This window comes from Myotis nattereri (genome assembly GCF_964212035.1).
Source record: "Myotis nattereri genome assembly, chromosome: 10".
NCBI lineage: Eukaryota > Metazoa > Chordata > Mammalia > Chiroptera > Vespertilionidae > Myotis > Myotis nattereri.
This window is the reverse complement of record NC_138085.1, coordinates 76,861,536-77,005,714: the sequence shown is the minus strand read 5'-3', so window position 1 is coordinate 77,005,714 and position 144,179 is coordinate 76,861,536. Positions and strand designations below refer to the sequence as shown.

Genomic DNA, 144,179 nt, shown 5'->3' with positions numbered 1-144,179 from the left:
CAAAACCTTGAGTCTGGGCCCAGGAGTGGCGGACACATGTGTCCCTGGATATGGATGACAACATGGACAGCACCATACACACACACACCCCAAATGGGTGTCACCTCCCCAGTACTGGCGCACGCGCACACACACACACACACACACACACACGCAACAGTCCCTGGGTGCTGGAGAGGCACGTCCCTGCAAGTGTGGTCTCTGTCTGCAGCTGGGACACCTCTGACTTCCCGCCACCTGTGAGTGGGGTGCTGAACCTGTGCATGGACATGCACACACACACACACACACACACACACTCCTGAGAAGTCCATCATCATGAAAAGTCATTTCAGTTAATGTCCTTCTTCCCACTTCCCAACCCAGGTGCAGAGTTAAAGCAGGCACATCTGTTCCCCGCAACACGGCTGCCTGCAAGGGGCGGGGTCTCGACTCACTGACACCCTCGGCTGTGACAGAGCCTTGCAGCTGGCACCCAGACTGCAGGTACGTGTCTGGAATGACAAACCCGTGCCCTTAAACGCCAAAGCCCTGAGGCACACAGACAAATGTCGCTGAGAGCTGCGGCGGGTTCCATCTGGAGTGAGCTACTGGGGGTCAGCAAAGAGCTGTGGGAAGTAAAAGGAGCGGCTGGGGCCCAGTGGCTCCTGTGGGCTCCTCTCTCCGCTGGGGGCTTGTTTCTAAGTATCACCCTAACGCCAGCAACGGCATCAACCCAGCCAGAGCCCCGCATCAAGATGAATTTTCCCACAAAGGGTGCTCACAAGACCGTCCTTCCCAGGGAGTGGATCGGGGCCACGTGTCCGGGTTCCTGGGCCAAGCCCTGCCTGAGCCCTGAGCGTGGCTTCTTTGCCAGACAGGAGCGCCTGCGGCCCAGGTGCTGCCCACACACGGCCACTCGCAGGCTGAACACCAGCTCACCGGCCCCGTCCTGGGCTCAGCCTGATCGGCGAGGACGCCGGGAGCGTCAGCCCCTAACCAGCACGGCTGGCCCGGGAGACCACTGTGGGCGCAAAGGCCAGCCTCCCAGGGCATCCCCTGGGGACAGGCCCCACCCCCGCCTCGGAGAGAGGGGCTCAGTGCCGACAGGGATGCTGAGGTCCATTGTATGACTGGGAAACATACCAATGGTAACAAAGAAAAGAGTCAAACCCAGCAGCCGGCAGTTGCCCAGACCAGAAAGTTCTAGAACATACTGCTGGCTAGTCAGAAAGGGTCCACTGCTTCCCAAAACTCCTCCCAGCTACATGCACTTTCAGGAAAACTCCAGGGTGCGATTCGCAGATGATGACTCTGGAAGGGGGTTTAATCCAATACCTCATTTTCCAAATGAAAAACCAAGGCCCAGAGAGACAACAGGCCGGTCCAAAGCAAGCGGAGCTGGCCCGGGAAGCCAGGCTCTTACAGCAATTGAGGATGCAGGCCGTGGAGACAGGTGGGCCTGAGTGCCATCCAGATGCCGCTGTGGCCAAGGGTCCACGCCGGCTTCTCTGGGACAGCATCTGTAAGTGAAGACCGCCACCATCCCACAGAGGGAGGTGAGCTCTAGAGGAGACACTACACAAGAGCCCAGCACACAGCCGGAGCTTAATAAGTGCCAAGTGCTTTCCCTTGTTGCTCTGAGCACAGCTTCCCGACCACTTGACTGGATGGTACTCTGGAGACCTGGCCCAGACTGAAAAGGTTGCCCCAATGGACGAGGGCTTGTCAGCTCAGCGCCCAAGGCCAGGCCCAGGTGGAGCCCAAGCTTCCAGGGCCTAGAGAGCCACTCCCTCCAGTTAGGGACAGAGCCTCCTCACCTGCCCTGGTGCTCCCATCCTGTCACAGCAGTTCCAAGGGAGCAAGGCCCCTCCTGCCGGGTGGCCCTCCCTGAGTGAAGGCGGGGCAATGCTGATTCACAGGGCCATGCAGCCCCAGGTGCGGCTGAGCGGTTGGGTAGGGCCCTGATGTCTGCAGATCCTGAGGCAGGGGGTACTCTCCAGGCTTTATGGCCCCAGAAGGCAGAGCCAGGACCCAGGGGCAGTTCCAGGGTATTGGGGGATATCACACCTGCCAGGTCTATACCACTTCTCAGGGTCCAAGAGGGTCCCTATGTACCTTCTCAGCTCAGAGCGTAATGAGCCATCTCTTAAGCTGGAGACTCCGATAAAGGACCTAGCAGAGGATGGCCCCCGGCCAAGGATCACACTAGGAACTTCTCCAGTGGATAAGGAAGGAAGGAGGTGGCTTTGAGGTCCTTTCCAGACCCAAGGGTCTGCGAGGCCACCAGCAGATTAGAGTTCAACTCCATCAAAGGTTCAGGGCACGGGTGGACAACCCCAAACATCGCACAGTAAGAAGCTGGTTGCTTTTATGAAGGTCAGAAAGGATACCGCCTACACCAGGTATGTCCAACAACTTAGCTGCCACTCCCCAGCCAGGAAAATCCAAACTAAAATGCCAGGCCTCCCTCCCCAAACCAGAAGTTGGAAACTCACTGGCCATGTGAGCATCTGCACTGACCCAGTGAGGGAAGTAGGCCACCCAGTGGGGGGCTCCCTGTGATTGGCGCCTGCAGTGAAGCATTGCCGGCTAAGCCTCCCCGGACACACACGTCTCCACACCATTAACGAGCAGAGAGTTCCCAGGCTGGTCCTCACCGGGCTCGTTGGGCAGGAGGAAGGCAGCTTTCCCCGGACAAAGAAAGTCACTTTGTCCCGGAACTTGCCAGAGCCAAAGTGGGCCAGGTCTCTTCTCTGAGTCCTCAGACCTCCGTGCCGGAGTGGCGAGGCAAGCAGGGGCACTGGGGGCCACTCTAGTCCAAGCCCCATCCAGGGTCCTGACCCTTGAGCCTCTGCCACAGGCCCGGGGACCACTGAGTCAACGCAGCCAGCGCCCGGGGCTCAAGAGGGATGGCAGGCAAGAGTGTTCTTCCCTGTGTTGAAATCTGCCTTCCTGTTTTCCCCATCACACCCTCACTTACTGCACAAATACACATTAATCATGGGCCGTGAAGTGAGCAGATGGTCCCTGCCCAAGTAGACTTGGAAGAGGACAATTCGGCCCTCCTGAACCCCCAGCTGCCGGTCCCCCGCCTCCCCCCCCCCCCACAGCTACTCCTGCCAGTGGCGTGGTTTAGAGGTCTCTATAGAGGAGGTGGGAACTTTGGTAACACCCCCAAGTGTTCCGTCCTGGGTTTCAAGGACCCGGTCTCCCAGGTCCCAGGGAGCTCAGCCACACCCCCTGCCCAGGCCACTGGAAGGAGGGGTGACCAGAAAGGGTGGGCCTCGAGGGCCTGAACAAGCCTCCACTGGGAGGCCCAGGGAGTGCAGGCAGATAGTGCTTCGCAGCAGAGGAGAGAGCGGGCTCCTGGGAAGACCCTGGCCCACCCACTCTGGCTTGTTCTTGGGTCTCTGGGAGCCCTGGGGCCATTCTGGTTTGATTTGGTCTTATTGAGGTTGGGGTGGGGCAGGAATGACCATGTCCTTACAGGTAACCTGCCCTAGTGGTTTTCAAACTATGCTTGATGGAGCCCTTTAAGGGGTGCTGGGGGAGTGGACTGGAGGGGGAGGGGAAGGGCCCCGCCCTCTCAAAAGAGTGATTCTAATCTATCCCATGCATGGGGCATTTTGATTGAACAAAGGCTCCCATAGATCTTTTTTTTTTTGAATGTTGGATCCTCCTTGCTTTTTAATAGAGAAAATAAAACCAGGGCCCAAGGGGGGAAGGGGATTGGCAAAGGCCACAGAATAGGACCTGTCTCTCCAGCCAGAGTTCCTTTCCTCCAATTCACCCAAACGTTAGAACTGCAGGCCCCGGCGCTGCACAGGGACATTGAAGGAGAGAAGTGAGTGGTAATCACTCCCTGATTGGGAACCACAGGATGTGCAAATAGAGAAGTTTCTTCTTTGGAGGGAACCCGCACTTCAATCCAGACTTGGCCGGGGTGCCTAGGGTCTGGGCAGGGACCTGAGTCAAACTGTTCCCAGGCCCCCACATCATCTAGCCCGGTTTCAGGGCCCACTGTAGGGCCCTGCAAATGCCTCGCTTTCCAGAGCCCATCCATGGACCTTGAGCATAGCGTTGGTCCTGTGGGGAGTCACCTGGCTCAGGTATGGAATCCTTCACGGTCCCGGGCCAGAAGGCGCTGGACAGAGCCCCGGCGGGGGCTGAGTCAGGCCAAGGAGGAGACATGGTGTCAGCGTCTAGATCATGAATAATTTGCTGGAAGCAACTGAAGGCCGTACACATTCTACAGCCATCAGATGTGGACTGTACATCGCTTTTAAACTTATTTCATTTTCTCCTTTGCCAAAAAAAAGGGGTAGAAAAAGGACACAAGTTTTGGGCCAGGAGAACAGCCCCGTTTCCTCTGCTCTGTGGCCCTGCTTTTCTTCGGGCCTGGGCTTTTATTGGTGTTTTGTCTGCGATGGGCTTTGGCCATGAAAATGTGAACAACATGAGGTAACTCGCAGTTAAATCTTCTGGCTATATTGAGGCTGATGGCTAATGGCTCTGAGTGTCGGCGGGATCGGCAGATAGGCAGGCAGACACCCCGGTCAAGTGGCCATGGGGTTGGGAGCCAGCATGTTCCACAGATCAGAGGCCTCAAAGCAGAGGTCTGGGACGGGCAGGCTCGGGGAAGCAGGACAGACTCCCCCTTCGCTGCGGGACCTGCTTGCTGAGTGCGACGAGACTCAGAGTTTGCTGAGTCAACAGAGGGGCCTCCAATCTGAGTATAGGACCCAGGGAATTTGCCGCCTGAGAACTTTGAATCCACAAATGGACCACACAGTCCTGGGCAAGGAGAGATGGCAGAAAAGAGACCACATGGCTGCTTTTCTGTGGCCCAATCTTAATCATCGCTGTGAAAGTGAAGAAAGAGAGAAGAGAGGGCAGCCTGGGATGAGGAGACACAAATGATGATGCAGCTTGGACATGCCAGCAGCCAGGAGGCTGAGGACTGAGCCAAATTGGATTTAGGAAAATAAATGTGACATTTCTTACACCCAAAGGACATGAATCAAATTCATACGGGTTCCACATGTTTTTAAGTTTATCCACACCCAGATACTAAGCACCCACTTTTTATCAGCTTCTCTGCTGTGACCTGCCCAACCCCAGCAGTTCCCCTATACACCCAGGGAAGGCCTGGCTCAGTGCCACTCCCGACCCCACAACAGGGGACAGGTCGGGGCTCTTTGCCCCAAAGGAAACTGGGGGCGTGGGCTGGGGGCTTTACATTTAGGAAGCCACAACAAACACCTAAAATACTCCAGGTCAAGATTAAACACAACGCTCCCTAGATAGATGTGGGCATGGTGTTTTTCCTTTCTTCCATTTATTCTGTGAGCCATTCAAGTTCTGGGGCCACTTACTCGGCACACCCGGTGCTCACCAACAGCTGTTTCTTTTCTTCTTCTGGAAGCAGAAGACCCTGGTTCCAGCCCCCTTGCAGTTAGGTGGGGCCCCTGAACTAATTCTGGCCAATGGGCTATGAGCGGAAGTGATGTGTGTCACTCCCACATCGACGCATAAAGAACAATTTGGGGACCCTCCTTCATCCCCTTCTTCTCCCACTGCAATCACTTGTACAGCTACAAGTAGCAGAGGCTCCATCAGCCTAGGGCAGTGGTCGGCAAACTCATTAGTCAGCAGAGCCAAATATCAACAGTGCAAAGATTGAAATTTCTTTTGAGAGACAAATTTTTTAAACTTAAACTATATAGGTAGGTACATTCAACTTTAAATTCACGGTTTTCGTCTTCCGTTTTTCTTTGCTTCTTCTTTGTAGCCATCTCAAACAGGGCACCTAAAAAAATGTTTCATTTTATAATAATAAAGCCACCAACACAAAATAATTACAATTCTTAAATTGATGACAAAAATACCTGTAGGATTTGCAGCTGGTTGGAAAAATACAGGTAACTTTATGCTTCGAGTAGGTACTTTTGTCACCCGTGCACGATTCGCGGATGCGACTAGCACTAACCACTGCACAACGAGACTGCTACCTGACTGGCTCACTCAACTCTGCATGAATCGCCTGCGCCTCCCCCGCTGCGTATCCCGCAGCCCGCCTGCGCTGCGTCTCCCCGTCACCCGACCGACCGACTGACACCCTCCACTTCTTCTAACGCCACTTCTTCAAAATAGACTCGCCCAGGCCAAAAACCGACTTCTGCGCATGGGCCAAAGTTTCAATCGCACTGTAGGTGTGCGCCCGCACGTGGTATTTTGTGGAAGAGCCACACTCAAGGGGCCAAAGAGCCGCATGTGGCTCGCGAGCCGCGGTTTGCCGACCACTGACCTAGGACCTTGAGTGACTGTGGAGCAGAAATTAGCAGAATGTAGAGAGCCTGAATGGAGAACCCAGGAAGAAAAGCCACAGAAAACAGTGCCAGGGCGGCAGGGGGTGGGTGGGGGGCTGCCAACAGGAGCTTTACCAAGTTCATGTTCTCTGGAGGTCAATGCTGCCCTGTCCCATCCCAGCCAGCACCTACCCCACCCCACCTAGAAATGTTCTCTACTCGGCTCCTTCCCCCCAACCCTCCCCAGTCATCCATTTGAGCTGCATGAGGGATTGGGGGACTCTATGTGGGGATGGGGATGGGACCAGGTACAGAATTCAGGGGTCCAAGGGCAGGCTGAAAACACGGGTCCTCTTGTTCAAACCTATGAAGAGTTTCAAGCTGGCGATTGTGTGAGGCCTAAGGGTCGACCACCAGGAAGTGGGGGGACAACAAACCAGGCACAGGCAGGAGTGGAAGCCTCACACAGGTCTTTGTGCCACCAAGGCTGCGCCAGAGCGCTCTGCTCCTAAACTGCCCCCGAGAGCAGCAGTGGCTCCTGGAAAAACTCAGTGGGCCACACAGCACAGGTGTGCCCTTGACCCAGGCCTCCCCATCACCCAGTGTCAGAGCTCAGCCCCCGGGTGGTCCAGGAAGTCCAGGTATGAGGCTGAGACCCAGCACCCATCTCCCAGCTGTAGCCCCCATCAACAGAATGTGTGAGGAATGAGCTTTCTTAGACACCCATGCCCAAGCTCTCTGGCAACACCAGGGCACCAGGCGGCCTCAGGGGAGGTACCAGGACATCTCAGCAGCACCAGGCTCAGTGCTGGGGGCGGGGAGGAGACGTCACAGGCTGGGAAGATGACCAGTGGCTCAGGCTCCTTGTAGAGCCAGGAGAACCACATCCCACTAGCTCGGGGTCTCTAGAAGACGACCCTGCTGGGCATGAAGACACACCCATCTCTCCCATCCCTGGCTCCTCCCATTCTTGGTCTAAAGAGACAACAGAGATGGGGAAAAGAGGTCCGGTCTCAGCCCCCACAGTGACCTACTTTGACCTTCAGAGAAACACCCCTCCCTTACAGAGCCTGTGTCCTTCGCAGTAAAACCCAAAGCTGGGTCGTATGATCCCAAAGGCACTGCTGGCTCCCGAGTCATGATTCTTCCTGAGAGGACCCTATCCGAGTAGGACAAGGCACATCACACCAGCCAGGGGACTGAGCCTCACGTCCAGCTGAGAGCAGACCAGGAGATGGAGCCACACCACGTCACCTCTGCCCAGCTTTCCTGGAGCCGACTTCCTTGTGAGGTCCTGGGGCCGCTCTGCCCAGATCGCTGTGGTGTGAGTTCCCGGCCTCGGCGAGGGCTTTGCCGTGGACGCAGCCAGAGCCGCCGTCCAGCTGGCAATGTGTGGATTCTCGGACAAAGGCCATGTGCAAATCACCCATAAAAATCCCTCTCCTGCTCCCCACCCAGCTTTAGTGGACCCCACAGAATCATTTATGACGCCCACGTGAGGAACACTTCATCCACCACCCAGGGCCAGAAAGCCGAGGGTCTCCTGGTTGTTCCCACCGCCCCCAGCCCAGGCTGGAGCAGGGGAGACCGCCCCCCGCCCCCCCACACGTTTCCAGCACAGACGGCTGTTTCACTGTAAAGGCGCGGGTGTCCCAGCCTCAGAACAGGGACGTGGGCAGCGGCTCAGAGCTCCCGGCTCCGTGTAGCCCCATCACTGCCGCAGGATAGAGCAAGCCTGGCATGGTCACGTGGCATTGCATAAATTATTTCCAGATAGCTGTTTAGTATTAACACTAGTGATGCCTATACAGAGGGATAACATCAAATAGCACCCAAGGTCACACAATGAAAAGGCCTGCCATCTCACATCGAAGACGCCACTCCTGCAGAGTCCAGTCCCCACTCCACAGATGCGGAAATTGCAGGAAGCGAGGTCAGGTGGCTTGTCCAAGGTCACTCAGCTGGCCTGCCATGGAGCCCAGGCCCTCTGACCACCTGAGGCGGCCGGTCCCTGAGGACAGCATTTGTTACTCTCTGCATCCCAGTGCTGGGGGGCCCAAAGCGCCTCCTGTCTGCCCCCGAGACCACACACAAGCGCTGGTGCCCTGCCCGCCCTAAAGAAAGACATCAGCAGGGGTGGTTTCCGGTCCTGCCGTGCAGGTGTGGGGCCTGGCGGCCGGCACCTCATCCACCAACAGGCCCCACTGCTCCGTGGGACGCAGGGGGAGAGGGGAGAAAGTTCTGAGTCGGGCACCCAGAGAATGGGGCCCTAACAACCAGAGCAGACTCGCGTGGGGAGCATAGCACCCAGTGGTTACTGGGATGGAGAATAAAGAAATGAGCACCCTGTTCAGGGACAAACTGACTGGCAGCACCTTTGGGCCCTGGGGGAAGGTCCAGCAGGGCCTGAGAAAGGCAGCCAGGACCTCCAGGGCCAGGCCATCCCCAGTCGCGGCAGGATGAGATCCGTGCCACCTGTGCCTGGCCCAGCCAGAGCTGTGTGATCTGGGACAAGTCCCGGAGTCATCTGAACCAAAAAAAAAAACAAAAAAAAAACAAAACAGATTCTAGGGATACTGAATTGTAGGAGAGCCCAGGGTAGAACATGTGTGGCCTTAACCAGAATCACAGAGGAGAGGAGAAAGGATAGCTATGATCAGGACATTCTCCCTGCCCCAGGGCAGGAGACCGCTTGGCAGCCTCCCCGACAAGCAGCCATCCTCACTTCTCTTCAATACTTTCTGGCATTCACACCCTTAGAAGTCAGCTGATTCTTTGGTTGAAATTTATATTTCTTTGGTTTCTTTTCTTATTAGACTAGAATCTGCCTTTCCAACATTTTCTCCTCCATAACAGGTAACGGATGACCTCCAAAAGCACACCCATGGGCGTTCTTCCTTCACACAGTCATTCAGTACATTTCATGAAGCACCTGCTAGGTGCCAGGCACTAGAGCAGAAGAGAGTATTAAAAAGACGAAAACCCCTGCTTCACAGACCCTACGTTTATTATTGCTTATAACAACACTAAGTAAAATGCACACTATACCAAATGGAAATAAGTAGAAAAATAAATAAAGCAGAGAAGAGAGGGGTACGTTTCCAAATATAGTGGTCAAGGAACACTTCATTGAGTAGAGACCTCCAAGAGGGGGAGGAGCGAGCCGGCCATGCAGAGCGAGCAGTAGGTGCCAAGGCCCTGAGGCAGCAAAGGTTGGGGCTCGGCTGGCACGGGCTTCCAGATGGACCTGACTCTATGGAGTCTCAGTAGACTCCACCCTTAGCTGTCTGCTCAGTAAAGAACTGGAAACTCAAAGGAACGAGACGGATATTTCAGAGATAAACTTTTTACTGCTCTCTTTTTTTTTTTTTTTAGTACTTGATTATTAGCCACAGATTATGCTGACAACATACCTCACGGCGAAGACATCTCCCCAGGCACACAACCTGCTGGGAGCTCTCTCTCCAGGATGCAACCAACCCCGCTCCTCTTTGGAGAAGAGGAGAGCGCGCTCACCTCCCTCGCTGTCCTCCTGTCCTCCTCTGGACCCACTCCAGCCTGTCCGGGCCAATCAATCACTCTCCGCCCTTCGGTAACTCACGATGTGCAGCACACGACACGGAAGACGGAGAAAAGGCACGCGGCCGCCCCGTTCACACACCACTCAGGTTGCCTTAACCCAGACGCGTGACCTCCACGTCGGGGAGCCGGCGCAGGGGGCCACCCTCCCCCTTTGCATCCACGTCACCTTCAATACCAGAAACATGTATCACTCGGATCGTTTCCTTTTTTTTTTCTTCTTAAAAAGATGTTCCCCAGAAAATCTGTATTTAATTTATGGGCAATTTATAATGGAAATAGACCATATAAAATGTATACAAATGTGTAGGGCCGTGGATGGGGCCGGGAAGGAGACAGACGAGCTTCGCGGTAATTAACGTGAAGGGTCTCATCCCTGCTGCCAGGTACACGTTTGGACGGCCCGGACATTCGTTAAGCTGAAACCTCCGGGGCCGGGGCCCAGACATTCCGCAGGCCCATGGAGGACGTCAGGACGGCGGAGCTGACGACAGTGCGTCTCCCCGGGGGTGCCGAGCCCCATCGCAGTCCCCAGGATGCCAGTATGGCATTGCTTGGACGGCGGGGACCAGCCCGGGCGCCACAACCAATTTTCCGGAGAAATGAAAGCATTTGCAACCAAGTCAACCCCAAACCAACGTGAGGCCGCGGGGCCTGCAGAGAGGTCAGTGGGCAGGCGCAGGGGACACCCGTCTGCCTGTCCCCACCCCTGCTCCTTGGCCTCCAGGGGCGGGATGGCCGGGGCTCCCAGGCCAGGGCCGCTTGCTCACGTCCAGAAAGAGTTACAGAGAACCCCGGAGTTGCCAAAAGCTATTTCCAGGGGACTTTGATCAACTGATGCTGTAATCTCTGAAGGGAAGCAGACTTCACTGGGAAGGTATTCTTTGGGTCCTGCCCAAGGAGAAGGCATACTTGTGTTTGGAATAACAGAGCTCGCTCTCTCTCTCTCTCTCTCTATCCCTCCCCCAGGCCATGAGCACTAATTGTGATGGTACACAAACAGTCTTGCGGAATTGAACACAGTGAGAGAACATAGGACATTCTGTCGGCCAGGAAAGCGTGTTTTCAACAATGCCCCATTCGGAGCCAAAATCCGAGATGGCGGCCATACCCCAGCCTAAGGGCCAAATCCCCAGCTCCAGCCTCCCTCCCCAACCGCCCCCACCCCCCACGGCCTGCCCCTGCCTCTGCCCCCATTCGGGGTGGTACCCCATTGTGGGAGAGAGGGGCGGGCCCCCCTAAAGCACATATGGGTCCCTCGGATCCCCTCCATGCCATGCTGAAGGGTGGTAGATTTAAATAATTTTTTCCTGGCATATTCTGACATGGCTTAGATCAATTACCTCATTTTTCAACAATGAAAAGATTAAACAGTTTGTTAAGGGTTATAAAATGATTTAATACGCTATTAAGCGGAGATGTAAACTATCAAAGTTTAAGTTTCCAGAGAGAGACTTAAATATCAATTATATTCGCATCCAATTTGTCCGCAGCTCCCCCCACGCCGGCCACCACGGGGACACCAGGCCCCTCGGCCCGCGGCTTGGAAACCCCGCTCCTCTGCTCTGCTTTCATGAGAACTCGCCATGGACCGGGAACCCAGGCTCAGGCTGCTCACACGGCTCTTTTCTCTTCCTGGAAACGGAGGAGAAGAGCGGGTTCGGGAGACACGCGGGCTGTGTCCGCGTGCTGAGTGACAGCAGCGGACCCTCAAGTGCCCCACGGGAAACCAGAGTCGGACTCTGACCTCTGACCTCCCCGGGTTCCCACTCATCCACCACTGGCAGCATTTCAAAGGAGATTTTTTTTCTCTCCCAAATTACCTCCTAAGGCAAAATGAAAAAGAACCCGTTTCTTCATCCGTCCCCTCTCGTAGCATTCACTTTTACAGGCCCTGGTTCTTGCGGCTCACTCTCCTCCCCAAACAATCCTCGCTGGAAACCCGCAGCCCAGAGGGACGCCCCTCGGCTTGCACGGAGCCCAGTTTCCATGGCCCCATGGGGGGGGGGGGGGGGGCGGGGGTGGCAGAGCGCGCATCCTGCCTGGTCCACCTCTTAGCCCCCAGGAGGGTGACTCCATCACCCGTGTTATCCGCCCCGACCGCAAGAGGAAGTCAAGGCAGACCCGCCACGCGAGGCGCTCGGGTCGGTGTTCATAGAACACAGACGTGTCCTGTTGTCTGTCTGCTGTGCGCTCCGCTAGAGAAAGTCAGGGGCGCCGGGCACCAGCGAGCCGGGCCGCCGGGGGATCAGACCAGGCTCCTGCCCCGGCCGGACCCCCAGGCCCTCGGTCCCCTCCTTCGGACCCCAGCAAGCGTGTGAAGACGAGGAAGAAGGAACCAGGGCTGGGAGCCGTGCGCCCCGCTCCCGACAAGAGCCTGGAGGCAGCGGCGGAGAGCAGGGCCGGGGACATGTCTGCAGTGCGCCCGCCTCCGGACCCCGTCCGATGGCTACCCAGTGGCCGGGGAGGCGGAAAGCGCCCACCGGGGCAAGCGCTCATTGCCACTCCAAAAATGTGCACAGTCCACGCCTTCCCGGGACAGCCAGGCTCCCCAGTGAGCAGTAAACCAAAACGGCCCAGCAGGGACCGCTGTCCTCAGAGCAGCTTACCCGCAGGAACCCTCGGCCCGCGGAGAGGAGCGTGCCTGGCCGCCGGACCGAGTGGTTCTCCGAGGGGGGCTCACAGTTACGCACGAGACAAACCCAGCGGGTTTCGTGTGAGGATGGCCTCTTCCCTCCCGAGGAGCTGCGGGGGCAATGGAAGGGAGCGAGCCCCCGGCCCCCTGTGTGTGCAAGGACTGAGCTCACGGTTGGCCTGTCAAAGCAATGACCCCCGAGTCACCAAGTGTGAGGGCCACGGGACAGGGGGGCAGGGGGACAGGGGTGGGGGAGGCAGCCTGGTGACTTCCAAGTTTCTCCTGGTCTTCCTCCTCTCACCGGTCTGCTACAGAGGAAGGGACTCAAGGTTCCATTCCTTTGGACTTGGGTTTTTTCCAATTGTGTGCCCAGACAGCTGGAGACTGGGGGTGTATCTCAGCCACACCCAGAGCACCTTTGCCAGAGGCCAAGGCAGGTCCTGCGGTGAGAACAGTGGTTCTCAACCTCGGCTGCACGTTAGAATCACCTGGGAATCTTTTTAAAATCCTGATTTCTGGGCCTCATCCTCCGGAAATTCTGTTTCTTTGTGATGGGGTGGGGCCACAACATTAGTAACAAAGAAACAGAATTTCCGGAGGATGAGACCCAGAAGTCAGGATTTTAGAAAGATTCCCAGGTGATTCTAACGTGCAGCCACGGTGGAGAACCGCTGGGTTAGAAGGTCTCCTCTCCCATTTCTGACCAGTTGAGCCCCCGGTGCCGTTTCTGCAGCAGACAGATGCTTTTCCAAAGCGGGGCGCAGGGGAGCAATGGTGAGAGGGAGCCACCCGCCAGGCCCCCCCAGAGGTGCCCCACACACATCTCAGAGCCGGGGGTGAGCTCCCCTGGAAGGCAGACTCAGGGTACTGAGAGGTGAGAGCAAAAACTAAGTCAAGTGTGGCTCAGTGGTTGAGCGTTGACCTATGAACCAGGAGGTCACGATTCGCTCATGCCCGGGTTGCGGGCTCGATCCCCAATGTAGGGTGTGCAGGAGACAGCCGATCAATGATTCTCTCTCATCATTGATGTTCCTGTCTCTCTCTCTCCCTCTCTCTTACTCTCTGAAATAAATAAAAATATATATTTTTTAAAAAAAAAAACAACAACACTAAGTCATTACGCTCTTCATGCTTCAGTCAGTTTCTGCCTTTTGAAAACTTGTTTGGGGTCTGAAAAGGGGCAGGAGTGGGCAGTTGGGATCCCAGCAGAGGCAGGTGAACTGAGGGCTCTGTGCGTGGGAGGGGTCCTCGCCCGGTGCCCCCAGTGCCTCCAGCCCCGCCCAGGTTTGTTCTCCCAGCAGAACCCTTGGGCCCCTGCCCGGGCCTCAGTAGGAGAGCCCGCACCCAGCTCGGGCTGCAGGCCCAGCTTTCCTGAGAAGCAATGATCAGTGCTGTGTCCAGAAGGCCTGTGGTTTCCCTCCTTACAAGGGCAGCAGCTGCGTGTTCTCCTGCATGAACTGAGCCAACACGATTGTGAACTCAGGGGCATCGTGTAAAAACGGGGTGAACTGGCGTTCTGTGTGGAGTGAGGCCATAAAAGTGCCGAGTGGTCTTTTTTCCAACAGAGTGTCATGCCGGGACGCACCTGCCCGCCCTGGACGCACCAGAGCAGCTTCCCGAAAATCAGGGTGAAGGGAGAAAGGTAGGTGAAGAGCCCCTAGTGCCTGAGGAACCCCTGAATCCATGGCGTGAGCTGAAAGATTCAAGGACCCCTCGCCGGGGCCCAACACACTCAGCTCCCAGGAAGCACTTCCGGAACCGCAGGCCGACCTGGCCCCTGGACCTCTGTTCTTCAGACACACAGACCACGAAAACCCCAGGGGCCTCTGGGGTCTACGTCAGTGCACCCCAGCTTCCGGCTGAGGGACCGAGGGGAGGGGTGGCTCTGGCAGGAATGTAACCAGGCAACCAAAAGGTCCGGCTGCCTGTCACTACTTGAGCCAATTCAGCCGAGACGGGGTGGAATCCTGTATGAACGTTTATTCCAATCCTGCCGGCAGCAGGGGAGAGCAGCAGGTCAGCCACAAAGATCTGCTCTGCACCCCATAAGCCAGCTGCTTAGATAGGGCAGGAGGGCAGAGAACGGGGAAGTAGGAGAAGGGTGTGCCAAGTGGGCAGCATGTACAGGTCTTCAAAGGGCTAGTGATTGCAAAGGGGGTCGGCAAAGGGCTGGCGATCTGGTTTCTGCCACAAGGTCGTGCCTCTTGCCATGACGATAGGAGCTTCCCATGTGACCCTGCGTCCCTCTCAACCCGCCCTGTCATATAACACAGGAACTGTGCGTCAACAGTCCTGGGTTAGGGCTGCTTCCCTACAACTACGGGAATTTCAGCCATAACACTGGCGTCTTGTTTCTGGAAATTAAAGCCTGGGAAGAGTGGAAATCAAGTCCATGGATCAGTGAGTGACATTTCCGCACACACGTTAGTTCCCAGCGCTGTGGGGAAACAGAAGTGCAGCCCGGAGACCAGCAGCTCGGACCCGCCTCAGTTTCCCCACTTCCTGCCAGGAAGCTGGGCTCTCCATGAGGTCCCTGCTAAGACCCAAGCAGACTGACCTAGCACCACAGGGAACACGGACACTCCCAGCAAGAGGGACTGGCTCCTGGGGAACGGCTCCGCCGCTGCCCACCAGGGACTGCTGGCCTTCCCAGCCTGGGCCCAGGTGCCAGGGCGTCTACCCCCTTCTCCAAGACTCCTGAGGAAGGAAGCTCCTCCCCCAGGTTCACAAGGCAACTCCGCCTCTGCGCCTCCCCCAGACCCGCAGGTCCCCCACCTCACCAGCCCTCCACACCTGAAGGCCATAGGTCACCACTCGTTAAAGCCAGGCAGGGTGGCCTGCCTGGTGCCAGCGCTCTCCGGGCACCAGCACATCCAGCCGGCCCCACTCCCAGGAGGCCAACTAGGCCCTGCTGCCAGCACCAGCCATCCCCCGGGCACTTGCCTGGTCAGAGCAGCTGAGAACAGCCCTACCCCAGCGAGCAATCCCACTTTTACGAGGCCACAGAGGGGAACTGTGGGTTGTGGGGAGGGAGGCGGGAGGGCTGGGCCAAGCTCTGGCCTCAGTCCCTCCCACAGAGAAGGGGATAGGAAGACTAGCTCTTGCCTCTTCTGGCCCAGGTGAGAGGTGGGCCTGCACAGGAGGCCCCCAGCTGTGAAGCAGCCAGACCAGCCCTGGGCCCCAGGTCGGCCGCACAGGCTCTGTCCCTCCTCACAAGAACACACACCATGTTGAATGAATTACTTGGGGGCAAGCATTCCCAGGCCGAAAATACCCTCCATTCAACAAAGGGCCCTCTTCAGGCTTAACAGACTCCTCTCGGACACGCTTGCCCTGAAATCACCCTACTTAGTGTGGTCACACACCTCTGAGTGTGCAGCAGCTTGATCGCACTGCTCTCCTGACGTCTTCTGGCCGAAGTCTACTTCCTGAGAGAATGGATTCTGTGGGGAACTGATCCAGGTGGGTCATTTGGGAGTAGGGGGCACAATTTCGAGGCTGAGAAGAATGGGAGAGAGAAAGAGAATGGCTGAACAAGGGACGGAGGGGGACAGCCAGCCGATCACAGTCAGAGGCCCAGAGGGGAGACTCGAGGACCCAAAACAGCCTCTCAGACTGGGAACTGTGTTAATGTGTTAGGGCTGCGTGGCTTACCATCTGTGGGGGCCAGAAGTCCGAGATGGAGCTGTCAGCAAGGTCGCTGCCACCTGAGGCTGTGGGGGCGATCGGCACGTGCTGGTCACCTCTGGTCATGGCATATAGAAACACCATCTTCACGTGGCGTTCTCTCTGTGTGCGCATCTGTGTCCAAATTCCGCTTTTATAAGAACACCATCGGCCCAGCCAGCATGGCTCAGTGGTTGAGCATCAACCTGTGAACCAGGAGGTCATGGTTAGATTCCCAGTCAGGGCACATGCCCAGGTTGTGGGCTCGATCCCCAGGAGGGGTTGTGCAGGAGGCAGCCAATCAATGATTCTCTCCCATCATTGATGTTTCTCTCTCTCCCTCTCCTTTCCTCTCTAAAATCAATAAAAATGCGTAAAAAATACAAAAGAGCACCTTCTTATTGGATCAGGGCCCACCCTAGTCCAGTATGACCTCATCTAACTAAAGACATCTACAACAGCCATACTGCAAAATAAGGTCACGTTCTGAGGTACTGGGGGTTAGGACTTCAACACATGAATGTGGGGGGATGGGATTCAATGCAAACAGGCTCCTTTTCTGGGAGGAAGTGCCCAGGAGAGAACAAAGCTAAGTGGCCCGGAGCAAGGCGCTCCTCATCAATCCTCAGTCTATGGCATGGGATAGGGGAGTGGGGGGGTCCCTTCCCGCCTGCCTGCAGCCTGTTCAAAGGGGCCATGAGGACAGGCACCAGGGCAGGGGCAGTGTCCCAGCCGTGCCTAGCCTGGTCCTCTCTTCCTTCCCTCAAATAAGGTCATAGGCCTCGCTACCACACCCCTACCCCGGGGATAGGGCGCCGGGACCCTGCGGGGTGCAAAAGTACCAGCGGGGCCCTGAGAGCCCCGGAGACGTGGGTTAGCCTCCGAGACCACAGCGGAGACCTCCACAGACAAGCATCCTAGCGGACGATTCCGACAGCTTCCTGGTTTGCCTAAGCTTGTCCTTTCGGGGACAGCAGCCTGGCTCTGGCCTAGTGGGGCCTGTTGCCTTCAGAACAGAGCCAGACAAGGGGGCACGCCTCCCAGCACCTACTGAAGGCCCACCCGCTACACCAGCGGTTCTCAACCTGTGGGTCGCGACCCCTTTGGGGGTCGAACGACCCTTTCACGGGGGTCGCCTAAGACCATCGGAAAACACATATATAATTACACATGGTTTTTGTGATTAATCACTATGCTTTAATTATGTTTAATTTGTAACAATGGAATTGGGGGTCACCACAACATGAGGAACTGTATTGAAGGCTCGCGGGGATTAGGAAGGTTGAGAACCACTGCCCTACGCCCTCAAGGAGCCTCCGGCTGCAGAAAGGGAGGCCTCTGGTGGAGCGAGAGCAGCACCCAGTGGACGTCTAGAAAATGGCACTCTCGGCCCCGAGGCGGAGCTGGAGGGAAGTCACCCAATCAATCAACCGAGGAGCCCAAGTACTAGCACGTGGCTGTATCACCAGAGTTACATCTCTGGGCTCCAAGCTGAGGCTCCTGGGCTTAGGAGGGGCGGCAAGGCTTCCGCCACCTGCACAGCACACAGCCACACCCGGCATCGGAAACACTCAGTAGAGGAAGGAGGGATTTGGGGTTCCTCCGGCCCCATGTCCCCAGAGCGACCTCCTGTCCCCACCCCAGCTGAGTGCTCTGCCACCCTGAGCAACCCAGCAAGGCAAGCCCGGCCTGGTGCGAGGTGGGAGATGGGGAGCAGAGAGCGCCCAGGGAGGGGCTGCCAGCGCAGCCTGCATTCTGACTGGCCGGGCCTGTAGGAACATCTGCCCTGCCCCTCCCCCCCCCCCTCCGAGCTTTGCCCGACGTGAGGCTGGCAGGCGACCTTACCTCCCACTGCAGGCCCCCTGGGCGCGCCTCCATGCCCCGGATGCCCAGCTGGCCTCCGGCTGTGGGGGTGCTGAAGGAAGGTGTCTGGACCCTGTGTCCCAGCGTCTGTGCTGGGCTGTCACATGGGCAACCACGTGAGAAGGCTTCCGAGGGGCCCTCCTTCAACGCCCCAGGAAGCAGGAGTCCATGGCCGAAACGCCAACAATAGCCACAGCAAGCCCCGGTCAGTGTGGAGGAGCGCCAGGCTGCCCGGGGCCAAGGCCATTGGAGTCCACATGCCCTCCCGGGCACGAGCTCCTTCCCAGCTGCAGAGGCCTCACCTGTGCCTGCCAGGGCGGACCTGCCAGGCCCAAGGAGCAGAGCAACTCTGCAGGGTGGACCAAGAAAACCCACTGCAGCCTCCAGAGCTGGGGGAAGACCCGTCCGGTCCTCCCTCGCTGCCTGAGCTTCCTGCCTGGTGGGAGGGGGGCAGCCCACGGGACCTGCGCTCAGGTGAGGCTTCAGGCAGAATGAGGTTCCAGGTGAGAGCGATCGGGGAAGGAGCCTCAGGTGCAAGGGCAAAGCCACTGGCCTGGCTACAGTGCAGGTGGGTGGAAGGCCAGGGGGGAGCCTGGGCGTGGCTCAGACTGGGGTCTGGAGATTCAAGGATACAGCGCTGCCTGGAGTTTTTGAACAGAACAGATGAGACTGGACATCAGATTTCTAAATCCTGAGCCTTGGTAAAAATAAAGGGAGGGAGGGAGGGAAGGAGGAAGGAAAGAAGGGAGGGAGGGAGGATGGAAAGGAGGAAGGAAGGAAGGAAGGAAGGAAGGAAGGAAGGAAGGAAGGAAGGAAGAAAGGAAGGAAGGAAGGAAGGAAGGAAAGAAGGAAAAAGAACCACTCTGGTGAGTGATATTGGCCATTGAGGGAGGCTACCCATGTGTGGGGCTCAGGGACATAGGCATATTCTCTTCTCCGTTTTGTTGTAGACCTAACGCTTCTCTAAAAATAATGTGTTTTTTAAGTAAATAGTAAAGACTAAATAAAAAATTAAGGAATGAGTGATTTCTCAAGTGCCCTCCAGCGTAAGTGTCATATGACTCTGATTAAAACTAGATGCCCATTAAGCAACTCAAAAGGAATTGTGTCTAGAACAGCGGTCGCCAACCTTTCGGACCTTATAGATCGCCAGTGGTCCACAGACCACCGGATGGCAACTGCTGGTCTAGAAATCTGAAAGCTGGCAGCCAGTCAGAGGAGGAAGAGCACTCATGGCAAGGACACCGTGCCCCCCGCAGGAACTGCTGGCTGAGGGTTCATGAGGGACCCAGCCGTGTGTGAGGAGAGCTATGAGGAGGAAGCCCAAGGAGGCTACCCATCAGTCAGGCCGGGAAGTCCTTCTCCCCGCCACCGTGAGCCAGAAGAGCTAGCCTCTGCCCCTGCCCCCAGATGAAGGACTGATCGATCCGCAAAAGGAACAGTTAGCCAGCATCGCTTTACTTGCTCAATAGCAATGATTTTTTTCCCCAGGAGGGGAAATCCATATAAAACCATTGGAAACAGAAGCCCCAACAAGTCCGGCTCCCACGTGGGAACTCTTACCTATTATGCGAAATTACATGATGCTGATTTGGTCTCCGATTTGAGAGAGGAAACCTAATGCTGTCCCCAAGAAACTGAAACCCTGGAAAGACATGGAGAACAAAGGGAACGTCCCTGCATCTGCCCCGCCCTCTCCCTTCTCCCAGCCCCACATGCTTGAAGGGGACAGAACAGACAGGGAGGAGGCCCTGGGCGATTGGTTACCCCGGACACCAGTCACCCCATGCTACGATCTGGGCCAAGTCCCAGGGACACACACAAACACGGCTCCTGACCTCAGGGTCCCCAGCCTGAAGGGGAGACAAACACACAGGAAATGAAAGAGCAGAGCTAGATGCTTGACAGAATGAGACAGACGAGTGGTTCTCAAACTCAAGTGCGCATCAGGGTCTCCCGGATGGCTCCCTAGACACAGAAGGTGGGCCCCACCCCCAGGGAATCACAGTCAGTGGGTACAAATGTTGCCTCTGACAAGTTCCCAGGGGTTGCAGGGGCTGCTGGGAGAGACCACATTCTGAGAACCAGCAACACAGACCAGTGCTTCCCACACCTCCAAGCTGGGGAGCTCGTGGAAATGCGAATTCCCATTCGGTGGGGCTGAGAGTCTGCACCCTAACAAGCCCCCCGGTGCTGCCCGTGCTGCACGGGTGCTGTCTGGGCCACCATGGAAAACCGGCAAATAGGACATGAGTTTGGCCTGGCATTGGCAGGGAAGGATTAATGGCGGTTGTTAGACTTGGAGAATGGACATCACTTATATAAACGGGGGAAACGGGGCATTCTGGGAGAGACCACCGGGTGCAGAGGCAGGGAGGTGGGAGTGAGAACAGGAGGAGCAGGAGACACTGGCCATGGTCACCACTGTCACATGCTGACGCCAGTGACAGGTGGAGGCCCAGGGCTCCACATGCAGGCGCTTCCCTCCACTCACCCTCCTCCCCACCCTCCCCATCCCAGAAGCTGCTCAATCCCAATAAGTCTACCAGCAGCTGATCTTCAAAATGGAAACGGTTATTGTTTTGCGAGCCCCACGGACAGCTCCCGGCACGGCCCGCTCGGCCAACTTAGATGGCGCCTCACCTGGCTGGTTGCAATGGCTTGTTGTTTGGCAGCTGAAGTGACCCCCACTTTTCTTTCCCAGCCTCAAGCCAGAGGAGGGTCAGTCTTCCAGGAGCTGAGTGTCTTGAAGGCATGCGGGGCGGCCATGAACTTCTCAGCAGGCGGCTGGAGCAAACCAGTGTGTTTTGTAGGTGCTGAGTCATGGGCGCCCTCCTGACACAGGGTCACGACCACATAAGGAAACAGGAGCGCCCCGCCCTCCCTGGGAAATCTTTCATTTACAGGCTGATTCTAGCAAAGTGGGCATCCCTTTCTCCACAGAGCCGCACTGGTGGCTGCAAGAACACAACGCCCGCAGAACGTCCCTCATGTGGAAACCGAACTGATACCCATTGGATGCTGTCTTGTTCACTGGATGCTTAGTTTCCCCGAGCTGCCATAACGAAGTACCACAATGTGGGTGGTTTCTGAGAGCAGAAACATATTCTCTCACAGCTCTGGAGACTAGATGTCTAAAATCAAAGTGTCTGCAGGGCCAGGCTCCCTCCAAAGCCTCTAGGGCCGGATCCTTCCTCACTCCTCCAGCTGCTGGTGGCCAGGTGTTCCTTGGCTTGTGGCAGCATCACTACAACATCGGCCTCCATCTTTACACAGTGCCTTCCCCATGTCTGTGTCCAGATTTCCTTCTTCTAAGGACATGAGTCATGTCAGGTGGTATCCTAAAAGGACACTGGTCACATTGGATTAAGGGCCCACCCTGCTCCATTGTGACCTCAACTTAAGCAACGACATCTGCAACAACCCATTCCTAAATAGGGTCCCATCCCGAGGTACCAGTGGGTAAGCCTTCAGCACACCTTTTGGGGGACACAGTTCAACCCTGAACAGGCACGTGTTATGAGGCCATATTAAAACATATGGTCCCTGCTGAATCTGACCTGGTCTTTTGGAGCGCTTTCTTCCTCTGAATTAAACTAGGACAGTCAGCTATTTACAATAAAATGAAAACTGAACTACAAATCAGGCCACAGTCTCAAGATCAACTGTGAAACAAGGGATCGAACTCTTGCCCACGCCACACTTAACAGCCAGAGGTAAATCTGCAAGATCTGAAAAGCAAGTCAACGAGCAGGTTGGACACCTCATTCATCTATTCATTCAACATACCTGAGGCACTTCTGAGTGCCATTCACCGGTCAAGGTGCTGATGACACAGCCGAAAACGACAAAACAAGCAGGTGTCCCGCCCTGACATAGCTTACCTCCTGGGAGGAGAGGACAGAGACAGACGAGTAAGTACACAGTCTGGGCCGAGAGAGAAAAAGAAAGTGAGAGGAGGCATATGCACGGGATCTGCAGTTTTAATCAGGGCGGTCAAAGGGGGGCCACCTTAGGGTGACAGACAAAGGCCAGAAGGCGGGGCGGGCCAGGCCGTGGGGTGAGGGGCAGGGAGGGCACAGCAGGGCGCTGCTCCTCCCTGGACACAGGCCTTTGTGAGCACTCAGCTGCTCCGTCTCAGGGCGGAGAGCCACTGCCTTTTGGCAAACCCCCTCTGATGGCTGTGCTGGAACAGACCCGGGGGGGGGGGGGGGGACAGGGCAGGAGACTCTTCGAGAGACCTGCACAAAAGAGGGGGTGACATCTTGGCCTGGGGTGCAGAGGAGGAGGTGGACATTGCTGGACTCCAGATCAAGGCTGTCAGAACCCACACATTGGCTGCTGGGGCCCAGATGGAAGGAGTCTGGCCCACGAAGCCAGCGCCTGAAAACACCCAGTGGAGTGGGGAGGCCAAGGGACATTGGAAGCATGTGTTCCAGCCGCTTGTCATCTTACAAAGAGCACTCTAATGAGGTGGGAACAGGCTCAAATAAACGGGGACCTGTTCAGAGGTATTCTTGGTACAGACTGGTCAAAACTGCCCCGAGGGCGGAGAGCCGCCAAGGGGGGCGGGAGGAATGAAAAGTGATTTTTTAAAGATGTGACCAGTGGGAACAGGAAAACGAGCGTTTAACCCTTTGTGTCCAGTCGCTGATTAAAAGTGTTTGGTTCCAGAGCGGAATGTGGAGGCAGAGGGGGTCTCGCTCATTTATACCTCCTGCCCGTTTTAATTTTTATTACCATGAGCATTATTAATTTTATAACCAAAAATTGGCAAGCATTTCTAATGTGGTTTTTAAAAATCATGAGACTAAGAAGAATGCAGTAGATTTCTATGCTCTTACCTAGACGAATGTCCAAGATAATAAATGATTTAAACTACTGATATGTAGGCCATAATTCTCTGCATGTACCTGCATCCATGTGTCTGTGTATTCATACATAGGAAAAGGTCTGGAAGGGTAGGTATAAGCTCACAGTGGCTACCACCTAAGAGTGAGGATGGGGAGGGGCCTTCGCCAGGAAATTTTCACTTTTTACCATAAGGTATACTCCTCGCAGCTCTTGCTGACTTTGAAAAGTACCTACATATGTTTTAATTTAAGGTTCTGGCCTTCCCTACACTTTTCTTCAATTCGGCTTCACATAATCCAAACAGGAATGATTGAATATTTAAAATCAATAGGCAATAGAAACTTTTCAGTCCCCCTTCTCTCCTATTCCTACAAGAAATAATGTACATGACTCTATTAATGACAAACTCTATTGAAGCTGTTTTCTCCATAGAAGTGTCAAAATGTACGTTTTTTTGAAGGTAAACATGACTCTTACAAGAATACAGAATAACACATGGCAAGTGTGACTTAACTCATGAATAAGAGAAGCACCAGGATGGTAAACGAACATTTGGGAACTGAGTGTTTACAGTCAATGAAGAAAAAATTGGGAAATGAAGTTTACCAGGTTAGAACCCAAACTCGTCAAAGTCCTCCAGGGTGATAAATCCATAATCCTTGGGGTTCTTGTTTCTTCTATTACAAAAATCATGTGCGCCTCATCTGGACAAAAGCCTACCTACCAGAGAAGCATCTATCAGAATGTCAAACCTCAGAGGGAAGGTAGGGGAGGGTGGGGGTAAGGGGAAGAGATCAACCAAAGGACTTGTATGCATGCATATAGGCCCAACCAATGGACACAGACACCAGGGGGGGTGAGAGCATGAGTGTGTGCGTGTGCGGGGGGTGGGGGGGGGGGCTTGGGGGGGGGAGCAATGGGGCAATGACACGTATGTAATACCTTAATCAATAAAGAAAAGACGTTATAAAAAATAATACTAATAATGAATAAAAAAGCCTACCTACCAGTTGCATGTCATCTCACAGAGCCTGGGCCCTAATCAAGAGCAAATAAAAAAATCGAAAAAAGACACAGCCCTGAGAATGAAATCGTCCCTGGTGGCTCCGTGAGGCTGGGCGCTGTCTGAAATCGGAAGGAGGGGAATCCTCCCTTTGCCTTATTTATAACTGTTGGATACTTTTCTTAACATAAGATACAAATTTACATATTGGCAGCTGTGGTTTTCAATTTTCCAAATGCACTTTGCTCTTCAGATTAATCTCCTTTTCACCATCTTTCGTGTCTGTTTTCAATCAGGAAGGAAAATGACGAACAAGCGATTCTGGAATTGCAATAATGTTCCATTATTAAAACGAAATAGATTTTAATGTTATGTTGATACTCACCTGGATGGGCACTAAAATGTTTATGGGCAATTTACACTTGGCATCAGGGCCCCCAAAAAAGGGTCGTGTGTCGCTTCGAGTTGATGCCAGCCACACAACAAAAATCTGTGGATACAACCTGTTTATATGGATTTGGGACATAGCTTCGGGCAAGTTCCTGCATGTCTTAGCCTCGGCTTCCTGTTCTGTGAAAAATAAGACCTCACTGAGCTGCTGACAGATCCAAACCCGGTGCTACCTCTGCGCTCCGATTTCACTCTCACATGCAGAGTCACTGGCCAGCATCCCTGCTGTTGGGCTTCCTTGCAGGTCTCAGTGTTTGGTCATTTGTCTTTCGCTATGTGGGTGTGTACTTTACCTTCTTGTGATTTTAAAAAGCACAAGCTATTTTTTAAATCTTACCAATTGCTTTGTTTTACCTCCAAAATTAAATCGTGTTTCTCGTCCTTCTTTCCTTTCTGTAACGAATGTGATGGTCTTCTGATGACCCCTAGCATTAGCTATGACTTTTAACTTTTAACTTTTAACAAATCTCTCCCCCGCTCTGACTTGCTGCCATTTTTAACTGGATCCGTCTCTCATAATTTACTGCCGCGTCTTTTTAGAAATACAGAAAACACCAAAACGTGAAATTATGTAGAAGCTGTAAAATTACACACTGAGCTCACATGGCCCACTGCTGATTAGTTCTTCACTTGCCTCTTGAAAAACTAAACCAGGTGTTTGTCAACAATTTGTTTTTATAAACAACCTGCTCATTCAAATACATTAAATAAATATGCCATAAGAAGAAATATTACAACGTCAGAGCTTCCGAGGGAGACGGAACACAAGTTTCTATTTCTAACCAGAGGTTCTCACAGGAATCAAACTAGAGTGTGTGTGTGTGTGTGTGTGTGTGTGAGTGTGTGTGTGTGGTTGGGTGTTCTGAAGCACTCTCCCATTTAGCCTTTAATTTGCCTGAAATACCTTCATTAAATACAGTTTGCCTGCAGGAAGACTATGAGACCCATAAAGCTTAAAAAATACAGAAACTCTGAATATATTTAGAACCACTGAATTACACACTTTTAATGGATGAACTGTATATGTGAACTGTACCTCCATAAAGCTTTTTTAATGCTACAGAAAGAAAAAGATGAGTAAACACTCGTCATTATAGTTGATGTGATTGCTGTAAACATTATCATTTCAAATTGCTGTTCCTTATGTAAAACTGTTTTCATTGCTCCACTGATCTGTGTTTATGTCTGTAAAAGGTATTTGGGTGTCTCGGGCTACACGGAATTCATCATTTTTTCCAATTAAAAAGTATTGGAAATACTTCACTCAGTGACTTTTGACTTAGCGTAAGTATTTTCAGGGACAGGTTAAAGAATTAAGCAAGAGATGGGTTTAATCGCTGGAAGCATAGAGTTAAGTTTGATGTGGAGATGAGTATCAGTGTTAATACTGAACTGAGTTGCCCTGGGTGGCAGAGCTGAAATAGAGTCTGTCTGCTGAGAAAGACGTGAGCCTGCAAACGGGGAGGGGCCAAGATGATGGATGGTGTAGGGAGGGTAGAGAGCCCAGTGAAAGACAGAAAAAAAACCAGGCAAGTTTTAGAAAAGGCAATTAGACCAGGACTAAAGCTGACCTGGAATGCAGCTTGCTACCTCACCAGCCGGACCACAGTTGGCTATCACAAAGTCAGTCAACTGGCTTTACTCAGCTCCGGATTTCAGGAAAGGAAAAAATAAAAACTGCACGCTGAAGAGTTAGGACTACTTTTCTAAGCTAAAAAGCAACTTAAAGCCACTTGGTGTATCTTACCTTATTTTGTGGAAGATGAACCTTGTAATAAACCAGACTTTTCAGCCTTGTCTTCGCAGAGAGAAAAACTGGAAAGCAATGGACTTAGGGGGCTTTTCTACTAGAAAATGAAATGTGGGCAATCTGAACGCCAGCAAACTTAGAAGAGTATCTTTAAGGCATATACCAAAGGTATCACTTGGTCAATCAGAAGTTAAGAATTGGAATGTGTAATGCCTAAAATGCTGAAGAAGATAAACGATGAAAATATTATGCTTTAGTTATTGCCAGTAACTTGAGACAAAAAATAACTTAAGAGAAAAAAAGTGTCTGGGTTCTAACCAGGAAGTGCTGACTGTGAACTTCACTAAATTGTTTTTTTGCTGATAAAGGATGGAGAAACATTGAGTAACAAATTCAACAACCCAAATGAAATTTCTTGGGTTTTTGTTTTTTGTTGGGTTTTTGTTTTTTGTTTTTTCATATTATATCTGATCCTAGTCAGGAACAGGAAAAAGGGAATATGATCCAAGAAAAAATAGCTACAAAGCATTATTTAAGTATTTGATGTTCTGGGTAGAATGGCTTGAAGCTCCCCCAGGGTCTAGGAACCTTGCTTTTTATTTTATTTTTTTAATATGTTTTTAGTGAGCCCTAACCGGTTTTGCTCAGTGGGTAGAGCGTCGGCCTGTGAACTGAAAGGTCCCAGGTTCGATTCCGACTAACAGCATGTACGTTGGTTGCAGGCACATCCCCAGTAGGAGATGTGCAGGAGGCAGCTGATCAATGTTTCTCTCTCATTGAAGTTTCCAACTGTCTATCCCTCTCCCTTCCTCTCTGTGAAAAATCAATAAAATATATTTTTTAAAAAATATGTTTTTAGTGATTTCATAGAGGAAAGGAGAGGGAGAGAAGGATAGACACATCAATGATGAGAGAGAATCATTAATCGGCTGCCTTCTGCACGCCCCCTACTGTGGGGGATCAAACCCACAACCTGAGCATGTGCCTTGACCGAGAATCCAACCTTGATCTCCTGGTTCATAGGTCGATGCTCAACCACCAAGCCATGCCAGTCCGGCAGGACCTTACTTTTTAAGTGAAAGTTTTCTTAAGGGGGGTTTTCCACATCTTAATGTAACCTTATACCTTCTTTTATAACAAATGGAAAGATAGATTCTATTGGAAAATGTGAATAATTCCAGAAATATTGAGACTTTTCGTTTCCTTTCAAACCTCGTTTCCTTTTAATATTCATCCACCTACAGCCCAAATTCTCCATGTATTTTGCCAGATGTTCTTTATTAACTACAAACTGGGTGATTATTTCTGCTTCATGAGATCCCTTAAACTCAAAAATAAAATAAAATGTAAAAAGTTCCAAGGCTGATCGATGGTGGTGATTGCAAGGAGAAAGCCACAGAAGTTCCTCTGCGCCTTTCTCCCAATTAGGCCACTTCCGCCCCTAAAGGCTTTCCACAGCAATAATAAACCAGTTTGCGAGATCCCAGGATGCAGGAGCGGCATCTTTGAAAACCAAACCTCAATGATAAAAACATTAAAAATGTAGATGGCAGGGCTGCCTTTGGCTTGCTCTCCCTTCAGCTTCCTCACACCCACTCGTTTGATGGCAGCGCCCAAATAAAACAGATTCTTTACAGCTTTACGTTTACTAAGTGCTTTTGTCAGCTCCTCGCCTCCCCATCCCCCTCCACCCCCTCCCAATTTATTCTGTGAAGAGTCTGAACAGTGTTTGACCTTTAGTAAGGGTTCAGTAAATGTTGATGATGACCATAAGTACAGTCATTATCTGCAGACAGAAAATTATGTTCAATATTTAAATCCTAACCTAACCTTATCAGTGATTTCTAGAGAAAGTCAGTGGAAGTTGAATTCTTTCAAACCCCAAATGATACATCTCTCTTTCTCGCTACATAAGATAGCTCTGCTCTCAAAGCTAATGCCATGGGGAGAACACGGGCAGGGGACTCTTCTAGATTAAAAGAACTCAAAGAATAAAGGCCTGGGGTAGGGCAGGGGTGGGGAGAAAGGGAGCAAAGGTGGGGAAAATTGGGGACATCTGTAATACAGTCAACAATAAGAAAAAAAATTTTTTTTAAGAACTCAAAGAGACATAACAAAACGCAATGTAATTCCAGATCCAGAAATAAAAATCTACACAATACATTTTGGAAACAATTGGTAAAGTTAGAATTGAGGCCGGGTACGGATTATATTATAGAACTGTTCATTTTATTAGGTATTATAATGGCATTGTGGCTATAAAGGAGGATGTCTCTATTCTTAGAAGATGCAGGCTAAAATATTTAGTGGGAAAGCATTATGGTGTCTGCAACTTATTTTCAAATGGTTCAGCAAAAAGTTACATATTTAAAATAGAGAAAAAGCCAGTGTGAAAATTTTAACGACTGGTGAATCTAAAGAGTGTTTACTATTTTATACTTCAACTTTTCTATAGATATAAATTTTATAAAAATTGGGACTGAAAATATAGCAAAAAATTATTTTACTAAAAATATCACACATTTATTTACATATTTTACTGTTAACACATATAATTATACATTGTTGTTACTTATTTATACTTTATAAAAAGCATACCTACTCAATATAAATACTTAATCTGAAATTAACTACCTTAAACCAACTATTTACCTTTAGTGCTCATGTATGAAGCTTTTTATCTTAAATATAAATAAAAATCACTCAACACCTACTTTACACTAGAAACAGTGAGACGCCAGCTGTATGGATCATGAATTAATATTTCAAAGTTAAATTTTTCAATAGTTTCTTCTTTGTTTTTCTTCTTTGTCTAGCATAGTCTGCTTTAAGCTCAAAGTCGCATCTTGAAATCCAGGATTTAAGTCTAATACTTTCTTGAAATCTTCCAAGGCATCATCAAAGTATCCTGTACCAGAATCCAAAAAAAAAAAAAAAATGGGAGAGAGAAACAGCTGAGTATTTTCTTACATAATTCACAGAAAAGTTAGGATACACATGCTTTTATATTTATGAGCTTTCAACCCCTTCTACTGAAGAAATTTTTCCTCTTAATAATGATATAGGAATGTCTACACCAAAACAATTGTGTCTGCCCTTCTAGAACAATACTTCAATTTAGCTAGGGGTTTTACTTATTAAGATTTAACAGGTAAATAGCATAAACCATCATGAAATCTCAACAAAGTTATATCACCTGTTTTAGATAATTACAGTAAAATCAGGCAACAGGAAATATTCTTTTTAACCCTTTACAATAAGAACCAGTACCTTGATTCCAAGGATTTAAAACTCCTTCACTTTACCTCGTCTCGTGTGCCTTCAAAGATTTTAACTCAGAAAACTTTCGCAGGCGATCACCAGCATTACCCTCCATTCGCCTTTGGGGATGTTACAGGCACGAAGTAATGGGGTCGCCCTCCCTCTCTGCGCCCACGTCCAATTCCCACCCCAGCGTGCCGCTGTGGTCTATAATGCCTATTGGAAGCTTAAAATAAGCTCAGAACGATCCCGCTGTTCCAGGCTCCAGACCTAAATTTGGCATCACTTCTAAGACTTAACGACCATTACATTCGTTTTACAACATGCAGGAGCTCCCAATTCAGCCAGTACAACTAAGGACCCCAGGAGAAAAGAGTCTTACCCAGCCGATACAGTATCAGCCCTCGGTTGTAATAGGGAACTTCAAAATTGGGCTGGACTCCTATGGCCGACGTGTAGTCCTCCATGGCTTCGTAGAAATCAACCCTCAAGTACTTGATCTGCCCCCTGTTGTTATAGGCAGTAGCCAAATCCTCAGGGCTGCATTCGCTTTAAACAAGAAGTTCACATGAAAAACACCGAGTTACTAAATTCCTCCCAGCTCCACCCTCATTCTCTTTCGGGTTATTGTCAGACTTCATGGCCCACAGCTTGCAGCCTCCCCTCTGAGAAACCACGGGCACAGAAGGGAAAGCCTTCGGTGGGTCAGTTCGGTCTAAGCCCGTTGTCTGCATCAGCAGCGCTACGTGGTCCATTGGACATTCATGTTGCGGTGTGCCCAAAGCCCCTATTCACTGCCAACTTGTCTGGCTGAAATACGGTATCAGATTCACTGTTCGCTTTCTAAGCACGTGCCAGCAGGGCAAAGATGGCAGGTCAGACTCCAGCTGAGCGAGGAGGGAGAGCCAGAGCTGGAGTTCGCTGTGAACATGTCGCAAAGCTCACCATCAACTTTACCCTCAAATGTTTAAGTGATCCCAGAACAGTGAGATCTGAAATCATTTCCACCGATAACGAGATAAAAGTTCACCCTAAGTGAAAAGTCAGCTCGCTGATCCCCAGGGCGTGCTTTCTGGGCAGAGAGCTGCCCTCCCTGCCCATTGGCTGGGACCCTCCCCAAGGCCAGGCCGGCTTCCTGCTAGAGGGGTCTGAAGGCCCCAGTGCATTTGGGGGCTCCTGTGGGCAGAACCAGCTCTGCATCTGAGGGCTGCAGAGGCTGCCCAAGGAGCGTGAAGTGAACAGACCTTCCTGAAAGGAAGCCCAGGCAGCCCTGAGCCACCAGCCCCACAGGTTACACAGCCCTCCCCTCCCTCACCCTCCAGCCCAAGGCCCTGCCGGACGGACAAGTGTGCACAGAGAACACTCCTGGGCTCTGCTCTGCGTCAGAGATGCTTCTGTCTTCCTCTCTTTTTCCCCAAAGGGATTCTCAAATGTGAACCAACCAGGGAAGATACAGCCCAAACGCACCTGTCGTTTCTTTGCTGTATAGTCCTCAGAACATATTTGTGGCTGTCGGTGTTATTAAAAGTTACTTCCCTTCATCTTGATCCTGGAAATGTGAGACAGTTACTGGAACTACTGCTGCTCACAGCCTAGAGGTCTCCGTTGAGTCTAAGTTTGCTAGCCACGGAGTGGAACCACCGCAATTTTAGAAAATGTCTGTTTGCCTGGCTGACATGGGGCAGTGGTTGAGCCTCACCCATGAACCAGGAGGTCACAGTTGTGGGCTCGACCCCCAATAGGGGGCGTGCAGGAGGCAGCCGATCAATGAAATCAGAGATTCTCTGTCATCATTGATGTTTCTCTCTCCCTCTCCCTTCCTCTCTCTGAAATAAAAAAACATATAAACATATTTTTTTAAATATTTCAAAAAAGAAAATGTCTGTTTCTATGAGCTATGACTGAAAGGGACTTCTGGATGCTATGAGCACCATTGCACAAACGGACATACTCCCTTCATCTATTGTACTAGGTGAGCTGCTACCCCGTAAAGAGTTTTAAGAAAAAAGCAGCCTCAGGAGTCCAGTAAGGTTTTAGTCATTAAATTTCCAAGCTTCAAAGCTTTGTTATAAATTTAATATATTCAGAGGATCATAGACTGTTTGATTCAGAATTAGATCTCAGTACAACAAATATTAAAAGCCTCCTTTTCATGTGAAAGTTGTTTCATATTTTAAAGACATGGGCTAATAGTTAGAGCCCCAAATTTTTTCTGTAATATTGAAATTTTTATAATAACAGTATTTATGGTAATGTCATTGAACCAGATTACATAATCCAAATGTGGATGTTTAGCATTCGCTAACTTTAGCAAAGAAAAAAACATTTGGAAATTGGGTTATGGCTAAGGCTATATATACTTTTGGGTATGGAGAGAAATACAAAGTTTGCAAATACTATTTCAAAATGCTTCAGTGACCCAGTATTTTTCTAATAATTTTAAACTCTAAAAGATACATGTAAAGGAAAACGCTGAAGAATTCCGTTTCAATCCAGAGCTCCTAGAAGAATTGCAGAACTTGTAAGGAAAGGGAAGATCCATTTCACAGATGAGAAACTGAGGCCGAGAGAAGGCACAAGCTATGCGGCAGCGCCAGGGCTGGAATTCAGGCGCACGGAGCTCCCTTCTACTAAGCCATGCAGACTTTCTTTCTGAAACTGGCAAAGGGGCAGAAATGCTGTTTGCTACAGCTGCACACGGTGCCCTCAGGCGGAGCTGTGCCAAGGAGGAAGAGAAACAGGACTGGAGGGCATCGAGATGCCTGCTGCTGGATGAATACCCTTTGAAACCTACTAGGGAAGCCAGAGCGGTGCGCCTCCCTCTGGACGGGAAAGCCTGTCCTATTGGTCTGAATGGGATTCCGGGACCTGCAGACACCCAGCGCAGCAGGCAGTTCGGTGCGGGCCTCTGCGCCCTGACGTGCAGGAATGGCTGCTCGGCTGTTGCTTTTACATCTGAGCCCAATTGGCCACCAGGAGCCCTTCTTAGTAGGTGTCTTCTTTCTGAGGGATTGCAAAAAAAAGGGGGCGGGGGGCGGGAGGGGAGCCCTAATGTGCACCCTGGCTTGAACCATCTGCAGAAAACCAACAACCAAAAAAAAAAAAAAAAACTTTATTGACCCATCAGGAAAGCTCCAAGCTTTCCTGGGCATTTGCTATGAAGGAACTAGTGATAAAGATATTGCGGTTATGTCTTCTTAAGAATCCTTAACACTTAGCGATGCATTTGAAACACCCACAGACACAGAACATGAGGTCTGGGTGCAGGGACGGCACGGAAGCCGAACCGTGACGACCGGGAGGGTCATTGTACTGTACTCCTTATATTTACACTTCTCTCCCGGCACGTGAGAAACCACGGCCTTGCTGTGGCGCTGTGGCTGGGTGCTCGCAGAGCCCTCTCCGGGTCCCGGGATCCGCTGTTAAGGGACGGGTGGAAAAGCGCTTTCCGCTCGGAGTCCCGAGGGGGAGGACCGAGAGAGGGGGACGTCCCGGGTGAGGACGGGCCGACGCTCCGGTGTCCCGTCAACCTCCAGGGCGCCCCACGGCGACGGCCAGGGGCCGCACTCCCGGACGCTCCCTCCCGCCTTCCGGAGAAAACGAGCACCTGCCCCGCGTCCCCGCAGCTAGGTCGGCCCTGGAGCTCAGGGGCGAGCAGGGCGGCTGCGCGGCCCCGGCGCCCACCTCGCGAGGACGCCGCCGACCCCACGTCTCGCGATAGTTACCTCCCGGGCGGCGCTCCCGCAGAAGCTGCGCAGGCGCACTGGCGAATGTAAGCGGAGTACAGCGCCTCGGCCTCGGCGTACTCGCCCTTCTCGAAGTGGGCCTGGGCGAGGCCTAGGGTTGCGCGGCTTCCCTGCCCCTGCGGCCCCAACATCGCGGCCGGAGGTCTGGCCTTCGGGGTGGAAAGAGGGCTGATTTCAGGGGCGGAACCGCAAAGCCACTTCCGGACCCGGAGTTTACCCTCCGCGCTAGCCCGGGCGGAGCGCGCAGGCCGCCGGGAGAGCTGGGGCCGGCCCTGGGAAGGGCAGGTCCTTCGTTACTGTTAGTGCTGCCGGCCTCGGTCCCCAGGAAAGTGATAGATCGAACTGGCTCCCAACCCCGTGGCCCAATGCTGCGAGCAGCTTGCCCTTTGTTACAATGGGCGGGCGGGGGGGGGGGGGATGCCGGAAGCGGAAGAGACCTGGGTTGTTTTATGAATGGGGAAGTGCAGCACCTATCAGCGCCTACCCGAGCAAGACACCCCAGTTCCGAGCAGCCTCTGGTTAACCCCGAGACATGGAATCCCACTCAGTTGTCCCATGGTCCAGCGTCCCAATTCAAACTGTTCATTAGCTCCAAGACCATAGATTGTAAACTTACCAACCCTTTTGAACCTTGGGAATAGTATAAAGATTAATGAAATAGTAATTCCGTGTCAACGGTCTGTGGTCTATGATGTTACTTTACATTCCTTGGCTTTTTATGCCAAAAGGAAACCCATATAGAAATTTAAGTATGTTTAATTCAAGTAAAAATTATGTAAAATGAACAATCCAGAGGAAATAAAAAAAAAAAAATTCCATGTGCAATCACATCAAAAAGAATAAAATACTTAGGAATTAACCAAGGAGGTAAAAGACTTCTACAATGAAACGTTGCAGAAAGTAAAAACATAAATAGAAAGACTTCCCATGTTCGTGGATTGTAAAGCAATATTTTACTAGTAAATATGCCATCACAGATTCACTGGAATCCCTCAAAACCCCAAAGATGCTTTTACAGAAATAGAAAAATCCATTCTAAATCCATATGGAATTTCAGGGGATCCCACGTAGCCAAAACAATCTTGAAAAAGAACAAAGTTGAAGGACTCATGCTTCCTGATTTAAAATCTTACTACAAAGCTACTACAGTGATCAAAATAGGGTGGCACTGGCATACAGCAGTCTTCTCAATAAATGGTGCTGGGGAAACTGAGTATCTGCATGCACAAGAATGCAGTTGGATCCTAACCTAGGCCCCATATTTAAAAATTAACTCAAGATGGACTAACGACCTAAATATAGGAGCTGAAAATACAAAATTCTTAGATGAAAACAAGACAAAAACCCTCGGATATGACACCAGTGGCACAGACAACAAAAGGAAAAATAAATTGGACTTCATGGAAATTAGAAACTTTTGTACAATAAAAAGGCTATCAATGGAGTAAAAAGACAACCCCGAGAAGGGAGAAAATATCTCGAATCATGTATCTGATAAGAGTGGGGGATGCAGAGATGGAGATACTGGGGGGCAGGCTGGCTGGTGTGTCCACCTGCTCATAGAACACACTCGGGATTCTGACATGGTGTCCCCATCACACGAGAAGCTCTGGTCTACAGGACACTAAAGGGTCGTGCCCTGTGACCGGTGCTGGGGCCAGGTTCAGTGGCTATCCCTCCAACTCATGCCCGTCTTCCATAGAGTCCACCTACACGGGTACTTGGCCTGCAGAGTGGCATCATCAAGCCTTCCCTCTGCCAGCTCACCCAGAGATACAACTAAAACAAGATGATCTGCAGACAGTGTTATGCTTGCTGCAGCCCCATGCTGTCAACTGCCACAGGAAGTGTGGCCACACCAACAACCTGTGCCCCACAAAGAAAGTCAAATCAGGCTCCTCCTTCCCCACAGGGCGGCCGCCTACCTGAGCCTCCCGGGCTCTGGGGCCTCAATAAAACTTCCATTTTGTTAACTGGAGCAGCAAAAAATGAAATAATTTTTTAAAAACAACACACACATATTCATACATATACACACAGGTAAACATGTATTTCCATAATATATGTGGAGCACATCTAAAACTCAACTTTTCCGAAGTTGATGTACTGTTTTGTATTTCCACCAGCAACATATAAGGGTTTCAACTGCTCCGTATCCTCACCAGCACTTGTCAATTTTAAATAGTATAGTGATTATTTTTTAAAATGAATTGAGAAAATAATAAGAATACACAGAAGGGGGCAGCATAATATTGCTATTTGCATCTTAGAAACTCAGTAGTAATATCTTGGAGCTATATCATCATCAAATTAAATACTCTTGATTTTCTCTTAAAAGTCTAGTAGCATAATTGTCCCCTCCCCCCCATTTCTAAATGAGAACTCTGTGTGGCCTCTGAGGAGTGCTGCACTCTAACCTCCAGTCACCTGACATTTGCCTAGTACCCTGATAGGCGGTGGTGGTCTCAGTTTCTCCTGTTGGTAGCAAAAGCGATATTATCCATGCATTATGCCTCCAGACCCTTCCTTCCCTTATCCACTCTGCAGCCCAACAGCCTCCTAACCAACCCCCACGAAAATATTTAAACAAATACCATGTTATCCATAAGTTCTAGATAAAGGAAACTTAAGATAACTCATTTTTTTTACTTTAATATTTATTATTTTCATATTATTTCACTTAATGCCACATAAAACCAAAGATATCCGCCCCTGAAATACAAAAATATAATTTCAAAGTGTACTTTAGAAAAAAAATGTCTAATACAGTCGTACTCGTGCAGGACAGCAGGCGGGTCGACAATGCTATGTTGCTTTGGGGCACAGTGCCTACTTGTTTAGCTTCATCAGTAGGTTCTGTCACCTCAGTACTTTGGCTTACCATGCGACTTTGAAACTTCACATAGTTCAGACCAAGTTATATGATAAAGCATTACTTAAAGGGACTTATTACAAGAACAGAACATAACTGTTTCCTATACTATCTTTAATATACTACCTCTATCCAACTTCTCTCCAAGTATTTGTCATATATAGACAATTTTGTTCCCTGTGCCCCTTTCACCATGGGAGAGTTTGTTGTTGTTATCCTGAAAAAATCCTTCACATTGAATAAAAACAGTTGGGTCAACTCATGCTGTGGGCCTTCCTCTAGTACCTACCACTTTCAAGACAGACAAGGTCCCCAAAACATGGCCGATCACTAAAACTTTCACAGCTATATATCCCAAACTACATAATTAAGTCTACAAGAGGTTATTTAGAGATGTTGGTTTCTATATTAAACTGAACAGGAAGTAGAGACAGCCACTCAGGCTCTATCTGAAATAACTAACTGGAGGAAAAATTCTAGCGCTCAGGCATGGTTGAACTAGTAGCAAATGAGAAGGCCCAAAAGAGAGTCCCCAATAGATGTGTTAGGAAAGTCTTGAAGAGTCAATAGCTGATTCTGGGCTTGAAGCAAATTGTTTAACCTCCTCTGGTACAACTTTGCCCCGCTCTCATGTTGCCTCTATGCCCTCGCCAAGACTTTTCTGTGACTTAGTAATCTTGACACTATGAGAAAAAAATTTGTTACTCAGAATATTTCCATAGTATCATATAACCAACCACAAGATAGATAGATAGATGGACAGACATGAAATAAGGTTGACTTCCTTATGTTTCATATGAAAATCAGCATCATTATTTCATAGTCATAGTTTAACACAAAATTATATATATGTACATGTGTATATAATATAGATATTATATATATGCGTAATTTATATATAATTTTATGTCAAAATACAACTATGAAATAAAGATGCTGATTTTCATATAAAGTGTATGGAAGTCAACCTTATTATGTACACAGTGATAGCTATGCATATCTGCTACCATGTGTTACAGTCACACACGACTCGTCCTTCCTTTATGCCACTGAGCTGTGGCATAAGGGACAGAAGCTGTAGTTACTGATCTCCTGAGCCAGCACGCAGTGCTTGCACACACTGCACATCCAGAACTGGTACTCGGTGATGGGGCTGCCGGTGGCAACGCATGTTGGCAGTTTCCCTTTCCCTCTGGGAACATAAGAGGAAGAACAAATCATTATACTTCACAGCTTCTAATTACTTAAAACTTTATGACATTTAAAAACTGAGGAATAAAAAAGATTTCAAGGTAAACTTAAAAACTTTTCTTACAATGAGAAAATAAAGCATTAATATACTTCTAAGACTAAATAATATAGGGTATAATGTTAAGGTAACCTACTTCAAAACGTAGTGCTTTAACTACTATATTACACTACTATACATATAGAAATCCAAACTTCTGAAAAGGGAGAATGACACTGACTAATTACAACTAGCCTTACCCTTTAAGAAGGCTGTCCAATTCCGATTTTCTATTGTCTTTTGGCGTATGTTTGGTGAAGATTTCTATGGCAAGGTCTTCATACTGCTGTTTCTGCTCGGGACTGAGGCTCTCCAACGATTCGAGTTTAATAAGAGCTTTGGAACAAGTCCCAAAGGCTTCACAGGCGCAAGCGCAGAGCGCCAGCAGAGAGTAGATCTCCACGGCGGGGATGATGTCCTCGTAGTCCCGCAGGTGAAGAGCTGGGGAAGAAAGAACGTGGATTTCGCAAAGCAATTCCGACGGCGCCCGGGAGAGAATCTGCGCTGTCTTAGTTCACCCGACGTGAGCGTCAGCACAGGGAAAGGAAGCAATGGCGGGGGTCGGAGCACCGGCCGGAAGAAGCAGGCTAGAGCTCAGGGTCCGGAACGCCCGCGGGCAGCTCCGGTCCTGGAAATAGAGACTGGTGGTCTGAGGGTGTGATGTGCTGGTGGTGACAGGAGAGCAGCCTGGTGACTTCACAGTGGCCCAACCAAGATGCTACAGGGAGGCCGGGCGGACGGGGTCATTCCACAGCACTGTCGTGGCCCATCTGGTTCAGTCATTCATGTCCCGGTTTATAAGAAAATTCTCTTATCTATGCTCTTTTGGAATTAATATATCATCATGCATGTAAATAATCTATACATTACAGTACTTAAATACAATGGCATGTTACACAACTACTAAAAATAGTCACATAGCTCTCTTTACCAACGTGGAAAGATAACTGCAATATACTGTTGAAGGTAGAAAGCAAGGCCCTGAACAACATATATTGTATTGATTTTTTTTCTTCAGTAAAACTATATACAAACAGCAACTTTACGGGTAAGGAGAAATGTCGAAAAGGGCCCTAGCTGGTTTGGCTCAGTGGATAGAGCCTCAGCCTGCAGACTGAAGGGTCCTGGTTCAGTTCCAGTCAAGGGCACATGCCTGGGTTGCGGGCTCGATCCCCAGTAAGGGCATCCAGGAGTCAGCTGATCAATGATTCTCTCTCATCATTGATTTTCTATCTCTCTCTCCTTCTCCCTTCCTCTCTGAAATCAATAAAAAAATATATTTAAAAAAATGTCAAAAAGGAAGTTCACCCAAATGTTGGAAATGACTATTTGTGAGTTATAAAATTTTACTTTTACCTTTGAATTTATCTTTTATCTTTTTGTTTCAGTTGAAATTGTTATATAAGTATCAATTTATTTTAAAAAGTTAAAAATGCTAAACAAAAAGAAAACACAAAAAAAAGTTAAATGCTATAGAAATCTATCTACTAATATAAAAATATTTTAAAACATACTACTGTTTTTAAAAAGTACACAAAAGTATGATCTGCTATACTCCCAATATTGTAGAAAAACAAATTTACTTACTTAAATATATTTATTTCATGTAATATATTGTATTATATAGATGATAGATTGTAAATATTTATATAATATGTATATACACACACACATACAAAAGGACAGGGCAATTAAGTGTTTTCTTTGACTGAATAGAATAGTTAATGCTACAAATATTCTTTTTGCTTATCTCAAACTTCTTGTTTTTCTGTGAATTGTACATATTGCTTTCTATATTTTTTGTTTTAAAAAAATAAAAAGAACATCAAAAAGGGGAATGCACAAACACATTATAGATAGCAAATCTCAAACATAAGAAAATAAATCCATCGGGAAAAAGGTGTTATTGAAATTACTATAAGGCCCTTCCTATTCAGCTTATAATTTTAGACCCCGCCCATTAGGGAACAGGCCCACCTGTCTTCAGTGCACTGTCCGCAGAGCCCTCATAGAGCTGCCGCTGCGCCAGGATGAAGAAGTGGTAGGCCTCGGCGCCCCGCCAGGCATTATCTGTGAGCCGACTGGTTGTGGACAGCACCTCTTCCTCCAGCAAACCAGCCAGCGCCGAAGTGGCCTGCAAGTGAAGCACAGGATTCCCTCAGCACAGCCACAGCAACAGCCCCGCCCAGAAGATAACTACATTCCAATCTCTAAATTAGCAGATTTATCATTACAAAACTGTCATTGCAGACTTAATTTCTTCATTATAATTCATGTTTTAGCAAACTGTGTGATCAAATTTTCTTCAGCTTTACTGAGGTATAATTTAAATAAATATAAGATAGTTAAAGTATACATTGTGGTGACTTGCTATACATATACATTGTGAAAGGATTGATCTAATTTTAAAACAGAATTGATTAAACTTTAATAAGAGATTCATTTGCATATTAAAATAATATATATAACCTAGAAAATTTTTAGGACTCACAGATTAGAAAGGATTTTCTAAGTAAGGAATTAAAGCAGATTGTAGATTAGTCTTATAGTAAAAACTAGGGGCTCGGTGCACAAAATTGGTGCACTGGGGGGGGGGGAGTGTCCCTCAGCCCAGCCTGCCCCCTCTCACATACTGGGAGGCCTCAGGCGTTGACCTCCATCACCCTCCGATCGCCTGATCGGCCCCTTGCCCAGGCCTGACGCCTCTGCCAGAGGTGTCAGGCTTGGACAGGGGACCCCCATCTTCCCCCGATCACTGGCTCTGGCCCCCGCCCAGGCCTGAGGCCTCTGGCCCAGGAATCATGCCTGGGCAGGGGACCTCCATCTCCCTCTGATCGCTTGCTCCACCCCCCGCCCAAGCCTGACGCCTCAGCCAGAGGAGTTGACCCTCATCACCCTCCGATCACCAATCACCGGATCGGCCCCTTGACCAGGCCTGAGGCCTCCGGCAGAGGTGTCAGGCCTGGGCAGGGGACCCCCAGCTCCCCGTGGTTGCAGGCTCCACCCCTGCCCAGGCCTAACGCCTCTGGCCTAGGCGTCTGGCCCGGGCAGCGGGGACCTGCAGTGGCAGCGGGGGGCGCTGCGATCGTGGGCTTCGCTTTAGGCCCAGGCAAGGGACCCCTAGCTTCTGGGACTGCCAGCTTCGACCGTGCCCAGCTCCCATCGCTGGCTCCACCCCTACTTCCTGCTATCACTGGCCAGGTTGGCAAAGGCGCCTGATTCTCCGATCATGGCTGGGGGGCAGGGCAAAGGCGGCCCCAGGGCCGCCTTTGCCCTGCCCCCCAGCTCTTAGCTTCCCCCCTGGGTTTCCGATCACTGTCAGTGGCAGGGGGCTTCTTCCTGCTTTCCCTTTCGCCTCCCTGCATTGTGCCTACATATGCAAATTAGCCGCCATCTTATTGGCTGTTAACTGCCAATCCTAGTTGGCAGTTAATTTGCATATAGCCCTGATTAGCCAATGAAAACGGTATTGCCGTACGCCAATTACCATTTTTCTCTTTTATTAGTGTAGATAGTTTTCCAATATTTCCAAATAAAAATTTCTAACATTTGAGTACTAATTCCATATCAGTCATTCCTTTCCTCATATCATTTAAGGAAATAAATGCAAATAGGCAAATTAAACGGCCTGTCCAAAAAGAGAAGTTTGATTGTTTTTTCTTTAGACACTTCGGATGAGTTATATAAGGGTCTACTTACCTCCGAACTCTTTCCTTTAACTTTTCCTCGCTGAGCGTTTTTCATCTGCTCGTGGTACTGCTCTATCAATAAGGCTGACAGTACATACAGCTTCTTGACACACAAAGGTTTCGTTCTTTTCTTCGCCTCTTCATCAGCAATCTTTAAGTATTTAAAGAATTGAGGGAAGATATTACTCAATCTATATTTGTACAGATATAATCAGCTCAAATTTAATTCTCTTAAAAAAGGAGGAAAGTCAGTAGGATGGAATATAAATATCCCTCATTTTAAATATTTTTAAACCCACTTTTTCCTTAGTACTGATAAGTACTTAGTTCCTTCTTAGTATTTAACCCTTGAAGTTATAACTTAGAAGATTCTTAGAAAATAACAGATGTCAAGTCAGAATGAAGAAAGCATTCAAGGAATGGGTAATATTTTCCATAACAGATTTTTTTCTTTTTCTTTTTTAATATGTTTATTGATTTCATAGAGAAAGGGAGAGGGAGAGAGAGAGAGAGAAACATAAATGATGAGAGAGAATCATTGATCGCCTTCCTCCTGCACGCCCCCTACTGGGGATCAAGCCCACAACCCGGGTATGTGCCCTTGACCGGAATCAAACCCGTGACCTTTCAATCCACAGGGCAATGTTCTATCCACTGGGCCAAACCAGCTAGGGCACAAAGAAATTTTTTAAATAATGTTTTAAGTGCACAGAGATTAAATGGCTTTAATGGTAGGTATATCATGTTAAATTCAGAAATTTCTATTTAAACAATTCTGAGGGAAATTTTTCACTTTTTCATTAAAGCAAATGTGAAAAGAATAGAATGTAAAATGTGCATACACTCATACCGTACTACTCACCTTCCTGCCAAATGCATATTATGAAACGTGTAATGTCTTTAAGACGTGCGCATTTTAAGGGACCCAAAATTCTATTGTCAACAGGACTTAATTCCCAGTTAAGGGAAATTGTACTTTGTGGTCCCTAAAAATCCTATAATTCTTTAATGTCAGTATTAAATAAACACATAATTGTTTAGGTAGCAATAAGATGCTAATATTAATAAATAGCCTGTTAGTAAAGGTAATAATAAGATAACACATTGTTATAGTAGTGATAAAACCAGAGGTATTTTGCTACAACAAATATTTGTTTCCAAACAAATTCGAAAATGTGTTCTTCAACATCTAAGAAAACACTGGTAACTAGAACAAACCAAATACCAACAACATTACATACCTTAAACATCAATTTGGCAGCATCATAAAAGTAATTGGCTTTCCGATAGAGCTCTATGGCATCAAGAGTTTTATTCTTTTCCAATAAGTGAGCTGCATACCTCGCTAACAGGGATCCAATTTCTTTCATATTATGATTTTTAGCCAATTCAACAGCTTTGTTCCACTAGGAGAAAAAAATATACCGTTCAGTTACCTAAGCACTTATAGTCACATATCACAGACTTCACACAATAAATCTTCAAGTTTATAATAATAATGCTGTATTAAAATTAAAATGCTATCTATTTTTTAAATCACTTAAAATAAAAGCAATTACAAGTTTTACAAATAAAACATGCATCAAAATGATGACATGATCTAAGACTTTGCGTTGCTTAAGAAGTACATCCGAAAAGGAAAGCTTCAAAGTGGATAATCACATTAATCTTAAAATTCTAACTCTGCTCAAACTAGGAGAGAGAAAAAGATGTGTTTAGTAAATCAAAATACACAATTTCAGTTAAGAAAAAATCCTATCAGCTATAACATTTGAAAGATATTTTTTCTAAAGCAAATGAAGCTTTATAAAATACTTTGGGAAAATACTTCAAAGAATGCAGCGATAGTGAACAATGTCAACAACAATTCGGTACTTCAATTTTAGTTAAGTTCCAGCTCTTTAAAATATCAAGTATACATTTTCTTTAAAGGCAAAAGAATATAGATTTGCCAAAAGAAATATTAAGAAAGTAACTCAATCCTTTCCTCTTGCAATAATCATTACCTAGTCCTTCTATGGAAACAAAACCCAATCCTAATAAAACGCAGAAAATTATGAAATTGCTTCCAGATAAAAACCTGCCAGACTAAAGCGCAAGGTTACTTCCTGTTCCCATACTGAGCTAGTTTTGACTGCGTCAGCCTTAATGGTGGCGCTTCAAGAGGTGAGGGAAGGCCAACCTTTTCTCAGTCCTCAACTAAGTCAGAGACGTCCTGTCTCCTGTCACTACTTTCATCCCAAGCTCTCCGACCCTTATGTTGGCCACAGTTTCTAAAGGACGACCGCGGTCACTTAACTTCCAGTTCCTTACTTGGTTGAGATGCACACAGGTATCTACTGCTGCCTTTGGTTGATTACATTTCAAAAACGCAGCCACTGCTTGTTCACACATTCCAACTCTCACAAACATTTGTGCTATTTCCTGTAAGGACAAAACAATACTCTCAGATGTCACAGACCAAGGAAAGCACTTCTACTTGAACTTACAAGACTCCCTGGGAACATGTGCGTATTAAATGGACCGGTGGTTACAGTAATTTTGCATTTAAACAGACAGAGGGACAGAGGCCACCAACCAGCACGGATGCTAACCATCACCCTCTATAAACCCGTGATCCCCGGCGCCCACCAGGATCTGAGTTTTAACCAGGACCTGAAGACACTGACTCTTTTCTTCCTCAGGTTAGAAGCTAGTTTACAGACACACCAACCAAGCAAACCCACACTCGTGGTAAGCAAAGCCTTTGGGCATATGGTATCATCAAAGGTAACTGTTAATTTGAGGCTTACGGGAACTCTCATTCACAGAGTCCCCAATACCCCTATAAAGAATGCCCCAACAAGCTGGCCATTCATCGGGTCAGAACACTGGACCCGAAACAGCTCCCTCGGAGGGCGGAGGCAGGAGAGAAACCACACGAAAAACATCCCACCTACGGGGCTGGACTTCCCATTTCCAGAATATTTTCTTTTCTTTCTGAATCTATTTGGCCAGAGTTGTTCTCTCCCCACCCTACTTTTAAAATATTTTGAGAAATACAAAAGTATATTTTGTACCAACTATCTTTTAAAAAGTAATGCTAATATTTTCTGATTATAAACTAATACATTCTTATGGTTAAAAATTTTTAAAACACAAAAATGTGGTCATTCATAATCTATTAACCACAGGAGACCGTTCTCAACAGTCCAATGGAAATTCCTAACATCTTTGTCCTCTGAATACATGTGTGTATATGAGGTGGTGCATGTATTGTGATCATACCATACAGGGTGGGGCAAAAGTAGGTCTACAGTTGTGAGCATGTGAAACACAGAGTTTATTCTTGTATCATTATTTAGTAACTAGAGGCCCAATGCACGAAATTCGTGCAAGAGTAGGCCTTCCTTCCCCCAGCTGCCAGCACTGGCTTCCCTCTGGCACCCAGGACCCCGGCTTCCCTCGAAGCTCCGGCTTTGTCCAGAAGGTCGTCTGGTCTAATTAGCATATTACACTTTTATTATTATAGATTAGTAATTACTAAACATTATTAATTTGTATTATTTTCCATACAAACAACTGTAAACCTACTTTGCCAAACCCTGAACTAGTATAAGGCTTTGTATCCTTCCTTTCCCACTTAAATATTATGTACATTTTACCATATTACTAAAAACTGCTTCAAAACTTGATTTGAAATGTGTAGTACTATTTTAAGTTCTTAATTATTTTAGTTATTTAAGTGTTACTATAGCTATAATTACTTAGTATTGACTTAGTAACATTACTATTCTGGATACTCCACAGCAAGACTTTTTTCTGCGTCATTAGACACACTAACAGACAACAGCCACGTGGGCTACGCTGTCATGATACCCCAGGTCACAGGTAATTTCCATTTCTTTCCCTTCCAGAAAACACACAGGACGAGAAGGAAGGGTGTGAAATGCCACTGCCACAGGGAAACTGCTCTAATTCACAACACAGAAAACGGGCTTCTCAGAATTCTATGCTCACCTGTTAGTTAAGAGACAACATTTTTGTGGCAGAGCTCACAGCTGATCCGGGTGCAGACCCTGCAGCTGGGAGCTGCTAACTCTATGGGTGTTACACTGTTCAGTGGTTTACATTTTGGATAAAGCAAGTCAAATACAAACTCATTACCATCATCCGACAAGTAAAGATGCTTAAAAAGGACAAAGTTCCAGAGAACTTGTAGTTTCTCTTTTTTAACACTAAATATTTTATTGTTGAAATAAACTAATAAAAGTCAAGCTTTCTTTTTTAACTCTTGTTGCAGCAAATTTCAAACATACACATACTAAGCACCAGACACAGCCTGGACTATTCGAAAGCAAATATCTGACCACATATCATTTCATCTGTAAATCTGTCCTGGTTCAGCTAAGTTTTATAAGCAATTTTATAAAATGGGTAAAACTACACAGAACTGTGATCATGTTAAAGTAGCAGGAATGTTACTAGGTTTTCCTCCATTTTTAAGTATTCTGTAATATATTTTTTTAAATATATTTTATTGATTTTTTACAGAGAGGAAGGGAGAGAGATAGAGAGTTAGAAACATCGATGAGAGAGAAACATCGATCAGCTGCCTCCTGCACATCTCCTACTGGGGATGTGCCCGCAACCCAGGTACATGCCCTTGACCGGAATCGAACCTGGGACCTTTCAGTCTGCAGGCCGACGCTCTATCCACTGAGCCACACCCGTTTCGGCAAGTATTCTGTAATATTGATGTAATGTTTTAGCAATCAAAAGCATTGTTCCAATCTAAGAAACTAAGATTATAGATTAGTTTAAAATTTTCCTTCCCACAGAGGATATATCCTGACTATAACATAAAAACCTTATAAAGTAAACTAACAACTTCAAAAACTTCAATTTACAATACCCACTGGAAGCAACTTATGGTTTTCTGGAAGTGAATTGGCAAGATTCTCCAATCCCTCACAATCTTCTAACATGTAATAACACTCAGCTAAGCGTTCCTGGTTTTGGCCTTGTACGTAATATTGTACAGCATTCAACCTATGGGAGAAAAAAGGAAAACTTTTAAAGCTAATGTGAACCTCCTGATAAATAGCACTTTCACCAAAAAATGTTCCTTCATTAGAATTACTAGGATTATTCTAGTCAACATCTTCAGTTACAAAATGTCTTTGAAGCATATAAATTGGGGGTTGGGGGTGGAATCTAAAACTGTGAAGCATGCTTTAGTTACAACATTCTTTGAATAGTCTTAATACTGTTTTAATCTGATACACAGTGGTGCTTCCAGACACTGACATTAATAGAAAAGCATACTGCTCAAAATGAAAACTGAAGAATAAAAGCCAATGATTTCTGAAAATAACCTACAATAACAAAATAAGCCAACATAAAATGCTGTTTTCACTTTTTCGGAAATGAATCATAGAATGGCTTAGAATTGCACACTGTGGTCTCAAACAGGAAGAGCTGCCGGGAGTTAAGCTCAAGGTTTTTGAGTTTGAAACTCCAGAGCTTATCTAACAACTGGGAGCATCTCATGCCCAACGTGAACCCAGAGCTACTTGAAGTGCAGGACCCAGGAGGGCGCTCCTCATTTCCTAGGTAAGAATGCCAGCAGCTACGTTCCACAGGCTGTGATTGGCTGAGTGGGTCCAGACAGGTTCCTTACCACTTCTGTCGGTCAGCAAAGTAGTCTCCGATGGCATTGTGGGCTTGCTCAAGGAGACTGTCGTCTGCATCACCAGACCCAGTTTTCAGGAGCTGGAGTACTCTAAACCAATCTCCCAACTTCAGCCGGAGGCCAATAGCAAGATCTCTGCAAACAGAGGCATTCATTCAGTTACTAATTCATTCATTTGACAAATATTTCTCAAGCGCCTACTATGCGCGAGGTCCAATTCTAGGGTACTGCGGGTACACAGCAATGAACAGACATGGCAATTCTCCAAACATTTTAGAAACTTAACCTGACCAGGTAAGAAGCAATGGGGAGAACCCAGAATAGGGAAAAGGAATCAATTTGCCTCCTTTCATTTTCCTGGACTTCCAATTCCCTCAGCAAAATAATGACTTCAATAATAATCACTCCTTTTCATCAATTTCTTAGACATGATCAGGTTTATTTAAAAACCAAACATATAAAAACATGTTTGGCTTTATCTTTCTTTTCAGGGCTTGAGTTATATTAAGGGCCTCTCACAAGTACAAATAATATGAATAAAAATTAGACAATGTTTAGAGCTGAAATGAAGCTCATACATTATTTTATATACTTCTAAAATAAAATATAAAGAGTAAAACTCAATCCCTAAACACGTTTGAATTTTATTTCATGCTCCTTGACAACAGTAAATTAAATAATGGCCTAAACCCAAATAATGAACTGTGTAATAAATGAGAAAGCCCCCAGTCACTGTGCTCACATGATTATTTTTCCTACCAAGCGAAAAAATCTACCGGGGCCAGCTATTCATATGTGTGCAAACTAAGAAAACTGCCCCAAATTACACGCCATAAATTAGTGAGGGGCATGGGGAATGTCTAGGTTGAACTCCAAGCTGAAATGATTTTCTAAAAGAAACGGTTTGGTGCCGTTAATGTGTTTTACATTCCTCCTTCCCTTGCCAGCACCCCGGATGCCGGCACCCTGAGCACTGACCTTCTGTCCATGTCAAGATACATCTTCTCGGCCTCCTCGAACCTGCCGAAGTAGGCAGCCACTTCCGCCTGCTTCATGGCCTCGCTCTGCAGGTGGCCCAGGCGCTTCACAAACTTGATGCCCTGGTAATCTTTGCAGTGCACAAACGCTTGCTCTGCCGTGTGCAAATCCAGCTTCTGGAGAGCCGCTTCAGCCAGCAGGCGCCTTCAGAAAAAAAAAATCCGAAAAGTCTATGCAAATTCCTGATAAACGAGTCTTGCACCAGAACTCGGTGATCGTACCTATGGTTTCCAGTGAAGCACGGTGGGAAGCGATTGTCCTCACACATCTTTGTGCCCACTTCATTTAATGTTATGCCTATTCTCAGGTCTTCCAAATCTAAACTGAATTTATCTTAAAAAGAAGAACGAGAGCGGGAAGGCCATCCCGATGGAGGCTGGCAGGAGAGGGGGCCAGAGCTGAGGGTTTAAAAGCCCCACCAGTCCTAGCCGGTTCGGCTCTGTGGACAGAACATCGGCCTGGGGACTGAAGGGTCCCAGGTTAGATTCCAGTCAAGGGCGCATGCCTGGGCTGTGGGCTCGATCCCCATTAGGTGGCATGAAGGAGGCAGCCAACCAACAATTCTCTCTCATCATTGATGTTTCTATCTCTCTCTCCTCTCCCTTCCTCTCTAAAATCAATTTAAAAAATTTAAAAATTAAGAAGGAAACACCCACCAGCCACTTGGGGAGGGTTCTACTTCTACCTACCAAAGTCGGGGGTGCGGATTGTCCTCTATGAACTGAGACGCATCTTCAATTCCCACCTTCTCAATCAATGCTCGGCTATCTCGCAGGGACCGAATCTCAAAGTTAATTATGTAATCCTTGTTGGGATGTTCTGGATTCTAAACGTAAAGATGGAAAGAAAAAAATTCAAATAGTTGCCTTTGGAGTATATGTTTCTTCTTTACAGTTTAACAAGAAACTGCATCGCAGTGTAGGCAAAACTTGGAAGCAAAAGAAGTCCCCCGTGTGGGTCTTTTGAGTTACCCAGAAAACACGCCTCCTAGGCTCTCAGGCTGCCTGTGGGAAGAGGGGACAGCGGTAGGAGTCCCTTTCTAGAAGGGACACTCAGGCAGGGGTTTCCCTCAGCTCAAACAGTCTATGGTCTATTCCCGAGGCACTGCTGACTTCGGGCCCAAAGCCTCTGCCCCTCCCTCCTTCACCTCCCTCGCAGCCTGGGCAATGAAAGGGTTGCTCCACCTGCAGCTGGGCAGCAGGCAAACAAAAGAAAAAGAGCTGGTGTTCATTGCCACTTTTGTTTTGTAATTTAGTAATCTAACAACAACAACAAAAACAAAGGCTAATGGCCAAAGAAAGGAAACAAGTGGTTATAATGAACTCAGCAACATTCCACGTGTTCTAAGTAACGAAAAGCGAAGCGTATGGGAAAATGAGAGCCCTGGGTGTCAACAGCAATGGCTCCCCAGAGGCCAGTTCTCTGAAAACGTGAACTGAGCCGCGTGGACGCCTGCTCACCCTGCCACGAAACCACTGTATCTAGAAGCTGGGAAGTTCTCAGGGATCTCCAGGCACCAAGGAGGAAGTAGTAGGAAAAGAGCATGAGGTTGGGATTCAAACAGACCTGGCTCAAATCCTAACTCCACTGCTTTCTGGCTGACAACTCTTTGTGGGACCTGCCTACCGTCCACGTCCTACAGATGCGAGGCAGGAGGGCAAGGGTGAAGGGTGAGAGGTGAAGCTTAAACGCTGTCAGTGTCAAACATCAAAGATGAAGTGTGAGGCATTATATCACCTCCACTGTGAGCATGGGGCTCTTCTCCACGTGGAGAGCACTTCTGCAACAAGTAAAGACCTGCCCTGTTTAGATCTGTCAAAGAACAGACCTGGTTCCATCTGCAGTTACTGTCCTATTTAAATTGAATACATAACATCAGAGAGTATGTATTTCCCTTTCCTCTCTTATGAATGAAGAGATAAGGCCTTTTGCTTGCCGTCTTTCCCAAAAGATTTAAATATGAGACTAAACAACTACCAAAAAGCCTCACACCAGCCTCCTTCCCGCTCTCTCACACCATTTTCAGACCAGCTGGGGAGGCTGCCCTTTCCCCCCAGAGCCTCGTTGCGGAATTTGAAACCTTTTTACACCTTCTAGGTGCCTGTGGACCCATCACCCTTGACATCCAAACCGAACTTTGGGTGGGACCCATCCTGCTGCTGCAGGGTGGTCATGATACAGGAAAGAAAAACCCAGTTCCTAATAAAATGGCCATCATCACACAGCAAACCAAAGTGTGGAACATGCTACAAACCGCAACTAACTTCTGGAAATTTAAAATCTACTATTCTGATTCCGAAAAATATACGAAGTACATATAAAAAGTAAGTGCTTTGGATAAAATGGAGCTAAAACTAATTCTCAAGGGATGGTTAATGAAGACCAAAGCCGGGGTTTGAAGAGGTATCTGGAACCAGAAATAGGTTATTTTTTAAAAACCTGGAAAAAATGAAAAGATGGTGAATTTTCAAAGAAAAAGTTACTCAAGTATCCTAGAGACAGAAAAGGACTAAGTAAATTGTCAAAAGCTTCTTCAGGACCTCTTCGTTATTACTATAAAAATGACAACCACTAGCTACCATTTTTGAGCTCTTGGTCCTAGTGCTTGGTCTTGGTGCTAAGTGCTTGTTACACGTTATAAATCAAAACCCTATCAGACAGGTGTTAGCATTATCCATACCTGATAGAGGTAAAAACTGAGGCTTGTAGACAGGAACGTGACGCTCTGGAGAAGAGGCAACTGTCTCAAGGTGCACAGTGACAGAGCAGGTAGGGCCCGGATACACCGACTCCTCAACGCGTACCCCTAACCGGGACCCCACGCTGCTTGCTGCAAAATTAATCCCAGTCGAGCCAGCAGCAGAAATATAATTGTTTTTTAAGAATTACCTGGCCCTGACCAGTATGGCTCAGTTAGTTGGAGTGTCATCCCTACCAAAAGGTTGCCAGTTCGATTCCCAATCAGGGCACGTGCCTGGGTTTCAGGTTCGATCCCCAGTTGGGGCACATTCCTATGTGAGGCAACCAATCAATGTTCCTCTGCCACATCAATGTTTCTTTCTCTCTCCCTTTTCCTCTCTCTAAATAACCAATAAACCATATCTTCCAGTTAGGATTAAAAAAAATTACCTTTAATATCTCGTCCAATAACACAGATTTAATTTCTAAATCCTCAAAGTTGCAAATATATCCAGAAGTCTGAATGGGTTCCTTTAAAGACAAAAACAAATGTTATACTTGATTATATAAAATTTTCCTTCTTCAACATAAAGCAGAGGAATGAATAGCAGAGTGAGTTAACCACACGGGGACCACAGCCAGACAGGTCCTCGTGAATGAGAACAGTACAGCATGGTTTATGAAGAAACCCAGTCAGTGGTAAGGTTATAAAAATTCATCTAGCTGTAAATCTCATAGGAATCTAAGTGCTAGCCAAGCCAGACAACAAGCTCAAATTTAAAAAGAAGAAGGCTGCTCTGTTAAAACTACTTAAGAAACACTTTCCACAGGCACCGACTTCTCAGAGGATGTAGAGAACATGTAAAGGATGAGTACTGTTCCCCCGTAAGACCAAGTATTTTAAAACTCTACGGAAATGTTTCTGTTTACTTTCAGAAATTCATGCAGACAACACCAATAAACCTCTGGCAGAAACAAAGGAGAAATACCCAGGTCTTGATATTTGTACCGTTATGATTTATGTACCGTTAATGCTCATTTCTTGTCTTTACCTCAGGATCCAAGTTTCTGAAAACATACATTCTTGTTTTCTCCATCATTGCAAACAAATCAGGATTATCTCTGGCCCACTTCATATCCCAGACATCTTTCCGCTCCAGTTTCAGCAGCTCGCCAATGACTTGCTGCCCCGTGCTGTCCGTTACCCGTGCATCCAAGTCAAAGAAGGTTAGGACTCCTGAGTTGTCTATGATGGCAAGACGGCTACAAACAATGAACCCGGAGAGGGGAAATGGTAAGTTACTATCAGCGATCATGAATATAAGTATGACCCAGCAATCTAGGTAGAAATGGCTTTAGATAAAAAACTGACTTCAAACACAGTTTTACAAATTTGATAGAAGACATGGACGACTCTCCACTTTGCTTCCTTGTGAGGAAAGAGATATCCAAGGAGATTAAAGCAACTGGCATATAAATAACTTAAACACTGCACTAGCATTTCTGTATTTTGCCCGATTAGAGAAAGACATCTAAACCAAATACAGTACCAAAAATATAAATATTTAAATACCAATACAGTATAGTCAAACCACACTGAACTATCAGGCAAGTTTAAACACACACATATCTTTGCATTTATTACATAAATCTAGCAATCCACACGGATAATGTCTAAGTCACACATCTGCCTGAAGGGGGCCTTCAGACTTACCTAGAGTTGCAGTTCAGCGATAACTGGTTGGCTCGACAATTAAGGGAATATTTTTGAATCAAACCAACATTAGGAAGACTGTATCTCTGAATGGCGCCAGATTCACGACCCTATGGAAATTACTTTTGATTATTAAGCAAATTTCCACAATATTTTAAAGACCAACATTAAAGTACAACTACAGGTCTCTCTATATGTTCATAATTTGTTTCAAAATCAAAGTGATGGTATCATAGCAAATCCCCTTGTGATAGTGAATCATGTTTCTGAGTACATAATTCTCTCCTACGTTAATCAAAACCTTTTAAAAGTGGCAGAAGGTGATCCAATTGTTTTCATGTAGCATTCGAAAAAGAAGTCAAAAATCTAGTTCTTCAATAATATACACATTCTTACATCACAAGGAAGAAATACCTAGCATTATTTATAGTTGTCTACGGTAATATTCAGGGCACATTAAAGGCTAAAATATAAAGCATTTACTGCATTAAATTTCATATATAAGATCACTGTATGAAACAGCTGCTACTGAGAGTCTACCTGCTATGCGTTAGGAAGATTATCAGAAAGCAATGATACAATCAGTATTAAATGTGCTTAAAAATGGAATAGAGTATAAGTTCCTATGCAACTCTGTGCAGGCCTTAAGGAGCAAACCACCGTTTTCAAACCCCCTGTGCCCCAAGCCGAGCCCAGGCAACGGGGCACAGTGGAGGCTCCTGGCAGCCAGTCCTCCCCTCGTCCCTTCCCCTGCCACAGAGCAGCGCTGCTTTTGCAAAGTGACTCTCAAGAGGGGCCAGTCAGAAAGGCTGGGGAGTGCTAGGGGTGGGGGTGGGGAGGATATTTTCTGATGTATAAAAGAGACATGTGGGTGTTAAAATATTTAATATATCGACAAAACAAGATTTTGTTTTTGAAAAAGGTGGTCCTATGGCTTAAAACGTTTGAAAAAGTAAAAGTTCTAAAAACTGTTTACATTGCAACAGTAGAAAGAGGTGTTCAATGCAGAGGACATCTTCTGCATCGAAACTTTTGGCTGATATTAAAACTATTTCAATGCGTTTCTTATAGGTAGGTTCTCATTTGGGAGTTAGGTCCATTTTTGTTATTGTTCTGAGTTGCAAGTTACTATTTTCTGCAAATGTCAGAAACACACACACACGTATTTTCTTAAAAGCCACCCTGCCATATAGCAAAAGAGAAAACAAGAGATTCCACAGACCTAAGACAAACTGCTGAAAACATACACCAAGTTCATTTGGTGAGGAAAAATGAATACCATGTTCTTAAGATTGTTTTCCCCCCTTAAATTAGTTAACTAATGGCTAAAGCACATAACTAGAGCTGGAAACAGACACCATGAAGGCCTGGTTTACATAATTCAAATTCAGTGACTCTACCAGCATTACTATGTCAAAGTCAACATTTATCTCTAAAATTAATATTTTCAAATGTCAGAACTCAAGAAAAGACACTATACACTGATGTTATTTGAAAAATTCTGCAAAAATTTGCCATGCATATCTTTATTTTAATGGCTAGCAAACACGCTACCTCTTCACCCTAAACCTTACACAAGTAGCTGAGCCAAAACACTTTCTCCAATGTGAACTAGCAGGCGACATAGAGGAGGAAACCTCTAAACCTCTGACCACCACCCAATCCACCCCAATTCTGCTAACCCTTAAAGGGCTCATTCAATCCAGTGACAAACTCTCCCCACTGACCCTCATTCTACTGCTTTTACAAACAGCTTTTTGCAAAAGATGAACCATTTGTGAGGCAATCTTTAAGACTTTTTTATTTCTTATGTTGGATTCAATTAAACACAACATGCCCCATAAGATGATATTCAAATCCAAAACATGTTGCTTTGCTCTATTTTTACAATTTAAACAACTATTATTCAAAATTTTTTTCACAACTTACCACAATCAACGTCTTATCAGATGCAGTTAAGGCACAAATTGGATCCCTTGTGCCCTAAAATAAATCAATTTGTTATTCTTTAACAAATATTTATTAGATGAATAATCTGGTAAAAGGTAGTATGCAGTTCAACAATACATTTTCTAGCTTAACAAACTTTTACTAACCTACTATGCACCAGACACTAAACTAAGCACTAGAGATACTAGGATGAAATTTTTACCTTCAGGAATTAGTCAAAAGTCTACTGTGGCCTGGGCTGGTGTGGCTCAGTGATTGAGCGTCAACCAGGTTGCAGGCTCGATCCCTAGTAGGGGGCGTGCAGGAGGCAGCCGATCCATGATTCTCTCTCATCATTGATGTTTCTATCTCTCTCTCTCCCTCTCTCTTCTTCTCTGAAATCAATAAAAATATATTTTAAAAAAAGTAGTTCACACAGTAGTTATGAGATCACAGAGGAAGGAGCATGGAGGCAAAAACTGAGCTTAGTCATAAGAGATGAACAGATGATAGAAGGACCACCATGCCAAAATGAGAGAGGGAGATGGCCTGGCACTGTCACAACCTGGATGGTACTCAAGAGGTTACGCTTAGCGAAAGGAAGCCCATCTCTAAAGGCCGCATGCTACACGATTCCATTCATAAAACATTCTCAGGTGTCCAAACTCTAGAGATGGAAACAAATTAGTGGTTGCCAGGGAACAGGGATGGTGTAGAGAGGAGGTGTGAAAATGAAGAAGTCGCTAGCACAAGGCACACATACAAACAATGAGGAATCGGATCATAGTTTAACAGTAATATTACCAGTGCCAATTTCCTGATTTCGATATTATACTACATTTATATAAAATGTCCCATTTGAAGGAAGCTTGGTAAATAAGTTCTATGTGCTATTTTTGCAACTTCCTGTGAGCCTACAATTATTTTAAAATAAAATGTTTTTAAAAATCAAAAGAAGAAAAAGTAGCAGATCTAGAGAAAGGTTTTCAGAATAGAAAAATATTTAAAGAATTACTAGGATAATATGCTCTCACTGGAGACAAATTCTTTTACTGGTCTCAAAATAAAATTACAGTATTTCCAAATCTACACATGTTTGACGGCAGCAATAAAATCACCTACTTGAATGGCTTTATTATAATCAAGCATTCCATCCACTGATCCAGAAGGACTATCATCAATATGATAGATTCTGGGGGGGGAAAAATCAGAATTTCAAAGACAGTATAACGGTTATACTATTTCATAATCTCTAGAATAGTTAAAGGATTGGATGACACCAATGAATATTGTTATTTAACATAAATGCCATTATTTTAAAGAATTCTTGACAATGCTCAATCTTATAAAGGTAAAAATTATCTACCTACCAGGGGAGAGACAGAAACCACCTGACCAGTGCACCCAACCTAAGACCTCGCCCGTGTCTGTGTCTAAGGACCTGTCTCTTCTGTGGTGAGGAGCACGAGAAAAACCCCTCCTGTCCCGGAAGGACCTGCACCACCAACACACAGGCCTTAGCGGACTCACCATGTTTCAGCAGAGCATCGTAGCTCTAATTAGTGAGAGCAGAGGGGTGAGAATAGCCATTTCCTTATAAAAACATAGATTTCCAGTCTTCATCTCTAAGGGCTTTCTTTTATTATACCACTCTTATCTCTTTTATTTTGATAAATTTAAACAGATACGTTTGAAAGATATTCAGATTAACTGGAAAATATTATTTCTGTTCATCAAAACAATTTACAGTTCTCAGGCATGACAATTTATAACTAACTGTGTGATTTAAATGTGATCTAGTTGAGGACAGCATTTGAGAGCTTGCCCCCCAGCATATGTTGTCAGTTCAGCTCAAAAGAAACTTATTAAAAAATATATAAAAATAAAAATAAATATTATAAATATGATACAGTTGAGCTTCCAAAAAATATGCAACAAAAGACATACCTTTCTCTCCCTTCTTTCCGAGACCGTGTCATCTGATTGATTTCCAACGCTGTGAGCTTCTTTGACACACGATATTGCCAGATATAAAATGCTTCTTTTGAAGCTGCTATCACATGGGTTTTGGTCATTGCAACAAATAGTGGAACTATTAAAAAACATTAGGACAATTAGGTTACAGTCACACAAAACCTCAGAATGTGCTGCAAAGGACTTCAGCGATCCCCGAGTTCAACCGCTCCTTTTACAGACAACATACCCCACACAGTCTGGGAAATCAGATGAGAGTCAAAAGCTTGTAAAACCATATAAAAAATGTTAATTCAAAATAGGTCAAAGAGCTAACCATAGGACTCTTAGAAAAAAATGTAGGAGTAAATCTTTATGACTTTGGGTTAGGCCAGCCGTGGGCAAACTACGGCCCGCGTTTGAAATGAATAAAACTAAAAAAAAAAAAAAAAAAGACCGTACCCTTTTATGTCATGATGTTTACTTTGAATTTATATTAGTTCACACAAACACTCCATCCATGCTTTTGTTCCGGCCCTCCGGTCCAGTTTAAGAACCCATTGTGGCCCTTGAGTCAAAAAGTTTGCCCACCCCTGGGTTAGGCAATGGTTTCTTAAATATGACACCAAAAAAGCACAAGCAACAAAAGCCGAAGTGGGTAAACTGGACTTCACCAAAATTAAAAACATGTGTGCTGCAAAGGACAGCATCCACAAACTGAAAAGACAGCCCACAAAACGTAAAATATATTTACAAATCAAATACATGATAAGAAATTATATCTAGAAAATGTAAAGAACTCTCATACTTCAGAGACAAATAGCCCAATTGAAAAATGGGCAAAGGGACTGAACAGAAATTCTCCAATGAAGATAGACAAATGACCACTAAGCAAATGAAAAGATGCTCAACAGCATTAGCCGTCAGGCAAATGCCACAGGTACCACTTCACAGCCACCGCACTTGCTAGAATCAACAGTCACACAAGACCTGAGTATAGACAAGGATGTGGAGGAATGGTTGGACTGTCCAGTGGTGCACACCCCAGCAGTTCCTCAAAATGTTAAACAGAATAACCATATGCCCCAGCAATTTCACTCTTGGGTATACCCGAGAGAAATGAAAACATATGTCCACACATAAAGTCATACACAAATGTTCGTAACAGCACTATTCATCACAGCCAAAAGTAACAACAACCCCCATGTCCATTAACTAATAAATGAAAAATACAATCCCAGTCCTTCCTCCCTTCCCCACTATCATTCCTGCTCGGTGTAGGCATTTACTACACCTTCTCTCTGATCTTGTATGTCTTGTATTTCCTCATTAGCTTAGAAACGAAAACCTGGCCAGAGTGGCTCAGTTGGTTGAGTGTCATCCTGTGTACCGAACGGTTGCCAGTTCGATTCCCAGTCAGGGCACATACTGGGTTGCAGGTTTGATCCCCAGTTGGGAAGCTAACAAAAGGCAAACGTTTGATGTTTTTCTCTCCCATCGATGTTTCCCTCTCTCTCCCTTTCTCTCTCATATCCTCAGGTGAGGAATAAAAAAAGAAAGAAAATTCCCCAAAGTTCCTTCCTAATTTAGGAATATATTCTCCTAAACATGTAACTTTTTTTATATGTTCTGCTTCTTAGAGAAGCTCCTACTGTGTACCCTTTAATGAAACAAATAGTCTCATCAAATCCATCCTACAGATAAAGAAATGTAGAATTAAAGAAGTAAAATACTTTTCCAAGGTCACAAACAAAATAACATAAATTCACACAAAATATATAAAACATAAATTCACACAAAATATATCAAAACAAAAAAAGTCCTTCATAAAAGATCATTTTAGTCCCTAATTTCTAAAGTAATGATTTAAATGGTACAAAAATTAGTCTTCTACTCATAATTATTAAGAAAAGTCACCATTGATGTGGCCAGAATAAACAAATGGTGTTAACTGCAGCTGCCATTTATGGCATTCAGGCCACAGGCCAAATAAAAGACATTAAGGCAGTAAAAGACTTAGAAACTGAAGAAACTAGACTCATGGTATAATGTTAAATAGATTAACAACTTGGGAATTCAAATTCAAGAATTTTTATATGCTAAATAACTCAGTATAGTGAATCATACATTTTATTTTTTTTTAAATATATTTTATTGATTTTTTACAGAGAGGAAAGGAGAGAGATAGAGAGTCAGAAACATCGATGAAAGAGAACCATCGATCAGTCGCCTCCTGCACATCCCCCACCGGGGATGCGCCCGCAACCCAGGCACATGCCCTTGACCGGAATCGAACCCAGGACCCTTCAGTCCGCAGGCCGACGCTCTATCCACTGAGCCAAACTGGCTTCGGCTGAATCATACTTTTTAAAAAAATTTCCTTGCCCTAACTGGTTTGGCTCAGTGGATAGAGCATCGGCCTGCGGACTAAAGGGTCCCAGGTTCAATTCCGGTCAAGGGCATGTACCTTGGTTGCGGGCACATACCCAGTAGGAGGTTGTAGGAGGCAGCTGATCGATGTTTCTCTCTCATTGATATTTCTAACTCTCTATTCCTCTCCCTTCCTCTCTGTAAGAAATCAATAAAATATATATTTTTAAAATTTTTTCCTTATACTCATCTAAGATTTTTCAATTAAAATGTGTACAATTTCCAAACCCTAGAGGGAGACAGAAGCCTTCCGAATGGGGAGCAACTGGTTGGAAGGCAGTCGTGGCAAAGCTGGTGGGAGCTGAAAGCAATGACTCAGCAAGCCAGGCCGCTCCGCTCAGCTTTCGCTAACCCCGTCATCACTAAATCGTTGGACCTTTGCGAATTCTTAGTAAATTCTCTCACGGAGACTGATGCTGTAATTATTGTCACATTATAGCCCTTAATGTCATGCAACGTTCTACAAACTATAACTGCTTTCCAATAAGACATCACTTTTTATAAGCATATTAAAGCATTTTTCTAAAAAATGTTTACCTACAATTATAAAATACTAGAGGCCTGATGCACGAAATTCATGCAAGAGTAGGCCTTCCTTCCCCTGGCTGCTGGCACCGGCTTCCCTCTGGCACCCAGGACCCGGGCTTCCCTCGCAGCCCCAGCTTTGTCCAGAAGGTCATCTGAAGGACATCCGGTCTAATTAGCATATTACGCTTTTATTATTATAGATACTCATGTCCCTTTATTTCAATTCATCCTAAGTAATCACAAGAGTTTATCATTAGCCTGACTAATTCAAAATTAAATTGTTATACTTTACAATGAAAGTCAGACTTCTTGGATTCAAATTAAAAGCATTTTAACTCTGTTGCCTTAGATACAGTACTTATTCTCTCTGAACTGTAAATTAAAGGTAATAATACCAACCTTTAGAGCTGCTTTAAAGATTTTAAAAAATAATAAATTTAAAACATATTATGGTGCCTGGCATAGAATAAATGCTTAATAACAACTTTAAAAGTCTGTATTTATTGAATTTTTCAAAATTATGCTAGGCATATATTTTAATATATTAATTATAATTATATAGTTATAATATATAACATAATTATATTCATATAAAATTAAAATATTACATCTATTGACTCACAACCACCCTCTCAGGTAGATAGTATTATTATTCCCACTTAGCAGATGAAGACACTTAAGGAGAAAATGGTTAAATAACTTGCTGAAGTTGCTCAGCTAGAAAGCGGTAGAAGCTGGTATACAAACCCAGTTAATCTGGGTCCAAATCTATGCTCTTAACCACTGGGGCACACTGCCTTTCCTTAAGGGTTAGCGTTAGGTGTGGTTGCTATTTTTGTTTTACTGGTATTACCCACATAGGTTTTTCTAATAAAGCCATATTCAGATCCACTAGTCAATACAAGAAAACAAATACAAATATATCTAGAACATACTAGTAGGTTCTTTTGAATCAATATGGCAGTAATTTCAGCAAATTCACATGGGTAGCTAACCCTATCAACCTAAATTTGCTAGATCTCTATTAAAAGATCCACCCCTCCAGGCAGATTAGTGCTTAGTGTCCTAGACCTAAGCCTCTAGGACACGGTCAGAAGAACAAATTTCAGCAGGTAGGACAGTTAGGAAGAAAACACACCAGGATAAAAGCACTCCATGTCCTCAGCTATTCAACATCTGGAAAGAGAAACTCAAAGTATCTACAAAGATTATTGGAAAAACATTTTAAGAAAGTAATATTCCCATGCGGAGGACTGAAATAAATGTCTGCATCTGTAATGTTTCCCCAATTTCCTTCTTACTCATTGCTCAGCCCTTTAAAGAGCTGGTAAACTGAGGCTGCATTGAAATGTTTTCATTATAAACGACCCCTCTCTGACTACGCGGAAGGCTCGGTGCTTGTGCTGCGGCCCATCCTTAGAAAGCTCGTACTTGCTCCCGCCTCAGTGGCTGCAGCACAGGCCCCGGACATTTTTCAGGCACTTTGCATGCCTTCATTCCCCTGCAAATGCTGGGAATTTCTCCTTAAACGTCACCTGAAGAAGTGCCCTTCAAAACTCAGCTTAAATGAAACCTTCTCAGTTGACAAGATGTCCCTGATGTCCTCATGCACTGATAACTTACCCACACCTAGCCCAACACCTAGCAGGGGAGTGCTGGCCATTGTTCAATGGATTAACTATATTTTAATTATTTACTTAGACAACCTACAGGAAATGCCATAATTAAGTTCTCAGCCCTCCCTGTACCAAGTATAGTACATGAAACAATATCTACTCATTGATGGTTTACTAAGTAAGTGGACTGTATTTTAAATGTTTTCATATGTTCAATAAACATTTGTTATGGGGCAAGTACAGTCTTAGATAGTGGGAATATAGGAATTAATAGATGTAGATCTTTAAGAAGCTCAAAACCTTGTGGGGGAAGATAGAGAAGAAAGTCAACAATCAGTGCAGAGTAAGTACTTGGAATAGAAGCACACCAAAGATATTTTTAAGGGATCGAAGGAAGAACACCAAAAAAAGGGGTACCTACCTCCTACAGGTACAATACAAGAGAGTCCTACACACTAAAGTTCTTTTTAAAAGTTCCCATAGAAATGGACAGGAGGAAGAGTAAGCGACAAAACAAAAATTACTCCTTCTAGAACAACATCTGTTACATACTTTTTTTGCTTTAGCCTCCAGTCCTCATAAAAATTTGACACAGAAACTTAAAAAAGAAATTTTACAGTATAAAAAAAAAAAATTGTTGAGTCTTGGCTGAGTTTACTTTGGCAGTAAACCAATGAAAGAACTGTTTGTTAAAACTTCAGCCACAGAGACTGCATAAAAAAAGTTTCTAGACTCAAACCTACAAATAATCATGCCTTAAGCATTTGCCATTTGATGATGGTGAAGAATTTACATCTGACTTTATTAAAAAATAGAATATGTACAATCAAAATTGCTTTGAAGCTTATCCTATCATCATTATGATTCTATGTTAAAACTTGATATTAAAAGAAAAAGAAAAAAAAGCATATAATCTGAAGGTTGACGGACTTCACCCCTTAGACTTTTGGTTCTAATAAATGAAGATATTCATGTAACATGTCTGTAATATTCATGTGACATGTCTTAAGCTAAGCCTTTTAACAAGGAACACTAATACACACACACACACATATAGGGTATGCCAACAAAATGTATACACACACTTTGAATAGTTACAAAGGCAGTGTTTATTAAAATACATTTCATTTTCAAAACTGAGCTGTTAAAGTGTGTATACATTTAGGGGGAAACCCTGTACATATACATATAAATATGCCCATGTAGCAACGAATTTAGGACATGAAATTGAGCAGTTCAAAATATAAAAGTGAGTTACCAAGTCCCTAAACATAAAGTATAAAATCTCTGAGGCCAGTAGTTATTTCCCACATTTGCTTGTATTACCCAAAGCGCTCGGCACAATAAAACACTTAGAAGGCAGACACTAACATTTGATTGTTTAGTCCAAATGTGAAATCTGGAGGGGAAAAAGAAATGTCTAGTTCTCAGATTCAGAACATGTGGGTTTTCAGCTTCTGAAATCTAATCATTCTTCTAATACCATATCCAATAAACTACCATATGCTTTCAAAGAAAACCATTACTTCTGGAGGTTACAGTGAAACAGTAGAAAAATATTTGGTAATGGTTTTTAACAAAATACTTAGAATAAGACTTGTAATTTTTTAATGGTTACCTTCATAGCATTTGGATACAGGGAAGGGTATATCTAAAGTAACAAATATCTAAAAACAAAAACTCAGGCATTTTTAAAGTTGTCCCTATTAGCAGACATATTTTATTGGAAAATTCTGGAAAAGGCAAACGCACTTTTACAAGTAGCTAAGTGTTTTTAGTAGAAGAGAGGTATTTACAGGCAGTTTATTAATAATAAAAGTGGTTTAAGGTTAAGGGCAAAATTCTTTCTATAATCCTGTTTGTTGCATACTAATCATTACGTGGCATATCAGTCCCTATACAATTATAATTCCCATTTAAAGCAAATGATGACAGCACAGCAGTTGTGAGATTATTATGGCATTTAGATAAAGTAACCTTATAACTGATTGTATTTCCCAGGATAACTTCTGGGTAATTCAGTGAGATGGAGCATCATTAACAATTGTTCCATGATGACAGGCATAAACTGGGCCTGGCAAACCAGGACGTACGCTCCTTGTTTTAGAGAATACCATTCTAATTTAATAATACCACTGTTTAGTTTTTTATTAGCTTTACAAATAAACCTTGATTAAAGAAGTAATAAATATTAACATTTCCTTACCAATATCAATGTATTTGGGATCCAAGGGTGTACCAATAGAATTACAAAGAACTAGCACAAACTGTGAAAAATAAGAAAAAAGGTATCAGAACTCCTGCTTAAGGATAATAAAGGAAATAATGCTTAACATAGCATATCTCTTTTTCAAGTATCACTAACTGAGAGATAATGGGTAAAATTGTTAAGTCAAAGAACAGCAGAGAAATATAATCTACAGCATTAAAGATAAAGAAATATTAATTACATCTAAACCAAAGCTGATTTCTCAATATTGGAACTCTGTGGTTTTTAAGAGGCTACTTAAGAAACACAAATACACTGGCTACTTTCATTAATTATTCTTATAAAATTCCTGATCAGTTATAACATCAATATTCATTTTTTCCTATGATCAGCTTTAAGAGCTAATTTAACTTGTTACCGTTGCACCAAATGTTTCCGTCTCGCACTCCTCCTTTGAAGCAATATATAAATGATGGAGAAATTCAGAAAAATTCAGTGAATTTAGAAAAAACATAATCCAACCTAGTGAAAATGACTCAAAATGCCCATTAGTTAACACATATTCAAATAATTATCAATAATTCATATTAAGAAAATAATCAAGCATAATTTACACTTTACATCATATTATTTTTAGATTTTCGGTATTAAGAATATTATTTTCCGTAGATGTCCTCTTGATTAGGATAATGATTTCAAATTAACCAATATTCTATGTACTATTACATATAGACTTTATCTTTCTTTTTCCAGCATCTCAAGTAAAATTTGTTTAATTTCATAAGTATAATCTAAATGACAAAGGGTATACTACCATAATTTACTCTTCCACTGCTTAAGCTTACTTACTGCCACAAAATACCACAAATAACTTGTATTTTTTAGTTTTCGTATCATTTACATGCTCAGACTCAAGTGATTCCATGAGACTTCTTACTAAAAATACACGTCTCCCCTAACTTCCCATTTCCTACTCCCTAATCATTTTCATCTTTTAACTCATCCTGTTGGTATTTACCTCCACAAACCTAAGGGACACGTGTGTAATGGTGCTTGTTTTGTTCTGCTGTTTCAGCTGGGACTCCCAGTGTGAGTGCGTTCAGAGGCCTTTCCTCCCGGCTCTTCAGGCTCCTACCTAGACGCTGTGTGTTTAGCTACCAGTCTTCTGGGAGCCAAGTGGGAAAAGACGACCGACCGGGGACACAGAGCAGTAAACCTTGTCTTTCACTGCCTTGCTTTCAGCAGATCCCCTCCCTGGCCTTCCTTGGTGCCCTTCCGTGCGCAGACTCCTGCCATCCTCTCTGGAGAGGAACCTCGGGTCCCTGGGTGAGGAAGGGCTGGGCTGCCCAGGAGCTCAGCAGGGGGAAGGAGTCCGCTCCTTCATATGCCTTTGTTTGGTTTGGTTTTCTCCTTCCTGCGTAATCTCTGCTGCTTCCAAACTGCTGTTGTTTGTTTCTTTCTCTGACCAGGTCCATCAAGAGCTGTGTCTCTTCGGGGATCTGCGAGGTAAACCGCGGCTCTTGCTTCCTCCTCGGATGAGCGTCCTTAGTTCTGCTCGGCGACTGCCACCAGCCCACCTCCGCTCTAACCTCCACAACTAGGTTGTTGTTCCGCTCCCTTTCTGGCCCCCGTGGCTTTATGGCTTCTTTAGAAATACCCTGTTTTAGTGAGTTTCAGGGGGAAATGTGCCTGTTCAAATGGCCACTTTAACCAAAAACTTCATTCTTTTTAATGGGATAAAATAATAACACAGCCAAAGACAACGGTAATCCTTTTTTGAAAAACTGACATGCTTCTGTAAATGTTTAAGTTGTTAGCATACTTTTTAAAAGGGCATTAATTATATTATTTATTTTGTGCTACCAAACTGATTTTTAAAGCAATATAACTCTGAGAAAAAGTATATTTCTCAACATCACAGCTATCCAAAGTGTTATATGGTCATTGTTATATAGCTTCTTGAGCATTTATACTAGACATCTGCCTATTCATTTTTGCTTATGGGATTTTTAACTTGGAAGAGGACTGATGTATTTTAAATACATTTCAGAGCCAAAAAGCTTCAGTACTGAACTGATCAATATAAAATGTCAGTGGATTAATTGATTGAATGGGGTCATATAATTTTCCAACAGAAGTCTAGCCAGACATGACCAAGAGAACCAATACTTTGCTGGACCTGCCAGTGTAGAGGCCATGCTTGCAAGTAGATAACTATAGCCTAATTCTGCCAAGTGGTTGACCCATCTAAGTTTTTAATATCGAGTAACACCTACCTGAGGAAGATTTTCATCAGCTTTCGTAGCCAAAATGCAGAAATCTCCACAGGTAGTAATAGAAATGAGACTCTTCACATATTTAACGTATTTCTCATTGTTTTTCGTATCCCAAAATATAACACAGTACTCTGGGCGATCAGGTCTGGTATAAGCATAAACTATAGTATTTAAGCAATATCCCCACTAGGAAAAAAGGAAGGAAGAAAGGGAGGAAAAAGGAGGAGGGAAGAAGGGAAGGAAAGAGGAAAAAGGAGAAAAAAATATTTAATCCTGGGAAAGAAAAACCATGTTATTACATTTTTACTATAGAAATATTGCAGACATGTGGTTTATCAGTTCTGACAAAATATATTCTTCAGAAATGGATGACAGGACTGAACATTCAGCTTAATACCTTTTCTCATTAAAATAACAAAAAATCTAAGAGCAATACAGATAGTTATAAAAGAAATAAAAAACTGCAAAAATAAATTAGTTGCTTAACTGTCCTCATTTTAGTGTGTAAGGTTTAAGCCTCGGTGACAATTTCAGCTTTTTCAATCGTCAACAACAGCTGTATGGGGGCCGACAGGAAGAGTGATCCTTGTCAAAAGTTTAAATTCTGGTCCCCAAGCCAAATTCAGATTCAGGTGCTTTGCCTTTTGTCCACCCACCCACATTTTTTATATATGTTTTTATCAGCATAACATATGCACAGAGTTTATAGTCAAACTAAAGGCCCAGTGCACAAATTCGTGCACCAGTGGGGTCCCTTGGCCTGGCCTGCAGGATCAGGCCAAAACTGGCTCTCCAACATCCCTCGAGGGGTCCTGGATTGCGAGAGGGCACAGGCCAGCCCGAGGGACCCCACCGATGCACGATCAGTGCCGGGGAGAGATGGGGGAGGTTGGCCAGCCAGGGAGGGACTGCGGGAGGGCTCAGTCCCAATGGGCTGAACCCCAGTAGCAAGCTCACCTAGCAGTTGGGGCATCTGCCCCCTGGTGGCCAGTGCATGTCATAGTGAGTGGTCAACCAGTTGACTGTCTGCCCCCTGGTGGCCAGTGCATGTCATAGCGAGTGGTTGAGCGGCCTTAGCATATCATTAGCATATTACGCTTTGATTGGTTGAACGGCCAACCAGACACTTAGCATATTAGGCTTTTATTATATAGGATTAGTCTACATGGCTTATTTAAAACAAAAGCAAAATGCAGACACCCCGCTCCCATAATTTCCTCCCGGGGCAGCTCTTTACAACTCTTTCAGCTGTTAACGGTTTCAGTACTTATTTCCATGTCACATGTGAGTTAATTACTCACACACTTAGGGCTTTCCCTTCTGGCTAACTCTCCCAATGTATTTACATGTAATTTTGAACAAATCAATATTGAGAGTCAACAATATTATGACCGTTTACTATTCAAAGCTAAGCCATGTTTAGTTTTTGTACCATGATAGCTTTTTTAAATTTTACTTTAAAATAATTTTAGATTTATACAAAAGTTGCAAAGATAGTACCTAGTTCCCCATACTCCTCTCCCATGCCCCCTGTTAACATCTTACATCACCACGGAACACTTGTGACAACTAAGAAAGCAACACTAATGAAGTGCTAGTCACTAAACCCATACTTATTTGGATTTCATCCGTTTTTCCCTGAGGTCCTTCTTCTCCTCAGAGTCCTATTGAGGATGTCCTATATGTAGTCATCACGTCTCCTTAGGCTTCCCAGGGCCATGATGGCTTCTCAGTCTTTCCTTGTTTTGATGACCGTGACAGTTTTGAGGAGTCCTGGCCAGGTGTTTTGTAGAATGTCCTTCCGTGAGGTTTGGTCTGATGTTCTTCCCATGCTCGGATCAGGATAGTCCGTTTTTACGAAACCACACAGCGGGGAGCAGCTCTTCTGTCGGGTCACATCCCTGAGGACGCTGACCCTGATCACCTGGACAAGGTGGTGTTTGCCAGGCTCCTCCACTGCAAAGTTACTTTCCTTTTCCCCTCCCCATTCTGTACGCTTCGGAAGTGAGTCATAAGTGCAACCCACACTCAAACTGGGGAAGGGGGCTACACTGCACTTCCTGAACAGGGTGGTGCCTAGTAAATCTGAATACTTCTTTAAGGAAGATTTGTTTGGTCTCCCCCATTTATTTATGTAAGTTATTTGTATCAGTTTCTATTCCTGGACATTTCTTATAATTTGGGTTACAATCCAGTGTTACATCACTTATTTTGTTGCTCAAATCGCTCCACCTGTGGCCATTGGGAGCTCTTTCCGATTGGCTCCTTCATCTCGTTGGCCCACGCCCATGCTCTTGTTTTTGGAGCACTTCCTGACTTCCCGGCACTATAAGATGCTCCAGCTATCTTGTACTTTCCCCACATTAGTCCTAGAATCAGCATTTCTCCACGGTTCTTTGCCCTTTAAAAATTAGATAGATATGTCTTTTTAATAACAAATACCTGTAGTAGTTTGCCAGCTCAGTCTCATACTTCAGAACTTGTTTTGGATCAGATGTTAAATTTAAGATAAAATAAAATACTCTTATGCTGCTTATGCTCATTTCTCCTCTGATCCTTTCTCTGCCCTTCTCTACCCTGCTCTGTGCCCTAGAGGCTGACTTCTATGAACTCCATTTCCTGGGCTACCTTGCCTTCTGGTGTGGCCAAGAGAAGACCCCAGCGGTGGAAAGAGGGTGGAAGTATTTCCTCCCTCCCACCCCCGTGCTGCCTCTGCCCTGCCAGCTGGCAGTGGCTCTGCTCCCACAGAGGGTTCCCCTGGCACAGCCACAGTGCCAGTGGGTTCCTGAACACTTCCTCATCTTGCCCACTGTTGCCTGGTACTTGCTGTACCATCCCTCACTGGTCCCCTTAACCCTGCCCAGACCCCTGTAGTAAGCCCTTCATCCAGTGGTTCTCAACCTTCTGGCCCTTTAAATACAGTTCCTCATGTTGTGACCCCCAACCATAAATTTATTTTCGTTGCTACTTCCTAACTGTAATGTTGCTACTGTTATGAATCGTAATGTAAATATCTGATATGCAGGATGGTCTTAGGCGACCCCTGTGAAAGGGTCGTTCGACCGCCAAAGGGGTCGCGACACACAGGTTGAGAACCGCTGCTTCATCACTCTCCCTCAGTGACTCCTCTGAGTGTGCCATCTGTTTCCTGTGAGACCCTGATCGTTGGAGTAATGTTACTAGTCATATAATCTCCTGGAAAAACTTACTAGTTCTAAGGTCTTCACACTGAAAAGCCTCCGTTTAGCTGGTCTCTAAAACAAACAGGCTATGAACAGATACAAGAAACATATTATACTTGAGCTATAACAAAATCATTTCGTAAAAGGCAGCTTTTTTTAGTAAAAGACAACTGCTCATAATACTCACCTTATAATCAGGTCGAATATTTGCAAAATATATAAAACAGTCAACAGCTAGTGCAATTTTCAATCCACCTCCTTCCCAAGACAGTGCAGATATCTGCTTTCCAGCAACCCTCAAAGTACCTAGAGACTGAAAATACAGTTGTATTTAACCTAAAGAATCACGACGAAATAAAATACAAATTACCACTAATCACCTCACAGGGATCAAAACTGGTATGAAAATTGTTTTGTGGAAGGGTGCTACTCACTTCAAAATCACTTTCCTTGAATTTTTATAATAAAAATCATACATATGGTAAGAGAAATTTACAAACTATAGCCAAAGAATTCGGTATCAAATTTTATCAAATCTAAGATGTCAGAGATTTAAGCATGCATCTTTATTTTTATGTGCAACTAAGCAAGAAAACACACGTTGTTAAGTAAAATATTAAAATAGCTGGTAAAAGCTTTGTGTAGCAAAAATACATATTTTTGAAGTGTATGGTGAATTTAAAGAAACCAACAGGATATCCAAAAGGGACTGAATATATTCCAGAGTTAGAAAATACAAGAGGTAAAAATTTATTAAGTTTGGTTACTAATAAGTTCTCATTTTCTAAATTCTTTAAAATTCACAATATATTACTTCTCCTTTTTGAAAATTAAATATAGTAATAATACTATTGAGAAGGATAACATGCATTTATGAAAAACAATGCTTATCATTTAATGTAGAATTGCCTTTGATTAATTATTAAGATAGACTTTTCTTAAAATAATTGATTATTTCACAACAAGTTAAAACTATTAGAAGTTTGGAGAAAGGACAGACAGATACATATATATTATCTATGCATGTTCAATATATCACATTAAAAATCCAAAAAAGTCATCTGAAACAACTACATTACACCAAAAACAACTCAAAAACCAGCAGCAAACACAGATGCATATTCAGATCACATGTGAAACATCTGGTTTTCTAAATGTATAGATAATGATATAAATTCCATGAGAAAAGAGAATTATGAAGACTTATAATGAGGATCATTCAAAGACATACACCTGATATTTCCACTGAAAATGTCCCTTATAAAAAATGTGACAATGCCGAAACCGGTTTGGCTCAGTGGATAGAGCGTCGGCCTGCGGACTGAAAGGTCCCAGGTTCGATTCCGGTCAAGGGCATGTACCTGGGTTGCGGGCATATCCCCAGTAGGAGATGTGCAGGAGGCAGCTGATCGATGTTTCTCTCTCATCGATGTTTCTAGCTCTCTATCTCTCTCCCTTCCTCTCTGTAAAAAATCAATAAAATATTTAAAAAAAAAAAATGTGACAAGTTTGTACCCTTTCCTCCATTCTGTCTCCCGTACCTTATTCTCTGCATATTTAAATGGAAAGAAAGAGACAAAATCTTGACTACATTTACCTCCCCGAATGGGTTGTAGAACTGCACGATGTTGACATCTCTGTCCTGCAGGCCGGCCTTCTGGGTGCCCGCCACCGCCAGCACGCTGCCCGTGTGGTTCCACTGGATACTGACCACGCACATGTTCGTGTCGATGAGAACAGGGTCTGGTCAAAGAGAAGAAAGGAGGCAGCTGTGATAAAACACTTAGCCTAGGGAACTTGATCATCTTAAGGACAATTTTTAAATATTCTGTAGTTCTCCACATTAAAAAGCAATTACATACTTTGGTCATTCTCGTGTCTCATTATTTGGCACCGCCCATTGTCAAAACAAACAGCGAGGCAGGGGCAGTCGGGCTCCACGTAGCCTTCGGTGCCGTGGTACCAGTGAATTCCAGCAATACTGATGGCGCCAGTGACGTTCACCAAACAGTTCAGCTTCATCTTCATCTGCGTAAAATCATGTTAATGGTCTATGTTTTAGAACAGATCAGCGAGAACAGAGCATTGTAGAAACAACACAGAAAGTAGGATGTGAAAATCTGTTTCAAATGCAAGCTCTATCACGTACGAGTTTACCAACCCTGGAAAACTCACTTCCCCTGAGTTTCAGCTTTCCCCATTTGCAACATGAAGAATAAAAAACCTCAGAGTCTTTTTGAGTCTCGAATGACAAGAGGATATGAAAGTACTATGGAAATAGCAAAGTGTCGTAGAAAAGCTGCTATTCCCACTTCCATTAATGAGCGGATGCATGGAATGCCCTGACCATGACTAAAGACAGTGCTGCCCACACAATCAGATCCTCACAGCTCAAGCACACAAAGCCAGGCTTTCCTGAGATGTTACCACCTGAGCCCATACATTTTGCTTCTTTCCAGGCCTGATTTTTGTCCCTTACTGTTTAAGTCTTCATTCTTTTTACAAACAGCCCTACAGGAATATCTGTGCTATCTCATGTAAACTGTGGCTTCGGGCCTGAAAAGACACAGCGATTAAACTGCACATCTTCCCACTCATCATCCCTCAGCTCTGTCCACTGAAACCTTGTCCCTTCCAGCTACCTGAAAAGGCAACGAGAAGCATCAATTTATCTTGACGCAACCAGAGGTGACTTTTTAATAAAATAAAAAAAACTTTTTAGATGATTTAAACCTGAATTGAAGACGTTCTTTTGTTTTGTTTTGTTTTAATTGAACTTATTGGGGTGACATTGGTTCACACAACCGTAAAGGCTTCAAGTGTACAACTCAACAAAGCATCCTCTGCACACGGCATGGTGCGCCCATCTCCCAGGCAGTCTCTCTCCACCCCCACTTATCCCCTTTGCCCATCTGCGCCTACCCCCCACCTACCTCTCCCTCTGGCTATCACCACACTGTTGTCTGTGTCTATGTATTATACCTACATACGTTTTTTTTACTTAATCCCTTCACTTTCTTTCACCCCCAACACCCCTCCCCTCTACAGCTGTCAATCTGTTCCATGCATCCTGACTCTGTTCCTATTTTGTTCATCAGTTCATTTTGTTCATTAGATCCCACATATAAATGAGATCATATAGTATTTGCTTTTCTCTGACTGGCTTATTTCACGTAGCATAATACCCTCCAGGACTATGCATGCTGTTGCAAAGGTAAGATTTCCTTTTTACCACCCAGTAATATTCTATTGTGTAGATGTACCACAGCTTTTTAATCCACTCATCTACTGATGGGCACTTGGGCTGCTTCCAGATCTTGGCTATTGTAAATAATGCTGCAATGAACATAGGGGTGCATACATTCTTTCAAATTAATGTTTCAGGTTTCTCAGGATATATTTCCAGAAGTGGAATCACTAGGTCAAAAAAGAAGTTCCATTATTAATTTTTTGAGGAAATTCTATACTATTTTCCACAGAAGACTTCCATGATTACACAAACCATCTATATATATAAAAGTCTAAGCAACTCTTACAACAGAATGACTGGAACAGGAATGACCGGTCAACCGGTCGCTATGATGCACACTGATCACTAGGGTACAGACTCTCAATGCAGGAGCTGCCCCTGGTGGTCAGTGCACTCCCACAGGGGGGAGCTGCTTAGACAGAAGCTGGGCTCATGGCTGGCGAGTGCAGCTGTGGCGGTGGGAGCCTCTCCCAACTCCACAGCAGCATTACTGCAGCATTACCGAGCAGCAGCGGCCACAGTAGGCGCAGTGGGCCAGGATGAGCGTGAGCAGTGTGGTACCAGCCCCAGTTTGGGTTCCTCCCTGGCCACCTGTCACTTGGTGCACTGCTACATCCCTCGAGGGGTCCCGGATTGTAGAGGGCACAGACCAGGCTGAGGGCCCTCCCACCTCCGTGCTCGAATTTTGTGCGCAGGGCCTCTAGTCATAAATAAATGTGTATATGTATATGAAAGATACATAAAATAATCATATAAAATTATATAAATAAAACTAATGAATATATGGGTATATACTTACTATAAAATTCCCTTGACTATCATAAATGTGTATTTCTCCATTTGCCATTCCAAAAAGTAAGGCTTTACCATCTGCAGACCATGCTACATGCCATAACTGTACACCCTTCAAGTCTTTTCCCCAAATGCGATTCCCTAAAACAAAACATACAACACAATTATTTCATTAAAAGTTCAAGTATAAAGGTAAATTATATAATTAGGCAGACATATTTAAAATAATCCTGAAAATTGAATTCACTTTTTTTTAGCACCACTATAAAAAAAATTTCTAAATAGACTGTCTTATTTGAATATAATTAAAAATAAATGATTCTGGAATGTCATCCAATTATATGCCAACTGTTTTCTCTTTTTATGTTTACTTTTCTGTCAGAAGACTAACATATAGTAATTAATTTAAACCTCTAAAGATAAAAACATCAACTAAGTCTCGATCGCAGTTCTGGGTGCAATAAGGCATTACCATCCACTGAACCGACTATCACAGCCCCGTCTTCATACACAATGCAGATCTTCTGTCCATCTGCAGTCCAGCTCATGCTGCGAACCACGGATTTATTTCTATTGTTGATCATTTCCTCATACCAAGAGCCTATTTGCACAAATAAAAAGTACAAGTCAAAACTTCCACATCTATTAGATGGTACTGAAGATTTGAAAACATCCCATGGAATACAATGTGAAACAAACAACTGCAAAGTTTTCTACAACACGAGACATTAAACTATAAAACCCTCAAATCCAACATAAGCAAAATGAAAAATTAACTTAGACCTTGACTAAGATCATCTCAGAAAACACCATAAATTCCCACCTTTTTTTATTATTGCCTTTGACTTCTTAATAAATGTGTTTTTATCTACTGACCTAACTCTAGTCACTGGCCACATAGGCACTAATTCTTATTGGAAACCTGGAAAAACAAGAGCTACCTCAAGCAGAAACTATTCAGCTAAGAGTCTAAGTTAATTTTGGAGATAACCAACAGTCACTCTCAACAGTCAGTTCATTCACTTTCCTAATCCAAGGTCACAGTTCAAAGGGAAGGAAATTAAAGAGGAAAGTAGAGAGAAATAAGTCCAGAAATATCACCCCTGTACACTCAGAACGAACTCCTGTTGCTGGTTAAAAGGGGTCTATTTCAAAGACGTTATTTCCCCATTCAAATACTGTAACCCAGACTCCACTTTGTGAAAGATTAAATAAACTCTCCTAATATACCTTTATAAAACATCCAAACAATGATAAGCCCATTTTGATCACTGGTAGTCAACTTCTGATATTGTTCATTCCATGTGACAACTTGAACACAACCTAAAAAAATATAAAACAATTTAGAAACTACAAAAAAGGTATAATTAACTTCATACATATTTTTATAAAAAACGCCAAAGAGCATGTTAAAATCAGTACAGTTCCTGTCCAACTACCCAGCCTTAATATTAGTCAAAAATGTTCATAGGAGCCTGGCCAGTGTGACTTAGTTGTTGAGTTTCGACCTATGAGGCAGGAGGTCACAGTTCCATTCCCTTTCAGGGCGCATGCCAGGCTGTGGGCTTGACTCCCAGTAGGGGGTGTGCAGGAGGCAACCAATCAATGATTCTCTCTCATCACTGATGTTTCTATCTCTCTCTCCCCCTCCCTTCCTCTCTGAAATCAATAAAAATATATTTTTTAAAATATTCATAGGATACAGTTACTATTATCACTCATTTTTTTACAAGAATGGGCAATACTATTTCATGTTTGTTCCTATTTCATGCCAGCAAAGCACCTGTTACGGTCAGTTGCAAGAGCTGCCATACAGCTGATGACAGAAACAAATGTAAGTTTTACCGAACTGGCCAGACTCCCAAAGACTATAATGCCCGAAGGACATCATACTAAGTACTTGGTTGTTTGGGGTTTTTACTTTTTTTTTTGGGGGGGGGGTGTTGTTTGTGGTTATGTCCCCTAATCACTCTTCCCCACTGCCCCTTGTTTTCCATTCTATTAGTAACACACTTGTGAGCAGATCTTAAACCTCTGGGCTATATGAACAATTGACTTTTTCTTTTTCTGTTTTAGTTTTTGTAATCCCTAAATATTTTAGTGTATATTTCTTAAGAATAAGGACATTCTGCCGAAACCGGTTTGGCTCAGTGGATAGAGCGTCGGCCTGCGGACTGAAAGGTCCCAGGTTCGATTCCGGTCAAGGGCATGTACCTGGGTTGCGGGCACATCCCCAGTGGGAGATGTGCAGGAGGCAGCTGATCGATGTTTCTCTCTCATCGATGTTTCTAACTCTCTATCTCTCTCCCTTCCTCTCTGTAAAAAAAATCAATAAAATATATTAAAAAAAAAAGAATAAGGACATTCTCTTTCATAACCACATTACAACTTAGGAAATTTAACAATGATACAATATTATTCTCTAACCCACATTCCATATTCAAATTTTATCAATTGTCTAAATAATGTCCTTTATAGATACTTGTTTTTCTCATTCCAAGATCCAATCTAAATTAATATTGCATTCAGATGTGCCCTGACCTGGTGGCTTAGCTGGTTGGAGCGTCCTCCCATGCACCAAAAACTTGTGGGTTCAATTCCAGTCCTGGTCAGGGCACATACCCAGGTTGCGGGTTTGATCCCCAGTTAGGATGTGTATCAGTTAATGTTTCTCACATCAATGTTTCTCTCTCTCTCTCTATCTCTATCTCTATCACTCTCTCTAAAAATATATATATATATATATATATATATATATATATATATATATATACACATATATTTTTTTTAGGTGAAGATTAAAAAAAATAACAGTGCATTCAATTGTTACATCTCTTTAGTCTACTTTAATCTGGAACCATGGGACAAATTCTCAAAAAAGATTGTATCCTACCCATAGACAGATACAGTATTTTCTAATATATAAAATAACAGCTACTTTTTTCAGATTTATTGAGTATGTTGATTAATCATGTAATGTAAAAGCTGTTGAATGGCTCTAGGCCAGGGGTGGGCAACCCCTGGCATGCGTGCCAAACATGGCACACCAGTAACTTTTGCTGGCATGCGAAACCCTCTCTTATAATTTTCCATTTACAATTTTTTTCTTAATATCGACTTTTTTATTTTTCAGATACATTCAGTGTAGGTGCATCTTAGATAAATAAATAATTTTACATAACAAGTTATCTTAAAGACCATAGACATGGATTGATGAGAAAGGGGAAGAGCAATTTCTATGCCTCTGCCTTAACTCTCCCTGCCTTCCTAGATGCAACCAGTGTTTTGGTTTCATCCACATACGCTTGTGAATCTTTGTTCTCAGTGATGAATTTTGTTAAGTCTCATAATAGGAGTAGCCTGACGGATGAAAGTAGTAGCTCATGCATATCTCTGAAGGTCACGAAATATAAACCTGATGTAAGATCTCTGTCATCAGTGATGCAGCAGCAAAAGTCCCACTGATAATATCAAACGGAGTCATAAAGTTTTCTGTAGGACTATCAGTGTACATGTATACATTAAAAAATAAATGTCTTTTTCATATATTGTGTTTTTGTCGCTCAAATGAATTTTATTATTTCTTCAAGGTTCTTCACATACGTACACCTTAAGAGATATCAAGTAGGTGTAACATGTTCTCAGAAAATTAGGGTTGGCACGCAGAAGAATTTTGAGTCAGAGATTTTGCTGGTTTTGGCACGCACTCACAAAAAGGTTGCCTACCCCTGCTCTAGGCTATACTATGGCTCAACAGCAATGATTATTTTAAGTATTACCATTATTGAAAATGATGACAATTCTGCATTAAGTAGATCATTTCTAAATGCCTAAAGATGAAATATGATTAAAAAATTATATGACTTACCACTATGACCATCAAGATTCTGATTCATAGAAAGATTATTAGGAGCTGCAAGACCCCTCAATTTTGCATCATCTAGAAAAACAAAAAACAATAACAAAAACTATTACAGCAAATATGTAAGTGACAGGTTATAAGATTTTGACATTTCTTGCTTTTTTTGAAAGGAGATCCTATTCCTGGATGACATTAGAAATATTATTTTTAAGCATGCCTCATTCTAATCTATTTTTCTCGTGGTGGAAATATGGACAAGAATACGTACACCCTTGCAAAAATATTATTCTGGCAAAATGTATACAAGAACATTGTTTACTCAGTCTATTAAATAATTAGTAACTATTATTACTACTTATTGCTTCCCAATAGATCACAAATAGAAATATTGACGACATATAGATTGAAAAATCTAAAGCATAAGAGGGCCCAAAGAGCAAAGACTTTGGAAACTGGTTTTTACTCGACTTTGCAGAATCTTGTATTTATTCATTCATTCAGCAAATTTTTATTGAACATCTACACCATGCTATGCACTGTGGGAGGTTCTGGATACAAAATGATGAACAAAATAACTAAGGCCTCTCCCCTCAGAGAACTTGTAGTCTACTGAGGGGATAGATATTAAATACACACACATAAATACATCAACATAAATGTATATATATGAGGACTTTCTGAACAAAGGACATTTAAATTGAGACTGAGGGATAAACTGGAGATAGCCAAGCGGGATAGGGACAGGGGAGAAGTATTCCATGCGAGGAAACAGCCAGTGCAAAGGCTGGGGGTCTAGGAGGAGAGCCTTTGACAAACTGAAAGAAGTCCTAGTTGAACAGGGAGAATGACACAAGATAAGGCAAGTGTGATAAGCACAGGGGAAATTATGAAGTCTTCGTAGGAAATGATAAGAATTTTAGGTTTTACCCAAAGTGCAACAGAAGCCTTTAAAGACTGCTTTTTTATTTTGTTATTCTTGATTACTAATCATACTATAGATAATACATACAATCTTAAAATACATCATTTCAGTAAGTTAATCTTCACTTAGAAAATCTGGTTGTTACATGTAAAATATAGCTTTTTAAAACTTTCATTTAAAAATAAAAATCTATGAAAATCTTTAAAATCTGTGACAGTGGAAATTATAAAAGTTGACGCTAAAAAATTCTACTTTCACATAACATGTCTTAAAATATTATAAAAAATACTCTTTACTCTGAAAGCAATGTCAGGAAAAAAAACATGAGTTCCTTCGAAACCACTACTTTTAATTATCCAGTTGCTGTCTCGGACAAGACAAGAATACACTTTTTTTTTTTTTAATCCTCACCTGAGAATATGTTTATTGCTTTTAGAGAGAGGAAAAGAGAGAGAAACATTGACTTGTTGTTCCACCTTTTTATGCATTCATTGGTTGTTTCTTGTATATGCCCTGGTAGGAAATTGAACCCTCAATCTTGGTGTGTCCCAACAACGCTCTAACCAACTGAGCTACCTGGCCAGGGCCATGAATGTATTTCTTAATGCAACTAAAACTTCCTGCATATGTTAAGCAAGATTTAAAAGTATATATAATATACATACATACGTGTATATGTGTTTGAGAAACATAACAGAAAGAAATTTTCTTTTAAGACAGTTAAGGAACCCAAAAAATTGAGAGATTAAATTAATATCAGAGGCGAAATTCTTTTTCACTTTCCATCAATAACTTCAGCAAAAGCCATCTGACCTTTCCTTTCAATATTCTCTGAACTTTCCTGCAAAAATCCTCTAGAAAGGCACCATGAAATGTTTGGGGTTTCGTTCCTCCCCTTTTAAAAACAATTAAAATTGCATACTGACAATAACTTGGGCAAATCTCAAGCCGATTTGCCATCAAGTTCAAGCATGTGGGCTTGCATTCATTCACCTACCCGTCTGTGCCTCTAACTTCAACACCTTCAGTAATCCATCTTCGCCCCCACACGCGATGAATCCTTGGTCCTTGTTCCAAGAGATACATTTCAGCTTCACGTTATTGGGAATGGCGATCTGAAAAGCAACCAGCGCCGCTCACAACTTCTTAGGAAGGAGGTGCAAAGGGAGTCTACGGGAGCCCCAAGGCTGAAGAAAATCCCCCCCAAGAAAATAAGCGTAGTCCCTGAACTGTGCTGGGCGCTACCCGCTGGGAAAGAGAGAGAGACGTGCCCACCAACAAGGGCACACACAGCGGAGGAGCCCAACGCGGGAGTCGCCTGGTGGGCTTTTAAAAGGGCACGGAGATGGCAATGCACACCCTCCGTCCCCGTTCCCTTTCCACACACATACCTAGGCTACCCTTTTGCAATTCTTCTCTTCCCCGGAGGCCCATGATGGCCCAAAGAATCTAAGTCACCTGGCTCAGCAGCAGGTGGAGGAGTCACGCTGGGGAAGCACCCACTGATCTGCCCAGCTGGCCCCGCTAAAGAACCCGCCTGGGGCCGCTCTGGCAGAGAGTCGCACGGGAGGGCGGCTGGGCGCGCCCGGGACTCTCTGGGGACCGGCGGGAGGAGGTCGGATGCCGGACCAGGAGGGATGCAGGAGCCGCGACCGAGACAGATGCGGGCAGAGGCGGGACGGAGAAGCGCGGGAGCCCTGGAACACTCACTCTCTTGCTCAGATAAAAGAACATCCTGGAGGCCCGAGGGCACGACCCCAGCCGCCAAGGCCCGCCGCCAGGAACTCTTTCTGGAGTCGCTAATTGCCAGTACCAGCGGCTCTTGGAAGCTCCCGTCGCCCTGGCAACCGGTCGCATCCGGGGCGCCGGGGGACACTTCCGGCGTCGGGCACGCGTCGCCCAGAGGACTTTGTGCGCCTGCGCGGGCGTCGTGGGGCTGGTGGGAGTCGCTGTCTCGGTGCCGAAGCTGTCACTGGGGCTTCAGGGCTGGCTGCTCCCCCTGAAGGCCTGGTCGCCCCCCTCGTCTTCCGGCCCCCGGGCCTCAGGTGCCCTCGGATGGCGCTGGGAAACTCGCGTGCGTGTCAGGCAGGGTCCATCGAGCAGGAAAGGCGCCCGGTCAATGTTTGAGTGATTCGTGAGCCCCAAAGCCCAGCATCGTGGGAAGGGAAATGTCATTAGTTGCCTCGGGTAGTTGGCGCCTTCGGGCAAATGAAATTGCAAACATGCGTTTTCCAAAGGCTGCAAACCTTCCCCTGGGGCTCTGGGGATTCGCGAGCTCCCTGGAGCGATTTGGAGGTTGAAGTGTGTGCTCGTTCTGCTGACTTTGAACTTTTCAACAGCGTATTTAAGGTCTTACTGCAGCCCAAGGGTCCCTATAAAAATAGGCATGGGCTTTGGGCCATTGCCGCATATAATTGCCATTGGGGCATAGCCCTCACTTTCAAATAATGGAGGCATTTGGTATTTTCTCGCCTGGAGGCCACTGTTCAGTATTCTCTTCTTTCCACTTTATTCCTTTCTTCAGTTCTCCTTGGTGCTTTTTGAGTCCCTGAAAGCTACAAAGCACCACCATTTGGGCCATAGAGCCAAAACTCTCATGAAATTATTGCCTCAGACATACTCCCCCTCTGGTTTTCCCTTTTACCATGTTCTGCGGCTATTGATTTGTTGACTTGTATAATCTAGCATGTACTGTATGCAGCAGTAGCCAGTTTCAGGCAAATACATGCAATCCCTCACCTGAGTCTGTGGCCTCGCCCAGCGCACTCCAGAATTGACAATGGCCCCGGCCTGGGTTGCTCAGTGGTTGAGCACCGACCTCTGAACCAGGAGGTCACTGTTTGATTCCTGGTTCAATTCCAGGTTCGATGCCTGGGTTGCGGGCGTGCAGGAGGCAGCCAATCAATGGTTCTCTCTCATCATTAATGTTTCTATCTCTCTCTCCCTCTCCCTTCCTCTCTGAAATCAATAAAAAATATATTTAAAAATAAAGAATTGACAGTTGTCCTGCTGCCTTTCTATCAAATCTAAACTCTGGCTGACATCAGATCTCCCTCCTAAAATGTCTTTTCCTATGGTGCCCTACTCTAAGCAAGCCAATATGCTTTCTGCACCCCACCATGCCTCTCTGCTTCTAAGGCCATTTTATATATCTCCTATGATGTTCCCACCCTCTTGGCCAAAGGCATTGACAGGTCTTCCTGAGAAATTCTTTCCAAACTTAACCCCCACCCCATTCAGATAAAATATGTGTTTTCAAATGTATGAGTATCTGTTTTTTCAGCACCAAACTGTAAATCCCTAAGATATGTTGGCACCTTCCCACAGGCTCCCTATACTGGACTCATGAATCAAGTGAGTATTATCTAAGCCAGGGGAATTTAAGACATGATTAATCGAAGCTAGTTACTAATGGTCACACTCTTGAAAAATCATATCTAAATACTTTTCCTTAGTTCTTGAACATGAACTCTCATTTATTCCTTCTATAGCATCATTGCTCTGTGATATCTATGCAAAGTGTCCCTTTGGGAGTTTGACCTGGAGACTGATTGCTCACTATGACATGAGTTGACCACCAGGGGGCGGTGCAGAACAAAGGACGGCTCCAGCCAGCAGTTGGAAGGCCCCAATTGGCCTTGATGGCCAGCCAGGCCTAGGGACCCTATCTATGCACGAATTTCGTGCACTGGGCCTCTAGTATTAATATATTACTGATCCTGTGCTCAAATATGTTTGGAAAATAATACTGCTCTATGTCATGTCCTTCCAAAAATGTTGAGAAATAACAATATATGTTTCATAAAATATATACTGCCTTGACATGTTTATTTTTCATTTATTCCCATTTATTCCCTTTGAAGTTTGTATTTTAGATTTTTTTACTGTTTCTGGGTTTTGACTGTTTCTGTAGGGAATTGCAGTGCTATTTACAATAGCCAGGATTTAGAAGCAGCCCAAGTGTCCATCAGTAGAATAGGTTAAAAAAAAAAAAAAGCTGTGGTACCTTTACACAACGGGATACTACTCGACCCTAAAAAAAAAAAAAAAAAAAAAAGGAAATCTTACCTTTTGCCACAGCATGGATAGATCTGGAGAGTATTATGCTAAGTGAAATAAGCCAGTCAGAGAAAGACAAGTACCATATGATTTCACTTGCATGTGGAATCTAATGGCCAAAACAACCTTACAAAACACAAAGGACAGCCTGACAGCTGTCAGAAGCGATGGGAGTTGGGAGGCTGGGTGAAATAGGTGAAGGGATTAAGAAAAAAAAAACCTCATAGACACAGACAACAATATGGTGATTAGCTGAGGGAAAGGGAGGTAGGGTCAGTAGAAGAAGGTAAAGGGGGGATAAATGGTGACGAAAGGAGACTTGACACTGGGTGGTGAACACACAATACACAGATAATGTATCATACAATTGTACACTTGAAACCTATAAATGTATTGACCAATGTTACCCCAATAAATTCAATATTTTAAAAAACAGAATTTTAAAATGTACATTTATAAAGGAAGAACACTGGGAAAAAAATAGCAAACTGTTAGTTGTTTTGTACAGGTGATTTTTATTCTTTATATATTATACATTTAAAAATATCTGTGATGAATATATAATATGAATATAATTATAGAAATAACATACTTGTGTTTGAGAATAGAATGAGAACTTAGGAACTGAAAGAAAAATGAAATGGCTCAATTAGTAAAGAAAGAAATATTAAACTTTTCACTCTGTTTCCTACCAACCATTTCATAGTCATAACTTAAAGACACTAAAGTTTGCATTAAATTAAGGATCTGGACATTTGTTTCCTTAGAAAAATAATACTGATTCTCCAGAAGATTCTCAAACTATGTCTCCACTAATTCAAGCATTTTAATGGCAGATAATTAGCACCATTGGAACATACAGAAGTATTAAATACAGCAAGTTCTCTATATTTCCAGGTGAAACTTTTGAGCAGTTTTAAAGATCATTTATATTGATGATCGATTGGCTGCCTTATACCCCCTAGTGGGGACTCCAAAACCTGGGCAGGTACCCTGACTGGAATCGAACCGGCGACCTTTTGGTGGATTGGATGATGCTCAACCAACTGAGCCACACTGGCCAGGGTGAAAATTTTGAGCAGCTTAATGATGTATTTGTCCATATTCATTTGCTTGCAACTTCTCCAAAATGTCATCAAGTGGTTAGTTGTTAAGGCCAACACCATTTATTTTGACATTAGAAAACATACACACACTTTCAAACACTTCAATACAAAATAAAAGAAAATAATTAAATTCCATTGTAAATAAATAAAGAGTAAAAATGTTTTCTCAAGTCTAATGTAATCTAAAACTCAGAAGTTCTTATTTTAGAAAGCATGATATAAAGCAGTAGTCTTCAAACATTTGTGCTCATATGCCCCCTAAAATATTTAACAAATAAGTGGTGTCTTCTGCACATTTAAGTTATATGAAAATTTTCATAAGTTTTAGTTACAAAATACACTAGTATAATTTATGCTGTTATAAATATTGACTTTCTAAAATGAAATTTAAATCAATCTTTCAAATGTATCCTATGTAACATTAAAAGCATACTAGATACCTAGTATTCTTCTAAAATAAAATATTTAAAACAAAAGAATTTGTATTTCCTTTCTACTTTCTTCACAGAATTTTATCCTTCTTTGAATCTCAGAAATCTTGTTTTTTAATATATTTTTATTGATTTTTTACAGAGAGGAAGGGAGAGGGATAGAGAGTTAGAAACATCGATCAGCTGCCTCCTGCACACCTCCTACTGGGGATGTGCCCGCAACTAAGGTACATGCACTTGACTGGAGTCGAACCTGGGACCTTTCAGTCTGCAGGCCGACATTCTATTCACTGAGCCAAACCAGTCAGGGATCAGAAATCTTTTCTTGATCACTCTATTATACTTCTCTGATGTAAACTTACACAAACAAGCGCACACATTTATATTGAAATTACCTTTCAATTAAATTTCTTTGACCATAAGGACCCAATTTTTTTTAATCATCTGGATTGAATTATCAATACAGCTATTATGAGCACATAATGGATCCAAACAACAAATAAGGTATAAATTTTTACATAAGACCATTACAAATAAAAGGTAAAATTTAATTGGAAAGGTATCTCTTAATGGTATGGATTGGGGTGAAGGGAATCGTGTTTATGAAGCCTTGGTTTAAAAATCTGTCGAATTGCCCCTTTGTTTGAATCTTTTCCAAGAAATGCACCTTAGAAAGATTCAGGCTACGTGAGAGGTTTATGTAAAGTTAGGAGAATGGGGATACAGAGGTGAGAGAGAGGAAAAGAGAATGGCAACTCGCCCCAAGTAGCATCTTAGGCAGATCAACTTAAGGAAGTGAAGGATTTGGAAACTGATCCTTTATAACGTTCTGTCTGCCACCCCTTCACTCCCCCACACACGTCCACTGTACCCCTGGGAAGTCTCTGCACCCGCCTCGGGGATCCCCATCACAATCTGAACGCCACTCCTCTGAGATCCCTAGGAACAGTGTTGCTAAGTTGAGCCGCGCTAAACAAGTAATTTCCCTGAATCACAACTTCGACTAAAGAGCTGATCTTGAAAGTTTCTGACGTGGTAACATGGTACATTTCAAACTTGCTTTTTGTTGGCTTGGCTAGCGGTGTTACAGCTGTGTGTTATCGGAGCGATCGCACCCCATGAATCAGCTGACTCATTCTATGCATGGCCTGATTTCCTAGAAGCCATATACGGGCTCAGAGCATAATAGCTGGATCTGAGCATAAGAGCTCAATTGGGAGCAGAGACTGCTATGGAAAAACACTAGAGAAAGAAACAGGTAGCTTTTCATGTTAAATGGGTGAAATGGTCTCTTAAAACCGTTCAAAGAAACTCTCAGTTTACAAAATAAACGCTGTGCAGTCTTACTATTGCTCATCTTAAAACTTAATAGAGAGGGCCCTAATCCTGTGAAATATCCTGAAATGTTGGGCTCATTGTCATACCCACGTAGGCTTTAAGCAGAAAAGCTCCCAGAAAGGATATTCTTGGTGTTCAGTCTCTGCAGATACGAGATGACCTTGTTCTGGAATGTCAGTGTGGCTTCGCACCCACAAGCATCTCTTATGGAGGTGAGTCTTGCTGCTTCTTGAACGGCTGATGACAATGACAGGACACGAAATGCTATGGTTAATTAGAAATCATAGCAAGTCTGGAAATCCATGATTTGATAGTTGCATTTTTAGGGCTTACCTAAATGCATTTTCTGGAAGGTAAAAGGATATGGGAGCACACGCAAAGAGGACAAAACACTTTGGAATGTTAATGAACAGAAGAAACTGAATTAGGAAATGCTGGGGACAAATCTACAATTGTCGAAGCTGAGTGATGGTTATATGTGAGCTCATTATATTTTCTCTATACTTTTGTGATTGCCTGAAATTCTCCATGATATAAAGTAAATTTTTAAAAGATAATGTAGCGGGAAGCTAAGAACGCAGAGATAAGACAACTAATCTTGTGATACTGTGTCCTCATTAAAAAATGAAAACGAGGAAAACCTCTTTTTGTGCAGCCAAAATCAAGGTTCAAAACTAGATAATTCCTGATTTCCTATGTGGGCTATTATTCTATTGAATTGTTTAAAATGAGAGTTCTTACACGTAAATACTTCGGGTTTGGGTGGGGTGTTTTTTAATCTTTATTGTCGAAAGTATTACATATATCCCCTTTTTCCCCCATTGGCCCCTTCCAGCATGCACCCATCCCCCAGCTCCCCACCCCATAAACACTTTGGAACTAAAGTTGCATTGGCATTTAATCAAAGAGCCTGGGAGAAGGATAATGCGAACTCCTGTTTCTTTCTGAAGTTCAGTGAGGCAGCTATTCCTACTCAATCTCATAGCCTCTGAAATTGCCTAACAGAAATAAGAATAACCTCCCAGGTCTGAAGTGTAACCTTGCAATGGAGTAGCACTACTGCCTGAGGACAGGCAGTGGGCCTCTGCTTACATGTTCTCCCACATTCTACAAAGATATGATATAGGGCCGAGGGACCAAAACACGCTTGATTAAATAGAATCTACCTACCTGTCCCAACCCTATCGAACCTTTTAGGGAAGGCCAGCTCAAATCCCATCTCAATCAATTTGTAAACCAGAATGTAGCTGCTGGATGTAGTACAACCCCGTCCAGCATCCCAGTACAGAGGATAAAACTGGTACTTAGGATCCTTCTTCAGTGTATGTTGCCTGAGAGACGATAAGCTCTGTGAGGGGAGGGGCCCAGTGGGATGTTCTGATTAACAGATCCCATAGAAAACCGGACAACTTCGATGTAGCACAATTGAAAGTTGGGAGATGGACTCATTCACAATAGCAGCAAAAAGAATAAAAGATTGAGGAGTAAATTTTAACAAAAGAAGTGCAAGACTTGTACACTGCTCACTTACAAAACATTGGTTTCTCTCCAGTTCCTTCCTCAGGACCTAACAGTACCTGACATGTAACAGTAGCTCCATGAACAGCTGCTGAACAAATAACTCAGTGAATGACTGGGCAAATGCGGTCAGAGCCTAAACCATTATAAATCACGTCAGAATCCCATTTTCCAGGAGTAAAAAAAAAAAAAAATGCCCAATAGTGATTTTCCTTTTTAATTTGAGAGAGAGAGAGAGAGAGAGAGAGAGAGAGAGAGAGAGAGAGAGAGAGAGAGGATGGAACCAGATCATGGGAGGAGTAGAATCATTTCATTCTGATGCCAAGTGGGAACCCCTGGAGAATTCCAACAGGAAGAACGTGCCTGAGACTTTGAGAAAGAAGAGCTTACTCCTAGGTGGTCCCCCCGAATGAAATAGGATTAAAGGGCCAGTCTTCACCTGAACACGTCTTCTTGTCTTCATTCAGGGTGAAGCCAGTATGACAGTCGCAGTGGTAGGACGCGGCCCCATCACTCACACAAATGTGCTGGCAACCGTGAGAGCCCAGAGCACACTTGTCAAGAACTGACCAGGGAGAGAAACAGTCACAGATTACAACGGGAAACGAAGCGCAGACTTCTGGGAGAAAAGGCTTTGGTTTGATCCCAACAAGTGTCAACAGCAACAAGTCTCCCCTGTTCCACAAGAAGAAAGCCTACGTTCTTGTCTCATATCTCACATCCCCTCGCCTGCCTTATATTGCATAAACCCCTTTCCTTTTTTTTTAAAAAAATATATATTTTATTGATTTTTTACAGAGAGGAAGGGAGAGAGATAGAGAATTAGAAACATCGATGAGAGAGAAACATCGATCAGCTGCCTCCTGCACATCTCCTACTGGGGATGTGCCCGCAACCCAGGTACATGCCCTTGACCGGAATCGAACCTGGGACCTCTCAGTCCGCAGGCCGACGCTCTATCCACTGAGCCACACCGGTTTCGGCCCCTTTCCTTTTTCTCTTGCCCATATCTGGGGGTGCTGCTCTGTTTTCCTGCCCGCAGCACTGGGGCTGCACTGAGTCTTGATTATATTGCAGAACTCACCTTCAGAACTTTACTGATGACCACCAATGCCTGCAAACATGCATGGAGCTAAATTATTATTAGGGACCCACCTACACATGGAGCTAAACTTGATGCTGCACACAAAGGACTCGAATGACGGAGGGCCTGCCCTTGATGGCTTACAAAGTGGGACAGAAAGCACTGACCTGCACACACACACACACACACACACACACACGCGCACACACACACACGCGTGCGCGATGATGATGGCATGTATGAGTCCGCCATCTTGTCTTTCTCTTCTACCTCCCTTTGCTATCTTGTGCCCTGCACCATGAGACAGTAGAGCTTCGTGTGATGAGCACATGTATCCCCGAGCAAGTACGTGGGTTCAAATCCTGGCTCTGCTACTCATTAGCTGAGTGACGGTGGACAAGTTAATCTGCCTGTCCTGTTTAGTGGGAGTACTGCAGGAGTAGTCCGCCTAGATTGAAAATTGCCCTTGATGTTTTGTGGGTTTTCTTCAATAAATGGTTCCTTCATCCCACACCTGTTAGCTGAAATGTACGTTTGTTTTTGTGTCCTTTTCCCAGGACTTCAGTGTTCCTGGCAGCTTATAGTACCAACTGGGATACTTGTCACGAATTGAGAAGTGCACCCCACCTGACAGCCCTACCGCCCTGAACAAGCCAGCACAGGCCAGTCCCCTTACTTGTTCCATCTCTCCACCCTCCATCAAACTGTCACCATCCTCCAAGGCCCACCGCCAGTCCCACCACCTCTGTGTCGCTCACGTGGAGGGAAGGGGGCCACATACTAAACCTGACAAGCTCAGGGGAGGCCTGTGTGGTGGCCTTCCATACTCAGAGATGGAAAGTCACCACATAGGAGAGTTTGAAATTAAAACGTTCTAACTAAAAGCAGTTCAAGGCAGGCAGTCATGTCCTAGGGCAGTATTTTTCCCAACAAAGGTCAACCTTTACCGTTATGGAGGCTGTCCTTGTCTTTTTGAATGGAAGATAATATGCCTGATAGCATGCCTTTGGAATATCAAAGTAATTCTTTTTTTCCAGACCCCTCAAAGCACAACCACTGCACCAGAGTGGAGATCACGAATCCCCTCATTGTTATTATCATGCTAATGTTACTATCCTCTACCCGCCTATGGAAAAGAAGTATGTGTCTATTCCTTTTACTTGTATCCAAACTCAGAGATTTCCCCACTTTGCATTCTCCAGCCTCCCTAATCTATCACCACTGGACTTCATGTAACTCCCTTACATCTTCCCTTTTGATTCTAATGTGTAAGGTAAGTGGTAAACCCTGGCTGGTGTGGCTCAGTTGGTTGAGTGTCATCCCCTGCACTGAAGGGTCACCAGTTTGATTCCTGGTCAGGGCACATACCCAAGTTGCCTTCACATACAGGAGACAGCTGATCAATGTTTCTCTCATACATTGATGTCTATCGGTCTGTCTGTCTGTCTCTCTCTGTCAAATCAATTTTTTTAAGTGGTAAAACTGCCCATTTTCTGGAGCATTTTCTCTACCCATTGAGATTCTGCTTCCCAGCAATTGTCAGTTTGGCTCAAATAAACTCATAAAAATTCTTACAGGTTTGGACGTTTCTTACGTTGACACTCACTAGAGATAACAAGTGGACATGCCCTCCATCCCCGGCCCTTAGTTACCATCAGTCTCTCTCCCGGCTACTTAGTCTCTGCTCACTTTAGACATTGGGTCTCTTTGCACCCAGCCCGTAAAGAGAGGCAGGAACTTGTGCTTTATATCTGAACAGTGCTTAGCAGTCCTGGGGACAAAATAGGTGCTCAGTTCTCTTTCATTGATCCCAATTTTATACAAAGGGATTTCCCTTGATCCCTCTTGTAAAGGTCACCCAATATATCTCCTCAAGGGAGAGGAAACTATACATCAAATCTAAAAAAAAATATGCCAGAACTAAACACCACCTGGAGAGCTAGGAGTTTCTCCTAGGAGTGTTTTTACATTATAAATGCCACTGTGTTCTGCCAGTGCGTTTAAATCAAGTTAATGAGGATTCGAGTTCGGGCGTGGGCGCGCTAGCCAAGTCTCAGATGCTTCGAAGATTGATCATCTAGAAAGTGTCAGGGAGCGACTTGCCGCAAACTTACTGGAAGATCCATGTGGGTCTCATTCAGTCGTTTACAAAGTCTCCTTTACTAACACGATCCAGCTTTAAGATTAACGCCACAGAAGAGTTCAAAGCCAAGTTTTAATTGGAAAAAGATCAGTTCAGCCTATCACACCAAATAGTTCCTGTCCAACTGACTTCCTCTAAGGCTTCCCATTTGCTTTACAAGCCCCCAGTGTACAGAGCTACAAAATGTTCCTGGATGAGGACCCTCCATTCACTGAGCTTTCCTCATATCCCCCACTCCCGACCCATTGCCCAGTCGCTTTCTCAAGTCATCCCTGTTTGCTGACCGCTGAGCTCACTGCCCTGTCAGCGACGCATGCCTTAGTCTGTGAGCACAGTAGAGTGTCTGAAGCCTGGCTCTTGAAGTTGCCTTGAAGAATCTCTCTCTTGGGAAATTGCAAGTTGGTTTCCCTGCCATAGAAAGGAGCCAAGTGTGAAAGTGTTGATTGAGTGTGCCTTACCTGAGCAGGTTTTGTTATCTTGACTCAGGGTGTAGCCCTCATAGCAGTCACAGTGATGGGACCCAGCTCCGTCGTTCACACAAATGTGCTGACAGCCATGTGTCCCTAAAGCACATTGATCTTGAGCTGCCAGACAAAAAAGCCCAGGAGAGAAGAAATTCAACAATATAAAAACCTTCGCTATACTGCGTGTATACAGACATCTCATTTGCAGCTTGAGCATGTCAGAAGCAAACCCCTTTCAAACGCATCAGTTCCGTTTGCTCTTACAGGAAGCCAGCTGAGTTCAAAAAAATCCGACACACACAGTACTCATTCTTCTACTTTCCCAACTCCTTTTCAGAACCATCTATATTGAATTTTTGTAGTCTAAATATACCCTAAAATGCTTTCTAAAGCATTCCTTTTAGGTTTATTTGTACTTTTACTGACTGAGAGCAATACCAACAGTTGGGCAGCTACTTGTACCAGATTCAGAAAGACACAGAGTTTGAAGAAAGTGTAGTTCAACCCTCGCCCGTTATAAGTGAGGAAACTGAGTCCAAAGGAGACCCACTGACTCAGAACAGCAGCAGAACTCAAGGCCCAAATGCACTCAGTGCACTTACTCTCTGAACTGCCATGAGATTTTTTAATTACTCTTTTTCTTTCTAAACTTTTCACTTTGAAATAATTTCAGGCGTATGAAAAAGCTGCAAAAATGGAACAGAGCGGTCCTGTTCTTCATCCGGTGTCCCCAAAGGTTAACATATTAAATAGTCATAGTGTAATTATCAAAACCAGGAACTTAACACTGATACAATACTATGAGCTAATCTACAGATTAGCTCATGACTAATCTAACTAAGCATTCAAATTTTGCCAATTATTCCACCAGTGTCCCTTCTCCGGCCCAGGGTCCCAGGCTGCCTTAAGCTGCCCCGTCTCCAGTCTCCTCCAACCTGTAATATTCCCTGCCTTTCGCTGTCTTTCCTGACTCTGACGCTTTGTAGGGTATCTCTCAGTCTGGGTTTGTCTGATGTTTCCTCGTGATTCTGACATTTTAGCAAGAATAACCACAGAAGCGCTCCTGTGCCCTCCGCACACGGTGTCAGGAGATACAGGATGGCACTCTATGTCCCTGTTGTGGATGTTAACTTGGGCCACTTGGCGAACTGGTGTCTGCCAGGTTTCCCCACTGTGGTGTCACTGTTTCCCCTTTGTAAGGGATAAGTGTCCTGAGGGGAGTTATTTGATTTCAGCTGACTACACTGTCTCTAGCACTTGGAAAGGACTGGTAGGGCTGGCACAGAGAAGGAATGAACAACACTCTTCCCCAGGTGGGCCGCGATACATACATACGGCCTTTCCTACGTTTTCTCACAAGACCGAGAAGTGGGAAAAGCCGGGGTGGCCAGAGAGGAAAACAGATGAGGTTTCCCATCAGTGTGACCCGCCCTCCGCCACTGCTCCCAGCGCCAGGCAGACAAAGAGCGGGCAGCAGTGGAGCCTCCTTCCCGCGTACCTGCACACGCTTTCCTGTCTTCCTTCAACGTGTAACCTTCGTGGCACTCGCAGTGGTAAGAGCCAGCTCTGTCGTTCACACAGACGTGCTCGCATCCATGAGTGTTCAGAGCACACTTATCGATGGCTATCAGAAATGGTCAGGACACATGCAAACACATGGAAGCGTGAATCAATAATTACAGACCATACACAGATGCATGCACACACACACGCGCACGCACATGCACACACACGCACATGCACACGTGTGCAAACACAGCTGAGGGCAGCTTGGCACAATAGGAAGGCTGCGGGGCTGGAAGCTGGGAACCAACTTTCTGGTCTTGGCTCTTTACTCACAGACCCCAGGCATGGGTGAGTCCCTTCTTTGGGTCTTAATTCGTTATCTTTAAAATAAGTAAGTTGAATTAAATGATCTCTAAGTTTTCTTCCCCTCAAGAACTTTTTTCCAGGACTTAAGTGGGCCTAGATCTCCTTCTTCATTGCCTGTGTGTGAGTATTCCCATTCCCCATGAGCAAGGCCCTCTCTACGTTTTCTTCTAGACCCATGAGCATCTACGGCCACAGAGGGGAAAGGGTAGCTTTTCATGTAAACAAATAAAATCCACGAAAAATTCCAAACCCTCAAAGGACCAAGAATGTGGTACCATCATAGGCTGATGTATGTGTTCCCTCACTTTTCTTCCCATTTTCCTTTTGCTAAACAACAGTACATCAGCCAAAAGTCAATTAGGAGAAAAGCACAAGGCCAGGCCGAAACCTGGAGAGTAGGTCCCCGAATCTAAGTTCCGTTCAGCCCCCCTCGCGTAAGCAGGCCTCACCTGAACAGGTCTTCTTATCGGCATTCAAGGCGTACCCTTGGCTGCACTCACAGTGGTGCCTGCCGTCCCCGTCACTGACACACACGTGCTGGCACCCATGTGTGCCAAGCATGCACGGGTCCACTGCTGTGCAAAGGAAATGGACGACAGTCAGTGGACGACAGACACGTAAACATTTCAGGTACTTTCTCCCGTGTCAAAAAGACATCGCTCTCTGGTTTCTCTCCGAGTCTATCTTTAGTTCACTGCCAATTTTGACTATTTGTTTCTGTCCTGGCTAGAAATACCATCCTTAAACTAGTCATGTTACTAATTTTAAATCACAGATCCTATTGTTAACTTTCGAAGAAAGAAGGAGGAGGAGGAGGAGGAGGAGGAGGAGGAGGAGGAGGAGGAGGAGGAGAAGGAGGAGGAGGAGGAGAAGGAGAAGAAGGAGAAGAAAGAGAATTCTTATGGGTCAGGCAATTGGATATTCATTCAACATATCCACCTACCCATGGAAAAAAACTTGTTTTCCCAAAGCCAGAAATGGGGGAAACGATCATGTGTTTCCTGAAGTTCTATGAGCTAATTGTCCCATTGCAGCTGGAATCTGGTTTCGGGGGGTTCTATAGGGGGTGCCTGAACAGAATTCATACACAGGTGCATTCCTCTAGGCCTAGAACTCGCTCACACTTGGGCATATATGAACTTAACAGTGGGGAAAGGCAGTGCAGGTAACTGCCTTCTGAATAGGCAGCAAACTTAAACATGCGCAACTTCAGGGCCTCTGATATCACTAAGGAGAATACACTCTGTCGCTATAACACAAACAGGTAAAAAGAAAAAAACAAAATAAACTCGACTCCGTCAGCTAGACTGCATCTCCACCTTTTCCCTTCTAGAGCCATTTGTATGTCATCGGCTTTTTTTCCTAGTGAGATGTTTTGGATGAAGACTCAGTGAATTTAGTCATTTCTGTTGGAGGGGGCTGGGAGCCCTGGGGCAGGTAAGCAGCCTCCACTGCTCTGGCAAGAGGACAAGCCTAATACTTTCCCAAGAAGAGCCTTTTCATGGGATGATCTCTCTAGTCCGCGAACAACAACAAGCTGCTTTTGCTCCTCAGTCTTTTACCCCCCAGAACAAGCAGGTCTTTTGTACCAGAAGGAAAAGATCGCCACTCACCACTTATTACTCTATGGCCTTCAAGCCCAACCCCAGGTGCTGGTTGTGAGAGCCAACTTCGCCACAGACCAACATCTCTTTGGCAAGCTCTCACCCACCCACAAGCACAGGGGGTCTTCCTGGGAGAAAGACGGCCATTTTCCTTTGGGAAAACCAATAAATGCCAAGTAGATGCCACCAAAACCAAAGCCTGCTTGTGAGAGAGAGCCCAGTGTCCTGGGACAGGAAAGACAAGGGGATCCCAGCCAGGTCTGGCTGAGCTGAGGCCAAGCTTAGCTCCAGACCAAGCTTCATCTCCCATTTCCTGACGGACTGGTGATGGCTGAGTTTCCCGTTGTTTAGATATAGAGTCTCCTTGAAATACACGGTTGTAATTGTTACTTCACGGGTTTGTCTCATCCCCACCACCAAACTACTGCTTGATGGTAAGGAGGGTCAAATTGTATCTTTGTGTCATCGGTAGTCAATAAATGCCTGTTAAATAAATAACTGTGGAATAGGTTATACAGCAAAAAGTATCTACATTTTAAAATTCACCTTAACTAGAAATTTGTCTACACCAGCTTGGGGACTTCCATAGAGGGCTCCAAAAGATTATCTCCAAATGACAAAAAATAATAATAATAAAGCATGATGATAGATATAGATGATAGGTAAGAAAAATGAGTTTGAAAATAAAATAAAAAATATAGTATAAGTCCCACATTCATAATTCTGATCAGTGACTAATAATAAACGCCAGCCGCGAATGGATTCAGATTCATGAATTTGGCTAATGCGTGCTAAAAACTCCAGTTTCAAACTCTATCCTAAAGGAAGAAATGAGAATGACAGTAACAGAAGGATTAAAAACAAACAAACAAGCCCTGGCCAGTTTGGCCCAGTGGATAGAGCGTCGGCCTGTGGACTGAAAGGTCCTGGGTTCAATTCCGGTCAAGGGCACGTACCTCGGTTGTAGGCTCCTGGCCTTGTTCAGGGGCATGTGGGAGGCAACCAATTGATGTGTCTCTCTCACATCAGTGTTTCTCTCTGTCTCTCCCTCTCCCTTCCACTCTCTCTAAAAATCAGTGGGAAAAAATATCCTTAGATAAAGATTTAAAAATAAAATAAATAAATTGTTATTGTTGAAAATATTACAGATGTCCCCTAGCTGGTTTGGCTCAGTGGATAGAACGTCGGCCTGCGGACTAAAGGGTCCCAGGTTCGATTCCAGTCAAGGGCATGTACCTGGGTTGCGGGCACATCCCCAGTGGGGAGTGTGCAGGAGGCAGCTGATCGGTGTTTCTCTCTCATCGATGTTTCTAACTTTCTATCACTCTCCCTTCCTCTCTGTAAAAAATCAATAAAATATATTTTAAAGATAATAATAATAATAATAAAATAAAATAAAATAAACAAGCCCTGCTCCTTCTACCTGTGAAGTGAGCTGAAATCCCAGTCTCCCTGATTCCTGACCCTGTCCCTCCATGAAGAATAGTCAGAGAAAGAAGTGAACCTCGGAGCTGGAGCATCACTGAATGTCCACTCTGCCTGCCAGTTACACTGAAGCAGGCTGCCTGGCCCCCGCCTGGACACACGCGGGCCCTGTCTTCTGCAGGAACAAGAGGAGTTCTGTAACCTCGAGACATGGTAAACTAGAGAAAATATCGGGGGAAATGCAGGGGTGGACAGGAGGGAGGAGAGCAGTCTTGTGTGTTTTATTTTTATTTTTCTCTGACCCCATCAGGGAACAGCATGATCATTTACCCAGGATTATTTCCAGACCTTCCCATTTCTAATGCAAACATGGAGATTTTAGGAGCAGTCCAAGTTATATAGAAGGCAGCTCTATATTCCTAAACCAACAAAGTGTATTTAAGTTGGTAAAAAAAAAAAAAAAAAAAAGACACAAAAAGCATTGCTTCTATTTAAGCTTTCCCTAAAATTTCCACCCCCAAAAAAAAAGAAAAAGGAGAGAATTCTTTCTTTCTTCTGCTTCAGGTTTGACTATAGCATCCTTGCTAGTGGCAGCGACTTACCGCAAAAGGTTTCCTGGAACCTAGAGGACAGTTTCTCGATGACCCCGTAGGTCTCCACGTAGAACACGTGCTCGTCCAGGGGCTCGCTGGCCATCATCCTGAGCGACTCCCTGTCCGCCCGGTCCACGCCCACCGCGTACAGCTCAATGCCGGCCGCCCGCGCCCGAGCCGCCACCTCGTCCACCTGGTCCTGGGGCCGCCCGTCCGTCACGATGATGGCTACCTTCGGGATGTTGGAGCTGGGTCCCCGGGCCCCCGCCTCCACTGTGAAGGCTTTCTCCATGGCTGTCTGGATGGCCAGGCCCGACATGGTGCCTGTGGACAAGGGCGCGATTCGCCCCACGGCCCGTTTCAGGGATTTCTTGTCCAGGTGGGTCTGGAGGTGGAACTCGATGTTGACGGTGCTGGCGTAGTTCACCACTGCCACCCGCGTGTCCGCTGCCCCGATGTCCAGGGTGTCGATGATCCGGGAGACAAAGGTTTTCACTTTGGTGAACTCCAAGGGCCGTACACTACGAGAACTATCGATGATAAAGACCAAGTCCAGGGGCCGGCTCTTGCAAAAACCTGCAAGGAAGGTGTGGGGCACGGAAGTGACTAAGCAGTGATCTGACCACAATCAGAAATGGCGCAATTCCTCACCCCCAGCTCTGAGGCCGGAGGTCAGACAAGGCAGCATCCGCTACCTCCCCATGGACCACGGTCTGCTACCTTCCCCAAGACCGTCTCCCTTTGGATGATGAGAGCCCGTAGGCCTTCCGAATCCCCTAATGAGAATTCACACGAGGCTGTGAATTACATCATTTAATTTTCCCACTAGGGCAGTGGTTCCCAACCTTCCTAATGCCGCGACCCTTTAATACAGTTCCTCATGTTGTGGTGACCCCCAACCATAAAATTAGTTTCGTTGCTACTTCATAACTGTAATTTTGCTACTGTTATGAATCCTAATGTAAGTATCTGATATACAGGATGTATTTTCATTGTTACAATTTGAACATAATTAAAGCACAGTGATGAATCACAAAAACAATATGTAATTATATATGTGTTTTCCGATGGTCTTAGGCGACCCCCAAAGGGGTCGCAACCCACAGGCTGAGAACCGCTGCACTAGGGGCTGGAAAATTGAGGCTACTCTAAGGCTACCTACCCCAATATCGCACCTGTAGGCTGGCTGAGCCCTTAAATTTCACTTAGAACCGCATCCCTTCGCTTCAAGTTTTGTACTCAAGGTTCCTCTTGACTCCCAGGAACGAGTGGATTCCAGACCCTGCTTGGGAGCCTTGGCTACCTGAGGCCATGGGACAAAGTGTCCCTGAACAGTGTGCAAGGTGAACTGTCGGGGCAGCCGCATTGCACGCCACCCTGCCCACTCCCATGGGGTGAACACTGCTCCAGAGCAGCCCTAAGTCTCCCTCTAGCTGGTCATTAATTCATGTTTAGTGCACTCGAGGGCCCAACTAGCCTGAGCTACGTTGAAAGTAAAAAGAGGGATGACAACTTCGTCTGACTGAGGCATGTTTACTGCACTTCCAACTCTGTGGGTGTTTCTTGTTTAAAGAAGCAGAGATGGAGATTCGGTACCAATCCCAAGTCCCTGTCAAACTCTTAGTCACCTCTCTTTCATTTTTTCATTCACCAAAGTTTTTTGAGGGTGGGGAGAGGAAACACTTCCCCACTACCCGCGTTATTAAATGTCTTTTTTCAAGTCATTCCTCCTTTCCTCCCCCCCCCCCCCCCACACACACACACTCATCATACACACCAAGTCCTAATTAATGTCTTATCCCTGGACATTAATTGTCAATCAAAGTTCCTTCCTTTCCTAATAGGGACTGGAAATTGATGCTACTCTAAGGCAATCTACTCAAGTGAGTGGGGAAAAGGTAGATTCAAAATAAATTCCTAGGCTAAGCATGGGACAGGAATTATATAACTCTATAGTTTTAAAAAAAACAAACCTGAAAATTGTCCTGCTGCCTGGAAGTATTCAATTAAGAAAATAATAATATCCTACTACCAATAACACTGTAGAGATCACAGGGCACCAACACAACAACCCTGTGAAGTCGGAGGTGCAGAGGTTGCTTTTATACCCATTTTACAGACAAGAAGCCTGGGTCTCGGGGAGGTGTAAGAGCTGGAAAGTGGTGGGTCATGGATTGGACTGCCAGCCCACGGGGCTTTTCCCTGCAGGGTTACCTCTCTCTGAGGCCACGTCTCCCATCACGAAAGTCAACAGTATCTCCTGTGCCTGGTAAACATCCTGCGCTCTGGGAGCTTTTCTGCCGCATGAACCAACTCCCGACTCAAAGGGGAAATGGCATTGTTCCCAGAGACCCCCGAACCCTGACTCCTTCCTGCTTGAACCTCCGTTTGCACCAGGGAGGGAAGGAACACACCGACGCCCAAGCCGGACTCTCCCTGCCACCGCGCCCCCTGCCAGGTGCCCCTCCACCCCCACCCCGACCCCCACCCGGAGCCCGGACAGTACCTGCGGCACCGGCCCCTCCGGGCTGGCCGGCCCCCGAATAGGGCGCGCGTGGGGGGACGCCCGGAGCGAGGCGGCGCCCGGGGCTGCCCCCCGGGCCATGGGTCCCCAGCCTCTGGAAGCCCGGGCGGACCGGGGGAGCGGGGACCGCGGCGGCTGCGGGGCCGGGCGGCAGCAGCAGCGGCGGCAGCAGCAGGAGCAGACCCGGGAGGAGGCGCCGCATGGTGTCCGCGCCGGGTGATGTCTCGCAGGCTCGGTTCGTCGCGGCCGGGACAGGCGCACCGGCGGATTTAAGTCAATGGCCCGCCCTGGACCAGCGGCCACGAGCGTGGAACCCCCCAGCGGAGCCAATGACTGGGCAGCTGGGCCAGGGGGCGGGGCCAGGTTTAAGCCCATGGCCCGCCCTCGCCCGGCGGAGCCAATGACTGGGCAGCTGGGCCAGGGGGCGGGGCCTGGACCCCCACCACCTGGTGGCCGGGCCTCCGCTGGGTGGGCTCAGCCCTTGCGCCCACACTGAACCCTGGAGGGGCCGGTCCAGGGCCTCAGCGCGCCCGACCCTCCACTCCCTCCACTCCCGCTCGCAGCCACCTGACCTAACCCCGGGCGCCTCGGGCGGTCCGCCCTCCCTCTCCGTGCAGCCCTGCCCCGATCTTCATCCTGCTGCCCACACTGCATTCCTTTCCCTGGCCGAGGGACCCACCTTTTGCGGTGGGCTCTCGGTTTAAAAAAAAAAGCCTCAGATTCTAGCAGCATGAATAGCAATGCTTTCATCCCGCTTCAAACATCTGCACGCTATTGACCTTACGGGGTGGGCGAAAGTATGCTACCCAGAATAGAATGGCAAACAAACATTCCCCAGAGGTCCCGTTAGCTGGAGAAGGGAGGACAAGGCAGCCTGCTCCCGAGGCGAGGCGCCCTCCCGCCCCCACACCGTAGTTCTGCAGCAGGTGACCCCCAGGTCGGGAATGTGTGGGTGCTTGACTTCAGGTAGGAGGGGTTTCACGGCCGCGGGTACTTTGAGAGTAAGTTTATTAAAGCTGGAGACGGTGAAACAAAGGAAGGGTTAGGATAGAAGAGGCCACATCACCGCAGCAGGAGTGAGCCGCCATGGGACTACCTAGGTTGGGGAGGGGGGCGTCACATTAGGAAAAAAGCAATTTTCCATGACAGCACAGAGCTGGAGGCTGGCCAAGGGGAGTCCTCCAGGAACTCACAGTCTCCTGGGAGAGAAGGGATAAAAGCGGGTGACTTTTGAGTGAGTCATAAAACATGACAAAGAACAAGAATTCCAATGGAACCTTTCCTGCTTCCAGACTTTGCCCTTTAAAACCCACACTCCACACAGTAACCTTAAAGTTGCTTCTCTTCTTAAACCCTGCACCTTCACTTCCAGGACAATCCAAACCATCTGACCCACTTGAGAGCAGGCTCCAGGTGGGCAGGGCGATGCCTGCACTGTTCACTGCTGAATTCCCCTACGTGCTACCTCACCACGTGCAGGTTCAGTCTATGGTGGGGCTGAGACCTCAGGGAATGGAAGATAATCCCACAGAGCTGATGTCTGGCTCTTCCAGGGCAGGCCCATGAGCCGGAATGGCAGTTTGTTGAAGAAAGCACCTGGCATTGCTTTTTCCAAGAGTCTAAGACGCTGAGGAAATGGCTCTGCTGTTTCACTTCACTGCCTGGCAAGACAGCTCTGTGCTGGGCGGTGCCCCCTTCCTCTGGCCTCCTCCACCGCCTGGCTCCTTCTCTGAAGTTCAGAGGGAGAAGCAACATCAAGTACTAATGGTCTGTTTCAGCACATTTGCATGTAGGCGTGTGGAAAATTAAAACTATTTTGTTAGACGAGGGCATGCATTATGGTTAGCTTTCTTTAAAAAGTCACACAGCCAAGCCATAAACTCAACATGGATAAAAGACTTAAATGTACCGTAAGTCGCAAAACCATAAAAACCCTAGAAGACATAGGCAGTAAAATCTCAGACATCTCTCAGAGTAATATTTTTGCCAATACATCTCCTAGGGCAGTGGTCGGCAAACTCATTAGTCAACAGAGCCAAATATCAACAGTACTTCTTCAAAATAGACTCGCCCAGGCCGACAAACGACTTCTGCGCATGGGCCACGAAGTTTCAATCGCACTGTACGTGCGCCCGCACGTGGTATTTTGTGGAAGAGCCACACTCAAGGGGCCAAAAAGCCGCATGTGGCTCACGAGCCGCAGTTTGCCAACCACGGTCCTAGGGTAAGGGAAACAAAGGAAAAACTAAACAAATGGGACTACATCAAACTAAAAAGCTTTTTACAGCAAAAGAAACCATCAACAAAATGTAAAGGGAACCCACTGCATGGGAGAATTTGCCAGTGATACATCTGATCAGGGGTTAATTTCCAAAATATATAAAGAACTTACACAACTCAACACCAGGAAATCAGACAATCCAATTTTAAAAATGGGCAAAGGACCTCAATAGACACTTCCCATAAAAGGACATACAGTGGCCAATGCTCAACATCACTAATCATCAGAGAGATGCAAATTAAAACTACAATGAGGTATCACCTCACACCAGTCAGAATGGTTATCATCAATAAACCAACAAACAAGTACTGGATTGGAGAGAGCCAGAGGGAAAAGGGAGTGGGGGAGGGGGGTAGGTGAGAGTGGGCAAAGGGGGTAGAGGAGTGGGGATGGAGAGACTCTGCTTGGGAGGTTGGGCACACGACCCAGTGTGCAGATGATGTTTGAGTTGTACACCTGAACCTGTATGGTTTTGCAAACCAATGTTACTCCAACAAATTCCATTTAAAATTATGTACAATGTATTTGTCTATAAGCTAGATAAGCATGTCACCACAGCTGCATTCTCAGCCAGAGGCAAAGTGGAATATTTTCAGGAAAGGACTTTAGCTGCGGTGCCCATAAGCTGCAGTTTGCTTCCGTTTTTTCTTTGGTTCCCCTCTGGAGGTCAAATGATGCATCTCAACATGAACTGCTCTTGATGAACTCATTACCCAACTAAATGATCACAACATAAAAGCAGAGCTTGCCACACTACCCGCATAATTTTTCTATCAAACCATTTGTTAATTTATGACCTAAATTAACATAATATATATAGTCCCTATAACTTTAAATAATACTTCAGAGTCACTGGATTAAAGAAATGCTTTATAATAAGAAAATCTAGCATTATAGTCTCAAAGTATCAAAATCTAAGGCAGTCTGAGTTTATTATAATGAAAAATGTTAGGTTTTTATCTACCAAAAAGAGGGTAATAGACTTCTTAAAAATGACAACAGTAAATTTTAAGAAATTTATTAAAGCATCTTATCACAAAATGGAAACATACAAATTAGAAACATGCAACCGTCATTTCCATAGTCAAGTTAAAACGTCATACATTTTTCCTGTTTTCATAGCTGAAAACTTCAGATCTTATACCCAACTCATTCACCCTGAATATTTTATTCATTCCTCCTGAAAGTATCCAGGGCAGCAAAATAACCAAAATGCAAACTATTATATAAAGGAAGTGCAAAGTTAAAAAAGAAAATGTGTAGAGAGCACCCCTCCCCACCCCCCAATTAAAGGCAAACAATGGCACTTTGCTCTTGCTTAACTAGATTGTCTTCAAAAACTACTAAAATGTAATAGACTTAACAAAACAGAAAAACAACTGACTTCTAATAGATGTCCCAAAAGCTTGTTAGTGTTTGAAAATAAATGCTTACACAAAGGAAAATGTAGTTTATATCAAACAAGTTTGAAGAGCCCTGTATTGCAGCATTCTGTAAAATAAACACGACAAAAAGCTGGTATAGGGTTTATTGACAAAGGCAGGATGTCTTCAGGCGGGTATGTAAGGAGGCGGTGGTTCTTTTTCAGGCATCTTCACTGCCATTTCATAGGTTGGCAAAACGTACTGAAGAGAGAAAAAAGTTGTATCAGACTTAATTCTCCTTTAAAATCCTACTTGGGATAATTCAGCTTTCAGATTTTATGTCCTAAAAAGGGACACACAACCCCACAGAGAAGAGCTGAAGAAACTGTTAGCTACGCAAGGCCTGAGAGGAGAGATGACTAGTAACCTGGACCTTTAATGCAGACGAGACATCTGATCCAGAATGCTAGAGAGGGGTGAAGGGAGGAGGGAGGCCAGGAGGGAAGAAGGGACGGAAGTAAGGTCAGGGTTAGCTGAACTAACCCTGGGGGCTACCAAACACTTGGACAGGAAGCATGTGCCCCTGCTCTTCCCACCCTTCCCATGTGGCTGATCAAGTACCAACTACACCGCAGGTGGTTGCAGGTCTAGATTAAGGGCCCCAGTGATGATGTTAAAGGAAGCCTCCAATAAAATGCTGCGTCCTGCATTTCATCCTCATCTACAGTCAGAGGATCGGGTACTTATTTCTTCTGGGGTAAAGGCACGTCTATGCAGGAGAGCAGCATTCTGCCCTACTGACTCCAAGTGTGACAGGCTGGCCCTACACGGGCCACAGAGATTCTACATGTTGAAAACCCGGAAAGAGTAGAGTAACAACTAGAGGGCCCACGAGGTGAGCATCCCCAAAAGACTCATGGAGCCCATTCAGGCACCTCCCCACAGAAAGTCAGGGTCTCCTTTGGGTCGTATGCATGTTTTGTGAAAGCAACACAACTGATGGTACCTCCATTCTCAGAAGTTCCAGAACCCACAAGCCTGGCATGGGTCACACTGCTGTTTCCTGCCTACTCTCCCCCCAAAATGCAATACTCTTAGGAAGCACTTACGAATCAAACCTAACAGCCAAACTGAGGAAGACTGGCAGTGCAGGCTGCCTTCCAACTGGGAAATGCTCGATCTTGTGGATTGAAGCTATTCATGCCCTAAAGAATCAATATGGCTGGTGAAGTTTCAGTATATTAGAGGTCATTCACCTGTGGGGGTGCTTCGAAGGCAGGGTACACAGCAATCTCTGGCGTGTTCCTGTTGTTGATGTATTTATAGCAGTTCCAAACACAGTTGATTAGATAAGCCTAAATGAATAAAAGTAAAATTTACATATGCTGGAAGTCAACAGACTACCTGTTCTAAACTAAGGGGACTTCTAATGCTTCCCCCCACCGTTCTCCATGGAGAAGGAAACTGACACGCACAGGCCAAGCCGTAGGTCCACTTGCTCTCGCTTAAATGTCACAAGTTTTATTATCATTTTACAGAAAACCCAGATTTGGGGTATCAGGTCTGATAACCATTGTGCTGCAGAAGAAACTCTGTTTCTGAACCTTGGAAATTTTAACAATTTTCAATCCAAATCATGAACCACTTCTAAAAACATGACAATCCTTAATAAGGATCCTGGCATTTCCATTCTCTGGAAACAAGAGGAAGGACATTCCCTGAAAGCTCTCTCTACTGCTGTCTCAAAATGAACAGTCACTTATTGTGAACTGTAGGAAGACAAGGCAACAGTGTTTAGATGGACAGTGTCACAGTCTAACTGGCCCCCCAAATATTTAGTCAGCCACTCACCTTAAAAATAATGAATAAGACGAAGAACGCAAGAACAATGAACAGGAGGCAGCTGGAGTCCAATGCCAGGAGGTCATCTTTATAGGGAAAATCAGGCTATAAAAAAAAAGGCGGGATGAAGAGGCAGAGCAGAGAGGATTTCTAGGGCAGTGAAACTATTCTGATGAATACATGTCATTATACATGTGCCCAAACCTGTGTGGAATGTACACCAAAAATGAACCCTAATGAAAACTATGGATTTTAGGTGATAATGATGTGTCAATGCAGGTTCACAACTGTCACAAATGAATCACTGCGGTTAGGGATGTGGGTAGTAAGAGAGGTTATGGGGGCAGAAGTAGGGGATATGTGGGAAACTCTGTACTTTCTGTTCAATTTCGCTGTGAACCTAAAAATGCTCTAAGAAACAAAGTCTATTAAACATACACACTTATAATTCAGCCACAGCACCTGTCCTCTGTGACAACCTAAAGAGCATGGCACAACTACAAACAAAAGGCACCAAAGTCAGAGCTGATATTCTAATAAAAACTTACAGAATTTAACTCAAAGTACTTTAAAGCCTCATCATTAATGCATGTGACTGATCACTTAAAATACATTTGTTTGAATATTCAGAAGAGCCCTAAGAGTCTGAATTGAGCTCACTTTCTTTCTTTTCAAAATCACTAAATCAAGAAGTGCTGATATTTATCTAAAGTCCATGGGCCATTTGGTTCTACCTGGGGAAAATAATTCATCTAAAAGCCAATCGTCAGTCTCCCTGCTCATTAGGAGGGGCAAAAGAAGGCATGCCCCTGGTTAGAAAGCCAGGCGGGTCACATGATTTACTACAGGCATGCCACGTTCGACTGAGAAGGATCAGCTATATGTATTCAAATATTTAGTTAGCATTTACTGTGTGCGAGGCAATGAGCTAGGTTCAAGGAGAGGGGCATTACAAAAGAATAGTTTAGGATGTACAAGGTGGCCAACAGACAAAGTCCCTTCCAAGCTGAGAGACCAAGCGAACAAAACAGGGAGAAAACAGTGAGGTCTGTAAAAGTAGTAAACATTTCATTTTCGTGGGTTTCTATATAGCTCATTTAATCGTTTTAAACCACTTTTTTCAATGGAAATGTCAACACAAATAATCTCACATTTTTGTAAAAAAGTAGCACAAAGAAATCCCAAAGGACCAAAAAGAAAGAAAAATCCACACACGAACCCCAAACTAAGTGTTCCCTTGGGACAAAACAATTTTTTAAGCTTTCTTCACCTCTAAATAAAAAGAACAAACACATAATGGAACCAGCTCATGGGAGAAATGCTATGACTTTATTCAGAAGGCTTGCAATTTTCAGCCAGCGATGACATCAGCGGAGAGAACTGTGTTTAGGAAGCTGCTGACCAGGCCACTTCTCTCCAGCCTCGCCACATTCCTACCTTCCATTCCTCCTGTGTGCCAGCCACCAGTCCTTCCAGTCCCCTGGCCATCCCCCATGCTCCTTCCTGCTTCAAGGTGCCTGTTTTACCCGGAACATTTTCTTTTGCACTTTCCCTATCTTAATTCCTACTTGGAATTAAATCTCACTGCCCAGCTCAGGTCTGATACCTGTGTGATATCCACTCACATAGCAGCCTACACTTTTCCTTCACAGCTTTTATCACAATTTTAATTCAGTAACTGTCAATTTTCCAATTCCTTCACTAGAAAGTTCTACGGATATATCCCTAGGATCCAGCAGTGCATTGCACATAAGAACCAACAGATGTTTTTTAGAATGAGTGATAAATTTGGTGGTACGCAAAATGGATTAGGCAGAAAATCTGAAAGTGGGGTGAAAATTCTTGAAAGGCAGAATTTTTTAAGTGAACTCTCATTTCTCAGGACCCCACTCCTCCTTCGAGACCTTACTTTGGTCCAGAGTGCTCCCTGCCCCTCTGTCATACAGCACTGAAGCTCCTCATTTACCACCGTGCTGTGACAGCCCTAGTTCATTATCAAGGACAACGTCTTCATGTCCCAACTCCCCAAATGGCTTGCTCCTTGAAGGGGAAGTTATCTTTTCATTTTTTTTTTTGGGGGGGGGGGGGCTGGGGGTTCTTTATAGCTACATCATTCACCTACAGTTCGCCTAGAACAGAATGAGCAGACAATAGGCACTCAAATATTTGCTATGAAGGCCTGCAAAAATAAAAAGCTAATACTTTAATGAGTGCCAAGTACAGTCGAATTATTATACTTTTAGTTTATTCAAAACAAAAGCTGAACTACTCAAATTCCATAATAACCATTTTTAGGGATTTCTAATATTGACTATCCAAATGGTATGGTAAGAAGATAATTCTATTTTCATCTTACTGGTTTCAACATGGTAGTTAAGAGTAGTGATATTATTTTAGAACACTTTAAAAAAATAAATAGGGTCAGTTAAAAATAGTGCCGAAAAAACTAAGAATTTAAATTTAAATATTTTACTTAAAATGGAAAAAAATACATTTAATTAGCATACACACTTACTAATTGATCCAGATATTCTTTGATTCTCGGCAAGTAAGTGAGAGAACTGATAGCAACCAGGCAACTGAGGACGAAGTCAAAAAGCCGGTAACAGAAGAATGGAATAAGCCAACCCACTTGATACTGAAGAGAAAAAAATAACAACCACAACATTACATAAATGAAGGTACTAAGTACCGTTCAGTAAAAAGCAAAGTCCAAAAGTTGAAAACATAGGATACTTACAGAAATTGCTCCATATACCAGCATTGAACTGATTATAAACATAAGAACAGAGACGGCAAAAAGAACACAGGCATTATCTAAGAAAACAAAAACCAAAATCTAATTAAGCAACTTACACAAAAAGAACAAAACTCTTCATGACAAAATAACACTTTAAAGCTGGCTTACAAACTTCAAAGTATTTTCAAGATTGGCTATGAAAAAATCTAAGAGGGTAAAAAAATCCAAGAGGGTAAAAAAAAAATCTGCCTCAGCTTTAATGAAGCTTAAGCAATTAGTCCCTTTGTTTTCTTGTTTGTTAAACTGCTACAATTCACTGATACTTATTAAGGACGAGAGGCCCAGTGCACAAATTCATGCACCAGTAGGGTCCCTCTGCCTGGCCTGTGGGACCGGGCCAAAATCGGCTCTCCAACATCCCCCAGGGGGTGCCGGATTGTGAGAGAGTGCAGGCCAAGCTGAGGGACCCCACTGGTGCACAATCAGGACTGGGGAGAGACGGGGGAGGTTGGCCAGCTGGGGAGGGATCGAGGGAGGGCTCCAGGGCGTGTCCAGCCCATCTCACTCAGTCCCAATTAGCTGAACCCCAGCAATACGCTAACCTACCGATCAGAGCATCTGCCCCCTGGTGGTCACTGCATGTCATAGCGAGCGGTTGAGTGGATTTAGCATACCATTAACATATTACGCTTTGATTGGTTGAATAGACGACTGGACGACCAGACACTTAGCCTATTAGGATTTTATTATATAGGATGGCACATGAACCAGGTACCCTGCTAGGGAGACAGATGTCTGCCCAGAGTCTAAGGCTAAGATGTGCAAGCAGCAAATTATAATCCAAAGTGGCAAGTGCTACAATAGAAGCAGAAACAATCAGCTTTGCCTGGAGAATCAGGAATAAAATATGAAAGAATAAGTTGGGTTTTGTGATTTGAGCAGGGTTCAACCGAAGGTAAAAGCTGGTATTTCCTTAAAAGACGTATTAAACACAGAATGCTACAGATGCCCCCTCGTGCCTTAGATAAAATACATGATCTGAAATTAAAGGCTGTCCTTAATGAATCTCCTCTTCCCCACCCCAACACCCAAGCTCCCTGGTCCGCATCCTTCAGCTGGGCTTCTCTGCTATATTCAGGTCTGTTTTGTTTCTCAACTTCCTCATATTGTTCCAACGAAACACAGATATCACAGGACCAAGAACTATGTACTTTCTATTCTCTCAACAGCAAGGGCTTTTGTAGAATTATAACTAACAAAAACTGATAATGAATACATCTGATTCGCTGGAGAGTTATAATACTCAGGCAACATACAATAAATTTGTGACTTCACACCTGGAGCTCTGGCCAAGGCTGGGAGCCGGCTGTACAGACATACAGGAATCTCAATAACCCTAAATCTTTTTCTGCACCTCAATTTTAAGAGAAACACACATGACCAGGGAAGAGGCTGACATGAGGAGGTTCAGTAATATTTTATAACCTAAAGTAAAATTTTATAAATACCACAAATGGCCATTAGGAGCTAAAGTTTATTTATCGTTCTATCTTGGTTTTTAAATAAAGACGGACAACTAAACACACACACACACACACAAATGCCAGAAGGGCTGTTTCTAATATGTTGTTGGTATTTTTTCTATCACATTTGACAACAAAATTAAAGGGTTATACGATACTTTGAAAAGACAATCAGGAGACCCTTTTTTAAAAAAAAGCACCTTAGACACAAAGTGTGGAAAATTGTTAGAGCTTTCATAAGCGTGACGGATGCCCACAAAACACTACCTGCTCCCGGAAACAGAAGTCAGCCCTGTGGACAACGAATCCTTTGAATTAACAACCAAATTTTTATTTAAAACAACCTCATAAATGGATTAGAGTAGGTCATAAATGTAACAAGAACAGAACTTTATAATAAAAGCTAATAATTTTAAAAATGATCATTAAGATCCTGTAATATAATATATAACATATACAGTGAATTGGGAACATTCTTCTGAAGCGAAATTTTTTTTAAATCAACATAAATCATTCACACTGAAAAGTCTGAGGCATAATTTCCTGCTCAAATATTAAATTTTTAACATAATTTATAATTACATAAAACTACAACTTTTCTGAACCTGAACCGTAGAGGAAGATAAACGAAAATACTGCTATCAGGAAATGTGTGGGTTTAAAAAGGTAATATCTAGGAATGTACTAGGGTTCCTCTATTTTTAACTCTAATGTCAAGTCTTTTTTCATCCAAACAGAAATATATTTAGAATAGTGACACTAAGCAAAATATATCACCAAATATTCAAATAATTCCTACTTTATATTTACTGTAAGTCTTTTTGTTCCATGAGCAAATCTCCCATCCTCTGCTACACTTGTCAGCTGACCCTCAAAGGCTCAGTTTTTTTGTAATGCCTTTTTTCCCTCTGATCTCCACAACACCAAAACAGGAGTCAAAGTATAAAATACCATTTCTAGCCATTACATTTTCTGGCTAGAACTGCTCAATTATAATCATGAGTATCTTTGAAAAACCCACAAAACACTTTTCTGCCTCAGCAAGTTGAATAACTTAAACAGAATTCATTCTCTTCCAAATAATGTGTGTTTGTGTGTAATTAGCAGGGGACATTTTCATCTAAAAACATACCTGTCATTCTCTCAGATGAATAGTAATTGCCAATGACTTCATACTGAATGTTGACAGAGGGCATTGAGTTTGGATGAGTTACCTCCACAGTCAGCAAAATTGCCATCAACAGGTTTACCACCTATGGAAGATAAATTTTTATCAATTATACTAGAGGCCCAGAGCACGAAATTCTGCCACTGGGGGGGGGGGGGGGGGGGGGCGAATGTCCCTCAGCCCGGCCTGCTCTCTCTCACAATCTGGGACCCCTCAGGGGATATAGTAGTGCGCCAAGCGGCAGGTGGCCAGGGAGGAGCCAGAACCAGGCCAGGCACCACCTCACTCGTGCTCATCCCAGCCCACTGCACCTGTTGCATGCTGCCTCCACTCAGTAGAGGCTCCTGCTGCCGCAGCTGCGCTCACCAGCGTGAGCCCGGCTTCTGGCTGAACGGTGCTCCCCCTGTAGAAGTGCACTGACCACCAGGGGGCAGCTCCTGTGTTGACCGTCTGCCCCCTGGTGGTCAGTGTGCATCATAGCAACTGGTCAACCAGTTGTTCTGTCGTAATGGTCACTTAGGCTTTTATATATATAGATTATTAATCAGGAAGCAGTTTGCAGCAACCTTCAAAGGTCTTCCCATATTTAAAATTGTTTTACTTGAAGTAAGAAAGATATATAATTGGAGTCTACCTGTGAGATAAAATAATATGCAATACCATTATAAGAATAGTTTTAAATTAAATATATGATAAAAAAAATAAAAAAATAAATTAAATATATGATAAAGTTAAAGTATAAACTTATCTGTTCCCAAGAAAAGATGATTGATTTGATTCAATACAACAAACTAAAACAGGGCAACAATTAAACATAAGGGACCATTACAAATCGTTCGAGTCACATCTTTAGATGTCTGGTGTTGAAGAAGCTAGTTCATCCAATATACTTATCCATTAGATAATGTAACAGCCATCGGGTAAACGTATAATGAGCTATCAGAAAAGCTTAAAACCCCTCCACAATATTTCCTATCCAGTGATAGAGAACTATTTCCTCTTGACTAAATGCTTTAAAGACTTTCCAAGATTTTGACTATGTCACTTCACATACTAGTCTTAATTCTACCCTTTGAGAAAATCTGCTCCGCTAGCACCTACGGACAGCTGACATGTGCCTCCAAACATGTCTTCTCCAGTGCGAACCCTCAGGTTCTTACACTGCTTCTCTCACAAGCATTCTGCCAGCTACGTCACTAACTCCCCTTTGCTCTCCTCTACACACAGGCTCCAGTTCGCTGGACACACTATTTAAGTGAGCTAAGATGGGCCTGGAGAGAACACAGGGGTCCCAGCTGACAAATTTCAGTTAACGCAGCCTGAAATCGCACTGGCCTCCTAAATGTTTTGAATGTTATAGGGGAGTAACTGCCTAAAACCCCTAATTCTTTTTCACACTTGATCCCACTAAACTGCCATCTGAACCTGTACAGTTACATTCAGAGGCCCAAGCATAAGCCCTCATACATTTACAATCGAATTTTATCTTATCACACTCTTGCCTGTTAAGACTTTTCTCAATCTAGATTCTGATACCATACGGATTTCCTCTATCTCTGCATCCTGCGTTTGAAAATATAATCAGCACGTAATCAGTACTTCCATCTGTGAAACGGCTGCCAGAGGCTGTCCTCTTCCCATTAATCAATAACGTTTGAGTAAAATTCTTTATCTGATCCAGAGGAACATCTTGAGACCTTGTCAAACATCTTGCTGAAATCCCTTCATAATTATCTGGTAAGTTTTCCGGAGTGGCATGGGAGGGTTGTAACTCCATTTAAAAAGGAAATATTCATGCCTCTAGTTGTGAGTCCCTGCAGTATCCCAGGAGGCACCATGCCCTTTAAGTGCTCGCACTGGTACTAACGATTTCAATGAAAAAAAAAATCGCACCTAGAATTGGACTCAGGCTTTCTTATCTCGAGTTCACAGAATCTGAACTTCTCCCCTTTTGAAAATCTGAACATTTGATACTTTCCAGGAATGTCTGAGCCTTATCATCAGAAATGTCTGCTGCTGCTAATTCCCACCCAGGTCTGTTGATCTGTAGCCAGTGGAAGGGAGGGTGAGAGGCGGACAGATGTTGGGGAGACTGGGTTGGAAAGCTGTAAGGAGGACATGCTGATAAAAGGGAAGTGTGTGGAAGGCCGCCTGCCCCGTTTTATCGGAATTCCGACTTAGGGGAGTCTTAGGGGAGTGTCCCAGGTGGCACCCCTGATTATTCCCAGACCTTTCCAAACACATCTGTGCACGGGCAGACCCCCGGGTGTATACTGGAACCCTTAATCTTAATCCCTGGATGCCCTTGCCCAGAGGACAGTGTAAACACATATGCCCTCCCAAGATTACTCACCCTACTGGTTGTATCTACAGATAAAAAATCCAACAAAGGCTAATGAGGCAGGCAATCGAGGAGGCCTGGCTCCGTCACCAGGCTGTCCCTCACCCTCTCCCCCACAATGAAACTGTCGGAGGGGAGTAATCTGTTCATCCGCCACTCAGGGGCTGCTGGTCAGCCCCCGCAGAGAGAGAAACATCGATGTGAGAGAGACACATCAATTGGTTGCCTCCCGAATGCACCCTGACCACAGCCAGAGGTCCAACCTGAAACCAAGGTACGTGCCCTTGACCTGAATCGAACCTGTGACCATTCTGAGGCTCCAATTACTGAGCCAAACCAAACCAAATAAGACTATCATCAGAATTTTAAACAAACTGTATTATGTAGCTTTCTTGTCCACCCTGAATGATAAATAACAGTTTTATCGGCACTTACATTTTCCTAGAGGTGTTTATCAGTCATTACACAGTCTCTAAGATGAGCAGCCCAAGTCTTTATCTTTAAGATAAGGCTAGGTGATCTAAACAGCGTCACAATATCAAAAACACAATCAACTAGTATTTCTGAAGATATACTATATACCAAGTATTCTGATGTATATCACTTCACTTTATTAAGTGAAGTAAATATTACTAAAGTCCATTTGCAAATGAGGAAACTAAGATTCACAAAAGCAAAATAATTTGTGTAAGTTCACTGAGCTGACAGAGGATGGAGCTAGAATACAAATCTGGCTCTTTTTAAGACAGCCTGCTTCTTAGCACTATAGGTCTTTCCAAAACAAACGATTACCTAAGGCTATAAAATATTTATACTTTACTCTCCAAATAAATGTTCAGTAACATGCCTTTTTCCTTGCACTGCTCAAAGGCAAGGTACTTTATCCTTCAACGCTGGAGAGGCCTAACAAGGGAAAATCATATTTGCAAGATGGCTCCCAGCTGAAGGCTGACTTTTCCATAGTCCATTTTCATTGCAATGGGTGTTCCCAGTGCATACGGCATAAACATATGAGTTAATATGATTAGATGCATTAATTATGGAATAATAAGATACATCTACTAAAGTTAAATATTCTGTTTAAGAAAGTAAGCTTGGAATCAATTCAGCCAACTCGTTGCTAAACACAATATACTCATAGCTAAAAAGCTCTGCAGGGAAAACGATTCTTATATCAAGAAAAACATGCAAACTCAAATATTCAATTAAAGACATGACACATCCAAAATATTTAGAAGTTTAATTTTCCCTTTTTAAATCTTTTTATCACATACAGAATTTATTAAAATGTCTTTTGTTACCCTGACTGGCATGGCTCTCACACAAAAGGGTCTCTGGTTCGATTTCCACTCAAGGGCACGTACCTGGGTTGCAGGTTCGTTTCCCCACCCTGGTTCAAGTGAGTTCAGGAGTCAACCAATGGATAACTCTCTCTCACATCAATGTTTTTCTCTCTCTCTCTCTCTCCCCCTCTGCCCCCCCCCCCCCCGTCCCTCCCTTCCACTTTCTCTGAAAATCAATGGAAAAAATATGCTCAGGTGAGGATTAACAACAAAAAAAGTCTTTTCTTCTCTTCCATGGATAAATCACAATCATCTACTATCTTCTTCTAGTATTAATGACACCTCAAATTTCATTTCAGTGTGAGTCATACCCCTGAATAATAAAACAAATCATGGGTCTAATCAAAATGACCAAGAAATGGTAAAATAAATTTCAGTGCTACTTCATTAAAAACACACACAATTTTTCAAATCTTCATTGAGTTAATTATATTCCATTAAGTCACCATATTTCATTAGAACCCCAAGTTACATTTTAAACTACTAGCCTGGAAACCCATCCTTGTGACCTTAAAAAATTCGCCACTTGCTCACCCCTCCTGTACTTAAATACAGGCAATTCACTTGATTTCAGTTGATATTTCTAAGTTCCATGTAGCATTTTTCAAAAAATACATAAAACTAATTTTATAGTCTAGCGATAGAAAATTTCTCTGAAAATAGCAAATATGTACAATTCCAGAATATTTATTCCTAATTCATTTTCCCTTTATTATACTTAACAAAGAAAATTAACAAAAATGTAATTAAAATAATTCATTTCTAAATCTAGAATTATGGAAAGGTACAGAATGCAGCAACTATGCAAATACGTTAACACCATGGGCAATAGACACACCACTCAATGTGGTGATGGTACTATAAATTTAGTGGGTCAAAAAATATTATCTTATTTTTAGAGAGAGAAAAACATAGATGAGAAATGCCCCCCACCGGGGATTGGGCCCAAAACTCAGGCACGTGCCGTGACCTGGAATCAAAATCGAGAGCCTTTGGTACACAGGATGATGCCCAACCAACTGAGCCACCCTGGCCCAAGCAGTTTATATTTGAAAGCCTTTTTCACAACTTATATACAAACAAGAACAACAAAAACCAGAAATGTGAAACAGTATCAGGCCGTGGAAGCAGCCCTTTGCTTTCTCATTTCATTGCCTCATTCAGCCCAGAAGATTCTTTTGTGGACTGGTTTTTGTTTTTTAATTATTATTCTTGACTGTTCCCACAGCATATTTTGCCACAACCCAATATCTGTGGAGACTATAATTAAAACAATGTGTTTGTTTCAAGGCATCCCAATAGGGTCTCATAGGCAAAGAAAGGGGGAATCCACAGGGAGCCAAGTCAGCAAAGAACTGTCATCAGATAAAGATCAAAATTAACTATCTTTAACATTTTAATTCATGGAGGGATTAAGCAAAAACCAACCAACCAACAAACAAACCTCACAGACAACAGTATGGTGACTATCAGAGGGAAAGGGGGTGGAGGGAGGTTGGAGAGGGTAAAGGGAGAATATTAACAGAAGGAAACCTGGGGTGATGAACACACAATACAATGTACAGATGATGTTATAGAATTGTACACCTAAAACCTTTATAATTATATTAATCAATGTCATCCCAATAAATTCAATCAAAATAAAATAGAAAATTTTAAAAATTTTATAGAGAATTTAAATTATAATAAATGTATATGTTTTTGTTGTTTTTTACCTTTATTATGCAGTTACTAATGAGTTATTCCTCCTGTTTTTTGTAGGAGACAATTCATTTATAAAATGTCTAGCCTTGGCTGGCATTGCTCAGTGGTTAGAGTGCACCAAAGGATCTCGGTTCAATTCCTGGTCAAGGGCACCTACCTTGGTTGCAGGTTTGAAGCCCAGTACAATCAGGGCCCATGCAGGAGGCAACCAATCGATGTGTCTCTCTCATATAGATGTTTCTGTTTTTCTCTCTCTTCTCTCTCTCTCCCCCTTACTCCCCTCCCACTCTCTATAATAAAAAAAAAAATGAGAAAAATATCCTTGGGTGATGATTAACAAAAAAGTAAATTTAAGAGATGCAGAAACTTTTCCAGTTGCACAGTGAGAAAACCAGATCCCTCCGGCTGGGAAGCAAGGAAAGTTTCCACCAAGAAACATTTGAGCTAACCCTTAAAAAATTAACCGAACTGGCAAGATGTTAATGGTTGAAATTGGGTGATTTCTATACTACTTCACTATTTTTGTACATTTGAAATTTTCCTTCATAAAGTTTTTTTAAGAGTTGGGAGAAGAACATTTCAGGGAAAATAAATAGCACAGAACAATGTGTTTGAGGAAAGATAATAACTTTGAAATAAAAACAAGCAATACTTATGTAAAGGAGTCCGGCCGGGGTGAGGGCCAGAAAGGAATCCAGCTTGAGGAAACCTGTCTTCACTTCTCGCCCAGCGACCTAACTTTAGATTGGTTATGTTTGAGGCACTCATGCAAAATCAGCCACACATTAAACAGACAATAGGGTTCACCCCTTCCCAGAGAAAGATGAATAATTTCAAAATAAATTGTTGTCAAATGAAAAATAAAAGCCACATATTAAATCTTTCCCAGACCTAAAATTATTCCAAATGGTCAAAATGCATTCTTGGCCCTAGCTGGTTTGGTTCAGTGGATCTGCCTGCGGACTGAAAGGTCCCGGGTTCAATTCCCGGTCAAGGGCACATGCCCGGGTTGTGGGCTCGATACCCAATAGGGGGTGTGCAGGAGGCCGATGATTCTAATCACTGATGTTTCTATCTCTCTCTCCCTCTCCCTTCCACTCTGAAATCAATAAAAATATTTTTTTAAAAAACAAACAAAAAAATACATTCTTGTAGTACACCGTTAACAACAATGGAGGACACCTCCTTGCAGCAGAAATTAGTGCCCATTTCAATCCTTCAATAAATATTACACAGAAAACATACCACATAAGAAACTATTGTTTAAAATAATCTGTCTTCAAGTTCTTTAATAAATGATAGAGAAAACAATTTCAGAAATGCCAGAATTTAAACTGGAGCTCATTCTAAAATTTCTTACTTAACCCAGTTTTACGTCAGGCATGCTTCACTCCCACCTAAAATGCCAACGACTAGCACTTCAAGCTGTAAGTGGCTCTGGCTTCTCCATACCCTCCTGCACTATTTAGTGCCACACAATTAATACTTTAGTGTACAGTATTACAGCCTCTTTACTCCAGACCAGTAGGAACAGTCGCTAGAAAGCAAAGGCACAGTATCGGATACAGTCACTGATAGGGCGCCTGGGCCCAGGAGGTGGGAGGTTCCACACAGTACAGAGGCAACCTAAAGAGAGTCATAAATATTCTCCCCCTGGAATCGAGGCGAGTACATGGCCAGGCAGCTGGAGAGGGACGTGACATTCCACCTCACTCATTTCCATGTTTTTTCTCCATCCTTAGTAAAGGAGCTTCTGGCAACAAAATGCACTGTTAGGACAAATCCTTTGTTTAGAGATATTTTATTACACTTTTCTCTAACTGGTCTTGATTTCTAAATGCTATATGCCTCCCCTACTAAAAGCCACACTTTTCAAAGTCACCAGCAATACAGTAATGAAAACCAACAGCCTTTTCCAATCTTTAATCTGATTAGAATCTGATAACTGATCAATGACATACGGTCCCAGTGACTTAACTCTTTTTGTATATCCACCAGACTTTTCCACTCTAGATGGTCAATAAATCTCTTAATGTAAAATTGATTTAACCAGTTAACTGCCACCATATTGTGAATTTAATTAAAAAAGGTCCGTTGCTTGTGCCTATAGATACTTATGGCGTGCAAATGGTTAAGCAGGCGAGAAGTGAAGACAGGTTTCCTCAAGCTGGATTCCTTTCTGGCCCTCACCCTGGCCGGACTCCTTTACCTAAGTATAGCTTGTTTTTATTTCAAAGTTATTAATGGTTATATTAAATATAACCATTTATAATATAACCAATATAATATTCTATTAACCAGAAAAGTCCATGCAAAGTAAAAACAGCTATGGCTCAAGCACAGGAAAAGGGAGATATGTGAAATATTTACACATCAAGTACTTCCAGAGAAAAAGAGATTTAAACTCCTCATTCCCTATTTTGGGCGAATAAATGCATTTTGAGTTTTGCTGTTTTAGCTCCCACTTTTCCCTGCTATTCCTTTCGTTTTTATGAACTGACCCCATAGCATTAAAAAAAAAAAAAAAATCTGTCTTGGGTCCTAGCCGGGTAGCTCAGTAGGATAGAGCCATCGTCTGGATACACTAAGGTCGTGGGTTTGATCCCCTGTCAGGGGGTCAGGGCACATACAAGAATCAACCAACGAATGCGTAAGTAAGTGGGACAACAAATCGATGTTTCTTTCTTTCTTTCTTCCTCTCTCCTTCCTCTCTCTCTCTCTCTCCCCCCCCCCCCATCACTCCCTCCCTCAGTCTTTCCCTCCCTCTCTCCGCCCCCACCCCTTCCTCTTTCTCTAAAAAATAAATAAATAAAAATGTTAATATGCCTTGGAAAGAAAAACAGCCAATGACATTCAGATGGTTGAGACTGGGGTGGTGGTTATTCATTCTGGAGAAGCTGGAAATCCTTTGTTCCGTGAAAGGAAAGGCACTGAGAAAAAGGAAGATCGGGTTTGCAGGCAAGAGTACTCGACCACCAGACACTCATTCGCAGTGAAAGCAGGAGGGAGAGGTCATCCTCTAGGGGTGAGGGAGGCAGGGTGGGTAAGAGGTTTGAGGACCCTAAAGACTTCAATGATCCTTTTAGAGGAGGAAGGCAGAGTTCAAGGCAAACAAAGGAAATTAAAGACCCATACCCTTAGCAAATGGGTTAGGAATAAAAGAAAGTTAGAAACACAGCGGCTCCTATTGCCATTAACCGATCGATGTCCAATATGACCCATCAGTTAAAATACAGAACCAGAAAGGAGCCTTTTCAGGGGAATGGGATAGAACTACACCAGTAAAATGTTTCTGCATATAAAACTACAGGAAATATTTCTTGGAAACAAGCAAATAAGCCTACACTTTCACGTTTTGTTGTTGTTTCTAGCGTTCCTATTGAAGCAAGGCTGTAAAAAAAAAAATAAGCAAAAAAAAACAGGGCAGTCAGGAATAATGTGTAGATCAGATGCGGGGGAGGAGGGGCGGGCATGAAACACTATCCGCCGAAGTGAAGATGATGCTCATCTGGTGTTTGTCCAAACAGTAATGACTCCAAGGCACTGGGTAGGGAAGTGATGAGAACAGAGACAGGCAGCAAGAATGTCTGTGATAAAGCTCTTCCCCTCTTGAACTTGTTATCAGAAACAATGCCACACACACACACACACACACACACACACACACACACAATCACGAAGACATCAGGGAAAGTGGCCACGTCGCCCATATGAGAAGTCTGTTCAAAGCCCCTGTGAAGTCGTCACGGCCCCAAAACGACCTAAACGAGACACCTCTTGCGAAGTCACGGGCAAACCAGCTTCCACATACACGCATCCTGGCGATGACGTAAGGAATCTCGGAAGCATTGGGAGGGAACCATCAAGCCACTTGGCCCTGACGCGTGACGACACAGGTCTCTGTCCAGGGGGTCGCGGCGCCCGCGGCCAGCACCGAAGAGGCTCTCGGAACCGTCTCCTAACGAAACGCGAGGCGCCGGTGCGGGCCCCGACGACACGAGGCCCCCAGCCGAGGTCCCCAGCTCCTCCCCGCAAACGAGGCCCGGAGCCAGAGGCAGGCGCCAGCTGCTCCTTTCCCGGCGACGCGGGCAAAACCGATCGTGGACGCCAGGCTGCATTTATTTAGACCCGCTCCTCCCCGTTTCGTCCGGGAGAAAAATCCCAGGGAGCAGGGAGCAAGGAGGGCGCCGGGGGAGGGGGCGGCTTGCAGACCAAGGAAGTACAGAAAGTGCTGAAACCTGGTAATTTCCAGAACTTCCCACCAAAACACAACACCCTCACTCCCTCCTCCCCCTCGGCCCGCACCGCCTCCGCCCGGCCCGCCCCGCTGCTCAAATCCTGGCCAAGGAACCGTCTCCCCATCCCCACCCCCGCCCCTCGGGTTCCTGGACACCGTCCCCTCCCACAAAGTTAGGGCGCCCGCAAAAGGAGCTCCCCTAGGCCTGGCCGCCCCACCCAACACCTCGTTTTCGGTCCCACCCCTCCCAGTGAGCATTCTCCTCCTCTCCCACTGGGATCCCCGGCCTCCCGCCCATGCGCATTCCTCCCCCACCCCCAGGGCCCCGGCCCCCCGCCCTGCCCGTCCTCACCATGTACCAGGTCCCCAGGATGATCGTCCCGGTGCGGACATGGCAACAGCCGCAGCACCGGGTGCTGTAGAACCGGTCGCTGCGGCTCCGCTTGAAAGTCATGGACACCATTGGGAATCTCGCGGGCCTCGTTCTCGGCCGGGACCCGGACAAAAGCTTTCCGCTCGACGGATGAACCCAGCGAGCTCAGTCCCTGCGTCCAAAACCCAACGACGCGTCTTCAAGCCCGCCCCCGGTCCGGGCCCCAGCCAGCGCCTGCGCACTAAGGGCCGAGCGCCGCCCTCGGGCGACCTCGGGCTACACCTTCTTTCCCCGCCTCCCCCCCACACGGACCAATAGGAGAGAGGAAAGCTCGGTGGACTCGACCTCTGATTGGAGCAGCTTGGAAATTGACAAGACGTCATGCCCATACAGAAGTGCAGCTCGCCTCAGCTCTTAAGGGAGGGTAAGGGCTGGCTGGCTCGGAGGCCTTGGGTATTAGGGTTGGGTGTAGCTAGGTCGGTTGCCATCTCCGAGACGGGAGCGGCGAGAAAAAAGGCATTGAATAGGGAAAGGGAGAGACGGGATGGGTAGCCGGCAGAAAGGGTCGAAGGACTTTTCTGAGTGACGTCATTGCCACGTCCTGCTTCGGAAGCGTCACGGGAGGGCGGCTGCTCACGTGACCTTGGCGCGCTGCCATTTTCGGTGCCTGTGGAGGGTGGGCGGGGCTAACCCCGAGCTTGAGCCCGCCCCCTGCTCGGGCTGAGATTGATTTCCTGCAGGGGGACAGATTTGGTTCCCCTTGGCGCTCACCCTGAGCCCGGTGGTGGGAGCAAAGAGACACCATGGAGCCCTGCCAAAGGCAACGCAGAGGCAAGAGGATGGAGACTAATGAGGAAAATACAACAAAGATAAAGAGAGAGACCTGCGTAGGTGCAGGATGCTTACAGCTCATCAGAGTGATTTTTGTAGGGAAAATTGTAAGCACGTTGAAATGGACCGTAAGTTCACTGGGTGTCTTCCCTACTGGCTCACCTTCCCGGTATTCTGATCCTCAGGGGGATCTCCGTCTTTGTGGAGCTCTGTGCAGCTCTACATTGTAGATACCTGAGAGCAAAACAAAATACCTGTGCCCATTGAACTTCACATTGAATCGTCCCCCTCCTTGGAAAAAGCTGTTTTGCATCTGTTTGTAAATTCATTTCCTATTCCTGGATCAGTAATATATAGTGGGTACTTAAATTCTGCTTTAACCATGCTCTAATATCTTACTGGTCTCCTCAATGAGTAAATAAGACATTTGACATGTGTTGATTTTGTATTTGCAAGAGATTTATGACTTTTTTCCTTTAAAAAAAAAATAGTCGCGTCCAGCCAGTGTGGCCCAGTAGGTTGAGCATCCTCCCTGCACCAAGAAGTTCTATTTCCATCAGGGAACATGCCTGGGTTCAGGCTGGGCTCCAACCCCAATAGGGGACTTATACAGGGGCAGTAGATTGATGTTTCTCTCTCCATCTCCCTCTCTCAAATCAATAAAAACATTTTTAAAATATATATGTTGTCGAATTAAGAAATGTCCAAACTTGTAAGGAATTTTTACAAGGTGTTATTTGAGCCAAACTGGCAGCAATGCCAGGCAGCAAGATCTCAAATGATCTGGACAATGACAGTTTTGCAGCTTCTTTTATGCTTGGGAGGGAATATAAGGAAGATTACTTAAAGGTGGGAGAAAGCAAGGCAGGGATTGAATTATAAGAGCGTAAAGATCATGTGTTCTCTCTCTTGAGGGTAGTTACACTTACGTGAAAGGTGAGTTAACCTAGATGCATGGAAACAATGGACAGGGCTTGCTTAAGGGAAATAGAAACCTTTTACTAAGAAAGGTATAGCCCTGGACAGTTTGGCTCAGTGGATAGGGCGTCAGCCTGCAAACTGAAGGGTCGCAGGTTTGATTTCAGTCAAGGGCACATGCCCGGGTTGCAGGCTCAATCCCCAGTAGGGGATTCAGGAGGCAGCCAATCAATGATTCTCTCTCATCATTGATGTTTCTATCTCTCTCTCCCTTCCTCTCTGAAATCAATAAAATTACATTTTAAAAAAAGTTATATGCCTGGGGCATGACTAATCACCATGACTTTCCCAGTAAGAAATCTGTTATCAGATCACCCTGTGAGGTTACTTTTCCTAGAGCCTCTTTTTCATTTACACTACAGTTTAACACTTTGGAAGGACCTACACTTCCTTTTTAGGGAATAGACAGGCCTTCTTGCTGCCAAATATATTCTTAGCTGGAGAGACCACAGTGAGTTCAGAGTAAAGGTTATTGCATTGGCATGGCTTCCGTGAGCACTGCCTGAAATTATATGTTGATTTGTTGATTATTTTTCTCACCTAGTAAAATGTAAATTCTGGAAAAGCAGAGACTTTGTTTATTTCCTCAAGTGAAAAAATTGTCCATGGACAATTTTTCTAGTTTGGATAGTACTTCAAATTTTAAAAATATGTTTTTATTGATTTGAGAGAGAGAGAGGGAAATGGAGAGAGAAACATCAATCTACTGCCTCCTGTAAGTCCCCTATTGGGGTTGGAGCCCAGCCTGCAACCCGGGCATGTTCCCTGATGGGTATAGAACTTCTTGGTGCAGGGAGGATGCAGGGAGGCCATAATTCACCCAAGCTTCACTAAAAGGTGGAGTGGGATGGTAGTAATTTAACTCGTAATGAATTTGGACATTTCTCCACTATCAGGGAGTAGACTATAATAATGCCCCCCCCCCGAAAATTTACATAAATTTACATAGCCCTTACTGTGTTCTATGCATGGATCACTTTGTTTCTTTTGAATAATTTCCTTGCATCCCTTGGCCAGCATCCCTAATTTCTCAAGGTAGCTGTAGGCATAGTCATTACCAATTAAATGTGAGCAGAATGATGTGTATACAACTGGGTCAGGGCTTTTAGGATTTGAGAAGTGAACTATCTGCTTTATTCACACCACCGTTTTTACTTGAAAGAACAGCTGACCAGCAAATATTAAAATTCAGATATGCGTATTTGGCATTCCACTTTTTGGAAACAAATGTAATTAAGCCTGTCCTAACTGGAATATTTGTTGCCAATGATAAAATTGGTCTTTCAAAGGAAAAAAAAAACAAAAAGAAAACATTATATTCACCACCCGTGAACTTAGAGATTTTTTCTGATGAGAATGGAGGTAAAATAAACTGTGGGTTTTTTTTTAAGTTGGTTAATGTCAACATTTGAATATCTGCACAACTCAGTGAACCAACATCTCCCAGGTAACCAATGCACAATGTTGCAAAACCATGCATAGTAAAAGAACCAGTCATGTTTAATGTAACTATGAAAAGGTCATTGATATGGTTTCATATTCTACATTGTAACTGAACTTTAGGGAGTTATTGCTAAGTTTTAGTGTAGAATCAAAGAAGAATAGCCACAAGTATCTAAAAGGGCTATTAAAATACTCCTCCTTTTTTCCAGCTACGTATCTATGTGCTACTAAATTTTCTTTGTATAGTTCAACTAAAAGAACATACCACAGATTGCATGCAAAAGCAGATGTGAGAATGGAGCTATTATTTTTCTCCAGCAAAACACTAAAGAGATTTTCATATAAATATAAAATAATGTCGCCCTAGCCGGTTTGGCTCAGTGGATAGAACCTCGGCCTGCGGACTGAAGGGTCCCGGGTTCGATTCCGGCCAAGGGCATGTACCTTGGTTGCAGGCACATCCCCAGTGGGGAGTGTGCAGGAGGCAGCTGATCGATGTTTCTCTCTCATCAATGTTTCTTACTCTCTATCCCTCTCCTTTCCTCTCTGTGAAAAATCAATAAAATATATTTTTTTAAAAAAATAAAATAAAATAATGTCACTCTTCTCATTACTTTTGTAAACTTCAGAAAATATAGTTATTTTCCATAAGATTATTTTATGTTAACATGTAATGGATTATTGTAATTTTTTCATCAATTTATAGATATTTTAAATGATCTCAATTTTAATTTCTAGTATGATAACTATCAATAGCTATAACCCATATAATAAAAGCTCTTTGGTGTCCTCTATCATTTTTAAAAGTGTAAAAGGTTCTGAGACCAAAAGTTTTGAGAACCAGTGAGCTGAGCCGCCTAACCACCACAGTGGACAATGGTTACTGGTATTTGAAGTGGGGACTTGGAGGTAGTAAGAGCTGCCCTCAGATTATTTTTTAACCAAAGAGGAAAGTGAATTTAGGGTTTTCAAAATTCTTAATAGTGTGGTTTTATACAACTCTCACATTAACAGTTTGGATTACTGGCTCATCAGCATTTGCCTGGACAAGAAGCTTGTCTGAATCTGTTTTTTTCACCTGTAAAATGGAAATAAGATCTGCTTCCTAATGAAGCTTTAATTTCTTTGCTCTGATGAAAGCAGAGGAAAATCATGCCTTGAATATTCCTACCATGATTTCCTTATTCATCTCCAGTCCCTCAAGGTATTTCTTGTCTGCTAACATTGGTAATTATCTCCTTTAGCCAAATTAAACACGTGGTTTCTTTTTTTAATTGCTCCAAGGTATTGAAAGGAGTAATTGGTAAGTGCTGCCCAAGGATCTTGAAGATGAAAAGTACTATGTAATTATCACCGTGGGAAAATTACTTTCCATGCACTGGGCTAAAATCACTACTTGGGCTGTGGAATTACATTCTAAACCAGGGATGGCGAACCTATGACATGCGTGTCAGAGGTGACACGCTAATTCATTTTTTTGGTTGATTTTTCTTTGTTAAATGGCATTTAAATATATAAAATAAATATCAAAAATATAAGTCTTTGTTTTACTATGGTTGCACATATCAAAAAATTTCTCTATGTGACACGGCACCAGAGTTAAGTTAGGGTTTTTCAAAATGCTGGCACGCTGGGCTCAAAAGGTTCGCCATCACTGCTCTAAACTGAAGGGCTGCTGGCACGCACACGGTGACGTGGGTTTAGCATCTTTCTGTTTCTTCGCCTTTAAATCTACAGAAGCATCAAGAAGAATGCCAAATCAGTGAACTTGATGTTCAGCAAAACTAGCAGCGGATATCTGTGGCCTTCAAAATACAAATCGGGGCGGCTAAGAGCAGCTGAGATTAGACAAAAGCCACGGAGGAGGAGGTGAGGGAGACAGGCCCACGCCGTGGCAGAGTTTAAAACACAGTAACAGACCTGTTTCCCCAGGCCCGTAAAAGCTATCAAACTATCACCCAGAGGGCCCCGCGTCCTCATAAAGATGGGAATCTGGACACTGACATGTACACAGGGAGAACGCCATGTGACGATGAAGGCAGAGGTTGAGGTGGGCTTGGAGGTACCAAGAGCGGTCCTCAGATTACTTTGTCAACAGAAGAAGACACTGACTTTTAAAGTTTTCAAAATTCTTAATACTCTTGGTTTATACAACTCGCACACTAACGACCGACCACACCCTGGCAAAACCAGACAGAACAGCCCCGTGGCTGGCATTAGGACCAGATGCAATGATCACCTACCCCCTACCCTAGAGCCAACCATCACAGTCACCGCACCCCTAACTCCATCATGTTTGATGGCTTTCGGTCATGCCCTGGAAGCCGTCAGGGGGCCAGGTCTTTGAGCATTAGCTCACTGTGACTCGGTGCAGCACCATTTTCTTGGCTGCAAACCCCCGTTTATTGGGCTTGGATGCGGGCAGGTGAACCAGCTCCCTTAGTCTGAGAGCAGGAGGGCAGGGCGGGTTCCTTCTGCGAGCCGCGAGAGGGCATCTGTGCCGGGCCTCTTGCCTCGCCGCTGGTGATTTGCTGGCGATCTTTGGCATTTCTTGGCTTATAGAAGCCCCCCCTCGACCTCTGCCTTCATCTTCACACGGCGTTCTCCCTGCGTACATGTCAGGGTCCAGCTTTCCCTTTTCATAAGGACGCGGGGCCCTTTGGGTGAGGTCCCGTCCTGATGGCCTCTGTTGTTCCTATCGTGTAGAAAGAAGTCATTTTCCTCATTAAAAAAAAAATCTCAATAGAGTCTTTAACTAAAAATTCAACTTTCTCATTCAAGGAGTTGCAAACGAAGTTTAAATAGAAACTTTCCATGGCTTGAGGTTGACAGTTTTAAAACTCTCCAGTTTCCCGAGGGAACCTATCAAAATGTTTTGAAGGCATAAACTTTATAATTAATGGGTCTACTGCTCTGCTCCCATGCCCGTCCTGCTGGGAGAACAGCTCTCTCTGCTCCGACCCACAGCTAGAGCAGGAAGTAATGTAGGCACCAACTAAATCCTGCACCAGCTGCTGAAAGAAGAGTGGAGATAACTCAGGGTGGGAACGTTCTGTGTCATTATCTGACACAGTTTTACTCCTTCAAGAGTGAAAAACCTCCCCAAAAGCTTTCCCCATCGCTTTAAAAATGTCCTGAACCACCCCCTCCGAGAAACGCCTTCCTTCCTCCAGGAAAATGTAGAACTAGGGGTTTCCCTGGTGGCCTGGCTGGCTGGGCGCCCGGCTCCTCGGGCTGTCACAGGCCCGGAAAACAAAGGGAAATCCCAGCCAAGTCCTCCTGGGCCTGAGCGTCACTAATGGCCTCTTCTTAACGTAGCTAATTCCGTCGGCAGCGGCCCTATTTCTTTTTTTTTTCTTTCTTAATTTTTTAAAAATATTTTTTAATTGATTTCAGAGAGGAAGGGAGAGGGAGAGAGAGAGATAGAAACATCAATGATGGGAGAGAATCATGGGTCGGCTGCCTCTGCACGCCCCACACTGGGGATGGAGCTCACGGCCCGGGCATGTGCCCTGACCGGGAATTGAGCCGTGACCTCCTGGTTCACAGGCCCATGCTCAACCACTGAGCCACACCAGTCAGGCCCTGTGGCCTTATTTCTAAATAAGGTCGCATTCTGAGACACCGGGGGTTTGGATGTCAACATCTGGATTTGGGGGATACACATTTCAACCCCGAGGACCATACGCTCAGGAAGCAGTCTGTCGCTGCAATAGCAGAAGAGAGCCTTCGGGCAGTGAAACCCGAGGGCAGGGCTGCCTTAGCCTCTCCCTGTAGTCAAATTGCCTTTTAAAGTAACTTGAAGTAATTCCTCTCTCTCCGTGGTATGTCATCAACTGAATGCACAGCTACATGGAGGGACGTTTTCAACCTTTAAGAAATGGACAGGCTGCTGCGGGAACCAGGGCCCAGCCAGACTCTCAGCTCCCACCTTGACTACTGCCGGCGGCACCGGCGCGAGGCACACCCTGCTGCTTTTCTTCAGTATCTGCGTGTGAGTTTGCCGCACTACCTTGGCCAGACAGCTCCTGCCGGTCGGGACGTGTTTATACATCTTTTAATACACCAAACCACCGAGCGCGAAGCTGAGCTTGATAAATATTTGCTGCTGGATGGGCAATCCAGAAACAGGGTCATCAGCCCCCGGCCACAGAAAAATGGATTCTTTTGTCTGGTGAGAGCATCTCTTTTTTTTTTTTTTTTTTTTTTTAAATATACCTTATTGATTTTTTTACAGAGAGGAAGGGAGAGAGATAGAGAGCTAGAAACATCGATGGGAGAGAAACATCGATCAGTCGCCTCCCGCACATCTCCCACTGGGGATGTGCCCGCAACCCAGGTACATGCCCTTGACCGGAATCGAACCCGGGACCCTTCAGTCCGCAGGCCAACGCTCTATCCACCGGGCCAAACCGGTTTCGGCGAGAGCATCTCTTTCAGAGCTCTGCACACCGGCTTCTGCCCAGCTCCGGCAGCTGGGGCTTCCTTACCTGAGGCACTTAGGAAGGGGCCCTTCTGTGCGTGTCTGAGCAGCGATATGGGCGACCCACGTGGCGTTCTGCCCCTGCCATGAGTCACAGGGGGAACTGACGCACTCTGCGAAACCCAGAACGGGGTTTGGATTAGTCATGCTCAGAACCAATTTCTCCCAGAAGCCCAAGCTATTTCAGTGTGATTTTTTTTTTTTTTTTTTTTGGAAGCATGAGACAGCAAAACCATACTTGAATACCTCTCCTCTAACATAAGAGCTTCAGTCGCTAAATTCTACCTTATTGGCCCTCTCAGGCCGGCCTACCTCCCATCTGGCCACCGACCCGCAGCAAGCACACTATGAAGGCGCCGTCTGTATCAGTGGTTCTCAACCTTCCTAACACCGCGACCCTTTAATCCAGTTCCTCATGTGGTGGTGACCCCCAATCCCATTGTTACAAACTGAACATAATTAAAGCACAGTGATGAATCACAAAAACAATGTGTAAGTATATGTGTGTTTTCCGATGGCCTTAGGCGACCCCAGTGAAAGGGGTCGCGACCCACAGGTTGAGAACCGCTGGTCTATCTGTTGGGCTGGAATCAATGAAAATAAGTGGCAACGGTGGCGGGGAAACAAGAACAAACAGAGAGACAATGAACTGAGAGTGGGGGCCGTGGGGTTCTCAGTCCGTAGCTGTTGGAGGTCCTTGAGCCGATGCTCTCTCTGAGCTCCCTGTGGCCTCTGTAAGGGGCAGGAGAGGCCTAGGCCGGGGCCGCTGCCCTGCCACCCCCAGGACACTGTCCAGAGCCGCGTGTCCCTCCGGGGACGAGAACCGGGGAGGGCAGCACAGGGGTGGCCTGCACAGAGCCACTCAGCCCTTCCTGGTGCCTTGGATCGGACGGCGGAGGTGGGGCTGTCACCTGAGAACACAGGACAGACTTGGCTGTATTTGTTGAGGCAGAGACTCAGTTTGGAATTGTTCTCCTGACACCTTCCCCAAGCCCTCTGGTTCCTATATGAATGATCTAGATTAATGAATTGATTCTTCCAAAGGCCTGAGGGCGAGAGGGGCAGCCTTTTGTGTCCCCAGTTCCCTGGGAGGGAAGTGGGGGGCTGGGGGGGGCAGTGGAGGGTCCAGCACTGTCCCAGGAGGTGTGGGCCTGGCTTCGGTTCCACCCTTAAGTCCACCCCATCTGTGCAATGAGGGGGTGAGCCTTGGGAGCCCCAGCCCTGAGCTTGGAGGATCTGTTTGCCTTTCCTTCTTCGTCAAGCCTGTTCCCTTCCTTCCTTAACTTTCCTTTCCTCACCCTTGCAGAGGGGAGACCTCGATTCCTTTGCTGGCTGGTCTCGGCTGGCTGGTCTCGGCTATTTCATGATCAGGGCCACCGTTCTCTCAATGGCGATGAAAGGATTTGATGAAGGGTCTCAAAGGCTTACCCATCTGTGATGCTCTAGGCGTCCCGGGAGTCCGTGTGAAAAGTCCCCTGTGGTGCGCAGCCGGGTAGAGCTGGGTGCTCTGGGCTGGGGCCACTCCATGCACCCATCACAGGGCCCTCATCCCTCAGGTGCCCCAGCTGTCACTCACCTGCTGGGCCACCACTCTTCTCAGGAGGCCTCCATGGAAATGGTTGAGGAGGAGGCCAAACATGCTGTAATGGTGTTTTGCAGGCACCAACTTGGTTGAGTAGCAGCCTCCACTCATTCAATCAAACGCGATGTAGGTGTTGCAGTGAAGATATTTTGTAGATGTGATTTGAGCCCGTCATTAGTTGACTTGAAGTAAAATAGATGATGGTAGATAGTCTGGGTGGGCCTGATGACATCAGTGGAAAGGCCGTGAAGGCAGAGCTGAGGCCTCCCTGAAGAAGAAGCCCTACCTGTGACAGGAGCTTCCCCCGGCGCCCCTGAGTCCCAGCCTGCTTTCCTGAGGGCCTTCCCTACGGACTTCAGATGTGGTCCTCCCGCCCCCACAATCACATAAGGCAATGCCTTGCAATACATTTCTTTTTTTTCTTTATTGATTAAGGTATTACATATGTGTCCTTCTCCCCCCCCATTTCTCCCTGTTGTCTGTGTCCATTGGGTGGGCTTATATGCATGCATACAAGTCCTTTGGTTGATCTCTCCCCCTTACCCCCACCCTCCCCTACCTTCCCTCTGAGGTTTGGCGGTCTGATGGATGCTTCTCTGTCTCTGGATCTGTTTTTGTTCATCGGTTTACCAGTATGTTGTTCATTACATTCCACAAATGAGTGAGATCATGTGATATTTATCTTCCTCTGACTGGCTTATTTCACTTAGCATAATGCTCTCCAGTTCCATCCACGCTGTTGCAAATGGTAAGAATTCCTTCTTTTTTACAGCAGCATAGTATTCCATTGTGTAGATGTACCACAGTTTTCTAATCCACTCATCTGCTGATGGGCACGCAATACATTTCTTAATATCTACTTCCTACTCATTCTGTTTCTCTGACTGACCAGTACACTCTTCTTTGAGGCCTCTGGTTCGACCTGTAGTCACCAGGTTATTTCTGAAAAATGTGAAACTCTGCTCCCTAGTTCTCTAGTCCTGACCCTCATGACCTTGACAATGTGCGTCAAACATTTCCGACCAGAATAAATTCGCCCCTACCCTCAGCCACATTCTGGCCAAGGCCAGTGAGACTCTTGAACTCTTGCCTTGGCTGGGTTTTTGCTACCTCACAAGTACTTGACCTTGGAGTTCTTGGTACATTTCGTTTACCCAATGTTACCTTTAATGGCAGAATCCTGTAAATACCTCTTCCTGAGAATGGAATATTCCACCACTCTCACCATTTCATTTAACAGCTGTTCCTGAACATCTAAAATAAAGACGAATGGCCAAGTGTAACTAAGCATGGGAGTCCCCAGAGAATACCAGGATCCTGTGTCTGTGAGCGAAAGCAATCCTGCAAATGAGGCCTCGAGGCCTAGAAAGGGATCCTGGAAAAGTGAAACCAAAGAACTCAGAGTCCTTTGCCTTTTTATTTCCAAGAACTGAGCTTTTAATCATCTCTCTCTTCATCCTGCAAATGTGAACTTGCCAAACATCTGGACTATAATTTAAAAATTTAAAAACGCAGATTCCGTCCATGTTTGTGCCTGCTGGCTGAGCAGGGCATGGGCAGGACGTGCTGACCTTCTTCTTACAGCTCATAACACGGAGACTATTGTCCTCTCGGGTCCAAGAGAACCTGCACCCAGAAGATCCCTTCTTTCAGGGGTTGAGGGGCTGGACTGGGGAGCAAGGGGGTCCCTTGCACTCACATGGGCATCAGTGAAAATGACACAGAAGACAAGCAGCGTTTGTCTTGTCGGAGTCCTCAGCTTTCAGACAATCCCAGGTGATGGGGCTCAGGGCTTGCTGACCTACAGTGAGTGTGAGATTTCCCAGTAGAAAGGCTGCTGGCCCTGTCTGGTCTGCAGCCTCGAAGGAGGGCTGGACCAGCTGGTGTGGAACCCTTTCAGCCCCTCTTCCTCCTGCACTGGGTGCATCGTTTGCTTTGTGCTTCTGGCCTGTGCTGACCTGGAAGGGGGGGAGGGGGGGGATGGGCAGTGGCTTCTCCCAGGAGCTCCTGGTTACTCACCCAGCTCTAGATCCGGGGCAGCTGCTGAGGGCCTGTCTGGGCCTGGCAGGGCTGCCAGGAGTGAGGGCTGCCTGGCCTCTGAGCGCCACGGCCCCTTGCAGGCTGCACTGATTCATCTTTCTCCTCCCACAGCTTGCAGCCAGGCAAGAAGGGCTCAGCTCAGAGCCGGGAAGGGCATCACCCCTTGGACACCCTCAGGCTTCTGCCCTCGAGGGGGCAGTAAGCTCCTGGCCTCAGCTGTGCCCACTCCACCGGTCACAGTGGGTGTACCTGGGAAACTAACAGTTCAGTAAGGTGTGGCTTAGCTGGCACTTGGGGTGTGATGGGGATGAGGCTGAAGAGCCGGGCGGGGCGGGGGGAGGGGGCACAAGGCATAATCACAATATAAATTTGTAACTCACCGGGCTGATACTTGGGGAAAATGTTAATGTGCTTTTCCTTTTTGCCTTTCTGAGTATGTGATATTCTCTAGTCCTCCCGAGCATTCACTTCCATGGGGGAGAGGAAGCTGGTTCTAGAAGGAACACAGAAAGAATACACACCCTTTGACATTCAAAATACGATTTTTACAGCTTTGTGGATATGTATAGAATTGGAATACAATAACTGCACATATTCCAAGTGTGCAGTTTGATGTGTTGGCATATGTGTGCATGCATGAAGCAGTCATCCTAATCAAGACAGAGAACGTATTCAGCACCCCAAAAGTTTTCTTGCTCCCCCACTCCGCTCCCAGGCAACCACTGATTGTTTTCTGTCACTATGGATTAACTTGTTATTTTCTAGAATTTTAGACACACGCAGTATTTACACGTGTTTTGCCCGGTTTCTTTCACTCTGCATATTATTATTTTTTAATATTTTTATTGGTTTTAAAAGAGAGAAAGGGAGAGAAAGAGACACATTGATGTGAGAGCAGAACTTTGATCGGCTGCCTCCTGCACACCCCCTACCGGAGACCGAGCCAGAAACCGGGCATGTCATGTCCCCTGACCAGGAATCAAACCAGCAACCTTTTGGTGCACAGGAGGGATGCCCAACCAAATGAGCCACACCGACCAGAACTCTGTGTGTTATTTTGGGACGCGTCCTTGATGTCACATGACTCAGTAGGCCATTCCTTTTTGTTGCCAAGTAACATTTCATTGTATGAATATCCTACGATGTGTTTATTTACCCCTTGATGACCATTTGGTTGTTTCTGGCTTGGAGCTGTGACAAATCAAGCTGCTCTGGACATTTGTGCACAAGTCTTTGTGTGTGTGTATGCTTGCATTTCTCTTAGGAACATTCCAAGAATGGGATGGCTGTGTCCTGTCATCACTGTGTTTTTGTCTTTTAAGAAACGGTAAAACTTTTACAAAATAGGTGTCATGTTTTATGCTCCCACCAGCAGGGCAGGAGAACTTCAGTTGTCCTGCATCCTCGCCAACACTTCCAATGGCCAGTTTTTATCATTTCAGCTGTCCTACTGGGTCTATAGGGGTGTTTCATCATGATTGCAATTCGCATTTTCCTAATGACTAATAACATTCAGAATAAGATTTGTAGCAAGATGTTACCCAAGCTAGCCTGGCTATTGCTTGGGGAGAGGCTTCCTAAATTCCTTTCTACGGAAGCAAAATACTGAGGTGGTTAAAACAAGGGCTTGGCATGTGCGTAAAAGTGATGGCAAGGTGGGATGGGCCGGGATGAGGCCAGAGTGTGCTCCCAAGGGGACAGCAGCCCAGACTGCAATTTGCCCTTCTGTTGTGGGGTGGATCGCCCGGACCAGGGACTGGAGAGGACAGGGCTGGAGCCAGGATGAGGCCGAACCACCAAGAAGTCCACGGGCTCCACCTCGCAGTGCGGTTTGCTTTGCAGTCAAGTCTGGCCTGCTCACTTCTTGGCCCAAGGAGAGGAAAGATGACATAGGTCTCCGAGGTATTGAACCCCACCCTGAAGAATCTCTTCCTGGTTACACACTAGACTCTGCCCTGACACTTGGGGTTTACTCAGCTGTGTAGAGACCCCTTCCTCATAGGGGGCCCAGAGAGGAAACCCCTGCATGGGGTGGACAGGGAAACCCTGTGCTTTGCCGAATCTAAAAGAAAAAGGAGGGGGGAGCAGCGGGTGTTGCAAATTCACGATGAACATATGGTAGCAGTTAGTAGCGTGCTGTCATTTGCCAAGTCATTCCAGATTTCTACAGCCCTCCCTCCTCTCCCCCCTGCTCCTACCTCCCGCTCCCCCATCTCCTACTTCCCCTTCGGTCCCCCCACACTCTAGGCTGACTTGAATCCCTACTTCCCCTTCTCAGCCTGCCCACCCCGCCCACCCCTTCGTCACATGTGTTCGAAGCAGTGAACAGAACCCCAGCCCCCACTGCCACGCACTTAGTCGACCCATGAGCACATTGCAAAGCTTCGTGTTTTGGTTTTGTTGGACTTTCTTTTGGGAGGTGGGGGGACCGAACATTTTTAATAGATGTTTTTTTCTTCTTTTCCTTTTTTTCTTCTTTCCAGAAAACCAGCATTTCCTGGCTCGGGACGCTGTGGGGACTCCAACGTAAGTCCCAATAAAATCAAAGGAAAACGTTAAAAAAAAAAAAAAAAAGAATTTGTCCCCTGGTCAAACTGTCTTTTAAATTGTAAGGTGTTTTTTATTTATTTTTTGTTGTTTTTCCAATGTAAATTATAACTAAAATCTTATTTCTTTCCTGAGTTATTTTGAGAGGTTTAAGCACATTTTTGTCATTTTTGAGAAAAGCACCGCATGTGCCTTCACCATCTTGCCTCATGTGTGTTGGGCACCGCATTCCAAAAGACAAATATAAAACCAGGTGTAATAAAGACAAATGTGTCTCCAGGGAGGATGTAAGCCAGTTTGATTGCAGACCATCACAAAAAATCGGGGCTCCCTGAGCTTGGGGTTCCCCAGCTGTGACACAAGCCCACTGCACATCCAGCATCCACCTGGGCCCTCTGTGTCACCCTCGTGGGACTTGAGGGGCAAGAAGAATGGGCACAACAGTGAAGCTCCTGCCACCTGCTGTGTTGTAATAAAGTCCTTGTCTGTGGTCCAGGAGTCTCGAGTCTTCCATCAGCATTCATGAAACGGTAGCAAGCCCGTTACCAGATTGCACGTGAGATCATGATTAGCGCAGCCACAGTTCTCGATACGTACAGAACCTTGCACCCAGCAGCAGACAGTACACCTACCTCTCAAGCAATGCAGGGACGTGAGCATATTACTTAGCAGTTTCCACAGCGTGTGCAACCCTAGGACTCGCTCAGCTGGACACAGGCTGCTCCTGGGCTGCTCTCTGACTCCAGGGGTTTTCTGCATCCATGATGGTTCTCAGTGCTTCTTGCAAAGAGGAGGCTGAGGAGCAGAGAGCTGAGGTCATTGCTGGGGTCACCCAGCTACAAGAGGCAGAGCCTGCTCAGCTGAGGTCTCCTGTCTCGAGCTGGAGTGTCTCTTCCACTTATTTGGGTCATCGCAGCGAAGGAGATGCCTGTGAAGTGAGCCAGTTGCCCAGCCAGTGAAAACCCTAAGATGTTTCTGGTTCCCACTGGTCTTCGGGAAAGGCAAACGAAACAGAAAGGGCAAATTTCTTGTTCTTGATCCAGGGCAAATTATATGTCTTGATATAGATATAGATATAGATATAGATATAGATATAGATAGATATAGATATAGATATAGATATATGGGGTGGGGGGGGGGAGAGAGAGAGAGAGAGAGAGAGAGAGAAACATCAATAATGAGAGAGAATCATTGATTGGCTGCCTCTTCCTGCTGGGGACTGAGCCTGCAACCCGGGCATGCGCCTTGCCTGAGAATCAAACTGTGACCTGGTCCACAGGCCAAGATTCAAGTGCTGAGCCGGGGCAAATATGTGAGGCGTTTGGTAATACCTACCCAGCGACCCTCTAGAAAATGTCGCCTTGCCGGACCCTCCGTATCCATGGTTACGGTTTTCAGTCTAGTAAGTGGAAACTATTCATTAACCAACTCATCCTTTCTTTCAACTGGTATTGAGTAATGAGGGGGATGAGTCTGTCCGCGAAGAGCTCCCAGTCTTGCCGGGGACGGTGGTGGGTGGGAGGGTGGTGTGGGTGATCGACAGGTAACCCACGACCACAGTGTGATATGTCCCCAAACACCAGGGCAACACAACCCGTAACTAATTCTGCTGCGGGAGGGGCCTCACCGAGGAGGTGACATCCGAGGACCGAGCTGGGTCTGAATAATGTTGTCAGGTGGAAAGTGAGCGAGGTCTCAGCTTCCCATGTGCAGGTGCCGAGGTGTAGAGTTCCCTGGTTGTTCCAGAGCCTGGGCCACCCTCGCCTCTGCCACGTGGGACCCAGCTTTGACCCCAGTGCTGGTCTGGTCATATTTGGGAGGTAGCAGTGGGGGCGCTGGTTGTATAGCTGGTCCCCTATGTCCCCAGGGTCCTAGGATAGATCTGGGAGGGGGGGGGTCTGTCTCCTAGAACAGTTGTGAGGGTTTTTGTCAAAGCATCCAGGGACCAGGGTTTCAGAATTAATGGGAAGGTGACCACTGTGTGCAGACAAGCCCATACAGAAACAGCGACTTCCAGATATCCTCAGAGCCTCAGACTTCTACAGCCCGCCCCTGCACCCCCCCACAGGGGGAGCGGGAATCGGAGGACTGCAGCCCGAGGCATCAGCATTACCTAACAGCTGAGGCCGAACCTTCAGCCTGGAGCTTTCCCAGAACCATTCTACAGGCCTGGGGGTCAGGGGGATCAGGGGCATGGAGGCAGCTCTCTGGGACTATCTTCCCAGCAAGGACTCAGAAAGGTTTAACAGAAAAGAATGAACGGAACCGACCAGGGTCTGAGGTGTGGGCAGAGTTAAGGGAGCCAAAGGAGGTCAAAGCACCCTCAAGCCAGCAGCGGAGGAGGCTGAAGGGACCAGGGGAGGGACCTGTGTCACCTGTGGGGACGGAAAGGGGCCACATGCTACCTGACTAGCTCAGGGAAGGCCTGTACCGTGGCCTTGCAAACTCATAGACCTAAAGCAACCACCAAGGGTGGCCTGAAATGAAAACCTTTTTGTCAAAGAGCAGTTTATAGCGGGTAGTCCTGTCCTAGGCCAGGATCTCCCCTGACAAAAGATCGGCTTCGATCTTTACTGAGCCTATTGTCTTTTTGCACCTAAGATAACAAACCTGTGGAATGTCAGGGTAACTTGTAAATTCCCTTTTTCCAGACCCCTCAGGGCACAACCAATGGTGCCAGGGACACAGACCACAAATCCCCTCCTCATGATTGTTATCATGTTATTGTTGGCTGTTAACTACCCTGCACCCACCTAAGCAAAAGGAGCGTGTCTATCATTTTCCTTCTTATCCAATCCCCAAGGATCTCCCCCCTCCCTTTCGCTTTCTCTCGCCTCCCCAATCTATCTCCAATGGATTTCGTATAACCTCCCTATGTCTCCTCCTTTGATGGTAATTTATAAAAGTATGTGAAAAACCACCATTCTCCCATTATGTTGAGATTCTGCTTCCTGGCGACTGTTGACAGTTTGGCTCAAATAAACTCACAAAAATTATTTATAGGTTTGAATGTGTTGTGTTTTTTTGCATTAACACCTGCAAAGACGGGGTGTGTGTGTGTGTGTGTGTGTGTGTGTGTGTGTGAGTGTGAACACCCAGCTCTTACTCTCCTCCTGCCCTGCCCATTGGCCAAACCCAAGTGGGAGCCAGAGAGCATGGCACACGGGTCACAAATCCATGTCTGTCAGCCTTCCAGGGCAGATGAGGGCAGAGAAGGGGCGGGAAATGGGACCTAAAGGGAGAGAATGGAGAAGGTTGGGAGGAGAAGCCACGCTCAGAGAGAGAGCTCACAAATTGGTGGGGGAGACAGATACCACAGGCTCCCCAAGATCCTCCCTAGAATAGGCCCGGAGGCAGTGCGGGGGTCCTTCCACCCTTTGAAAAAGGATGAAACGTGTCTCTCAAGGATCCTGCCCGGCACCTAAGTGGGTCCAGGGTTTCAGCGGTGGTCAGCAGGCGCCTTGCAGGTCTGCAGCAGGTCTACAGCCACACACAGGTGTCCTCGTCCTCAGAGCCGTGGCCACCCGATGTCACACCCCGAGCCAGGTCCTCTGGCCCCCACGTGGTCATAGAGAGACAGCTACGTGGTCACAAAAACAACCGGAGAGGGAGGGAGATCTCAGAGACCTCCAGGTCATGCGTCACGTACACCGCCCTGCACGTCAGCCGCAAACGTGTCCTCAAGTCACTCGGTTACCCCAGCGACCTACTGACTGTCATTCTTGCCTGTACTGAAGCACCTTCTCTGTTTGCCACAGGGTCCACCGTAGATCTATTTTTCCGCTCAGACTTGCAGAGAACACAGCTTTGTAAATGTTGCATAGGGTAGATCTAATCTTCCCAGCAAGCTGCCCTCCCCCGAGAAATGCAAGCCACCTGTTCAGGGAGTTTATCTGATGCATTCCTGTACCTCATCCCTCCAGGCAATGGCACCGGGCAGCTGTCTCAGCTCTCCTCCCCTCCCCTGCTTCTCTGCAGAATGGCCTCCAGGCCCCAGATGGGGTGGGTCTGTGGTTTGTGTCCCCTGGCAGAGGGGTTGGGCCCTGGAATGGGCCAGGTGACTCTGATCCTCCCGGGTGTCCAGGGTGTACCTCCGGCCTGGCCTGGCCTGGCCTGGCTCCAAGCACAGATTTCAGTGAGGTAGACGCGTGGGGAGCCCTGGAGGGCTGCGTCCGGGAGGGGGTCTGCGTTTGTGTGGCCGGGTATTGCCAATGTGTTTATTTTGAAAAGCCCAGATGAGGTCTGTGCTGGGTGGTCTGGGACAGAGCTGAGCCCACACCCAGCCCAACGTCAAAACAGGAGTCGTCTGGCCCGAGGGTCCTCAGGAGCCCCACTGTCTCCTGGGGGCCGGGGTGTATGAGCTGTACTCCAGGCTTCCTAAATGGACCTGTTCAGCCCCACCCCTTCTGCAATCCACCTCAAACCCCTGGCCTTGTGTCCCAGGGCATCCCAGAGCTGGTCAGTGGCTGTGGCCCAGGAGGAACCAGCCAAGGCCAGACTGGTTCTGCCAGGCTGCGGCCCTGGGGAGAGATCCCGGCTCTCCTGAAGAACGGGATGTGCCGGGGGCTGCAGGAGGGCCTGGCACCCTTGCCCCAGAAATGCCCTGACCCAGCCTTACCTCCCAGTAATCACATCATCGGTAGATAAAGCTTGTACTTAATGCATCAGCCAAGCTGGATCACATGCACAGAAAAGATAGTGAGAGGCGTTGATGGCTGAACAAATCATCAGCATGATCGTGGCCACTGTTGTTTTTTACAAGAGGCTCTGGGGCCTTGAACGTCCAAATCTGGCCCCCACAGCCCTCGCTGCTCAGAAGCCCGACCCACAGCAGCACGCTCGCCCCTCCCGTCCCGTGGCCTGTGTCAGAGGCAGCTGAACTCAGGCCCCGTGACATTTCTGAGCCCCTCCTCTGCAGGCCCCGCGCCCAGGTTCAGAAGACAAGTAGGTACGACCGGTTCCTGGCCTCCAGGGCTCGCAGCCTCAAGGGGGAGGCAGACACGTACCATTAAGGGAAATCACAGTAATTACTGCTTTTGGAATGCTTGCTATGCGCCAACATCCTTACAGAGAGCATGTCCGTTCCTCCCAACCCCCTGACGGGTGGGGAAGCTGAGGCTCAGAGCGGTCAGGGCCACCCAGCCAACAAGTGGTGGCGCCGGTCAAGTGTAGGGCTCCTGGCTACCCTGCCCTGCGCCCCCTCCCGCCACAATGCTTCGGGCATCAGGGGTCTCCTCTCCTCCCAGACCCCAGACCTGTGCGGGAGGCTGTCCTCTCAGGTGCCTTTCTCAGGTTCAGGACAACGTGGGCCCTGCCCTGTGCAGGTCACCCGTGCCTCCTGAGTCACGCGAGGGACCCCAGGGCCTCCATGCAGCCTGCCCTTCGGGAAGCAGCAGGAAAAGGGGGTGCACGCTGGCAGACCTTGGTGGAAAGTGGAAGGCGTGAGCGGGGGCCAGAAAGGGCAGGAAATGAAGGACCCCATCAAGAGGTTCCCCTAGAGAATTTCATGAAGGGCCCATGACAGCGTGTGGGCAGGATTAGGGGCTTCAAATGGGGTCACTAGATTGAGCACATAAAAATAGAGATGACCAGATAAACTTAAATTTCACATAAGCAATAAATAATTTTTTAGCTATAACATTTGGGTCATCCACTAACATTTATTTACTATTTATCTGACATGCAGATCTAGCCTAGCATCCGGTAGTTTTTTTCTGGCAACACGAAGTTAAGGACAGCAAGCAGTAGAGAGAGGGTGGAGGCTGGCAATGGCCCCTCCCTCCCAAGGACCTGGTGGAGCGGAGCTTCCATAGGCAGAGAAATGCAGCCAGCCAGCACCAGAGTTCAGCAAGACAGGGAAGCAAAGTGAGGGGGGAGTAAATACCCCATCTCATTCTCCCCCTGCCTCGGATCTCCTGTTGTACCTCCCTTTAGCAAGGGAGTCCCTCAATGCCATCCTCTGGGGATCCTGGGCAGAGGGACAGAAAGACCCCACACAGCTCACATACAGATTTCTACCCACTCCTCGCTGCGTCCTCCATGTTTGCAATTGATTTTACTACTACCTCCCTCTAGGACCTGCAATGGCTCCCACTGCCTCTAGCATTCAAGGAGTCTCCCTTCTCACCCTCTCAGACACAGCCATGCTCTGAGCAGGCCAGACTCTTGGGAGAACAAGACTTCATTGAGGCTCAACCCAGCCTTGGGGCCTTTGCTGGTGCTGGGCCCCTGGGCAGTCATGGAATTTAGAGCTGGAAAAAGCCCCTCCGGGGGATCTATGGGCCAGACAGGAAACTGCAGGCTTGGCAAGGGGAAAGGACACCTTAAAGCTACCGCTCCTCCAGCCATTCCACCCTCCCTGGCCTCGGAGGGCCCCAGCAGGGCTGCCCAGCCCACGCTCAGATGCAGCTGTGGCTCACCCCTTTCAACACGGCCGCGCTGTCCCTACGTGCCACCCGAATCCGCGTCCGTTTCCCTGACCAGAGCACACGGCTCTTTTTCTAAGCTTTCCCCTCAGCACAGTCCTGGGAATGTCCACCCAATGATTTTCTTTTCAAATTACCTCCTTTGATTACAGTTCAACAATTTAATCATAGTAATTGAATAACGAAAGGTCTGCCTAATTTGGTGCTTGCGGTATAATGAGAAAAACACACACGCACAGAAACACACGCTTTGGAATCAGACAACCTGGGTTTGTTTACACTTCTTTCCCCCAAAAAAATGTTTGTTGAGTTTACTCTGGTGAAAGAAATCCCACCGCAGGGAGTGGCCCAGAGGGGTGTGGGCCCCAGGTCCTGTCCCGGCAGAGGGAGGGCCTTTCTGATGGGCGTGACCGCCTCCGCTTTCCGCACCCCTTCCCCGGGGCCTGGTAGCCTCTGAGCAGGAGGGATTTTCCATACACGTACACAGTTTAATTTTTCACTTAAAGTCAAGGTGATCAGACATCTTTTTCATATATTTTTTTTTCTTACAAGGGCTTGCTGATTCAAATGACGGATGGTGCTTTTTCCATGGAAGACAGCATCCTCTCTAGCCTTTGCTATTTTTTGTTTGGGTCTCCGGATGCCTTTCCGGAGTCCGGGGGCTCTTTAAACAGCACGGGGAATGCTGCAGCTGCCCCGGCCTTCTCCCGGTGCTCATCCCCCCCTCAGGCTGCCGGCTGTCACCACACACACACACACACACACACACACACACACACACTCGCCACAGCACCAGGTCAGGGAGGGCTTCCCTGTGCGATATACTATACATAGCCCTATAGCCCTGCTGGTGGGGCTCAGTTGGTTGGAACATCGTCCTGCACACAGAAAGGTTGTGGGTTCAATTCCCGGTCAGGGCACATACCCAGACTGCAGGTCCCATCCCTGGTTGGGGTGCTTATGGGAGGGGAACTGATCGATGTTTCTCTCACGTCCATGTTTCTCTGTCTCTCTATCACCCTCGCTCTCCCTTCCACGGTCTCTAAAATTAATAAGCAAGGGTTTTAAAAAATACAAAATAAAATGCGTGCGCACACACACACCAGCTATTGATTTATGCTTGTTGATGATGCAGCTTTTATAATATATTTGTTTTTTAGAAACAGTTCTTTGAGTTCAAAACAATGCTATGCAATTATCTGTTAGCATGTGTGTTTATAGACTATCCCTGAAAGAAAAGACTTGAGAAAGAAAATCACAGAATGTTTGGTGCAATAAATCCCGTATTTCCTGGGGAACAAACAAGGCAGTGCAGTCCTCTGCCATCTGCTCTCCATGCTTCCAGAAACCTTCTTTTCCCTCGGGGAGTGGGGAGAAAATCTCTTCATTGCCATCTCAGAGGCGCCCCCTGCAGGACATCAGCACAATCTCTTCCACGAACTTGGGCTGTTAGTAGAGACACGTCAGGCCTGCTTTGCAAAATTCCCTCAGGGAGGACATAGCTCAGGGGAGCAGCAAGCGCTGGGAGAATACATAGCACAATCTCAGTGGCTCGTCCTCCCCTTTTCTAGAAAAGCTGACTCATGTTGCACCAACTTCCCTACTAATGAGGCGAGAGTCTGGAGGCACAGACTGAGGGGAGAGTTGGGGTTGGCCAGTAGATGGAGGGACTCAGGGGGAGCCTCTGGTCAGTTCAACAAGGAAAGGAGGGGCAGGAGGAAGTCACAGTCAGTGACCCGCCCAGTCCTGGGCTTCAGGTTAGGGTTAGGGTCACCCCACGTATACGTACGCCTGGCCCCGATGCCAGGAGCTGAGATGGAACAAGACCAGTGGGGGCCAGACGCAGTGCGCTGGGCCCTGTAGGAGGGATCGACAAGGACCACAGCCTCTCGGGATCCCACAGCCTCGTGGGGAGGCAGCCTCACGCACTGACTCTCAGGCCGTGATGGGCAGAACACCTGACGTGTGGATAAGGAAGTCTGAGAAGCTGATTCCTGTTGCGGGGCCGGTGGAGCCTACGGGACCTTAGGAAGCTTCTTGGGTGAGGTCGGGTTTAGGCTGTCTTTGGTTAGGAAGCTGGCAGGAGGTAGAGAGGGACATGCATTCTGCACAGAGGTGCCGGCTTCTGGACAGGAGACGTCGTGAAGGCTGGGACGTCACAGGGGTGTGGGGAAGGTGGAGGGCAGCGAGAAATAAACTGAGAAAAACAGCCGGGGCCAGATCACAAAGCACACAGAACGCCTCTCGGTGTTGTGTGGGTTTAACTCTCGATTGAGTTTTTATCAGATTTACATGCTCATGGTTTAACGACCCTTGTCCCAGTCCCAGCTCTCACCCCTTCCTCCCCAAGCTCTCCGCTGGTTCCCTGAGGATTCACCTCCACAGCTCTGGATGTTACCCGGCCGTTACTGCTATTTGATTTTCCAATTTTGAATATCGTTCATTTCCACTACGGAACACGCGGCTCTCACTCCTTCCCACTGTGCATCCACATGTATGTCCCTGTCCCTTCCAAAATAGTTACATTATCATTTCCGTTAGAGCACTATTTTGCATTTACATTATTACTGTTTCAGTGATATTCTCTGCTGAACCACAGTGTGCACTATGGTGACTTCTTCCTTCTTGCTTATTTTTACACTTTTCCAGAAATGAATCTTTGTTTGTCTGGTTGACTGGTTTGCTTTGTTCAGGTTTTGAGGTACTTATCACTAACTAAACCTCAAAGTTGTTGTCAAGTATGCAAACCTCCTTTCAAGTTGCTCAGAAATCTATGTTTCCGGCCTTCCCTGGAGTCCTTCCTGAAACCCTGCTCCCACCTGGAACATTGCCTTGGAGGCCTGAGCCCGTGTCCTGGAACCTCCCTTCTCCTCTCTCCTGGCTTAGCGCTCCCTTGCCTTCCTCTTTCTTGTTTTGCATATTTTTTTTTTTCCAGAGAAGGGAGAGGGAGAAAGAGATAGAAATACCAATGATCAGAGAATCATTGATCAGCTGCCTCCTGCACGCCTCCTACTGGGGATCAAGCCTGCAACCCAGGCATGTGCCCTTGACCAGAATCGAACCTGGGACCCTTCAGTCTGCAGGCCAACGCTCTATCCACTGAGCCAAACCGGCTAGGGCTGCCTCCATGTGTTTTGGAGCACCTCCCTTATTAGCATCCTGAGAAAAGGTGCATTGGAGGCAAATTTTTTGACACTTGGATATCTGGAAAAATCTTTTTTTTTTTCAATTACAGTTGACATTCAATATGACATTAGTTTCAGATGTACAGCGTAGTGGTTAGGAAATGTCTTTGTTTTACCCTTGCAATAGACGTTTAACTAAGTTTTTTTTTAAATGTGGTGGAGAAAACTGCTATTTATATTGGTAATCCATGAAGCTAGCTTGACAAGAAATCTGCCGGTTGGTAAGGGCGCCCTCATGTGGCACTGAAGGGCAATGCCAACTTGGTCTCACAGCTGTAATGGCCCCTGTGAGGCCAGAAACACCAGGCCCCGGTGGCCCCCTGGGTCAGGGCAGCAGCAGGCTCTGGAGGTGAGAGGCTTCTAGCCAGACAGAAGGCTTTGTCTCACTCCACTCCACACGTGTATACTAAAAACGTATTGAGGATCCCAGTAAACTTATGTGGGTGATTTATACTGGTTTATACTATGTTAGAAACGAAGGCTGAGGATTTTTAAAATATGTGTTAATCCATTTAAAAAGGCAACAATAAACCCATATCAACACAACGTTTTAAAGAAAAATAACTAGATTTTTTAAAACAAAAAGAGCGAAAAGGGTGGCATCGTTTTACACTTTCACAAATCTCTGTTACGCCTGGCTCGGTGGGAGAGAGCTCGATTCTTCTTTTAGCTTCAGCACTCAGTCCCTGCGTCACACGTCCTGTAGCCTCTAAGAGAATGGTGAAAGGCATTTAACATCTGGGTATTGTTTTGAAAGCAGTTTGACCTCCACACCCCCTGACAGGGTCTTGGGACACCCCCACCTCTGGGGCCCCCAGACCACTTTGTGAACTGCTGAATGAAGACTATGGTCACAGGCCTGGCTGGTGTGGCTCAGAGGTTGATGGTTGACCTATGAATCAGGAGGTCATGGTTCAATTCCCAGTCAGGACACATGCCTAGGTTGCGGCCTCGATCCCCAGTGTAGGGCGTGCAGGAGGCAGCCGATCATGATTCTCTGTCATCATTGATGTTTCTCTCTCTCTCCCTCTCCCTTCCTCTTGGAAATCATAAAAATATATTTTAAAAAAAGAATATGATCACAGGAACCACAGCCTGGGTAAAATCTAGAACCTAAAGTCTGTGACGTCCAGGCTCCCTTTTCTTTGCTGTCCAAAGAGCCACCTTGCACTGAGTTGGGCAGGGCTCCTGCTCCTGCGATGATCCAGAGGCAGGAGCAGGGAGGAAACGTCCCCAAATGGCCACTCCCCGTCTGGTGAGCTTCTCACCAGCAGTCCCGTCCCAGGCGGGAGGGCGAGCCCTCGAGGGAGTCATCACGGCCATCTCTGCCTGAGCCCTTTTCACAGCGCTTCTCACCCACCTTCCTGCTGGGGCCCGTCTTGGAGCCTGGAGATTTCCAGACAATACACACAGAGCACCAGTGCCTGGCATTGTCAGAGGGCCTGCCTGCTGTTCGGGCCCAGCCCTTTCCCTCCAAGACAAGAAAGCTGAGAAAGTTTTCTTGATTGTCCCTCAGCTAACCCTTGCCACCCTCAAGCACTGTCCGAAGGGCCCTGCCTAAAGGCTCTGCCTTCTGCCCCCCCACCTCCGGGGTCCCTGGCCTGCTCCTCGCACCCTAAACTCCACCAGGACGTCATGAATCACTCTTTTCACGTGGTAGGCAGTGGCCAGCAATGCTTTGCCCCTCAGAGAAGTCACTTGTGATGGGGATTTCAGACAAATAGGAGAGCTACCAGAGGGGCCATTTTAGGGCAGGAGATTTTGGGGTGCAGTCAGAGCCACCCTCTCCCCCTGGGTCTGGCCCATGGCAGTATCAATTGAGACTTTGTCATCAGTCCCTGGCATCTAACTCTGCTTGATGCTACTGGCCTCATCGCAGATGCTCAATGTTTATTGAATTGGGTTAAATCTGGACTCTCTAGGATACAGTTTTTCCATCTTTAAAACAAAGGGTTGGACTAGAATCTCAGGGCCCTACTAGCTCTCAGGTCTCCTAAGTGCATTTATATCCCTGGGTTGGAAGACGGCTTGTAAATGAGAATAAAATTGTGTCTGTAAATATGTTTGTCTCCCTGCATTGACAGAGTTCTTGAAGAGCCCTGCAAGGTCTCCTGATTCGGCACGACGGACATCCCAGGAGCTGAAACCTGCCCATCTGCGGGCAGTTTTGTAGGTTTTTTGAATGAGCAAAGAAAAGGGACCCTAAATAAAATTAGGTTTCAGATTTAGAACCAGGGCCATGGCACCCGTGACCACATTCTTAATTCAGCAGTTTTTGAGGTGGTCTGAGGACTGTTGGGGGAGTCCCCAAGACCCTCTCGGGGAGCCTCGGGGTTAAAACAAAGGTCCCTTGTTGGTTCCTCTAGTTCCTGACGGCGGAAAAGCACCCCCCAAACTCCTTTCCTTGACTCCCGGCCTTCTCCGCTGGGGAAGCCAGCGTGTGATCCTCATCAAGGTCAGCTGACCCCCCTGCAGGCACTTCCCAGGGCTTTGCTGGCGTTTCCATAGACACCTCTGCAGGGCGGAGGGAATGGTGTCCCCTAGCTGGGACGCAGCCTGAAGCAGCCCGGCCGCAGCTCAAAGGGCCG

The 144,179-nt window shown here is 45.6% G+C and overlaps 4 protein-coding genes across 4 annotated transcripts; all 4 read right to left on the bottom strand.

The window, feature by feature from the left end:
- Window positions 1-28,203: 28,203 nt before the first annotated feature.
- TTC32 (tetratricopeptide repeat domain 32) lies at window positions 28,204-33,228 on the bottom strand (the record flags this gene model as incomplete). The annotated part of the gene is made up of 3 exons (XM_081101291.1): window positions 28,204-28,998; window positions 29,734-29,900; window positions 33,077-33,228. 3 exons carry the CDS (start codon window positions 33,226-33,228, stop codon window positions 28,871-28,873), a joined length of 447 nt encoding a protein of 148 aa, XP_080957417.1. The 3' UTR covers window positions 28,204-28,870.
- A 2,536-nt stretch (window positions 33,229-35,764) lies between these two features.
- On the bottom strand, window positions 35,765-78,853 carry WDR35 (WD repeat domain 35). Its single transcript, XM_081101290.1, has 27 exons — window positions 78,711-78,853; window positions 77,998-78,115; window positions 76,085-76,156; window positions 73,447-73,539; window positions 72,689-72,817; window positions 72,224-72,357; window positions 70,037-70,202; window positions 69,772-69,917; window positions 68,362-68,487; window positions 64,993-65,178; window positions 62,714-62,774; window positions 55,928-56,072; window positions 55,103-55,172; window positions 53,981-54,034; window positions 52,052-52,161; window positions 51,390-51,600; window positions 50,788-50,868; window positions 48,348-48,484; window positions 47,599-47,802; window positions 46,609-46,755; window positions 45,845-45,977; window positions 43,260-43,370; window positions 42,188-42,352; window positions 40,957-41,097; window positions 39,235-39,391; window positions 37,458-37,698; window positions 35,765-37,161 (listed from the first exon to the last, which is right to left on the bottom strand). The coding sequence occupies exons 1-27, from the start codon at window positions 78,732-78,734 to the stop codon at window positions 37,011-37,013; spliced, it is 3,513 nt and encodes a 1,170-aa protein (XP_080957416.1). The 5' UTR covers window positions 78,735-78,853; the 3' UTR covers window positions 35,765-37,010.
- A 2,738-nt stretch (window positions 78,854-81,591) lies between these two features.
- Window positions 81,592-97,363, bottom strand: MATN3 (matrilin 3; the record flags this gene model as incomplete). Its single annotated transcript, XM_081101602.1, has 8 exons — window positions 81,592-82,198; window positions 84,061-84,171; window positions 85,892-86,017; window positions 89,138-89,263; window positions 90,642-90,767; window positions 91,465-91,590; window positions 94,647-95,213; window positions 97,144-97,363. 8 exons carry the CDS (start codon window positions 97,361-97,363, stop codon window positions 82,143-82,145), a joined length of 1,458 nt encoding a protein of 485 aa, XP_080957728.1. The 3' UTR covers window positions 81,592-82,142.
- A 3,081-nt stretch (window positions 97,364-100,444) lies between these two features.
- LAPTM4A (lysosomal protein transmembrane 4 alpha) lies at window positions 100,445-118,661 on the bottom strand. Its single transcript, XM_081101289.1, has 7 exons — window positions 118,057-118,661; window positions 108,044-108,164; window positions 105,389-105,465; window positions 105,164-105,286; window positions 102,658-102,753; window positions 102,063-102,161; window positions 100,445-101,067 (listed from the first exon to the last, which is right to left on the bottom strand). Exons 1-7 carry the CDS (start codon window positions 118,165-118,167, stop codon window positions 100,993-100,995), a joined length of 702 nt encoding a protein of 233 aa, XP_080957415.1. The 5' UTR covers window positions 118,168-118,661; the 3' UTR covers window positions 100,445-100,992.
- Window positions 118,662-144,179: the final 25,518 nt, after the last annotated feature.

Coding starts and splice junctions, on each gene's coding strand:
- LAPTM4A (XM_081101289.1), bottom strand. CDS start 118,167: ATGGTGTCCATGACTTTCAAGCGGAGCCGCAGCGACCGGTTCTACAGC. Junction 105,287..105,388: donor TGGTATATGGAGCAATTTCT/GTAAGTATCCTA, acceptor TTTTCTCTTCAG/TATCAAGTGGGTTGGCTTAT. Junction 102,754..105,163: donor AAGAATATCTGGATCAATTA/GTAAGTGTGTAT, acceptor TTTTTTTTATAG/CCTGATTTTCCCTATAAAGA.
- WDR35 (XM_081101290.1), bottom strand. CDS start 78,734: ATGTTCTTTTATCTGAGCAAGAGA. Junction 69,918..70,036: donor GAGACACGAGAATGACCAAA/GTATGTAATTGC, acceptor CTCTTTGACCAG/ACCCTGTTCTCATCGACACG. Junction 43,371..45,844: donor AAAACCATAAGTTGCTTCCA/GTGGGTATTGTA, acceptor TTGTCCTTACAG/GAAATAGCACAAATGTTTGT.